The sequence below is a fragment of the Balaenoptera musculus genome, chromosome 19 (genome assembly GCF_009873245.2).
Source record: "Balaenoptera musculus isolate JJ_BM4_2016_0621 chromosome 19, mBalMus1.pri.v3, whole genome shotgun sequence".
Classification (NCBI taxonomy): Eukaryota; Metazoa; Chordata; class Mammalia; order Artiodactyla; family Balaenopteridae; genus Balaenoptera; species Balaenoptera musculus.
In genome coordinates this window covers 377022-498535 of record NC_045803.1, presented here as the reverse complement: position 1 = coordinate 498535, position 121514 = coordinate 377022, and the positions used below count along the sequence as shown (strand labels likewise).

Here is a 121514-nt window from a genome sequence, read left to right as displayed (position 1 = left end):
AGTTGCCTTACGCTTTTTGCTCAAGGTTAGGAGTTTTTAATTACTACCGGAAAGAAGGTAAATCCGATCCAAGCTTCTCCACCATGACCATGACCTTTTCTCTTGGGCTTCAGTACTTTTTAATAATGTGGTTTCTGTGTGTTTATCTTGCTCTGAGGTTCACTGAGCGGTTTGAATCTGTACGGTGAAGCGTTTCATCACTTCTCTGCACACTTCTGCACCACGTTGGTCCAAGTTTCCATCTCTTGCCGGAACGACCACAGTAACCTCCGCGCTTGCCTTCCTTGGTAACGGTTGCCTCCATCAGGTCATTATCCACACAGCAGCCACTAGGACCTCTTTAAAAACAAAAGCATTTTCTGTCCTTCCTGGTTAAAGTTGCTCAGTGGTTCCCATACAGAAACCCAGCCTTCGTGCGTGTCTGGGCAGCTCACCAAGGCCTTGTGGGAGGTCATCCTTCCTGCTGTGGGTTCTGACCAGACCCAGAAGCAGGGCCTGGAGCCAACTTCTGCCAAACAGAAAACAAAATCAAGCTTAGGTAAGGAGAGACTACATTCAAAAAGACGATTCCAGTAAGGAGAGGGGGACTGTTGCAGTAGGGAGAACACTCTGACAGTAAGATCTGCAAGCATCTCCAAGGTTGCGCAGAAAGGAACTTTCTTTCACAGGGAGGAGTGAACAAGGCTAGAAAGAACCGGGTGTGGGGAGTGGAAGATCAGACTGCAGCAGGAGATGTCTTGCCGTCAGCTGGTTCTAGAGAGGGGCCACTTTCCTGCATTATTTAACCTTAGGAGTAAGTCAGAGTTCAAGGGTCTTTGGGGAGGGAAGAAGCTGAACTAAAGTTTGGTGAAGTCAAGTCAACAGACTTTTGTTCTGATTGATCAGCGCGGACAGTCTAGCTAATCATTTATGAGAGTGAATGGAAATTTGGAGAGTCTGGCTCTGGCCTTGTCCTATGTGAAAGAGGGGTCAAGAGTCCTATCTGTCCTTCGCAGTAAGCCGTTTCCTGGAACACAAAAGGTTGGAGGGATTCAACTATCTCTGTTTTCCAGGAGCCTGGAGGTAAGGTTCAACATTGTCACCCCTCACCTCCAGGTTTCACCCCTCCTTTATCCCAGAACCCTTTGAAGAGGATCTTGGGGTTGCCCCTCTAGGCCACGTGAAGCCTGGGCTACCAGGCTTTTCCTATGGTGTCGTCATTGCATGGGGCCGGGTTAGAGTCCCTCACACCTTGCGTGGGTCCTGCCCAAGGTGGACCCATAATGACCCCGATCCAAGCTGGCTTCCTTCCATGTCAGGTCCCACTGGATGTCTGCTCCCAGCATGACAAGAATCTCCAGAGCACTGGGTCTAGCGGATCGGGGTTGGGGCCAGGAGGTCTATATTTTTAATAAGCCCCCAAGTGACTTTTAGGATCAGGAGTTTGGGGAGCAAGGCCAAACTTAGTGACTTACTGCTGGAAAATCTGATCAGGTTCCCTGTGATTCGGGCCCCCAGTTCTCCACCTGGGAACCCTCCGTCCTCAAGGCATAAATACTTGTCTAGACTCTTCAGCAGTTCCTCCCACCACGAGGACCCACCTTGAGCACAGTGCTGCCCGTAAGTGCTACCCACTCCATCTGCAGGGGGATTTTGTCTCTGTGACAACACAAGGGAGGGTGTTGCCTGTGCAGACAGAACAGCATCTGCAGGGAAGGCTGGGATGAGCCCTGACCCTCGTGACTCGAAGACTCTGTGTTGCTGGGGAGCTCCCAGCACCGCCCACATTCCTGGCCACTTCTCTGCCCACAAGGTGAGTCTGATTTGTAGCATCTCTGATATCCACCCCCACCCCCCATTTTATGGTCAAGCCTTCTGACTAGTCCTTCTCCCACATACAGGGGTTCTTGACCATCTGTCTATGATTGCAAAGCCCTTCTCCCTGTGGGCACCACCCCACAGTCACCCCCACTCTCCTCTCCATGGTCAGAAGACCCAGGATGATGAGAACTCATGGCCACCCCACCTGATGAGGTTGGGCTGCTGGGAAGCACAAGCAACAACCTGCTGGTGTGTTCCAAGCACTCACAGAACCACAGGTGCTGTGCTGGACACTAGGGACACAGCACGACCAGGACCAACGAGGTGCCCTCCCCCATGGAGCTCACAGCCTAGTGTATGGTGTCGGGAGATGGTGTGGACAATAAGGAAGGAAAAAAATAGACCAGGTGATGTTCCGTAGAGACGTGTGCGATGAAGCAAGTAAAGACAGGGCAGTGAGGTGGAAAGTGAGGAGAATTCGTTGACTGGATGGTCTGGCATCACCCACAGCTGCAGTGACACAGCCTCTGGTTCAGGCTTCCTGAGGAGTGGAATCAAGGCAGGGCTTCGGAGTAGCTGAGAGACAGGCAGAGACTACATCACATCAGGCACATGTTTCTCCACCCTGCCTCCACAGAGCCCTGGGCTGGTGAATCACATTTCAGTTATCTTGTGAGGTAAGAAGTCAGTGATTGGCTTTCTGATGCCTTCACCTCTCCATCCTAGGATCCAGCCTCCCACCCCTGAGTTCAGTGGGGTTTACAGGGACCAGGATCTGATCCTGTCTCATGTATGCATAAAAACTGATGGAGTAGCTGCTTCCCTAAGAGAAATAAACGTGCTCACTGGCCAGGCAGTAAGCAATTTTCTGAGCATAACTATTTCAAAAAGAAAAACAACACACTGGATTACAGATTCCACCAGAAGCACGTATATTAGAACAGATGGGCCAAAATTTTAACTTAGTCAATTAAGTACATTTAAAGAGATAAGGCATGATACTAACAATAGGAAATGAGAATAAGAACACATAAAAGAGAACCAAGTAGAAATATTAGAAATGTAAAATAGTGGTTGAAATGAAGACACAGTAGAGGAAATGAGCAGCAAAATGGACAGCTGAGAAACAAATTGGCAAGCTGAGGAAATGTCCAGACAGAAGGAAGAAAGGAGAGGAACTAGAGAACACAAAAGAGCAGGTAACAGATATGAACAACAGACACAGACACACTGACATCTAAATAATAGGAGTCCTAAAAAGAGAAACTTTTTAAATGGCAAAAATGAAATATTAAAAAATAAGAGATAAATTTCCCAGAATGTAAAACAGAATAAAGACATCAGATTAAAAGGTCCATAGAAGTGTCTTATGAAGTTAAACATTTACTTACCATACAACTCAGCTATTCCACTCCTAGGTTTTTACCCAAGGTAAATGAAAACCTGCATACACAAAAAAGCCCTGAAGAAGAATGTCCATAGCGGCTGTATTTACACTAGCCCAGAACTGGAAACAAGTCAATGTCCATCTACAGGTGAACAGGATGACTACTACCTGTGGCACATCCGCATAATGGAAAGCTACTCAGCAAAGAAAGTAGACTACTGATAAATGCTACAACGTGGATGAGCCTCCAAAACATGCTGAGCAAAAGAATCTGGATACAAACGTAGCATATGAATAGAATACTGTATGATTCTATCTTTATAAAACTCTAAAAGACAATTCTAATATGTACTGACAAAGCAGACATGTGGTTGCCCAGGTCTTGGGGTAGGGTGGAGATTAACTGTGAAGAGACATGAGGGAACTTTTTGGAGAAGGGCAAATATTCTCTATTTTTATTGTAGTGGTGGTTGCAAGGGTGTTGACAGTTTTCAAAGCTCATCAAACTGTGGCCTTAAAGGGAGAGTCATCAGCATACCAGTGGTGTTTACAGGGCTTCAAGACTGGATGAGATCAAGGCACTGTGAGCAGATGGGAAGTGGGCAGTCTGACAGTAAGAGGTGAAGGAGGTGGGGAAGGAACAGCAAAGGGGGCCTGAAATGAAGGCCAGAGAGGCAGGAGGCAAGTCCCAAAACCCAGGTGAACGTGTTTCAAGGAGGAAATGATCTATTATCTAAGAATCTAAGATGCTGCTGATAACGTCAAGGAAGAAAACAGAACTGACCACTGGATTTAGCAATGTGGAGGTCATCTGGCAGCAAGGTAGGTTTTGGAGTGGGTCCAAGAAAGAATGGAAAGGGGTCTTCCCTGGTGGTCCAGTGGTTAAGAATCTGCCTTCCGATGCAGGGGACGCGGGTTCGATCCCTGGTCGGGGAACTAAGATCCCACATGTTGCCAGGCAACTAAGCCTGCGCGCCACAACTAGAAAGAAGCCCATGTGCCGCAACGAAAGATCCCGTGTGCCCCAACTAAGACCCGACGCAACCAAAAATAATACATATTTTTTTTAAAAAAAGAAAGAATGGAAGGGAAGTGAAGACAGCAAGAACAGACAACTTTTGAAATATTTTGCTTTCTGAAACAAAGCAGAGAATGATTCAGGAGCCAGAGACTTTTTTGTTTTGTTTTTTGAAGTATGTTTACATGTCCATGGGGATAATCCAGTATATATAGAAAACCTGAGGATACAAGAGATAAGGGAAACTTGCTGGAGTGATGTCTTGGAGTAGTGGACATGGGACAGGCTCTGGTGCCAACCCAGTCAGTTCATATACAGGCACCAGTGGGAAGGCACGGAAATTATGGAAAGTGGGTAGAGAAGGTGGACAGATGTCATGCAAGGCCTCTGCTGGCTTCTATTCACTCAGGGAAACAAGAAGCAAAGTCGTCTGCTGGGAGCAAGCGTAAGGGAAGATTCAGTGAAGGGATTGTTGAAATCTTGGTACTGAAAAGCCAACGAGCTTAGGAAAAGACATTTGAAACCGATGGTGGGGAGGTTCCAGTCACTGGTAATGGAATGCTCCTAGGGATGACTATGGGAGTGACCGTCTGTTGCAGGGTGGGTGACAAAACCGTGAGCAGACAGGTTAAAGAACTGTGAGGTCAGGACACAGGAAGATCATCTACCTGGACAATAAAATCAGGAAGTATTATGATGGGGGTGGTTTTAGATGCAATACAGCAAGAGCTGAAATCTTTACGGATGGGAAGAGTGAACCATTCATAAGGTGATTGCAACAGAGGGAAGCAAGAGTGATATGACAGTTTGGTGTCCCAAGAGTCAGAACTCAGTTTTAGAGAGAAGGGAGCGAAAACAATCTAGAAGCAACAAATGAAGCAGCTACTCCCTGCAAGGATCATAAGAAAAGGTACTGTGCAGAGGGGAGACCCAAGTTTCAGTCACAGCAGAAGATGGCTGAATGGAGAGTTCCAACTGAGCCCAGCAGATTTCAGAGTTGGGGAAGAGTGGAGCGTGGGGATCAAAAGGGCAATGAACTGAGCTACATGTGGGTTAGAATAAGGGAGATAAGAGGGGACCTGGGAGCCCTGGGCATACATAAGGTTGTGTAATAGGTGGTAGGGAGGTAGGGAATCCTTCTAGGAGGAAGCAGAAGTCTGGGACCCTTTTAGAAGGACACTTTAGAAGTCCAGGAGGCCCATTTAGAAATATTTTTTAAAAGATACTAAGCTTGGTGGTACAGTTACAGAACTTGCCAGGATGCTTGCGGAATATTTGTGTATGACTTACAAAATCCTTTGTAGTCCCTAAATCAGAGAATCTGGGTTCAAAGTATATTACTTTTGGTGTTAGAATACAATACCCATATGTTGGCAATACACCTCTTGATGCATTAGGCTGCTGTCTCTTACAGAGGTTAATAGTGCTGCCTCTAATCTCTCCAAGGATCTCTGCACAAATCACACAAGAAATCCAATTAATTTACCCCTGCAACCTTTACTGGGCAACCCCTATACATTAAGGTAGGGTCAGTGTTACATACCTATGGAAGCGCCAGCTACGGGAGTCTGACAGTGAGCACAGAGTCCCACCATACCAGCAGGCCACTTTTTCTCAACCACTGGAGAGTCATGGACCCCTCGAGAACTAGATGAACCTTCTGTACCCTGGATTTCTAACCAATGCCTTTGAAACCCATCCAGGAAGGCCTGCTGGCCCCTAATTATAGCCCTACCTTAGGGAAATACAGAAAATATTTGTGAACCGAAGAAACGCCACCCAACGCTATCCATCTTGCCCCCTTTCCACTCTGAGCACTCAGAGAAACTTCCTCATTTTATGACTGATTAGCTCCCTTCCCTTCTGAATCCTCCCTACTATCAAGTAATCTCTTCATCTGGAGAAGATAAAGAAAATATAAACATTGAATTCTAGGGAGATCTTGAGAAATGGTGCTCTCATGTGCAGATGTGTCTCTTGCCCTCTGCCTCATGAAGGGCATTCTAAACCCATCAAGGGGCATTTCCTCTGACTTGCCCAAACCTCCAGTGAGTCCTCCAGCCCCTGCTCTGCTGTAATCTTCAGGGTCATAGGTGGTGAAATTCTAGGGAACGCAGAGCCCAGAAAATGCACTGATTCTGAATGTCCAATCCAGACTTCATATTCCAAAGGGAGCTTTGCTCTCATGCTACCCAAAATCCCACAGGGCAGAAAGCCAGGTAACTTTACTTCTCATTCTTTAGGAATTTGATTTTTATTATCAAATATCTACTATAAGAACACTGAACAAAATTTAAAAAAAAAAAAATTAGGGGAAAAAAATCACTGCAGAGGCAGTGCAATACAGTGGTTAAAACAATCTCTGGAGCCAAACAATCTTTCTACTCCTAACTAACTGTGTCCTTAGGTAGGTTTCTCATGATTTCTGCCTCAGTTTCTCCCTTTGTAAAACTGGGATAATAATAGTACCTATCTCATAGAATTAAGGGGACTGAACAAGTTAATATTTGAAAAGTATTTAAAACAAAGTCTAGCACATGATAAGTGCTGTATGTGTTTGTAAAACTTAAAAAAAAAACCTTAACTGGGTTAATCTATCCATGGGTCTTTCCAGTCGTTATGCATATACACTTTTTAGATGTTATAGTAGATATGTATATACAATTTTGTGTCCTTTTTATTCCTTTTTTTGTTATGTATATTGACTCAGTATCCATAATTATAACTTACAGTGACTGCCTAAAACAGATTACAAACTAATTGTCCAACAATGCAGTAATGAGTAAACCATGGTCACTGACACACTGGGTTATTAAGTATCACCTTTTGTTCCAACAACATCAGTCTCATACTTACGGGCAATACATTTCCATCATTAGTTAATCTCATTTACTAATCTTTTCTAAGGTTAATCTCAATCAACAGTAAATATCCCATTCAACACTTTTTTTCCCTTAAATTCAGGTTTAGTATTCCACATTCTATTCCTTAAAGGGCACCCAGACCCTCCCCTTATAATAGCACAATCTGTGTTTCCGTAATGATGCACAAAATGTTATTGTAAAGCTTCCATCCAATATTCCAGCTTGATGCAAAACAGCGTATTTCTAGTTGAAACACTTTTCCTAGGATAAAGTTTTTCCTTTAACAATGCACTCTGATCCACAAATAGTTGAAATCTCTTACTAAAAGATGTCTCATTCCCTACGTTCATGTTGCTCAAGTAGGATTCCTGGTGGACCATGAGGGGAGTCTGGTGTCCTCTTCACTGTAATTATTTGATGTTAAATAAAGGCTACACAACTGTGGAAGGCTTTTGCCTATTCTTTTCATTCACAGGTTTCTTCTACGAAGATAATTTCTACTGATTAATAAGGGGAGAAGTCTTACTGAACTCGTATTAAAAATTTCCCCTCTTGATTATACTTATAGGGTTTTTTTCAATGTGTTATCAAATGTACAATAAAAGAAAAATCTCTCATCAATTCAATTCACAGAGTTTCTCTTCACTATGATTTCTCTGGTGTTGAAGTAGGGCTGAGTGACCACTAAAGGCTTTTCCACAGTCAGTGCATATAAAGCGTTTCTCTCCACTATGCATTCTCTGATGAATAATAAGAGAAGAATTCTTACAGAAAGCTTTCTCACAATGATTACATTTGTAGGGTTTTTCTCCAGTATGGTTTCTCAGATGTACAATAAGGGAAGAACTCTCATTAAATGCTTTCCCACATTCATTACATCTATATGGTTTCTCTCCAGTATGAGTTCTCCTGTGTGCAATAAGATGAGAGCTACAGTTAAAGGATCTTTCACATTGATTACATTTGTAGGGTTTCTCACCAGTGTGGATTCTCCGATGGGCAACAAGGTGGCAACTCTGGCTGAAGGATTTTCCACATTTATTGCACTCATAGGGCTTCTCTCCAGTATGAGTCCTTTGATGTCTAACAAGGTGAGCCATCTGGCTGCAGGATTTTCCACATTTATTACATTCATAGGGCTTAATTCCAGAATGAATTATTTCATGTTTAGTGAGGGCTGAACGTTCTCTGAATGCTTTGCCACACTCCTGACAGTTATAGGGTTTCTCTCCTGTGTGAGTTCTCTGATGGGCAATAAGGTGGGAGCTCCAGCTGAAGGATTTTCCACATTCAGTACATTTATATGGTTTTGCTCCAGAGTGAGTTCTTTCATGTTTACTAAGGGCTGAGTAATCCCTAAAAGCTTTTTCACATTCATCACATTTAAAGGGTTTCTCTCCAGTATGCATTCTCATGTGAGCAATAAGATGGGAGCTCCAGCTGAAAGATTTCCCACATTCAGTACATTCAAAAGGTTTCTCTCCAGTATGAGTTCTCTGATGTCCAATAAGATGGGAGTTCCAGTTGAAAGATTTCCCACATTCATTACATACATAAGGTTTCTCTCCTGTATGAATTCTCTTGTGTACAATAAGATGAGAATTCCAGCTGAAGGCTTTTCCACATTTATTACATTCATAGGGTTTGATTCCAGTGTGAGTCCGTTCATGTTTAGTAAGGGCTGAACGATTCCTAAAAACTTTTCCACATTTATCACATTCATAGGGTTTCTCTCCAGTATGAGTTTTCTTATGTTGGATAAGGTAAGAGCTCCAGATGAAAGACGTCCCACATTCATTATATTCGTAGGGTTTCTCTGCAGTGTAAGTGCTTGTATGCTGTGTAAGGAATGAGTCATACCCAAAGACTTTCTCCCATTCATTGTATTTATATGCTTTCTCTACAGTACCAATTTTTTGATGTTCCATAAAGGATGAAAAGTAAAAGATATTCTCATATTCTTTGTAATCATACTGGTTTCCTCCAATATGAAGTCCTGGATGTTCACTAAATGATGGGCTCTGGTTAAAGATTTGATGGCATTCCTTATATTCATATAGTTTTTCTCCTGTATGCATTCCCATATGATCACCAAAATGCAGTATATGATTGAAAGATTTAACAGCATCAGTACATTTGAAAAGATTATCTCCAGTTTGCACCCTTGCAGGGTGAACAGGTTGCATGGAGTGGTAGAAGGCTTTGTCATACTCATTATTTTCACAGGTAATCTTATCTGCATACATTATGGCTGAGTTACATCTCCAACTTTCAGCATTTGTATCAGGCTTATAGAAATGTTCTATTTGAGAAACTTTCTGAGATGGAACAATGCTTAGGCTCTGGCTACACCCTGCCCCAAGTTCACAGAACTCAGAGCCTCTTTGAGACAGTACTTGCTTTTGCATGAAGACCATTTGCCTCATAGCTGTACTCTGGTTCATGTGATACATTTCTAATTGGTCTTTACATCCCAAAACTTCTAACCTGGAGAACCAAGGATCATCCCATATGTATCTCTCCAACTTCATGCTATGGGACTGTTCCTCCTCAAGAATGCTGTGTGTTGGGATCAACGCTTTGCTTTCAAGATTTCTCATCCATTCTGAAATAAACAGAAAAAATCCATGAGAGCATAGGGAAAGAACTTCTAAGAGTAGAGTGCAAAAGGTAAGATTTACTGTCCATGTTATTGAAAAGGTAAGCATGAACTTGTTTCCAAATAGACTTGTAACCCAGAGGAAGATCGTAATAGGAAAGAGAAGAATGGTAAAAAGTGAACAAAAGTAGTTAACCAGAATACAAAGTGTGCACTGAATATGAATAAAACCCATTTAGGAGTATCTTCCCATGAAAAGGAGGACCAGTTATTACATGTGTGCAGGAAAGAGTTAACTCTACACACTTGAGTTGGTCACACTTTGCACATTCCCAAGAAGGCCTGTTTCATGACTGGCCCTCGGCCAACACCTAAGGACTGAGATCCTGGAATGTTCTAACTCATAAGAGTGTTCTGCATGCTTGAACCCTTGAAGTATACTGTACCAACTTCTCTAGATAGTTTGTACATTTATGGTGAACACCTGCTTTCCTTCTGGGGTTCTGGAGCTTCCATGATTAGTCAGTCAGTCATGTGTGTCTAAATGACCAACCCCCAATAAACACCCTGGACTCACAGGCTTGGGCAAGCTTCCCTAGTAGATGACACTTCCCACAACTCATTGCTGAAGGAATTAAGTGTGTTCTTTGCAACTCCACTGGGAAAGAACTACTGAAAGCTTGCATTTGGTTTCCTCCAGACCTAGCTCCATGCACCTTTACCCTCTGCTGATGTTGCTTTGTGTCCTTGCACTGTAATAAACCATTACTCTGAATATAATGCCTTTTGAGTCCAGGGAGTCCTTCTAGTGAATCACTGAACCTGGGGGTTGTCTGGAGGATCCAGACGCATTTAATACTATTAAGGTGAAAAAATAATAACTGGCTTAACAAAAGACAGATGAACAACCAGCCCCTCAGCAACTAATGTTTAAATTATTAAAGTGTGCTAATTCATTTCTATGTTATAATGTCCTTTCTGTTCCCCTACTTTGACACCTGTCAAAAAAAGAAGGGGATGGGGTTAAGAGAAAGTATCACCAACAAAGGCTTCAAGCTATCACATTATTTCCTATCTCACAGAGTTCAGTCAATAACACAGAATCATCCGCCCGAATGGCAAAAATCACATGGTTTCAGGATACTCCTTAAGTTCTTCTAACATGTGTAGAATAATGACAAAAGAGATAGACTTGAAAGACAGCACACTGCAATGAAGCAGATACAGGAGTTATAGTCTGATAATCTGTATTTAAGTACTGGCTCTGCCACTATCCTTACGTGACTTTTCTGAAGATTAAATGAGATTGTGAATCCAGCAAAATGTCTGGCAAATTCAATATGTGGAAGCTACTTATCATCACTGCTGAGGTATCAGTCTTCCAACAACAGGGGTCTGTATTAGTTTCCTATTGCAGCTGTAACAAATTACCACACATGTAGTGGCTTAAAATAACAAACTCACTGTCTCACAGTCTGAAAGTCAGAAGTTCTAAATGGCTTTCACTGGGCTAAAATCAAGATAGCTTTCCTCAGAAGCTCTAGGGGAAAATCCACATCCTTGCCTTTTCCAGCTTTAAAAGCTGCCTGCATTCTTTGGCTTGTAGCTCCCCCCTCCATCTTCAAAGTATATCATTCCAACCTTTGCTTCTGTCAGTCACATCTCTGTGTCTCTGACACTCCTGCCTCACTCTTAGAACGACCTCACGATAACATGGGCCCATCCAGACGATCCAAGATAATCTATCTCAAGATCCCTAGTTTAATTCACATCTGAAAAAGTCTCTTTTGCCATATAAAGCACCATATTCACAAGTTTCAGATGTGGACATTTTGCGGGGGCGGGTATCATTATTCAGCATACCACAGGGTCTAATGCTGCAGGTACCCAACAGGGCCTAGACCCTTGTCCTCTTTCTCCAGGTTTTTCTTCTTTCTTCACTATACACCATTTTCCCCCTTTTACTACCCAAGTCCATTACAACAGAGAGAGATCCTACTCTGCTCAAGAAATGGCACTTACTATCAATTTTAAGCTTAGCTCCTAGTAGTTAGGGAATGATCTTCAAACAACTTTTGAATTTTTCCAGTAGAAACTTTAAAAAATGGTAGCTGACCAAGTCACTGATTAGATAAACAATGTCCGTCCAGCTTCATACTCAGTACTTATGGCCTGAGTGTCTCTTCCACCTGTAAATTATAATCTATGTGATGAGATGACGATCTAAACAGTTATGAATACACATATTACATCACTGAGAGTTTGTGGGGTTGTAGATGCTAAGCGGATGGGAGGTCAGAAAAGGAGACCACGACAGAAGGAATCAAGGAAGGTTTCACACAAGAGAAATGACATGAGCTCAGTCTTCGGGCATGGCTCATATATAGACAGACTGCTGGTATGGCATGAGCAAAGGCATGCGTGATGTGACTGAAATGTAAGGAGGGCCTTAAGGATGCCAGCTGAGTAAACTGCAGGAACTAGTCAGGAAATGAGCAAAATAATAGAAAAAATTGGAAGGTCTTGAAATCCGGTCAGAGTTATTTAAAAGGCAACTCAAGTCACTGTAGGTTTACTGGCAGAGACCTCATAATGGAAGATTTCAGGGATATAAATCTAGAAATAACATCTGAGGGGGCTAATAACAAATAATAATTCACTCACCAACTTGAGCTGGAATTTTATGAGGGTGCCTACCTGAGGGTGATGTTGGTGGAAGCTGAATGACACAGCTGACATTTCAGAGGAAGAAAATCTCAGAAGTCAGACAAGAGATTACTTCTTAGAGAGGAAAGAGCAGGGAGTCAGGATGGCTTCCCCACTTCCAGCTTAGCAGACTCACAGAAGGTTGGCATCAGGGATATAGATCAGGAAGACGGGGAAACAATCTAGAAGGGAGAGCCGAGATTCCTGGTTCTATCAAGATCAAGGAGACAGCTGAGATGATTTCCAAGAAGGCAGAAGTGTAAGGATGGAGGTGGTGGAACCACAGGGCTCAGGACAGTTACTTAGAATGGTCAGCACTGACCATTAAAGCTACTGGAATTCATGACTCCTTGGTGGAAGGTTTCAGATCCAGATAGGGGGCAACTGGTAAGACTCCACAAAAGTCCACTTCACTAGATGGGAAGATGTCCAACTTCAGGACTCAAGAGGGGGCCATTGTACATCGTTAAATTAAAAACAACAAGATACAGAACGATATGTATTGTATTCTACCTTTGGAAAGGTGAAAAGTAACTACATATGCCTATATGCTTATAGTTGCATAAAGAAACTCAGGAAACAAACAATAGAAATTATTGCAAGTAATTAACCTCGGTAAGACGTCAGTGAAATTTCACCACTCCATAAAAGCAACCATAAAACTGGCAAAACCTGACAGAATAAGTTTCTTCAGAATTCTCTAAATTAACCAAAGCCTTGCAGCAACCCAGGGAGAGTTTATTCAAGGAAAACGGCTGAGTTTCAATAATAACGGTGAGTTTTGTGGCATTTTAACTTACCCTAATCCCATCTGACTCCTCAACTCAGCAGTAGCCTTGGAAAATAACAGCTCACATTTCTGGTGATAGAAGGAACAGAACAAAGCTAGAGCTTTTTCAAAGCCTCATTCCCAAAGAACAGTCATTATCTGAACTGTTTGGTGGTTCCCAGGAAGACCCCACTTGAAAGGCTTGTGGGAACTTGCATAGCGCTAAAAACTTCTAGGAAGTAGGTATTTGTCAAACATTTAATGGCAATGTTTTAAAGCGTTACTGTCTGAGGTGATGGAAAACAGACGGGGTACACAATACACAAACCAGAAAATGAAAGGAAAACCTGAGGAGTGAGATGTCCATAGATTTGAAAAGTTCTAACATATTCCTGCGAATCTAGAAGGCCCATGCATACACACTGTAATTAAACTTTCAAAAGCCAAAGCCAAAGAGAGAATCCTGAAAGCAACAAGAGAGAAGCAAGTCATCACAGACACGGGATCCTCAACAAGATAAACAGCTTATTTCTCATCAGAAACCATGGAGGCCAGAGAGAAAAAAAAATATGTCAACCATGAATTCTATACCTGGCAAAACTATCATTCAAAAATGGAGAACTCAAGACATTCTCCGATAAACAAAAGCTATGAGTTTGCTGCTAGTAAACCTGCCCTACAAGAAATGCTAAAAGGAGTTCTTTAGGTTGAAATGAAAAGACACTAACTCGAAATACTGACCACCAGTAAAGGTAACTACATAGGTAAATACAAGAAGACCATACAAATGCATTTTTTGTTTGTTTCCTATCTGATTTAAAAGACAACTACATAAAGCAATAATTATAAATAAATCTGTTATGAATCTATGTTGAGACACAATGTACAGATGTAATTTGTGACAATAATAGCACAAAAGAGGGAGGACAGAGCTATACAGAAGCAAAGTTTTTGTATACTATCAAAATTAAACTGATAGTAACCCAAACTAAATTGTTATAAATTAAGATGTTAATTATAATTCCCAGGGCAACCACTAATAAAATAACCCCAAAATTTATAGTAAAAGGAAAGTGGTTACCTGTGTGTGCCTCTGTGTGTCTGTGTGTCTGCCTGTGTGTCTCTCTGGAGAATAATAATAATGTGGATAAGAGGAGAGTGTATAAATGAGATTTTTTTCAGCTTATACATTTTATATAGCTTTGAGTTTTTTGAATCACGTAAATACATTATCTATATTAAAAAAAATTTTTTTTTGTTTTTTTGAAAGAAGAGTCAGTGACTACAGGCCACAAGTTTGGCAATAAAAAATTAAAAAGCAGGTAAATGAATGAGAAGTCTTCTTAGACAAAGGGACAAAGCAGAGAACATGAGAGGTGAGGAGGGAAACTGTAGCATACAAAACTGTTACCGTGTTAAACAGGTGGGCATCTTTGCTCTGAATCAACAGCAGAAAAAAGTCAATATAAGGGATAAAGCTCCTTGGAAGGAACTGTGACCGTCTCTGAGGAAGTGAACTCCTCACAGCCTCAGCCCACTTCTCAAACAAGGAGGGCTTGGAGGAAGGTTCCTCGCTCCCACCTGGGGTCTGCTCTCACCTGGACAAGTGCCTTGAGGAGGATATGCCTGCTCCACTGACCACGGCTCTTCTCCTTGCTCCAACAGGGAGATGACCTCGGGCTTGGCGATCTGATTCCCTACATGTGGAGGAAAAACACAGGCTTGTAGAGCCATGTAACCCTCCCTTGCCTATTTTTCATGAATGACTTCACTTCATGCTTTATGAGCAATAGGGGTTTCGTCCTTGAACCTCAAGGCTCAAGATCATCTCAGCCCTTCTGAGGCCTCGTAAGCTTGTAAACAGAGAGTAGCATAGGGGATCACAAGGGGGACAGCACCGTTTACTTGGGCAGTCCCTGCCTTACCCACAGAGAGCAGATGCCCATAGGTCTCCAGCATCACATCACGGTACAGGGTCCTCTGAACAGGGTCCAGCTGCCCCCATTCCTCTTGGGTGAAGTCCACAGCCACATCCTTGAAGGTCACTGGTTCCTAAAAGAGCACACATGTTCCTCCTCAGCCCGGAGCCACCCCCACTCCAGTGTTTTCTGGGGCTGGAGTGAGGCTGACAGCCCTGGGGAGGAGAAAGTACATAGAGGAATTGTCCTGGATGCGTTCAGTATTCTCACTGATGTGGGTCAGGTCTCACTGGGAGCCACCCAAGACACTGCATTTGGGATGTACTCTTAGGGAGTTAGATATCTGGGCCCACAATAAAGATGAGCAGGTCTCTTCTAAGATCTTGCCCAATTCTAGTTAACACTGGCTAGTATGGACAGGACTCCCATCTGGGCAATTCCTACTGCTTCTCTGGAACTGCAGACACTTAATAAGACCGAGATCAGGACCAGGGTGGATGCAGACTCTGAGCCCTGGTCACAGACCAGAGAACCTGGGGCTCAAGTCTGCTCCACGTGTGGATCTAGGACCTGGAAGGGTGACCGCCTTCCTGGCCACAGCAGAGACACTTCCACTCCCAGATTGTCTCCGACCCAAGGACTGGAGGTAGGGGTGAGACAGGATTGAGCAGAGCAGCCCAAGCCAAAGAGAATCACTTAGAGTTGCTGTCAAAGCACTTTAAGTTTGAAAAAGTTCAAACTGATGTTTTTAGGAAAAAGAGAACCAGGAATACCCACTAGAAAGCTAAAGGGAAGTCTAATTTTTGCAATGAATGCATCCCTTACAGTCCTTTGAAGCCATCAACGTGAGCCTCAGGTATCTGGGCACTTCCAGGGTGGGGCAGGGGGACTGGGGAGCAAGCTGTGCTTCATGGGAGGTGAGCGAGCGACAAACCCCACAGCCCCTGCTCCTTCCTAGGGCCCCCTCTTGGCCTGTCTGTTCACTACGGTCCTCCCCTCCATGTCAGTGCAGAATCATCCCCAGGACAAACACCCACTGAATGGATACACGCGCAGCGCACTTCCACTCCAAGCATCCTTCCACTTCCTCACAGCCTACTAATCACTTCCCTTCCACCCGCATGCGGCCTTCCTTTCTGTCCTGCGAGTCATCTCCGATCAGGGTCAGCCCTCATGCTGGTCTTCAGTGTAGACTTTACTCTGCTGGTCTGAACTGCTCCTCCTCCACCTTCACATGACTGGCTTGAAACACAGAACTGCTTCTGCTCCAGTGATTCTCTAACTCCAAAAAGCATTTACAACTGCTAATCACAACCTCCTTTAGTGAAACCCTCCCTAACCTTGGACTCCTCAATTCCAATTTTTTGATTTTCCTCCTACAGACATGCCCAGGCCTCAGTTTCCTTACTGGCTGCTGCTTCTACATTTTTTGGGTAAACTTTTTTTACTTAAATGTAACATTCGGGTAGAGAAGTGCACAAAACCTAAGTGTGCACCATACCTAAACTCAATGCACTTTCAGAGTGATCACACTTGGGAGACCAGCTGGGAGGCCAGGCTTCCTGCCCAGGGTGCTCCTGGTGTGCCCGTCTCACGCTCCCTAATCTCCCTGAAGGGTGGCACCTACTTAGATGGCTTCAAAGTTCAATAGTTAACAAAGTCCAAACCCACACCGTGGCAGCTGTCAAGCTGGTGGACTGAGCCACAAGTTCACCTCCCACCCTTCCCAAGACCCCAACAGATCCCCATACACATACTTAAAAAGGAACAAAACCACCACATCTAATTGACACAGAAGGAATGAAATCACTAGAGAGATTCTGCAACCCCTAATAAAATAGTGGACATTGGCAATGATCATCAATGACTGCTAAACCACAGGTGAAAGGCAGATAGGGAAATGTCCGATGGAGGGGTCAGCCTGACAATACCTGCACCCACTAATCCATCACATCACCTGGAAATGGGCCAACCAGACAACCTGTGCCCACTGATGCAGGACAGTAAGAAGGACCCAGCACCACCTATCAAGTACTCTTGTCCAAAATACAAAGCCTGAATCTGCCCTAGCCTCTAGCTCAACTACCAGTCTATGGGAGACAGCGGGATAGAGGAACTCATCCAAGGACATCACAAGGGCAAAATCAGGCAACCCAACAAGACAGGTGACCTGGTTTCTTCAGTACACGAAGCACTTGCAACGTGTGGTCCTTGCTTGGATCCTGATCTGAATAAACCAACTGCAAAAGACATTTTGGGGACAAGTGGGGAAAAGTGAATACGGGCTTGGTATTAGGTAATAGTAAGGAATTACTGTTGTTAATTTGTTGGGTGTGATAAAGGTATTGTGTTTATCTTCTAAAAGGTATGTATGTCTCAGATACATACACAGAAGTGTTTAGGGGTGAAATGATACAGTATCTGTGCTTCACTATAAAATACTCTAGTTTTTTTTTTTTTTTAAAGGTTGTCCGAATAAATGAAAAGGCAGAAAGCTGGAAGGTGACATTTGCTAAGGCTGGTGAATGTGGGTGTCTGTCGTCAGCTGAATAATGGCACTGCCAAAGACGTCCATGTCCTAATGACTGTTACCTTAATATGACAAAAGATGTCATAGTTACAGAGATATGATTATGTTAAGGATGTTGAGATGGGAAGACTATCTTGGATTTTCTGGTGGGCTCAATGAAATCACAAGGGTCCTTACAAGTGAAAGAGGCAGGAGAGTCTGCGTCAGAGAAAAGGAGAGAATGCAAGCAGAGGTCGGAGTGATGCACACTGAAGATGGAGGAAAGGGTCATGAGCCAAGAAATGGCAGGTAGCCTCTAGAAGCGAGTGAAAGCAAGGAAGCAGCCTCTCCCCTGAGCCTCCAGAAGGAACACAACCCTGTAGACACATTCTAGACTTCAGACTCCAGAACATGAGAATAAATTCATGTTGTTCTAAGCCATTAAGTTTGTGGCAATCTGTTATAGTGGCAACAGGAAACTCTTAGGGTTTTAAAATCTCCTAAAGTTTTTTTGAAGAAAGTAAACGACATAACTGGCCAGCAAAGAGGCCATCGGCATGTGGTGTTCTACACATTCCTGCAAGATGGGGAGCAGATGAGTGTGGCTGACCGAGGAAACAGAGCAACGGAGACCCCAGGCCTGCACGTTAGAAGGGGCTGCAGGGGAAGCAGGACCCCAGGAGAGGCTCTGGGCTCTGAGCTTAAATGCCACTGAAGTCATAAGAATCAGGCTGCAAGGTCTATACTCAGGACCTCTATATTCAGGACAACTTTGCCAGTTGCCCCACATCCCTGCCAGCCACTTTGCCTTGTGGGCAAAACTCCCTGGACCCTCCTCATACTCAAGAGTGTGGGAGGTTCTCAGGCTGCCTGGATGAGTGACTACCCTGGAGTTGAGACCCCTTCAGCCCAACACAGGGAGAGGGGAGGGGTCTGTGGCCTAACAGCCAGCTGTGCACCCAGGAAACTGGAAGCAGAACCGACCTGGTGATCCTGGCCCACCGAGGCACATGGAGATTAGAGTGAGACTTGTCAGGGGAGGGAGGGAGAGAGAGGGAGAGAGACAGATAGAGACAGAGACCTAGAGGCAGGTCAATCAGGAATCAGACCTGCTCAGGTGCACAAAGCAGATTTGTCAGACACAGCCTCACAGCTCTTCTCTGGTAAACAAAGACAGACGAGGGCCCCTGCACACATGAGGAACATCTGCACAGGTGGAAAGACCGAACTCAGCAGCTAAGAGGACAGAGAATCCAGTCAGCAGTCACATCCAACTTCCAATGACCTATACTTCTAATTCCCAGATGGGAAAGATTCGGTATAAAATAGGACAGGATAATACAAGAGGCTCAGAGAATATGAAGAAGAGATAAAAAACACAGCAGTCAGGGGGCCATCTAACAGACAACCTCAGAAAAATAATATAAAGGAAAACAGGAGGGAATTTTTTAAAAATGCAGGACTTCTTTAAAAAAGACACAAAACACTAGCCATAAACAAAGACAGATATATTTGACAAAAATATACCAAAAAACATTTCACTGATAAAAGACACCATAGAGACAAGCTACAGATTTGGAGAAGATAATCCATATACGGCAAAGACTCAGGATCCAGAAAGCATGAAATGCCTGTATATTAATGTGAGATTCAGAAATCTAGGGATGGGAGACACACAGAGAAAGAAGGAAATACAGATGGCCAATAACTCATTTAAAGATATTCAACCTCACTAGCAATCAAGGACATGAAAATTAAAATAATGCAATATACTTTTGTGGTCTTGAGGTAAACAAAAATTAAAAGACCCGATATTAATATTGTCAAGTGGCAGCAAAGATGCAGGGAAATAGGCACCTTCTGAGTGGGGAGACTGAGAAGGGGCTTTGCCCTTTCAGAGCCACGTGGCAGCACTAGTCACACTAAAAACACAAACACCCTGAAACTCAGCAAAATGCTGCCTCCAGGGTATGCCTAGATAAACTTACATGTGCGCACAAAGTAAAACTATAAGCAACTTCCACAGGGCTTTGTTTGGAATAGGAAAAATGGTGGAAGGAGGAAGGACTTATAAGCCTATTCTCAGAAGAGATGAATAGTGTGCTTCTCTGATGTGGCAAAAGGAATGTACTTGACCTTCATCTACCAAATGGATGAACCTCAAAATTGTCCTTGAAAGGTGTAGAAAAGCTACATGTAGAAAAAGCATTGTTAAAAAAACCAGATTACCTTATAATGTCTACATAGTTTATTACCTACATATGAGTATGAAAATGGATTAACTGTGTACGTATCTTAAGTGGTTGTCAGGAAGGGTGGGAAAAGAATGTGATTGGGGACTAAAAGGAACGAAAAGCAAATATGGCAAAACATTAACGATGATTAATTTGGAGTGGAAACCTGTTTAATCATTTTTTACACTTTTCTGCATTTATGGAATTTGTCAAAATAAAAATTTAAATAAAAAATATTTTCAGAGTTGAGAGATGTCATCAAAACTGGAAGGGCCCATGGACTGCCAATCAGGAAGAAAAAAGACCCCCAGAGGAATACGCCTCAATGTCAGGGCCCACAACTCGTGGAAGCCTTAGGGATGCAAAGAAAATGCAAAACTGAGGCTGGTGATGAAACAGAAGAGACAGCAGAAGATAGGCACCTAGTCTCACCAGCTGTGGAGACAAGAGGTGGGGCTGGGAGACGAAAGTCTCACTGTTACCTAATGCTTAGGAGCAAGGAAGCAGGACAGAGAAGGGCCCCACCCCCTAGGTAGGAGTGAGCCCTTCCATTTCACAGGTAACCCTTACCTGAACTCCTACTTTCCAAATATCATCTGCCAGGATGACTTGCAAAGATGTTTCACCGAAATTCTTGTAAACATTTTTGGACACGTTGCTTTGTACACAAGTATAATCGTTTATCTAGACATTCTAAGGCACTTTATGAAATCTGACACACCAGCCTCACGTTTAAACTACAGGAGGGTTTAAGGGAGGATGTAGGGGGTGCTGAGCTGGGTCTTAGCTCTTTGCCTGACAGCTAAGGATCTCATCTGATTGCTCCTGCATTACCTGAATTCTCTGACAACTGGCCCCTTCATGGAACCTGGGGAAGTTCAGATATACTCTCTGGCATCTTCAGAATTTCATTATTTATTAATATTTTAGGGCAAGCTCTTAGCAGAGAAGGAAAATATAACTAAACTGTGCTCATCCTTGAGACAACCAAAGATGGAGGCAGAGTATTCCATTAATTGGTGTTTTATGTGAATGTTTACTGTGTAGAAATCTTTGGTGGATTGCTATAGTGGGGGTTTGAGAGTTTCCACATTTGGGGGGGCTGGCTGGGGTTTTTATATGGGCTGGGATATTATTATTATTTTCCCTATTCATCAAAATAATGGGCTCCCACTAGCTGAAACTTCACTAACCAACATGTTTGTAAGATCGGACTATTCAGATAACAAGGGATGACAGCATTTGATATTTTCACCAGGTGAATGCTTTATTTCAATAAATATTTAATTTGGAGGGAACAATAGAGGGATAAGGGGCTCTTGTTTGTGTTCCCAAGACCTCACTTAATACAAAACTCACACATTCAAGTCTTGAGTTTCCCACAGGGAAAGATCCAAAGTGGGTGTGGGGAGGGGCCAGGAGTACATGCTCACAAATCACAACTCTTCAGACCTTAGAGGGTGGTGTTATTTTAATTCTCCATTTTATTTTCTCGGCATTAACTCTAATAACTCTCAGAAACCCTCACATAAATCGACAGCAGAGTGCAGCACAGTGGTTATTAGAACTTCTTCACAGCACTTCACTACAGCTAACTTCTGTTCCCAAGCAACTGATCAGGGCCCATCTTTCAGCCTAGTCTAGCTTCACTATCGATTGTCTGCAAATGACCGCACGTTGTAAGAGCAGCGAACACCAGTCACCCAAGCTGTGATGCCCTCATTACGTGGCTCAGACCTGAGACGGCAGTGCTGTGACGTGGGGACAGCATCCTCACGACGTGCTTCACCAGTCAGCCTTGAAACCGTGGGAGGTTTTGTTAATTTTTTTTTAACTTGGCGGGAGGCATAAAGCTAAGCAGAGATGTTATTAACATTTTTATATCACAGTATCTCACATTTGCTTGATTCATTATTTTAACTTAGAAATGAAAAACCTAAATATAGTAATGAAATTATTTTTGTCTTTCACAGCAGAGAATCATTAGAGTACATGTAAATTTGAAGAACTAGGATAAAAATCTCTCATTTAGAAAAAACCCTAAGAAACTGAAACAGTAAGTTAAAAATGGCTACTTCCAAGTCATGAAAAGAAATTAAATACTGATAAACGATATGACATACAGGACCCTTGAAAATATGCTAAGTGACAGAAGCCAGACACAAAAGGCCATATATTATATGATTCCCTTTATATGAAATGCCCACAATGCGCAAATACAGAGAAAGTAGATTAGTGGCTGCCAGGAGCTGAGAGGTGGGGGAAACAGGGAGTAACTACTAATGGGTATAGGGTTTCTTTTTGGAATGATGAAAATGTTCTAGAATTAGATACTGGTGATGGTTGCAGAGTTCTGTGAATATACTAAAACCCACTGAACTACATACTTTAAAAAGTTGAACTTTACGGTACATGAATATTTTAATAAAGCTTTTATTAAAAAAAATTTTTTAAGTGGCTGCCTCAAGTAAGGACGTTGAGCAAGAGGGGAGGAGGGAGATGACACCTGTCCAACATCATGAACTGTGCTGCCCTATTTCTCTCGGAAGCCACCCTTGTGCCCTTACAGTCACAAAGTCCTCCTGCTTCAACTCCCTTATACCTCTCAGATCTTGCTTCCAGGTGCCAGTCAGACTGAAGCCTGATACGCCAGCCTGCTCCCACAGCCCCCCTTCTTTCCACTCCCCTGCTAGGGGCAACTTTCCAGCCACATTCTAGACCCTGGTTGCTCCTGCTCCCAACACTTCTGAGGCTTCTTATTACCACCAGGATGGAGACCCAGCTCTGCGGCGGGCATTCAGGATGCGGCTGGGTTTGTCCTGGCCTCTTTGGCCTAAAATCTAATTAAGGTCAGTCTTCACCCAGACGCTGGTCATGCAGTGTGTCCCCATGGTGCTACAGGAGGCCAGATTCCTGCTCACCAGGCTATGCCCACCCGGCTGACATGTCCCCTTTACCCCTTGGCTCAGGGGTGCCCTATCTCCCAGGCAGCCTCCTCTCCACAGCAAAAGGACCCCAGGTGCTCTGTGCCCCACGGCCTCTATGCAGACTCTCCCAAGGCATCAGTTGTGCTCAGCTCTTCCAGGGCTCAGGGCCTCCCTAAGCACCTCTGGCTTGTGTCCTGAACCACATGTGCAGCACTAGGCAGATGGTGAGGTCTCAGTAGTTGACTGAACCACCCTGGAAAGTGGCATGGGAGCTCCTCAGGATGGGGGCTAACACTTCACCTTGTTCTCCTCCCAGTAAGCACAGAGCTCAGCAGACATCATCAATCTGAGTCAGGCACTGAATACATGAGGGAAGGTGGGAGGGAAAGAGGAGTGGGCTGCTAGCCAAAAGGGGGTTGCCCCTTATCCACCAAAGAGCCCACAGCACAGCTGGGGCTTGGGACTCTGAACAGGCTGGTTGACAGTGAGGCTGCAAGTCATGGAAAACAGAATTCTCCCAACCTGTGCTCAGGAATCAATAAACTTCTAGCTGATTCCTTCTCTACCCAAACCCTAACTGTGATAAACTGAGGAAGTACATCGACTGGGATGGCCGGGAACACCCTGAACACCTTAGGGAACAGGGCAACCCTCCAGGAAAAAGCAGAAGCCCCATCTCACCTGGGCCTGGGCTGTCAGAAGCCTGGGGGCCCTCCTCCTCTCCTCAGGGGTCTTCTCCACGCACCAGGTAGAGTCCTGAGGACACAGAGCTGGGGGAGGAAAGTGAAGTCACAGAGGCAGTTCTCCCTGCCAGAAGTGAGTCCCACCTCCTGACCCTGTCCTTCCCCTTTGGACAAGGGAAAAACCCTACCTCCTCATGCTATAGATGAAAGCAGTGGGGCCGAGAAGTTAAAGAATGTGGCTAAACACATGAACCATCCCCCCTTGCTCTGAGGCACTGTCTTAGACACAGTGTCTCTTCACAGACTTTCTAGGCCTGAGCCCTAAGTGGCCACACATTCATTCTCATGCATCCTGTCCTGGAGATATCGTCACACTGTATCCCCCAGTGGAGTGTTCTGCCCAGAGACAGAGCTGGACCAGACCCCATGCCCCCAGCCCCCTCCTCCCCAGCTCTAATTCCCTGGCAATGGCAGGTTACTGCTGGGAGAGACCACAGCATGTTAACCAATGTGCCTGATGGGGACACAAGTTGTTTTTTTTGTTTTTTGGGGGTTTTTTGCCACACCATGAGGCATGTCGGATCACAGTTCCCTGACCAGGGATGGAACCCGCATCCCCAGCAATGGAAGCATGGAGTCTTAACTGCTGGACCACCAGGGAAGTCCGGGGACAAAAGTTCTTGACTCACCCCAGGAGGCCCACGGGTCAACAGCAGCCATCCCCCAGGACTGGTCCGTAAGGATACCTGCATCAGAGGATCCGGTTAGGACAAGGAAAGGAAAGAACTGTGACACCAATCCTAGTGACTAAAGGCTACAAATGGAAAAGGAGAACTGTCTCACTAATGCGCAAAACAAAATTCCATAAGTAGAGTCCAAGGACGTGTGAAACAAACCCAACATAAGCTAGATTTATAGCAGAAATGCACAGGTGGGTCACTTTCAGGAATTTTATTGATATGATACAGCAACAGAACAATTAAGAACAGAACTCCTTAAATGGGCTAGAGAGATATTTGATAAAATTTAACATTACTTAATTTTTAAAAAATATTAGTAGAAAGATACTCCTTTGATGTCTTTAATGACAGATACATGAAAGCTCGCTTAAAGATAAAACACACCACTGACACTATTTTAACATTGTTCTTATATTATAAACCAGTGCTATATATTGAGAAACAATAATAATAGTAAAAAATACGGGACTAGTAGAGAAATTTTGGTTGTATGTATGACTGTCACACAAATCACTAGAAAATCTCTTAGAACTAATGAGACTTCTCAGGAGATGACTATGAAATACACAAAAATTACATTGTCTTTAATACAAACAACCAATTTTTAAGTGAAATCTCACTCAGTTCTAATTCTGTACCAAGACAGAGAGACCCCCCCCCCCCAATCCCAAAAGCCCTCAGCCCTTCTCCAGCAGATCACTGCTGGGGCGGCCCAGAAGAAACAAGATTTGTACTCACCCCAGGAAGCCCACGGGTTGATGGCTGCCATGCTGCAGGATTAATCCACCAGGAACTTGCCCAGGAGCAGTGGATTTGGGTGATTACTGAAAGCAACTGCAATACCCACCTAGTGATAAAAGTGTAAAAAGACAAAAAATGGTCTTTTCTCACAGAAGATCCGGTGGGAATAAAGAGAAAACATCCACAGAAACAGCAAAAGACTCCTACAGAGCATTATAAGAATACAATTTACATGTCAAAAACATAACAGAATTTCTTAAGACAAATGAAAGGTGACAAGAATTAGCTGAAAAATGGGCACGTTCCAGAATAAGAGAGCAGAAATCTGTCAACAGTTCTCAAGAGACAGCTACTGACAATGACAAGGTAGCTTTTCTGTTGATTTAACGAAAATTACTGTAAAATCTACCTACAACCTTCACACGTAAGTGGCTGTCTAGAGCAGAGAGGAGGGAGTAACGGGGCAATGACTACTTAATGGGTTCAGGGGTTTTCTACTTGGGGGGGTTATGAAAATGTTCTGGAATTATATAGTGGTGATGACTGCACAACGTTCTGAAAGCACAACAGAATCACTGACTTGTACGATTAAATGGTTAATTTTATGTTACGTAAATTTTATCTTAAAAAAAAGAAAAAATCCACCTGGAAGACCTACCAGGCCCAAGTCTGTCTGTCTCTGCTGGTGCAGAGGCCAACAGAAAGCCGGGTTTGGAGCCCAGACCCCCCCCCCCCCCCAACTCCCTAAGTTCTAGGCTTATTTATGCATGTCCCGCGACCTCTCTGAGGGCACCGACGCCCACGGGCAGAGCTCTGCGGATTCCTGGGAGCGTGCATAAAGCACTGGGACGCCCACTGGGCACCAGGAGCACGGGATCTGCGCCCGAACTCCAAGTCGGCACACTGAGTGTTCTGCACTCTTGCCTGCAACTTGACAAAGTCCTCCGGTCACTGTACATTTAAAGGAGCCCTGGGCTGTTCCCAACCCCCTTTTGACTTGCCTCCGCATCAGATGAGAACGGGCTCGTACGAGAAACGCCCGCAGGGGAAGGAAAGGTGGACTCCCCGGAACGGCCTCGGAGGCGTCCTCGCCTCCCGCTTCCTGGCCTCCCGCCCCGGATTTCCTCCGCAACCCTGCCGCGGGTGCGATGCTCACAGCCCGTCCCGGGAACGGCCGGACTCACCTGGTTCGCAGCCACCGGCCTCGCACCCCTGCGGGCCGGTGCCCGCCGCTCTTCGCGGGCGACTTAACAAGCTCGCGTTTGCTTCGCCGGGGACGTTCGGACCGGCTCGCCCGTGCGTCTGGGGTTCCCGCCCGGGGGACAAAGGCCCGACGCGCAGGGCTCACCCGGGCCCGCCCAGCTGCTCCAGCGCGGCCGCGAGGCCGGAGGCGGGCCGAGGGACCCGCCCTGGCGTCGCGCCCGCCGCGAGTGTAGGCGTCGGCTCTCCCCACCCGTTCTCCCGACCCTCCCGGCCGGCGGCGGCGGCGGCGGCGGCAGCGGCAGCGACAGCGGCAGCAGTAGCAACCCCACCAACTGGGCGACCGCCTCACCTCAGCAGCGGACAATGGCGGCCGCCCCCCCACCCCGGCCCCGGCCCGGCGTCGACCGGGACGCGCCGCGCGGACTGCTGGGAGTGGTAGTTCCAGGCGGAGCGCTTCCGGTTGGACCGGAAGCGCCACCTTGGCAAGTTCCTGGATGTGCTCGGCCTCCGAGTTCCGCCTTCTAGGGATTTACCCGGACCGCTGTGCCAGAGGCCTCGGCGAGGCGGGCCGTGCTTTCCCAGCCACGGACCGCGCTCCCCAGCCACCGCTGCCTGACGTTAGGGGGCCTCGGTAAATCGCCGGTCGGCGAGCCTCAGTTTGCCCGTCCGTAAAATGGCGGCTCGCGGTAGCCGCACTTAGCGGTGGGAACTTTGTTTAAGTCTGAGCACTTTCCTTTTCATTCAGTAGTTACAAGATTGTAAGGAAGTGGTTGTTATGATACCCTTTTCGGACAAGGAACCTAATTTTGAGCTTCCGCTCACATACGAAGCCCTACTTGTTACCGAGATGAATTTGAGTCCGCTGGACCGAGGCCTCCTTCCCAGCTGTACTGGGGGTGACCCTTGTCCAGAGCTCCCTAGCCCCTTCCTCCTTTCTCCTTATTCGCCATGCCTGTTCATTTCTCCACCCTAGTTTCGACTGTTTAGTTGGGGGAACAGCATGGTGGTCCGAGAGAGTGGCCAATTGCAGAGAGCCTTACGGGCATCGTAATGGCTCTGGCTGTGAGCCAGGGCATGGTTCTGAGCAGAGCAGTCATGGGCTCTGGCCTCCTCAAAGGATCACTCACTCTGGCTTCTGTGTGGAGGGCAGACTTAAAGAGGGTGAGGGAAGGACCAGAGTGACCTTTGTACCAATGCAGTAATCAACGTGGGTGGTGATCCGTGGTCAGATTGTGGAAATGTTAGTGTTCTAAAGGTAGCGCCAACAGGCAGTAGGTTAAAGGTTGTGCATCATGGGCTGCAGTCCGGTCTGTAATACCCAGAACAAGGAAGGGCATGGAGGAGGCCTCTCAATGCAGAGCTGTTCACCAAGGCCCGGTGGGGAGTGGGTTACAGGCGTGTGATGATACTGCTTCCCTCATACCCAGGCCCTCTCCTACTTCAGGTACCCCAGCTTGTTGGATGGTACCTTGTTCTCTCTGTGTCATGAGGTGGCAATGCTGGGGCGAACAGCCATCTTGGATGCCACATTATGGAAGTCTGGGCTACGTCTGGGCTGTTACTGTGGTTTCTGAGTGGGGAGAGACAAGAGCAGTAGGAGAATCTAGGTTGTCTGTGGACATGCCCTTCCTCTGAGAGGTGCCCAAAATGTGGTCACCCCATGCCACGTGAAGGGCTTCAGCTGGTTCCATTTCCTCATAACCAGATAAGAATGAAAGGTAAAGGGAGGGGCTTCCCTGGCTCAGTGGTTAAGAATCCACCTGCCAATGCAGGGGACACAGGTTCGAGCCCTGGTCTGGGAAGATCCCACATGCTACAGAGCAACTAAGCCCGTGTGCCACAACTACTGAGCCTGCGCTCTAGAGTCCGTGAGCCACAACTACTGAAGCCCGCGCACCTAGAGCCCATGCTCTGCAACAAGAGAAGCCACCGCAATGAGAAGTCTCCACGCCACAATGAAGAGTAGCCTGCACTGGCCACAACTAGAGGAAGCCCGCATGCAGCAAGGAAGACCCAATGCAGCCAAAAATAAATAAATAAAAATTAAGTAATTAATTAAATTTTTTTTAAAGGTAAAGGGAGGAGGAGTCCAGGATACATTACTTGGAACAAGTAGTGTATTTTATGAACTGGGTTGTAGGGTCACCAAAAGTATAATAACTAGCACAAGTCAGCTAGACTTGAAGTTACCTTATGCTTTCAAATCCTAGGATTAACTCATCTTCTCCAGCGAAGAGTCCAAGAGTCACTAAGGTCAACACTATGGGATTCTGAGTCCCCCCAGAAGGACGTCAAGATGCTTCTCTACTGCTGGTGACCATGCAGAAGCTCCCCGTTCCACAGCTTTTCTTTGCCACCAGTTCACCATTCAGCATTCAGTTTCTCACATCCTTGGAATTTAACGTTAGACGTCTGCTCGTTTTTCTTTTAAGAAAAATATGTAAAACATAGTAAACTCGTAAGAGATTCAATGAAACCCTGTGAACACACTCCTAAGCAAAAAAAAAAAAAAGAACATCAACCACAGGCTGAAACACCTGTGTTTCCCTCGCCAATAGAAACCCCCCTTCCTCCAGAGGCAGTCACTATCCTGAATGAGATGTGGATCACTCCATACATTTCCTGAAACTTTACATGCCCGTATTCGAGAGCAATACAAAGCATGTTTTGCATTCATATAAATGCATAAGATTTCATCTGCAACTTGCATTTTTTGCTCCATATATTTATCATTGAAAGATTTATCCTTTCAGTGTTTTTTTTTTTTTTCCATGTGGCATGTGGGATCTTAGTTCCCCAACTAGGGAACTGAACCCGGCCCCCTGCAGTGGAAGCATGGAGTCCTAATGCATTATTTAAAAACTGCATTATTTATTTATTTATTTTGCATTATTTTTAAAGTTTTTTTTTTTTTTTGACATGGACCATTTTTTAAAAGTCTTTATTGAATTAGTTACAATATTGCTTCTGTTTTATGTTTTGGTTTTTTGGCCATGAGGCATGTGGGATCTTAGCTCCATAACCAGGGATCAAACCTGCACCCCCCTGCACTGCAATGCAAAGTCTTAACCACTTGACAGCCAGGGAAGTCCCAACAATTGCCTTTTTATATGCTTGTAATGAACAACTGGAAATTGAAAATAGTAAAAATACCATTTACCACAACATCAAAAAATATGAAATACTTAGGGATAAATGTGACAAAAGATGTGAAGAATTCGTACATTGAAAACAAAATATTGCTGACAGAAATTAAAGAAGACCTAAACAAATAGAGAAATATACTTGTTTATATGTTAGAGGACTCAATATTGTTAGGATGTCAATTATCTTCAATTGATCTATAGATTCAATGCATTTCCAATCAAAATCCCAGCACGAGTTTTTGTAGACATGGAATCTTATGAAAATGCAAAGACCTAGAATAATAAAAACAACTCAGAAATGAAGAAAATTGGAGAGTTAGCACTGTCTGATCTCAAAAATTATTATAAAGTACATAATCGAAACAGCATGGTATTGGTATAAACAGATACATCAATGAAACAGAATATATAGTTCAGAAATAAGCCCATACATCTATGGATAACTGATTTTTTACAAAGGCACAGAAGGCAACACAGTGGGAAAAGGATAGCCTTTGCAACAAGTAGTACTGGAACAACAGAATATCTATCTTTATATTTTTTTTAAAAAAGAACTTTGATCCTTAACTCACACCGTGTACAAAAATTAAATAAAAGTGGATCAACAATAAGAACCCAATTTTTGAAAAAAGGGTAAAATATTTTCATGAAAGAAAATAGGCAAATGACAAACAAGCACTTGAAAAGATGTTCAACATCAATAGTAATTAGAGAAATATAAATTAAAACCACAATGAGTGGCTTCCCTGGTGGCGCAGTGGTTAAGAATGCAGGGGACACAGGTTCAATCCCTGGTCTGGGAAAATCCTACGTGCCACGGAGCAACTAAGCCCATGCACCACAGCTACTGAGCCTGCGCTCTAGAGCCCGCGAGCCACAACTACTGAGCCCACGTGCCACAACTACTGAAGCCCACGCACCTAGAGCCCATGCTCTGCAACAAGAGTAGCCACTGCAATGAGAAGCCCATGTACCACAATAAAGAGTAGCCCCCGCTCACCAAAATTAGAGAAAGCCCACGTGCAGCAACAAAGACCCAACACAGCCAAAAATAAATTAAATAAATAAATTTATTAAAAAAAAACACACAACGAGAATCCAATACACATCTACTGGAGTTGCAAAAATCAAAAAGAATGACCATACCAAATATTGATGGGGATGTGGAGGAACTGGAACTCTCATACTTTGCTGATGGGAATGTAAAATGATATAACCACTTTGAAAAACAAAATGACAGTTTCTTAAAATGCTGAACTTACACCTACTGTATGATCCAGATATTTTAATCCGATTTATCCAAAAGGAAATATATGTCCATACAAAGACTTGTACACTATACTAGTGTTCATAGCAGCTTTATTTGTAATAGCCCCAAACTGGAAACAACCCAAATGTCCACCAACAAATGACTGGATAAACAAATTGTGGTAGATCCATAAAATGGAATACTAGTCAGCAGTAAAATGGAATGACCTATTGATACATGCAACAACATGGATGGATCTCAAAATAATTATGCTAAGAAGCCAGTTCCCCCTCCCAAAAAAAAGAGTATGCAACATATCATTCCATTTATATACAAGTCTAGAAAATTCAAGCTAATCTATAGTAACCGAAAGCAGACCTGTGGTCATTTGGGAACAGAGGAACGGGGAAGGGTGTGGAGAGGTAGGAGGAGGGACTTCAAGGGGCATGAAGAAACGTGCGTGGGTGATGGTCATATTCATTTTCTTGATTGTGGTGATGGTTTTACAGATTTAAACGTCAAAATTGGAACTTCTCTGGAGGTCCAGTGGTTAAGACTCAGCGCTTCCACTGCAGGGGGCATGGGTTCAATCCCTGATAGGGGAACTAAGATCCCACAAGCCGCATGGTGTGGCCAAAAGAATAAAAAATAATTTTTTAAAAAAAGGTCAAGGGGAAAAAAAAAGTCAAGTGGACTTCCCTGGTGGTCCAGTGGTAAAGAATCCGCCTTCCAATGCAGGGGACGCAGGATCGACCCCTGGTCGGGGAGCTAAGATCCCACGTGCTGCAGGGCAACTAAGCCTGTGCGCCTCAACTAGAGAGAGAAGCCCGCGCACCCCAACAAAGGATCCTGCATGCCGCAGTGAAGATCCCACGTGCCGCAACTAAGACAGGATGCAGCCAAAAATAAAATAAATATTTTTTAAAAAGGTCAAAATTTATGAAATTGTACACTTTAAAATACGTGCAGTTTATTTTTATTTATTTTTTTGGCTGCGTTGGGTCTTCGTTGCTGCGCTCTGGCTTTCTCTAGTTGCGGTGAGCGGGGGATAGTCTTCAATGAGGTGCGCGGGTTTCTCACTGTGGTGGCTTCTCTTGTTGCGAAGCACAGGCTCTAGGCACAAGGGCTTCAGTAGTTGTGGCACACGGGCTCAGTATCTGCGGCACACACGCCCTGGAGCGCATGAGCTTAGTAGTTGTGGCTCCCAGGCTCTCGAGCACAGGCTCAGTAGTTGTGGCACACGGGCTTAGTTGCTCCGCAGCATGTGGGATCTTCTAGGACCAGGGATTGAGCCCGTGTCCCCTGAATTGGCAGGTAGATTCTTAACCACTGCACCACCAGGGAAGTCCATGTGCAGTTTATTATGTGTCAATTATACTGCAGTAAGCTGATTAGAAAGTCTTTTAGGAGAAAATACAAGATACTATTTTTAAGACCCAAACGTAGTTGGGATTTTGAACTGAAGACATAAAACACAAACAATGAAAAAAAAAAGACATTTTTTTAAATCCTTCTTTTCTTCAAAAGACACCATAAACAAAGTAAAAGATAGGACTCCATGCTTCCACTGCATGCACAGCTTGCGGGATCCCAGTTCCCCCACCAGGGATTGAACCCAGGCCACGGCAGTGAAAACACCAAATTCTAACCACCAGACCACAAGGGAACTCCCTGCAATTAATTTTTTTGAGTACTTAGGATTTTTGTTATTTCAACTGTTTAAAAAACAACAAAAACAAAATGGAAAAAGATCTTTCCAAAATGATTGGATATTTACCTAAGGAAATTATTCTCACATAAAATCTCTAGAAGAACATCATTAACAACAAGAAAAAGTTACTGTGGCCAATAACACTGAAAATGTTCCTCTTTTTATAGCAAAACCCAGGCCATGGCAGTGACAGTGCTGAACCCTAACCACTAGACCACCAGGGAGCTCCCTGCAATTTTTTAAAAAAATATTTATTTTTATATTTATTTATTTGGCTGCACTGGGTCTTAGTTGTGGCATGCTGGATCTTCGTTGCCACGTGCCAGATCTTTAGTTGCGGCATGTGGGCTATGTTAGTTGCAGCATGCGGGATCTACGTCCCTGACCAGGGATCGAACCTGGGCCCCCTGCATTGGGAGTGCAGAGTCTTAACCACTGGACCACCAGGGATTTTTGAATATTGATCTTGTATCCTGCAATCCTGCTCTACTCACTTGCTAGTCCTAATAGTTTTTTTTTTTTTGATTCCATCAGATTTTTTACATTGAAGATCATTTAATCTGTAAATAACAACAGATTTTACTTCTTCCATTCCAATACGGATTCCTTTTATTCCATTTTCTTGCCAATTGCCTTAGCTAGAACCTCCATTACAATGTTGAATAGAAGTGGTGAGAACAGACATCCTTGTCTTGTTCTCATCTTAGGGGTAAAGCATTCCGTTTTTTTCTATTGAGTGTGATATTACCTGTAGGTTTTTGTAGATGCCTTTTATCAGGTTGAGGCAAGGGACATGAAAGAACTTGCTAGGGTAATGGAAATGTTCTGTGTCTTGATATGCATTTGTCAAAAATGATTCAATGGTGCATCTAAGATATGAGCACTTCACTGTTCTGGGTACACAGCAAAATTCTAGGCCAAGGGGATTCTCAGGATGAGAAAATTACTTTTGTACTTGGAGTTCTTCCTGCCCCAAGTTTGGGGCTCTGTTCCACCCGCTCACTGTTGTCCAGGGCTCTGCTGCTCTCTCCTTCTTTGTTCAGAGTTGCTCTAGCCAATTTTGAGGCTACCTGCACCCTGACCAGTTGTTTGTCCCCAGCGTGCTCACCTGTGAAGGGGTCACCTCCTTGAAAGGCATCAAGGCTTCCTTGCTCCCAACCCCTCTTTGGTAGTGTACCACAGGACAGTATAATTTTTAAACTTTGTTTTACTCATTGTTACATTGGGAGCTATGGTTGTTCATGCACTCCTACGTGTTCATTGGAAACAAGTTCGATGTTGTCATTTTCTTTAAAGCTACCTCTGTGATTAAAATGTAGTCAGAGGGAGAATCACAGGTGAGGGCCCCAGTAAGCTGTTAAGGATCTGAATCTTAAATTCTGGATAAAATGGGAAGACACAGGAACTTCCTCCACAGAGGCTGGCATGACAGGAGTTACGTTTCAGCAGGAATTCTACCTGCTGTTTGAAGAAGAAACAGGTAAACAAATCTTTGCAAACTCTGATAAATGGTGTGATGAAGGATCAGCTAGGTCTGGTTGGTCGTGAATGTCCTTTCTAAAGTGATGTTTAAGCCCAGACCAGAAGGATGGGTCTCGGCTTCCCAAAGGTTATGCTGGGTGGACTGTGGTTCCAGATGGAGGGAAAAACGTTTGCAGGCACCTTGACAAGATTCCAGGAACCAGAACAGGGCCAGTGCAAGCCAAGCAGGGTGAACACCTGGGACAGTGCTATGGTGGGAGCATTCAGAGGCAGGCAGAAACCAGACACAGGCTGAGAAGTTACTTATTCTGGGAACTGTGCTGAATAAGTAAGCTGCATGTGTATCAAATGGTACACATTCACTGTAAACAAAATCGCTTAGGAAAAGGTAGAGCAAACATTGCTTAAAAGTCCCATCACCCATAGATAATGAATGTCAACATGTGGGTGATTCTTTATGGTTTCACAGAGTTGGGATCATCCAGGTTGTTATGAACCTAATTTTGTCTCCCAACAATATGCCATTTAATTTCTGCACCATAGTTACTTAAACATTCTCCTATTGGTGAGCATTTCTTAGTTTGCTGTTACAAACCGTGCTATAACAAAGGTCCTATGCCCGTGTGCGTTCATAACTGGGCAGTTATTTCCACGGGTGAGACTGCTGAATCAACTCATGAGCATACTTTACATATGGACACTACTAACCTGACCACCCTATAAAGAGGGTGCACCCATATAACCATCCATGGGTGCTGAATAATAGGGTCCATTTCCCTACTAGTTTTGCCTACATCCAACACAGTCTTTTAAAATCCTTGCCAGTCTTTACCTGTCAGTTAGTCTCCTGGGACTGAATTTTCTGCAGTCTAAACAGAACTTCCTTACTAGGATTTTTGTATTAAATGAAGTTACTTAGACTGAATGCTTGGGATACTGCCTACCTCATAACAGGTGCCCAAGTATATACTTTTATCATTTTTATTTATATCTCTTTGATTATTGATGAGCTCATACACTTTTCCATGTATTTATTGTCCATATGTGCTCCTTTTGTGAACTGCCTGCTCATACATAAGGACTGGTGAGCAACCTTGCCTTGGTCCTTCCTGAATGGAACAGGAACGGCTCTAGGTCAGGGATTGGCAAAGCTTTTCTGGCATTTTGGCTTTTCAGGCCATGCGACCTCTTTCACAGCTACTCTACCTCATAAAGCAGCTACCGACAACATGGAAATGAGTGGGTACATGCTATGTTCCAACAAAACTTTACTTACAAAGACACATGGGCCAGATTTGGCCTGTGGGCCCTAGTTTGCCAACCTCAGCTCTAGTGCCACCATTAAGCCTGATATCATCGTATTATAAAAATACATTTTCTGTTACCAGGGTTTTTTTCCCCTGAAATAATAAATATTAAATTTTATCAGCTTCTTTTTCATGAATCATTGAGATGACTTGTTTTTCTCCACTGCTTGATTAAAATGGAGCATGGTAGTTGTATATTTCCTAATGCAAAGTACCCGTTTACTGCAGTGATTGTTCTTAAATCCAGGTATACTCACTGTAATGTCTGATCTGGAACTTTTGCATTAATATTCCTGAGAGATATTGGCCTTTTTCTTTCTTTGAGCTTTGACAGACTGGTATCACAAAAGAGGTAGCATTCAACTTTCTATATGTTCTGGAATAGTTGTATATGAAAGAGTTTTCTATTTCTTGAAGGTGGAAATAATTCAGTGGTAAAATAGCTTGGGCTTGAAATTTTGTGGAGTAATTCCCTGAGAACTTTTTCAATTTATTCTGAAATGTTTAGTGTATTAGGTTTTCTGTGTCTTCTTCAGTCAATATTATGTTTTCCTAGAGAACTGTCTTTTTCATCTAAGTTTATCAGGTGTGTTAACACAAAAATGTACAAATCTTATGATATAATTTTCTCTATGTTTATTTCCCTTTTCATTCCCAATGGTGCAAATCTGTGTGTTATTTTTCTTGACCGTGTTAGTTTGGAATTTATAGTTTGTTTTTCTCAGAATCATCTTTTACCATGTATTTTCTCCTTTTATCACTATTACATCCTTGTTTCTGCCTTGATTAGAAACATTCTTTTTCTAATTTCTTGTGTTTAGCACTAAATTTATTTCCATTTCTTCTTGTTTTTGCTACTTTAGTGCACCCATTTCTAATGATTCAGACTGACACTTGAGCTTCTTTCTCCTCCTTGTATTTTTATTTGTTGTAAAACTGTACCAATTTTTAGAGAAACATAAAAAGGCACAGTATTCCCAGACTCTTATTAAATTAGCTATGTTCATTTCTGTTTTCTTCTAAGCCCTTGTCCAGATGCACACATAGGACAACACAGCCACAACAATTCTGCACTTCTCAGTACACATTACAGGTGCTTTCCATATTTCTACACAGTGTTCATAATAACAGTTTATGGTGACTTCCTGAAACAAATTAGAAGTACCCTAACTTTCTAGCATTGGAGAACAAAGAAGTAAATAATAGCACTCTGGCTCTTTGAAATAGTACATTCAGTCTTTGAGTCAAATATCATCAACCTATTCTGACTTCTCAGCAACGGCCTTTCCCACATTGGTTGATTGTATTAACTAGTATTATTGAAGGGAATTTTGATTTTACTAATTATTTTTCATTGGCAATTTACCCAGGTATCAAATACCACCCAGTCTCAGCCCTTCTCTGGAAATGGTTAAAAAAGACAAAATCTACATATACTTGTATAGCTTTTGTGAATTAAAGTGCAATGTGTAATTTCCTCCCCCTGGTATGAGTTCTTTGGTGCCCAATAAAGTTAGAACCTTGATTGAAAGCTTTCCCACACTGATGACATTCATACGGTTTCTCTCCAGTGTGTGTTCTCTTATGTTGAGTGAAGGATAAATGAAAACTGTTAAGTTTTCCCACATTCATTACATTTGTAGGGTTTCTCTCCAGTATGTGTTCTCTTGGGCACATTAAGATTACACCGTCCACTGAAGGATTTTCTACATTCATCACATTTATAGGGATTCTCTCTAGTATGAGTTCTCTGATGTACATTAAGGTGAGAATTTTGGCTAGAAGATTTTCCACATTTATTACACTTATAAGGTTTCTCACCAGTGTGAATTCTCTGGTGCAAAATGAGGTGAACACTCTGCCAGAAAGATTTCCCACATTCATTACATTCACAGGCTTTTTCTCTACTGAGATTTCTTAGATGATGAGAAAGAGATGAAAGCTTCTTAAAGGCTTTCCAACATTCATTACAGTCATAGGATTTCTCCTTACTATGAGTTCTCATGAACTGAGAGAGGTGTGACCTATGGGTAAAGAAATCCCCACTTTCCTTATATCCGTAACATTTTTCTCCAGTATTAATTATCTCATGTGTAGAAAAGTATATGCTCTGGTTGGTATATTTACCGTGCTCATTCAACTTACACAATTTTTCCAGGACTTTTCCACATGGATTGCCTTTACAAGGTTTCTTTTCTACCAAGATTTCCTGATGATTCTGTAAAACAAAATTATACTGTAAACTGTGAACTCCTGAGTCAGTTTGATGAAAATGTTCTTTGATAAGAAATCTCTGTGAAGAAACATAGTCGGAATTGAAGCTGCATTTCCCCACAACTTCAGCATTTTCCCAATCCCCATCCGGGGTCACTAGTTGCCCTTGTTCATATTCCACTGGCCCCACACTAACACTGTACATCTTCTGCTTTTCTGATTCATTCTCAGATTTCCAGTCATCTGCTACGGTAGAACGCCAGGAATCACCCATTGTGTATCTTTCCAGGTTCATGCTGCTGGGTAATCCGTCACCAGAAATGGCCTCTGTTGATGGTGACTCTTGGCTTTTAGGTCTGTTCTTCCATGCTGGAAGGAAATGAAAAACAGGTGCTTGGGAAAAAACTCCTAGAGTGAGAATGATGAGATAAAAGCAACAAGATGTGCACAATACAAGTAGATGTTTTTAAATATCAACTAAGGGAACAGATGGAACTTTGAGAAGAGAACCCACAAAATGTACACACAGAACAAGAGGAATCCACAGGAAGACTGATCAGCTAAAAAAGTCATCAGCAAAACAGGGGGAGAAGACACATTAGGGGAAATGTCATGGAATAAGCAGACATCCCAAACATAAAATATTCTGAACAGCCACCCCTCTTTAATGCTTAGATATCTCCAAATTCTGATCCATCTCCCTAGTTAGGTCCATTCCTCCTGTAACTGACATCATATTAACCTTCCTAACAAACAAGTTTCACAATGTCAAGAGAATACCTCTTTAGACCCAGTCCTCCCGAGCACTCAGAATCAGGGTCAAACTACCACAGCTCTCCTTGTTCCTTTTTCTGCTGGGTTTCTTTAGTTCTCCCTGTAAGTGACCATTTCCCCCATTAACACACAGTTCCTGTCTGTTTGAGGACCTGCCTTTGATCCCCAAGGTCTCAGGTGACAGCAACCCTTCCCTTTCTTCTCATCATTCAGGTCACAACTCCCAGGTCACCTCCTCTAAGAGACCCTCTCTGACCTCCCCTCCTATACGGGTTCCTCCTCATTTTCCAGCTCACTGTCCTGTTTTATCTGCTGCTCAGCACTGGTTAGCGCTATTTAACATCACCTTGTTCTTTTGGCCCTTTATTGTCTGCTCTTCCCCAGACACCAGCACAGCACTGGTAGCTCTGTGGGTGCCTGGGACATGTCTGTGAGGTGGACAGAGTGTACACAATTGTGCTCCTGCCAGGTGGGGAGGCCCTACATTCCTGTCCACAGGGAGGAGGCTATGGAACTGACTGTGAGGAGGGCTTTGCAAAGTCAAGCAGAGCAAAGGAGGGGACCCAGAAACCTGCAGTGGGTTTCTCCATGAGTCCTTAGCTGGACCCTAACTGCAAATGTATCGGAAAAGGCTCTCAAAGACCTGGCAAAGAACAGCTGCTAGGGTTCTGAGCAGAGGTTTCAGGAGTTACACAGTGTTGGGAGGCATTAGAGTTCTGACCCAGCTTGGGCAAAAGAACTTCAGTAAGCACCCAAGGCATTCAGCTGAAACCCCAGAAAGCTACATCCCAGAAGGAAAGACCATGCCCAAGAATAAGGGCTACATCCAAGGATTAAGCAAAATCAAAGTAACTCTACCTTAATCAATACTAAACCAAGCCTCATCAGGATTAGGGTGATTTGTAATTATTTAACCACTTACCAAAACAAAATTCACACTCTTTAGTAGAAGATAACAATCTATAGTCCCTACACTGTATCATCCACAGTGTCCAGTATACAAAAAAATGACTAGAACCAGGAAATGTAAGAATCAGGAAAATGTGACACATAATCAAGAAAAAGAACTCAACAAAAATAGATATCCCAAACATTAGAAGTAGCAGGAAAAGATTTTAAAATAACTATTATAAACATGATAAATAATTTCATGGAAAAAAAAAGAAGAAAAGAACCAAAAAAATTATAGAACTAAATAAAAATATAATATCTGACGTAAACCATGAATGCACTTAACGGCAGACTGGACACAGTAGAAGAAAGGATTGTGAACTAAGGCAGGTAAGTGGAAACTTTATGATGATACAAAGGAAGAGAAAAGAATGTAAAAACAGAGCATCTAACACAGGATTAACGTATAACGTGTAATGTTACAGCAGAGAGACAGAAAGCAGCAGAAGGCATATTTGAAGAGAAGTGGGAGAGAGTTTTCCTAGATTGATTACAGGCACCATCCTATAGATCCAACAAGCTCAGCAAACTCCAAACAGAATCATTTCAAAGAAGACCTCACCTAAAACATCACAATCTGTTGAAAACCAAATAAAAAGTAAAAATCTTAAAAGTAATCAGAAGAAAACAACAGATTATATTCATGGAACAACAAGAAGAAAAACAGCTGACTTCCCACAAGAAACAATGGAAACAAGGAAACAAAAGACAAACATCTTTAAAGCTGAAAGAAAAAACCTAAAATTTTATATCCAAGAAAAAAATCCTTCCAAAATGAAGGCTTAATAAAGACATTTTTAGGCTTGCGTGCGCATACACACACACACACACAAAGTGGAGAGAATTTTTCACCATCTGAGCATATCACAAGAAATACTACAGCATGTTTTGTTGTTGTTTTTACATAGAGTAGTTTATTCCCTATCGCTCTACAGTCATAAGAAATGATATAACAATAAAACTGAAAGGTAACTAACATAATCCTGATAATGAAACTCAGTAACAAAGCAGGTACCTGAAACTGAACATCGTTTAACAAAATGGAGGAAAAGCCACGAGCTGATGTTGTCTTTTAACCCTTGACCCTCTATCTTTTCACTACTGCATTCAGCCAATATTCCTTAATAGTACTGGCTTCTATCAACTGCCTGCATAATCTGGGTTTTAGAAGATTACATGTCTAACTAGAAGCCTCTCCCCTTCCACCATTATCCTTCATAACAGCAGGAGTATAGGTATGTACATTTATTTCCTGGCAAATGTTCTATCCCTAAGGTCTGAAATTTATAACATTAGCTTTTAAATTTTATCATTATCTTTCAAAAACTATTCTTCTGGTTGTTAAATCAATTATCATCGATGTTAATTTTTTATCTACAGGTTATTTCTGTTGCTAATACTCTATGGTGATAGTAAAGCAACCTCAGAACTCTAGCATAAGGTTACCCTATGAGAGTTAATCTAGTAAAATTAAGAAATAATGACTGAGACTCATCATCTGTATAAATAAGCAAAATGTCAATTATTGTAAATGTCTGCCTCAATCTCAACCAGGGTAACGGCAGTCTGATCTTGGGGAGAAATTACTGATACATGATGTTAAGTAAGAAAGCTAGAACCAAATCAGTACAAGAAAGATCATAATAACAGAAGTAACTTGGATGGTGGTATTTGCAAAGCACTGAAATCTGGCATGTTACATCTGTTAGATATGTAACCTGATATATAACAAATATTTACTGAGTTAAGTAATCTGAACTGAGAATAAAGAAGCCAGATATGGTGATAATGTAGTCCTTACCCTAATAGATGTTTACTGTTCAAGGGCAACAACCTGCAGAGAAAATCTGATGATTCTGACGTTTGACATCATATATTTTAGCATGTCATTACATACTTCAATGTATGCTAAATACAGCTAGTAAAGTCATTCTAAATGACAGTCTCTGGGGGAAAGATATACATGAAAACCAGATTTCCATTTTACCCCCTCCCCACTTAATTTCCATTTTTTTAATGTAACTTTTTTGTTGAGCTCGTATTAAACACTTACCAAAACAGAATCAAAAAAGTGAAAGGTCACAGGCAGTGTGGGTTTAAACTTTAAAGCACCAAACTCAGAGACACAGGAACTGAACCATCAGTTCTAATCTCATTAACTTTTTCCCTGTAGATGCTCTCTGCTCCCTTAAAAACAGTTCATGAACTGCACCTCCCTCCCAGAGAGAAGTGAGACACATGTGGGAGCCTCATCCAGGCTGGAATGACAGAAGAAGCAGCCAAGACTTTAGAATGATGACAGACTCATCTGAAATCTCCTCTGGGTACAGCATGTTTTTTAGCCTGAAAGGAAACCATCAAAGATAGAAGCCTGGATCTGCAGAAAGGAATGAAGAGCAACCCCAAAACTAATTAACTAGGAAAAAAATATTGTACAAAATTACTTTTAAATTCCTTTAAAATGCTGGTGACCGTATAATGCAAGAATAACAACAATGCATAATGGACTTATATAATATGTAAAAGTGATATATACAACAACAGGGAAAACTGCAATTATACTAATATATAAGTTCTTACATTAAGTGGCATAATATTAATTCCAGGTAGATTATTATAAGATAAAATTTGTATTGTTAACCCTAGAGCAAATAAAACATAAGATTATACAATATTACAAAGACATAAAGCTAAGAAGAAATAAAAGGAGATGAAATGGAATAAATACCCAATTAATCCAAAAGAAGGCAACATGGAAAAACAAAGGTACAAAGACCAGATGAGACAAACAGAATAACAACGTGGCAGACATAAACCCAAACATACCAGTAATTATATAATAAATACAAATTTACTGAACAAATTAAGAAATAAGACTGCCAAAATGGATTACAAACAAAACCCAATTAAATGCTGTTTACAAGAGACTCACTTTAACATTGCAACAGGTGAGTTGAAAGTAAAAATAAAGAAAAAGACAGGTGGGACTTCCCTAGTGGTCCAGTGGCTAAGGCTCTGTGCTCCCAATGCAGGGGGCCTGGGTTCGATCCCTGGTCAGGGAACTAGATCCCACATGCAATCTTCGCATGTGGCAATGAAGATCCTGTGTGTGGCAACTAAGACCCGGTGCAGCCAAGTAAATTAAATAAAAAAATTTTTTTTAAAAGTGTATGTTCAATAGGAAGACCAAACAATCTGCCATGTCATTAAGCCCAGTAACATAGCTTCAAAATACATGAAGCAAAAATTGGTAAAAAATATTCAGATACAAACTACTATGTATAAAATAGATAAGCAACAGGATATATTGCACAGCACAGGGAAATACTGTCATTGTTTTGTAATAACTTTAAATGGAATATAATCTATAATACTGAATCACTATGTTGTACACCTGAAACTAATATAACATTGTAAGTCAACTATACTTCAATAAAAAAATAAAGTTATGCTACCTTCATAAAAACTTTTTTTAAGTTTTCATCACAAGAAATAAAAAATTATAGCTATGTAGTGATAGATTTTAACTAAACTTATTGTGGTAAATATTTCAAAATATATACATAGATCAAATCATAATGTTGTACAGCTTAATGTGATACAATTTTACATGTCAATTATATCTCAATAAAACTAGAAAAAGAAAAAAGAATTGATTAAAAAAATATAAAGAAATCCAGTAATGGTTGGAGATTTTAACACTCTTCTGTCAGTAGCTGATGGAACAAGCAAACAAGAAAATCCATGAGAATAAAGTGTGCAACACAACTAAGCAACTCAACTTAATTGACATTTATCAAGCACTGTGCCTAACAAGAGCAGAATACACATTCACGGGCTTCCCTGGTGGCGCAGTGGTTGAGAATCTGCCTGCCAATGCAGGGGACACGGGTTCGAGCCCTGGTCTGGGAAGATCCCACATGCCGCAGAGCAACTGGGCCCGTGAGCCACAACTACTGAGCCTGCGCGTCTGGAGCCTGTGCTCCGCAACAAGAGAGGCCGCGATAGTGAGAGGCCCGCGCACCGCGATGAAGAGTGGCCCCTGCTTGCCACAACTGGAGAAGGCCCTCGCACAGACAAAAAAAAAAAAAAAAGAATACACATTCACTAAAATAGATCATATGCTGTCTCATACAGACATTTCTCAATAAATTTAAAAGGACTGGATACATACAGAATATGTTATTTGACCACAATGGAATTAATCTGGCCATCAATAATAAAAATCTCCTCATATTTAGAAATTAAACAGTGTATTTTCCAGATCAAAGAAGAAATCAGTTTCATATGTTCAAAGAACTGACCGCCAATGAAAATATAACATATGAAAATGTGCAGGATGCAGTTAAAATAGACTTAAAGGAAAATGTGTAGCTATAAATGCAAGCATCAGAAAGGAAGGATTAAAATTAATGACCCAGGGACTTCCTGGTCCAGTGGTAAAGAATCTGCCTTGCAATACAGGGGACACGGGTTCGATCCCTGTTCAGGGAACTAAGATCCCACATGCCACAAGGCTGCTAAGCCCACATGGAACAACTACTGAACTCACACGCCTCAACTAGAGCCCACATGCCGCCAACTACAGAGCCCTGGAACATGTGTGCCACAACTAGAGAAGAGAAAACCCTCACACCACAACTAGAGAGAAGCCCGAGTACCACAACGAAGAGCCCGGGCCACAAGGAAAGATCCCGCATGCCTCAACAAAGATCCCACGTGCCTCAACTAAGACCCGATGCAGCCAAAAATATATAAAATAGATAAATAAATAATAAATAAATCTTAAAAAAAAATTAATGACCTAAGCTTCTACCTCAAAAAGCCAGGGAAAAGGAAAGCAAATTAAACCAAGAAAAAGGAACAAAATAGTCAAGTGGGGAAACCAACAAAACAAAGGTAAAAAAAATACAATCATGACAATACATGCATGTAGAGTATTTGATAAAATATAATGCCCATTCATGATAAAAACTCAGCAAACTAGGAATAGAGTGCCCTCAATCCGACTGCCCTCAATCAGATAAAGGGCATCAGATCACATTTAATGGTGAAATACTGAATGCTATTTCTTGGTATCATGAGCAAGGCAAGTATGTCCATTCTCACTTTTATTCAAGATTGTACTGGATAATCTAAAGTAACAGATATCATATAACAATGGTTGTCACCTCTGGGGGTACTAACTGGAGAGGGATATAAAGGAGATATATGGGGAGATGAAAACATTCTATGTGTGGATTAGAGTATGGGTTACATAAATACACAGTTCTAAAACTTTACTGGACTGTACTCTTTTTTTAATTTTTTTTTTTAATTTTTACTTATTTATGGCTGTGTTGGGTCTTAGTTTCTGTGCGAGGGCTTTCTCCAGTTGTGGCAAGCGGGAGCCACTCTTCATCGCAGTGCGCGGGCCTCTCACTATCGCGGCCTCTCTTGTTGCGGAGCACAGGCTCCAGACGCGCAGGCTCAGTAATTGTGGCTCACGGGCCCAGTTGCTCTGCGGCATGTGGGATCTTCCCAGACCAGGGCTCGAACCCGTGTCCCCTGCATTGGCAGGCAGATTCTCAACCACTGCGCCACCAGGGAAGCCCCTGGACTGTACTCTTAAGGACAGCATGTCTCACTGTTAAGTACCAGAGATCCTAGTCAGTATAGTTAACATTAAATAAGGAAAACATAAAGGCTGGAAAGGAACAAGTAAAGCAATTTTTTTTTTTTTTTTGTATATGACATGATTGTGTAAGAAATCCAAGGAAACTAACACATTTCTAGAACATGTAAATGATTTTAGCAAGTTCACAGTGATGAAATAAAATTTATATTTTAAGGCAGGACAAGAAAAAATTAAACATAAAATTCTCTGTGTTTGTTTGGGCCTTCTCCCTCCCTCCCTAATGTGCAGCGTGAATCTGCATTACACATTAACCAGAGCTCCTCAAAGATGGGAGTGCCTGCTCGACGGTTAAGATCAATTTTTTTCCCTTTCTTCTGACTCTAGCAACATAACTTCTTAAAAGAACAGCATTCTTGGGACTTCCCTGGCGGTCCAGTGGTTAAGACTCCACACTTCAAATGCAGGAGGCGCAGGTTCGATCTCTGGTTGGGGAACTAGGGTCTCACATGCCGCGCAGCGCAGCAAAGAAAAAAAAAAAAGAACAGTATTCTTTCCCAACTCTGTAGGGGTCATAGTGACTTGCTGCTCGCTTTGTACGTGCTTACCTGGACTATCTTTGGAGAACTTTATATAAAATATAAGCTTTTTTTTTTTTTTAATATAAGCATTTTGATGTACCACCCTCCTACTCTCAATAGGAGGACTCCTACCACTATCAGGATTCATGCCTAAATGAATGATTATTCAAGAAATAACAAAAAACAATACTATTATCCTACCCACACTCATAGCTACCACAGCACCGCTCAACCTGTACTTCTACATACAACTCACGTACTCCACAGCACTGATCTTATTCCCCTCTACAAACAACATGAAGATAAAATGACAATTCAACTCCACAAAACAAATAACGCTTTTACCAACCATAATCATAATATCCACAATACTTCTACCTCTCACACCAATACTGTCAATCCTAGAATAGGAATTTAGGTTAAACCAGACCAAGGACCTTCAAAGCCGTGAGCAAGTACAATTTACTTAATTCCTGCTCAATAAATACTGCAAGACTATATCTTACATCATTTGAATGCAAATCAAACACTTTAATTAAGCTAAATCCTCACTAGATTGGAGGGATACATCTCCCACGAATTTTTAGTTAACAGCTAAATACCCTAATCAACTGGCTTCAATCTACTTCTCCCGCCGCGAGGAAAAAAAGGCGGGAGAAGTCCCGGCAGGATTTGAAGCTGCTTCCTTGAATTTGCAATTCAAAATGACTATTCACCACAGGACTTGGTAAAAAGAGGACTCAACCTCTGTCTTTAGATTTACAGTCTAATACCTACTCGGCCATTTTACCTATGTTCATAAACCGCTGACTATTCTCAACCAACCACAAAGACATCGGCACCCTATATTTACTATTTGGTGCCTGAGCAGGAATAGTAGGCACTGGCCTAAGCTTATTAATCCGCGCTGAACTAGGTCAGCCTGGCACACTAATCGGAGATGACCAAGTCTACAACGTATTAGTAACAGCCCACGCCTTCGTGATAATCTTCTTCATAGTTATACCTATTATAATCGGCGGATTCGGAAATTGACTGGTCCCTCTAATGATTGGAGCACCCGACATAGCCTTCCCTCGTATAAATAACATAAGCTTCTGACTACTCCCTCCTTCCTTCCTACTCTTAATAGCATCCTCAATAATTGAAGCTGGTGCAGGTACAGGCTGAACCGTATATCCCCCTTTAGCCGGAAACCTAGCACATGCAGGAGCCTCAGTCGACCTTACCATTTTCTCCTTACACCTAGCCGGCGTATCCTCAATCCTCGGAGCTATCAATTTTATCACAACTATTATTAATATAAAACCACCTGCCATGACCCAATATCAAACTCCCCTTTTCGTATGATCAGTCCTAGTCACAGCAGTACTACTCTTATTATCATTACCTGTTTTAGCAGCCGGAATCACCATGCTACTTACTGACCGAAACCTAAATACAACCTTCTTCGACCCTGCAGGTGGAGGAGATCCAATTCTGTATCAACACTTATTCTGATTCTTTGGCCACCCTGAAGTATACATTCTAATTCTCCCTGGGTTCGGAATAATTTCACACATTGTGACTTATTACTCAGGAAAAAAAGAACCTTTCGGCTATATGGGAATGGTCTGAGCTATGGTGTCCATCGGATTCTTAGGCTTTATCGTATGAGCCCACCATATGTTTACAGTAGGTATAGACGTTGATACACGAGCATATTTCACATCGGCTACTATAATTATTGCTATTCCCACAGGAGTGAAAGTCTTCAGTTGATTAGCAACACTACACGGAGGTAATATTAAATGATCTCCTGCTCTAATGTGGGCCCTGGGTTTCATCTTCCTTTTCACAGTAGGCGGCCTAACCGGTATCGTTCTAGCCAACTCATCACTAGATATTGTCCTACACGATACTTACTACGTAGTTGCCCACTTCCACTATGTTCTATCAATAGGAGCAGTCTTCGCCATTATAGGAGGCTTTGTCCACTGATTTCCACTATTCTCAGGATATACACTCAATACAACATGAGCAAAAATTCACTTCGTGATCATATTCGTGGGTGTCAACATAACCTTCTTCCCACAACATTTTCTAGGCTTATCTGGCATGCCTCGACGATACTCCGACTATCCAGACGCCTATACAACATGAAATACTATTTCATCAATAGGCTCATTCATCTCATTAACAGCGGTCATACTGATAGTCTTCATTATCTGAGAAGTATTCACATCCAAAGGAGAAGTATTAACAGTAGAACTTACTACTACAAATTTAGAGTGGTTAAATGGATGTCCTTCACCATACCATACATTTGAATAGCCAACCTATGTTAATCTAAAGTAGCCAAGAAAGGAAGGAATTGAACCTTCTTTTATTGGTTTCAAGCCAACATCATAGCCGCTATGTCTTTCTTCATGAACGAGGTATTAGTAAAATTTTACATAACTTTGTCGAAGTTAAGTCACAAGTGAAAATCTTGTATACTCTACGGCATATCCCTTCCAACTAGGTTTTCAAGGCGTAACATCACCTATCATAGAAGAACTCCTACACTTTCACGACCACACATTAATAATTGTATTCCTAATTAGCTCCTTAGTTCTCTACATTATCACCCTAATACTTACAACCAAACTAACACATACTAGTACAATAGACGCCCAAGAAGTAGAAACTGTCTGAACTATCCTCCCAGCCATCATCTTAATTTTAATCGCCCTACCTTCCCTACGAATCCTCTATATAATAGACGAAGTCAACAACCCCTCCCTCACTGTAAAAACAATAGGCCACCAATGATATTGAAGCTATGAGTATACTGATTACGAAGACCTAAGCTTTGACTCTTACATAATCCCAACGTCAGACCTAAAGCCAGGAGAATTACGACTACTAGAAGTAGACAACCGAGTTGTCCTACCCATAGAAATAACAATCCGAATGCTAGTCTCATCAGAAGACGTACTCCACTCATGAGCCGTACCCTCTCTAGGCCTAAAAACGGACGCAATCCCAGGACGTCTAAACCAAACAACCCTAATATCAACACGACCAGGCTTGTATCACGGACCGTGTTCAGAGATCTGTGGGTCAAACCATAGCTTCATGCAACTGTCCTTGAGCTAGTGCCCCTAAAATACTTTGAAAAATGATCCACGTCTATGCTATAAACTCATTAAGAAGGTAGATTAGCGTTAACCTTTTAAATTAAAGACTGAGAGCTAAAGTTCTCCTTGATAGCATGACACAACTAGATATATCAACAAGATTTACTACTATTTCATCTATATTTCTAACATTATTTATTATATTTCAACTAAAAATCTCAAAACACATCTACTACCCCAAGCCAAAATCAGCACTCACTAAAGTGCAAAAACAACCTGCCCCTTGAGAAACAGTATGAACGAAAATCTATTTGCCCCTTTCGTAACCCCAATAATAGGCCTCCCTGTAGTCGTTCTCATCATTATATTCCCAAGTATTTTATTTCCAACATCAAAAGGACTAATTAATAATTGCATAATTTCCCTTCAATGACTAATTCAACTCACATCAAAACAAATAATAGGTATCCATAATCATAAAGGACAAACCTGATCACTAATACTAATATCACTCGTTCTAGTTACTGGCTCAACCAATCTCCTCGGACTATTACCCCACTCATTTACCCCCACCACACAGCTCTCAATGAATGTGGGAATGGCCATCCCTCTATGAGCCGGTGCCATCATTACAGGTTTCCGGTGCCATCATTACAGGTTTCCGTAATAAAACAAAAGCATCCCTAGCCCACTTCTTACCACAAGTCACACCCACCCTCCTTATCCTTATGCTAGAAATTATCAAAACTATCAGCCTATTCATCCAACCAGTAGCACTGGCTGTACGACTAACAGCCAATATTACAGCAGGCCACTTACTAACACATCTAATCGAAGAGACAACCCTAGTGCTAATAAGCACCAGCACATTCACGGCTCTCATTACATTTATCATTCTCGCCCTACTCCCCATCCTCGAATTCGCTGTTGCTATAATTCAAGCCTATGTATTCACCCTCTTAGTAAGCTTATACCTGCATGGCAACACATAGGGACCCACCAAACCCACACATATCACATAGTAAATCCTAGTCCTTGATCCCTCACAGGAGCTCTTTCAGCACTTCTCATATGATTTCACTTCAACTCAATAGTTCTACTAATACTGGGCCTACTAACTAATATTCTAACAATATATCAATGATGATGAGACGTCATTCGAGAAAGCACTTTCCAAGGCCACCACACACCAACCATCCAAAAGGGACTCTGAGATGGAATAATCTTATTTATCGTATCAGAAGTCCTATTTTTTTTTTAAAGGCATTCAGAGATACTTTTTTTTTTTTTTAACTTTTTTGGGTTTTATTTATTTATTTATTTATTTATGGCTGTGTTGGGTCTTCGTTTCTGTGCGAGGGCTTTCTCTAGTTGTGGCAAGTGGGGGCCACTCTTCATCGCAGTGCACGGGCCTCTCATTATCACGGCCTCTCTTGTTGCGGAGCACAGGCTCTAGACGCGCAGGCTCAGTAATTGTGGCTCACGGGCCCAGTTGCTCTGCGGCACGTGGGATCTTCCCAGACCAGGGCTCGAACCCGTGTCCCCTGCATTGGCAGGCAGATTCTCAACCACTGCGCCACCAGGGAAGCCCCCAGAAGTCCTATTTTTTACCAGCTTTTTTTGAGCCTTCTACCACTCAAGCCTCGCCCCTACCCCTGAATTAGGCGGGTGCTGGCCATCCCTAAGGCATTCACCCCTTAAACCCCCTAGAAGTACTACTCCTCAACACTTCTGTGCTATTGACCTCTGGCGTATCCATTACCTGAGCCCATCACAGCCATATAGAAGGAAATCGTAAGCACATACTTCAAGCCCTTCTTATTACAATCGCCCTCGGTGTTTATTTTATACTCCTACAAGCATCAGAGTATTACGAAGCCCCATTTACGATCTCAGATGGACTCTATGGATCAACTTTCTTCATAGCCACAGGATTCCACGGACTACATGTAATTATTGGGTCTACTTTCCTTATTGTTTGTTTCCTACGCCAATTAAAATTCCACTTCATATCCAACCACCACTTCGGCTTCGAAGCTGCTGCTTGATACTGACGTTTTGTAGATGTTGTATGACTCTTTATGTATCTATCTACTGATGAGGCTCATAGTCCTTTTAGCATTAATTAGTACAACTGACTTCCAATCAGATAGTTTAGGTGCACCCTGAAAAAGAGCAATAAACCTAATACTGAGCCTATTAACAAACACAATACTAGCCTCATTACTCGTACTTATCGCCTTCTGACTTCCTCAACTAAACACGCAGAAAAAACAAGCCCCTACGAATGCAGATTTGACCCTATAGGATCCGCCCGCCTACCCTTTTCCATAAAAATTTTCCTAGTAGCGATCACCTTCCTCCTTTTCGACCTAGACAACCTAAAAACAATACTTACCATAACCCTACTTTTTTTTTTTTTAAGTTTTTTCCCTTTTTTTCAATTTTTATTTATTTATTTATTTATTTATGGCTGTGTTGGGTCTTCGTTTCTGTGCGAGGGCTTTCTCTAGTTGTGGCAAGCGGGGGCCACTCTTCATCGCGGTGCGCGGGCCTCTCACTATCGCGGCCTCTCTTGTTGCGGAGCACAGGCTCCAGACGCGCAGGCTCAGTAATTGTGGCTCACGGGCCCAGCTGCTCCGCGGTATGTGGGATCTTCCCAGACCAGGGCTCGAACCCGTGTCCCCTGCATTGGCAGGCAGATTCTCAACCACTGCGCCACCAGGGAAGCCCCCACCATAGCCCTACTTTTAATCTCATTATTAGCAGTTAGCCTGGCCTACGAATGAACTCAAAGGGGATTGGAATGAGCTGAATATGGTATTTAGTTTAAAATAAAACAAGTGATTTCGACTCATTAGATTATGGTTAAACTCATAATTACCAAGTGTCCTTAGTACATATAAATATTATCATAGCTTTCACTATATCCCTCATAGGGTCACTAATATATCGGTCCCACCTAATATCCTCACTACTATGCCTAGAGAGCATGATATTGTCACTATTCATCCTAGCAGCCCTGACAACCTTAAACTCACATTTCACCTTAGCCAGCATAATACCAATCATCTTACTGGTATTCGCGGCCTGCGAAGCAGCCCTCGGATTAGCCTTATTAGTAATAGTATCAAACACATATGGAACCGATTACATACAAAACCTCAATCTTCTCCAATGCTAAAATTTATCATCCTCACAATCATACTAATACCCCTAACTTGGCTATCAAAAAGTAGTATAATCTGGGCTTCCCTGGTGGCGCAGTGGTTGAGAATCTGCCTGCTAATGCAGGGCACACGGGTTCGTAGCCCTGGTCTGGGAAGATCCCACATGCCGCGGAGCAACTGGGCCCGTGAGCCACAATTACTGAGCCTGCGCGTCTGGAGCCTGTGCTCCGCAACAAGAGAGGCCGCGATAGTGAGAGGCCCGCGCACCGCAATGAAGAGTGGCCCCCACTTGCCGCAGCTGGAGGAAGCCCTCGCACAGAGACGAAGACCCAACACAAAACAAAAAATAAATAAATAATAATTAAAGGTGCTAATAATTTTTTTTAAAAAAAGTAGTATAATCTGAATTAACTCCACAACCCACAGCCTACTAATTAGTCTCACAAGCCTACTTCTTCTTAACCAATTCAATGACAATAGCCTCAACTTCTCATTAACATTCTTCTCTGACTCCCTCTCCCCACCATTACTAATCCTAACAATATGACTCCTTCCCCTAATACTAATAGCCAGCCAATCTTACCTACTCAAAGAGCCACTAATCTGAAAAAAGCTATACATCACAATACTAATCATGTTACAAACATTCCTAATCATAACATTCACCGTCACAGAACTATTTTACATTATATTTGAAGCCACACTAGTTCCTACCCTCATTATCATTACCTGTTGAGGTAACCAAACAGAGCAACTTAATGCAGGACTCTATTTTTTATTCTACACACTAGTTGGGTCACTCCCGTTACTAGTGGCACTAACATATATACAAAACATCATAGGCTCGCTAAATTTCCTAGTACTTCAATATTGAGCTCAACCACTATTCAACTCCTGATCCAACGTCTTTATATGATTGGCCTGCATGATAGCCTTTATAGTAAAAATACCCCTCTACGGCCTCCACATTTGACTACCCAAATCACACATAGAAGCTCCTATCGCAGGCTCTATGGTCCTTGCAGCCATACTACTAAAACTCAGGGGTTATGGCATGTTACGAATCACATCAATACTCAACCCCCTAACAGAGTTCATAGTATACCCTTTCCTTATGCTTTCCTTATGGGGAATAATCATAACCAGTTCTATTTGTCTATGTCAAACAGACCTAAAATCACTCATTGCCTACTCCTCAGTCAGCCACATGGCACTTGTTATTGCAGCTATCCTCATTCAAATCCCTTGAAGCTACATAGGGGCTACCGCCCTAATAATCACCCACGGCCTCACATCGTCTATATTATTTTGCCTAGCAAACTCAAATTACGAACGAATCCATAGCTGAACTATAATCCTAGGCCGAGGCCTACAAATTCTCCTCCCACTAATAGCCACTTGATGATTACTAGCAAGCCTGACAAACCTGGCCCTACCCCCTACTATTAATCTACTTGGAGAACTGTTCGTAGTTATATCAACTTTCTCATGATCAAACCTCACTATTATCCTAATAGGAACCAATATTGTAATTACATCCCTATACTCTATGTATATACTAATCACAACACAACGCGGCAAATGTACGCACCACATCAGTAATATTACACCCTCCTTCACACAAGAAAACGCCCTTATAGCTCTCCATATCCTGCCACTTCTACTCCTGTCACTAAATCCTAAAATCATCTTGGGCCCCCTATACTGTAAATATAGTTTAAAAAAACCACTAGATTGTGAATCTAGCAACAGAAGACTAAAACATCTTATTTACCGAGAAAGTACTGCAAAAACTGCTAATTCATGCCCCCATGCCTAATAGTATGGCTTTTTCAAACTTTTAAAGGATGGTAGTTATCCATTGGTCTTAGGAACCAAAAAACTGGTGCAACTCCAAATAAAAGTAATAAACCTGTTCTCTTCTTTTGCCCTAATCACATTACTAGTACTAATTATTCCAATCATGATAACTAGTACAAACTCCTACAAAAGTGATAAATACCCATATGTAAAAAGTACCATCTCATGTGCTTTCGTTACCAGTCTAATCCCAACAATAATATTCCTTCATAGAGGCCAAGAAATAATCATTTCAAACTGACACTGAATCACTGTCCAAACCCTTAAATTGACACTCAGCTTCAAAATAGATTATTTCTCAATTATGTTCGTACCAGTGGCATTGTCTATCACACGATCCATCATAGAGTTCTCAATATGATACATACATTCAGATCCTTATATCAACCAGTTCTTCAAATACCTACTCCTCTTCCTCATTACTATACTAATTCTTGTTACAGCCAACAACCTCCTCCAACTTTTTATTGGGTGAGAGGGGGTAGGAATCATATCTTTCCTACTCATCGGGTGATGATATGGAAGAACAGACGCAAACACAGCTGCTCTCCAAGCAATCTTACATAACCACATCAGAGATATCGGATTCATTATATCAACAGCGTGATTTCTGTCCAACTCAAATGCATGAGACCTACAACAAATTTTTATACTCGACCTAAACTCTCTAAACCTCCCCCTCACAGGACTCGTGCTAGACGCAGCCGGAAAATCAGCCCAATTTGGACTTACCCCGACTCCCTTCAGCAATAGATGGTCCTACCCCAGTATCAGCCTTACTCCACTCAAGCACAATGGTCATAGCAGGAATTTTCCTACTTATCCGATTTTACCCTTTAACAGAAAACAACAAACTCATTCAAACAATAACATTATGCCTAGGAGCTCTTACCACCCTATTCACAGCTATATGCGCTCTCATCCAAAACGACATTAAAAAAAAATCATCGCTTTCTCTACCTCAAGCCAATTAGGTCTGATGATGGTAACAATCGGTATCAACCAACCCCATCGAGCATTCTTACATATTTGCACACATGCTTTCTTTAAAGCCATACTATTCATGTGCTCTGGATCCATTATCCACAGCCTAAACAACGAGCAAGACATCCGAAAAATAGGAGGCCTATTCAAAACCTTGCCCTTCATTGCAACAGCCCTTATCACTGGGTGTCTGGCACTGACAGGAATGCCTTTTCTCACTGGTTTTTACTCTAAAGACCTAATCATCGAAACCGCCACCACGTCTTATACCAATGCCTGAGCCCTATTAATAACTCTAACCGCTACCTCCCTCACAGCCATCTATAGCACTCGCATCATCTTCTTCACACTACTGGGACAACCCGTTTCTCTTCCTCAGCTCCTATCAATGAAAACAATCCCCTCCTAGTTAATTCTATCAAACACCTACTAATCGGAAGTATCTTTGCTGGATTCATCATCTCCAACAACATTCCCCCAACAACCATCCCCCTAATAACCATACCTTTGTACTTAAAACTAACTGCCCTCATAGTAACAGCTCGGGTTTTGTACTAGCATTCGAAACCAACCTTAACACACAAAACTCAAAATATACTTACCCTCAAACTCCTTTAAATTCTCTACTCTCCTAGGATATTTCCCTACCATCATACACGGCCTACCTCCCCATCTAAACCTATTAATGAGCCAAAAATTAGCAACCTCCCTCCTAGACTTAATCTGACTAGAAACTATCTTACCAAAGACTACAGCCTTCATCCAACTAAAATCCTCCACACTAATCTCAAACCAAAAAGACCTTATTAAACTATACTTTCTATCATTTCTCATCATCATCACCCTTAGTATACTCTTATTTAATCACCCCGAGTAATCTCCATAATAACCACAACACCAATAAATAATGACCAACCAGTAACAATCACCAACCAAGTACCATAACTATATAATGCCGCAATCCCCATAGCCTTCTCACTAAAAAACCCAGAGTCACCAGTATCATAAATAACCTAATCCCCCAACCCATTAAACTTAAACGCAATTTCCACATCCTCATCCTTCAAAATACAAAACACCATTAAAAACTCTACTATTGACCCTAAAAGAAATTTCCACATCCTCATCCTTCAAAATACAAAACACCATTAAAAACTCTACTATTGACCCTAAAAGAAACGCCCCCAATACAACCTTATTAGAAACCCAAACCCCAGAATATTGTTCAGTGGCTATAGCCGTTGTATAACCAAACACAACTAATATGGGGAATATTAGTATGTAATGTAACCATTGATATTACATAATACATATATATTATTGATCGTACATAGTACATTAAGTTAAATCAGTTTAAATCAACATGCTTGGAATCCCATCCATTAGATCACGAGCTTAATCACCATGCCGCGTGAAACCAGCAACCCGCTTGGCAGGGATCCCTCTTCTCGCACCGGGCCCATTACTCGTGGGGGTAGCTATTTAATGATCTTTATAAGACATCTGGTTCTTACTTCAGGACCATATTAACTTAAAATCGCCCACTCGTTCCCCTTAAATAAGACATCTCGATGGGTTAATTACTAATCAGCCCATGATCATAACATAACTGAGGTTTCATACATTTGGTATTTTTTTATTTTTTTTGGGGGGCTTGCACGGACTCCCCTATGACCCTAAAGGGTCTCGTCGCAGTCAGATAAATTGTAGCTGGGCCTGGATGTATTTGTTATTTGACTAGCACAACCAACATGTGCAATTAAATTAATGGTTACAGGACATAGTACTCCACTATTCCCCCCGGGGTCAAAAACCTGTATCTTTTAGAGGATCAAACCCCCCTCCCTCCATACAATACTAACCCTTTGCTTAGATATTCACCACCCCCCTAGACAGGCTCCTCCCTAGATCTAAAAGCCATTTTATTAATAAATCAATACTAAATCTGACACAAGCCCAATAATGAAAATACATGAACGCCATTCCTATCCAATACGTTAATGTAGCTTAAACACTCATAAAGCAAGACACTGAAAATGTCTAGATGGGTTAAATTAACCCCATTGGCATTAAAGGTTTGGTCCCAGCCTTTCTATTAGTTCTTAACAAACTTACACATGCAAGCATCTACATCCCGGTGAGAATGCCCTCTAAATCACAAAGATCAAAAGGAGCAGGTATCAAGCACGCTAGTACTAGCAGCTCACAACGCCTCGCTTAGCCACACCCCCACGGGACACAGCAGTGATAAAAATTAAGCTATAAACGAAAGTTTGACTAAGTTATGTTAATAAGGGTTGGTAAACTTCGTGCCAGCCACCGCGGTCATACGATTAACCCAAATTAATAGAAACACGGCGTAAAGAGTGTTAAGGAGTCTCATAGAATAAAGTCAAACCTTAATTAAGCTGTAAAAAGCCATAATTAAAATTAAGCCAAACTACGAAAGTGACTTTAATATGATCTGATCACACGACAGCTAAGATCCAAACTGGGATTAGATACCCCACTATGCTTAGCCATAAACCCCAGTAGTCACAAAACAAGACTATTCGCCAGAGTACTACTAGCAACAGCTTAAAACTCAAAGGACTTGGCGGTGCTTCATACCCCTCTAGAGGAGCCTGTTCTGTAACCGATAAACCCCGATTAACCTCACCAACCCTTGCTACTTCAGTCTATATACCGCCATCTTCAGCAAACCCTAAAAGGGAACGAAAGTAAGCATAATCATCCTACATAAAAACGTTAGGTCAAGGTGTAACCAATGGGTTGGGAAGAAATGGGCTACATTTTCTAAACTAAGAATATCCCTATACACACGAAAGTTTTTATGAAACTTAAAAACCAAAGGAGGATTTAGTAGTAAATCAAGAGCAGAGTGCTTGATTGAATAAGGCCATGAAGCACGCACACACCGCCCGTCACCCTCCTCAAGTACCCCAGCTAAAGCCACAGTTCATTAACTCAGGCCAAGCAACTTATACGAGAGGAGACAAGTCGTAACAAGGTAAGCATACCGGAAGGTGTGCTTGGACAAAACAAGATATAGCTTAAACAAAGCATCTAGTTTACACCTAGAAGATTCCACAGCCCGTGCATATCTTGAACCAGCTCTAGCCCACCCCCACCCCCCTTTTACTACCATAGACCAATCAAATAAAACATTCACCAACCTTCTAAAGTATAGGAGATAGAAATTTAAACATCAGTGGCGCTATAGAAATAGTACCGTAAGGGAAAGATGAAAGAAAAACCCAAAAGTAATAAAAAGCAAAGCTTACCCCTTGTACCTTTTGCATAATGACTTAACTAGTAATAACTTAGCAAAGAGACCTTAAGTTAAACTACCCGAAACCAGACGAGCTACTTATGAGCAGTACCTAGGACGAACTCATCTATGTGGCAAAATAGTGAGAAGACTTATAAGTAGAGGTGAAAAGCCTAACGAGCCTGGTGATAGCTGGTTGTCCATGAAAAGAATCTCAGTTCAACATTAAATGATACTAAAAGCCATGCCAAGCCTTGACGTACATTTAACTGTTAGTCTAAAAAGGTACAGCTTTTTAGATATGGGTACAACCTTCACTAGAGAGTAAAACCAAACATACACCATAGTTGGCCTAAAAGCAGCCATCAATTAAGAAAGCGTTCAAGCTCGACAATAAAACAATGTTTTAATTCCAACATTAGACAAATCAACTCCTAGCATGACTATTGGACTAATCTATATAAACATAGAAGCAACACTGTTAATATGAGTAACAAGAAATTTTTCTCCTAGCACGAGCTTATATTAGTAACTGATAATACACTAATAATTAACAGCAAATAAATAAAATCTAACACTAGACTATTTATTAGAACACTGTTAACCCAACACAGGAGTGCATTAAGGAAAGATTAAAAAAAGTAAAAGGAACTCGGCAAACACAAACCCCGCCTGTTTACCAAAAACATCACCTCTAGCATAACCAATATTAGAGGCACTGCCTGCCCGGTGACTAATCGTTAAACGGCCGCGGTATCCTGACCGTGCAAAGGTAGCATAATCACTTGTTCTCTAATTAAGGACTTGTATGAACGGCCACACGAGGGTTTTACTGTCTCTTACTTTTAATCAGTGAAATTGACCTCCCCGTGAAGAGGCGGGGATAACAAAATAAGACGAGAAGACCCTATGGAGCTTCAATTAATCAACCCAAAAATCACAACCTTAAACCACCAAGGGATAACAAAATTTTATATGGGCTGACAATTTCGGTTGGGGTGACCTCGGAGCACAAAAAATCCTCCGAGTGATTAAAACTTAGGCTCACTAGCCAAAGTGTAATATCACTTATTGATCCAATCTCTTGATCAACGGAACAAGTTACCCTAGGGATAACAGCGCAATCCTATTCTAGAGTCCATATCGACAATAGGGTTTACGACCTCGATGTTGGATCAGGACATCCTAATGGTGCAGCCACTATTAAGGGTTCGTTTGTTCAACGATTAAAGTCCTACGTGATCTGAGTTCAGACCGGAGTAATCCAGGTCGGTTTCTATCTATTACGCATTTCTCCTAGTACGAAAGGACAAGAGAAATAAGGCCAACTTCAAACAAGCGCCTTCAAATAATTAATGACCTAGTCTCAACTTAATAACCAAGCGCAAACAAGTATGCCCAAGACCAGGGCCCTGTTGAGGTGGCAGAGTTCGGTAATTGCATAAAACTTAAACCTTTACACTCAGAGGTTCAAATCCTCTCCCCAACAAAATGTTTATAATTAACATTCTAACACTCATTCTTCCTATCCTCTTAGCCGTAGCATTCCTAACGCTAGTAGAACGCAAAATTCTAGGTTACATGCAACTCCGAAAAGGACCAAACATCGTAGGCCCACATGGCTTGCTCCAACCCTTTGCCGATGCAATTAAACTATTCACTAAGGAACCCCTACGACCAGCTACATCCTCCACTACCATATTCATTATTGCACCAGTACTAGCCCTAGCCCTAGCCCTCACCATATGAAGCCCCCTACCCATACCATACCCCCTCATCAACATAAACCTAGGAGTACTATTCATACTAGCAATATCCAGCCTAGCCGTCTACTCCATCCTATGATCCGGCTGAGCCTCTAACTCAAAATATGCACTAATCGGGGCCCTACGAGCAGTAGCACAAACAATTTCATATGAAGTAACACTAGCTATCATCCTCCTATCAGTACTCCTAATAAATGGCTCCTACACCCTATCAACACTAGCCACAACACAAGAACAACTATGACTACTATTCCCATCATGACCCTTAGCCATAATATGATTTATCTCCACTCTAGCAGAAACCAATCGAGCTCCTTTCGACCTAACAGAAGGAGAATCAGAACTTGTATCAGGCTTCAACGTAGAATACGCAGCAGGCCCTTTCGCCCTATTTTTCCTAGCAGAATATGCCAACATCATTATAATAAACATATTTACAGCTATTCTATTCCTAGGAACATTCCACAACCCCTGCAACCCAGAATTATACACAACAAATCTTATTATCAAAACACTACTACTCACAATGTCCTTCCTATGAATTCGAGCATCCTATCCTCGATTCCGATATGACCAACTAATACATCTACTTTGAAAAAACTTCCTTCCCCTAACACTAGCCCTTTGCATATGACATATCTCACTACCAATTATAACTGCAAGTATCCCCCCTCAAACATAAGAAATATGTCTGATAAAAGAGTTACTTTGATAGAGTAAATAATAGAGGCCTAAATCCTCTTATTTCTAGAATAATAGGAATCGAACCTACCCTTAAGAATTCAAAGTTCTTCGTGCTACCATATTACACTACAATCTATAGTAAGGTCAGCTAAACAAGCTATCGGGCCCATACCCCGAAAATGTTGGTTTATATCCTTCCCGTACTAATAAATCCCATTATCTTTACCATTATCCTGACAACTGTCATTTTAGGACCTATAATAGTAATTACCAGCTCTCACTGGCTACTAGCCTGAATTGGATTCAAAATAAATATAATAGCCATCATCCTTATTACAATAAAAAACTTTAATCCACGAGCCATAGAAGCCTCCACTAAATATTTTCTAACACAGGCCACCGCATCCCTACTACTTATAATAGCAGTCATCATTAACCTATTACACTCCGGCCAATGAACCATCGCAAAACTATTCAACCCAACAGCATCAACAATGATAACACCGATAAGATCAGTGCCCGGATATATGACTTACTTACCTGATGACCTCGTGGAAGTGAAACCCAAGATGGTTACGACAGTGTTTGCATGCTTAATGGGAAAAGGACTGAACAAAATAAAATAATGAAACATTTATTATGATTTTCTGCCACATTAAACACATTGAAGGCCTCACAGTTTACAGAATTCTGAAATGTAGTGGGTATAAAACCAGAGATTATTTGCATGCTCGAAACAGTTGTATGAATCATTAACGAATTTAATATCCTGTTCATACTAGCTAGGATTTGTTGGCCTTTTTGGATAACACAATTAATTTACCAGTCGATACTGATAAGAGTGTGTTCATTTTCAAGATGATATTTTATCGTTATTGTTTCCTGAAAGTCTCATTAAAACAAGACTAATTCATTCTTTTTCATGGCTATGAAAAAGCTAATTCACTCTATTTCATAGCTATAAAACTAGGACTATCCCCTTTTCACTTTTGAGTGCCCGAAGTAACACAAGGCATCCCTTTAACAGCAGGCCTAATTCTACTAACATGACAAAAACCTTCACCCCTATCAATCCTATATCAAATCTCATCAATCTAAACCTAATACTAGCTCTATCCATACTTTCCATTCTAATCAGAGGTTGAGGTGGTACATAAATAAAAAATAAAATAGATCTACTGAGACGTGGGTCAAAATATGAATATAAAAAAAGGACATATCATGTTGGCACAGGGCGAGCAAAATAGATCAATGGAAGAGAAGAGAGCAACAAAATAGATCCACACATATACATTCAATAGATTTTCAACAATACTATGAAGGAAAATTTTTTCATTAAACGGTGCTGAAACAACTGGACAACCATAAGAAAAATAAATGCCTTGTCTACTACCTCACACTTACATAAAAATTAATTCAAGGTGGATATTAAGTCTTGATATAAAAGCAAAAACTACAAAACTACCAGAAAACAGGAGAATATGTTTGGAGTTTTGGCAAAACTTTCTTAGGACATTTAAAAAAAAAAAAAAACTCACACAGAAAACCTAACCATAAAAGAAAAAATTGATAAAATCAGACCTTGTTAATTATGATCCAGCAATTCCACCCCTAGATATTTTCCCAAGAGAAATTAAAAACATGGTTCTACTAAAAGCACTGTACAAAAATGTTCATAGTAGCATTACTCATAAAAGCCCAAAACGAGAGACAACTCAAATATTCATCAACAAGATAATGGATAAATTGTGGTTCATTAAAAAAATGGAATATTACTCAACAGTAAAAAGAAACAACCTAACAATGCACACAATGTCATGGATGAATCTCAAAAATCTTAGGGTAAGCCTTACACAAAAGAAATAATGTATGATTCTCTTTATATGAAGTTCTAGAAGAGGCAAAAGTTCTATGGTGGAAAAAATCTGAACAGTGGTTGCCTTTGTTAAATGGAAAGAGGTGGGCTTCCCTCGTGGCACAGTGGTTAAGAATCCGCCTGCCAACACAGGGGACATGGGTTCGAGCCCTGGTCCGGGAAGATCCCACATGCTGCGGAGCAACTAAGCCCGTGCACCACAGCTACTGAGCCCATACACCACAACTACTGACACAGTGCTCTAGAGCCCGCGAGCCACAACTACTGAGCCCAAGTGCCACAACTACTGAAGCCCGCATGCCTTAGAGCCTGTGCTCCACAACAAGAGAAGCCACCACAGTGAGAAGCCTGCGCACCGCAACGAAGAGTAGCCCCCGCCCACTGCAACTAGAGAAAGCCCACACCCAGCAACAAAGACCCAACACAGCCATAAATAAATAAATAAATAAATAAATAAAATTTTTTTTAAAAAATGGAAAGAGGTAACAAAAGGAATTTGTGAGGTAATGAAAATGTCCTCAAGCTCAATTTGAATGATTACATATAGGTATACATTTGTCAAAATTTTTCAATTGTACACTTAAAATCTGTGTATTTAACAAAGCACTGTTAGCAAAAATACATACAAAAAGGCCCACTGTCTACAAAGTAACAATAATAAGATGGAGAGTTGACTTCTCAACAGAAACCATGGAGTACAGAAAACAATAGCATGGTGTCTTTAAAGGGCTGGAAAAAAAAAAAAAATGAACTGCCAACTTAAAATTCTCTGCTTAAAGTATCTTTCCAAAATGAAGATGAAATAAAGACATTTTCAGGCAAACACAAAGTGGGGGAATTCTGTCACTCTAAAAGAAATGATAAAGGGAGCTCTTCAGACAAAAGGAAAATGATCCTAGGAGGAATTATGGAAATACCAAAGGGAGTGAAGAGTATACGAAAGGGTAGATATGAAGGAAAATATAAATATTGACTGTAAAGATCCTTTCTCACCTGGGCAGGAATCTTGGGAGAGTCCTCTGTCCATTATCCATGGCTCTACTCTGAGTTCTAGCTGGGCCATGATAGCTGGTTTGGAGATCCAAGACACTGTCCAAGTGAGAGATCAGGCCTTGAGGGCTTGGAAGAAGAGAAACCCTTCTAGGGTTCACTGACCCCACTCTCCCAGCCAGGTCACACCCACTCTGCCGAGACCCCAGGCAGATGCAAGTCAACACAAGGCACAGCCTCACCCACAGTGACCAGGTGCCTAAAGGTCTCCAGCATCACGTCGTGGTATAGGGTCTTCTGGCCAGGGCCCAGCAGCCCCTACTCCTCCTGGGTGAAGTCCACAGCCACAATATCGAAGGTTACTTGCCCCTGAAATGTCACCGTCGTGTCTGCTTAGCTAAGACCCTGATCTCTGCAAAGCTCCCGCAAGGGTTGGGAGCGGCATACCTGAGAACGTGAGGACGGACTCAGGTGCACACAGAGATGTCCTGAGAGGGTTCTGGCTTCCGAGGGACACTCAAGGCTCCCCGGGGGGTCTGGGGGCCTGCATCAGCCATTTCAGAGGAGAGCTCCCATAATCCTGAAATGTTGACCCCCTAAGAATCTCACGCATTTCTGGGTAAACTAGGGATCCTCCACAAGATCAAAATGTACAGTCATCCTTCAGGATTCCTCTTCCTTTTTATATACCAGGCATAAAAAGATGATGTTATTAACTGCTGATAATAATGTTAACGTGTGCCAAGAGTTCTCCAGTCTGAGCGCAGTGCTAAGTCAGCACTTTCTCTAACGGAAATTCACTTAACCCTGGAAACAGTCTGAGAAAGTAGTTGCCACTTCCTGGAGTCTGTTTTTTTGTCCTTTCAAAGGAGGAGCCTAAGCTGAGAGAAGTGCACAGGTTTTGGAACACAGGTTACGCGGGCTTCATAAGAATTAACAGAGACACGCTCCCTCTTTTAGACAAATCATTCCAGATGAGAAAGACCAGAATCGTTTGTTCCTTAAACGGGTGGTAGCTGAAGCCATTCGGGTCAGGAAGTTTCTTGCTGGGGGGCTTTGTGACTAGATCTTCACTGGCTCTAGGGCTTTATTGATACACTTAAGGACTGCAGGACCAGGCAGGTTTCTGCCTCTTCTGTTCCCTCCTCGGCCAGAACGACGGGCTGAGGGTCCCAAGTTGGAGGAGTTATTCCCCCCAGCCTGGGGTCCAGGCCCAGCCCATCAGGAGGGAGAGGAGCGGCCACTCACCGGGAGGCAGGCAGCCAAGAGCCCCGTGGCCGTCATCTCTTCCGACTCCGAGATCTCGACCGAGTCAGAGCTGGGAAAGGCGAGTAACAAACCTCGACGGCGGTCAGGTCCGACCAGCAGGGCCCACCCCCGGAGTCTCTGCACACAGGGAGGGGCCAGGGCCACGGTTCTCGGGCCCCGTCAGCTCCCGACACCGTTCGCCCCAGGCCCCGGCCGGCCGGACCCCGCAGCTCTCCCGACGGTTACTCCGTCCCCAGACCGCGGACTCCGGAGACTCCGGCCCAGAGCGCCCTCCGGGGAAACTACCACGACCAGGAGACCCGCGGCGCGGCCTGCCGACCAACACGTGTGCGCCGCTGCCGGAGCCCTGTTCCTGAGCGCACAGAGAGTCAGACTACATTTACCAGAAGGCCCTGTGGCGCGACCTACCGACCAACGCGAGAGCGCGACGTGGGAGCCCGGGACGTTGAGACGCCGCTGCGCTGGGGCTTCTGGGAGTTGTATTCCTGCAGCCGACTCTGGACCAGGGCTCCAGGGAGCCAGACTACATTTCCCAGAAGGCGTGGCGGCGCGGGGGACCACCCAATGGGTTTGTGGGGCCGGGCCTAGGCTGGGACTAGGGCCTTCGGGAATTAACGTCCTGGCTCCCGGGCCAGGCCTAGGACGCACTGAGACCACTTTATCTCACTGTAACACACAGAAGCGACTGTTGGGCGGGCATCCAGAGGGTCCGGGGAGCCTGAGGATGAGCGTTCTGGGCGTTCAGGGCGTTCTAGGAACTCATAATCACACTAACCTTGTCCGCCAGGTGGCGCGCGTGGGCACCTAGAGCATCATACTACATCTCCCAGGGGGTTTCGCGGTGCGGTGGGCGGTTCCAGTCTGCGACCTCTTGGAGCGAGGCATTCTGGAAGTTGTAGTCCATTGTCTCCAGGCCTTGTGAGGCCTCTGAGGACAGCCTGCCCTTCACACCAGGTGTGGAAGATGCTACCGTCACAAATATATCTTCCTGGAGATGAAGTAAAAATAAATGTCACCTTATTTGTTTATTTGGTTTGTTGTTATTGGGTTTTTTTAAATAAATTTATTTATTTATTTGGCTGCATTGGGTCTTCGTTACTGTGTGCGGGCTTTCTCTAGTTGTGGAGAGCGGGAGCTACTTTTAGTTGCAGTGCGCAGGCTTCTCATTGCATTGGCTTCTCTTGTGGAGCACGGGCTCTAGGCACATGGTCTTCAGTAGCTGTGGCACGTGGGCTCAGTAGTTGTGGCTCGTGGGCTCTAGAGCGCAGGCTCAGGAGTTGTGGCTCAAGGGCTTAGTTGCTCTGCAGCATGTGGGATCATCCCGGACCAGGGCTTGAACTCGTGTCCCCTGCCTTGGCAGGCAGATTCTTAACCACTGCACCACCAGGGAAGCCCTGTGTTTTTTAAATAAGAGACAAAGATGTGTTTATTTATTTTGACAAAGACATATTTAAATATTATATTCTGTGCCTGGGTGTTTTTGTTTATTAGGTGGGTAATGAAGGCAAGCATCAGTCGTAGGTTGTTGGATAGTTCTTTCATAAAATGTTATTTTTCATCTTTTTTCAGCTACATCACTCCACGGCCACAGTGGACTTGCCATGTAAGAAGAGGAGATTGGGACACAGATATGCACAGAGGGACGACCATGTGAGGGCACAGGGAGAGGCTGGTCATCTGCAAGCCAAGGAGAGAGACCTCAGAAGGAATCAATGCTGTCGACATTTTGATCTTGAATGTCCAGCCTCCAGAACTGAGAAAATTAACGTCTGTTCTTTAAGCCACATCGTCTGTGGTATTTTGTTACGGCAGCCCTTGCCAACTAGTACAGCAACTCTCACCCGTTCTGCCACCCCTTCCTTTGGAGATTAAATTGCTGTTCTGACCACAATGAGATAGCATCACACCCCACAAGTCAAAAGACCCAACAACTCAAAGGCTGTCGAGGATGGGTATGTTGGGAGGTGTGATGTTACCCCCTAAAGCCACACACATCCTTTACACACTTTAAAGTGTCAAAAATAAACACACTCATTAACACGACCCAAATCTATGCTACCCTACAATGCGTAGAGATATGAAGTCAAGGTAGAAATACAAAATCTAGGGAATTTCCTGGTGGTCCAGTGGTTAGAACTCCACACTTTCACTGCAGGGGGCCCAGCTTTGATCCCTGTTCAGGGAACTAAGATCCTGCAAACAGCACGGTGCGGCAAAACAAAAGCGAAAACAAAAACACCAAATCTATTCTTTGAGACCAGACTTTCAGTGTTCTGTCTTACTTAGAAATTGTTCCAGTATCCAAAGATCGTTAAATAATTAAGAAATTAGCATGAGTCCAATCTCTTAATGTTAAGTTAGGTTCTTGGAAATTATCCTTCAGTTGATACCCCATGGATCATAATTACTATTGATATAAAAATGTGTCAGAATGATAATTCAACTTAGTCGAACATGTTTTTTGTTTGTTTGTTTTGGCCGCACTGTGCTGCAGCATGTTGAACTTCCCTGACCAGGGGTGGAACCCATGCCCCTGGCAGTGGAAGCTCAGAGCCTTAACCACTAGACTACCAGGGAAGTCCCAGGTTACATTTTTTAAAAATTTTAAACATTATGTGAAACTAATAGTCATATATCTGATTGGATTCTAAAAGAAACAGAACACAGTTAAAATTAGCTCTTTCAGGACAAATACCATATAATATCACTTATAGGTGGAATCTAAAATATGACATGAATGAACATATCTATGAAACAGAAACAGACTCACAGACACAGAGAACAGACCTGGGGTTACCAAGGGGTAGGGGGTGTGGGGGAAGGATCTCAGAGAGGCAGCAGTGAGTGGTGGCGTGAAGCAAGATCTTAATTCCCTGCCCAGGAATTGAACCTGGGGAGCCTGGATGAAAACCAGGAATCCTGGCCACTACACCCCATGGCTTTTGCCCCCAGTGAAAAATGCATTTCTCACGGAGGCAAAAACTGTAAAAACAGGTACAGAGTTTATTATTAGAGACATAGCACAACAACAAGTGGGAGAGCACACAGAGAAACAGTTTGTTTAGTTAAGACAGAAGCAAGGCAGAGATGCACACCCGGAGAGAAAGGGTGTGGACACCCTGCCTAATGAGGAGGAGTGCAGTAAAGAGGCAGTTAAGTCACTTATATAGGGCAGTTCTTCCGGGTCTCTGTTTACCTCTGGCCAATTATCTGGTTTCTTTTCCCACACCTGCCCTGCCCTAGGACCCTCCCCAACATGCATGCTCAACTTTTTTCAAAGATGTATTACAGCCCAGAGGCCTATGGGACGGCCTTAGCATCACCTATTATGGGGAGGTGCCCCCTCCTTTTTGACCCCCAAGGAACCTTTCTGCGAGTGTGCAATGTTTCCCTTGCTCCAAGGATGGGAAACGTATGACCTCTTGATCTTTTAACAGGGTTTAGTCCCACTCTGTCCCTGTCATAAGAATGTCCAATCTCCAATTATTTACCCTATTTCTGTTGCTGGTTTTTATATAGAGGTGCAGATCTCAAAATATAAACAGGAGTCTGGTCATAAATATGTAGTCCTGGAGGCCGTTTGTCTCTTGCTTCAGGAAATGTAAACAGGGGGCTGGTAATGAATGTCCAGCCTGGAGCCCATCTTCCTCTCACCCTAGGAAGTGTGAACAGGAGGCCAGTTGTAAGTGTCTAGCCTGGAGCCCATCTATCTCCTGCCCCCAATGGACTGGGAGATTGGGATTAGCAGATGCAAACTATTATATAAAGGATGGATAAACAACAAGGTCCAACTGTATAGCACAGGGAACAATATTCAGTATCCTGTGATAAACCATAATGGAAAAGCATATGAAAAAGAATATATATATATATATATATATATATGTATAACTGAGTCACCTTGCTATACAGCAGAAATTAATACAATATTGTAACTCAACTATACTTCAATAAAATTAGCTCTTTCAGAAGTGAGGGAAAAAAATTCTGTATTTTTTGTTTGTTTGTTTGTTTGTTTAACTGGGGGCATGACAATTCAGCCCAAGCCCCAGGGGTTATTCTGGTAATTTTCTGAATCTCCTCTCTCTGGGCAGATTATGCAAAGAATCCCCTTTTACTACCTGTTGCTAAGAATGGTCTGAATATGCCAAGACCAGTTTGACATTTTAACAGAAGGAAAACCAAATTCCAAACTTGTATTAATATGATATTTGACAATAACAAATTCACAAGGCTCTCTCTTTTTTTTTTTTTTTTTTTTTGCTTATGATATGAATGAAGTCTTATTATTGTGTTACCACCTGATCAATTTATTTTCAAACTGGATCATCATTTCAGTTGAGGCAATGCAGCTACAACCATCTATGTGTCTGTCTTAAGCAAGGACCAATTGTTTCTGCAACTTAGCAGCTTAAAAAATCACTGATTTTTTAGCTAACATCTTCTGTGGGTCAGGAGTGAGAGCATGGCTTACTTAACTGGGTCCTTTGCTCAGAGTCTCCCATGGCGGCAATCAAGGAATCAGCCAGGGCTGGGGTCTCATCTGAGGTGTGGGGTCCACGTCCAGGACCATTGGTTGTTGGCAGAATTCAGTTGCTTGCAGTTGTAAGAGTGAGGTCCTGTTTTCTTGCTGGCTTTTGGTGGAGGGCCCCTCTCCACTACTGGAGGCCACCACAGATTCTTGTCACATGGCCTCCTTCTCACAATATGGCCGTTTCCAAGAAGGACATACTGTACAGCACAGGGAACTATACTCAAATTTTTGTAATAACCTATAAGGGAAAAAAATCTGAAAAATAATATATATATAAATATATATATAACTGGATCACTTTGCTGTACACCTGAAACTAACACAACACTGTAAATCAACTCTACTTCAATAAAAATAAATAAGTTAAAATCTAAAAAAGTTTTTAATAAAAAGATAAATTATCTTAAAGGAAAAATATCAATATGGCCGTTTAATTCTCCTTTATGTCAGAGGAGAAAAGTGTCTCTTCAGCCTACACTGTCGAGTCTTGTATGATGTAACATAATCACGAAAGCGAGGGCCCCAGCGCGCTCACAGGTTGCTCTGGCCGCTCAGGGTCGGGGACCATAGGGGGTGTGTGCACCCGCAGGCAAGGATCTCAGGGGCCACCTCAGCATCCTGCCCCCCACACAAGCGTTCTTCTTTAGATGGCATCTTGCATTCACAGCCCTGTCAGAATCCACAGATAGCTCCCCCCAGCTTCTTCCCCTGCAACAGCGGTGCGGTTACTTGCAGAGGTTCTCTAAGACTCCTTTTTATCAGGAGAGAACTGGACGAATCAGTTAGACAGCCGAGCCCATACCTGGAGTGTTACACTTAAGAATAAACCCCGTCACATGACAAGCCCTCCGAGGAGGAACCAGGGTTGGACTTCCTCTGTGGCACCCACACCCCTAAAGCCCCCACCCCCAGAAATGCCCTGGAACCTATTCTGTGACTTATAAGGCCCCAGCTTCATGGGTAGGACGGAAATCCTCTCCCGGCAGGCCTGGGAACCTAGCAGATTTAAGGCTTCAAGGAGAGAATTCACTCCACTATATAGTTTCAAAGTCAAAATGAATAGATTTAAATTGGAATCCTCAGACCATGCTGGTGGGAATGTAAAACCGTGCAGCCACTTTGGAAAATGCTCTGTTAGTTCTTCAGATAGTTAAATGTAGAATTACCATGTGGCCCATCGATTCCACTCAAATACCCAAGAGAATTGAAAACACACATACACAAAACCTACCCTGTTCACAGCAGCATTATTCACAGCAACCAAAAAGCGGAGACAGCTCAGATGTCCCTCGGCTGATAAACAGATAAACACGTCGTGGTCCATTCATACAATGGACTATCCCTCAGCCATAAAATGGAATGAAGCTTTGATAGACGCTACAACACTGATGAACCTTGAAGACATTATGGTGGGTGAAAGAAGCCAGACACAAAAGACCACAGGAGACATGATTCCATTTACATGAAATGTCCAGAAAAGGCAAATCCACAGAAATGGAAAGCAGATTAGTGGTTGCCAGGGGCTGAGGGTTATGGGAAGTGGTGGCTCGTGGGTTTGATGTTTCTTTATTGGGTGATGACAATGTCCTCCGATTGTGGTGATGTCTGCATAACTCCGAGTGTAGACTAAAAGCACTGAACTGTCCGCTTTAAGTGGGTGAATGGCGTAGTGTGTGAATTCTATCTCAACAAACCTGTGAACGTAGGAGCCAAATTTAGAGGAAGACAAGAAGATGACCACCATCGTAGGGATGACGCCCAGGGCCTGAAATTTAGGGAACAGCAGGTGGTGGCATTCCAAGCCTGCCTGGGTGAGCTTGGACCCATCATTGATTTGTTTCTAAACCTCAGTTTCCTCGTTGATGTCACAGGGATTGAGGTTCCCTCACCACCAGGTTATGGCGTGGAGTAAAAATAGTGTCTGGCACATAAAGCATTAGCGGGAAACCTGGCAGGTAGTTGCGAAAGCACAGTTTGTGAAGGGGACAGGCTTTGGGGTGATTCACCTGGGGAAATTTATAGAGCCCTAGGAGCCAGGCCATGGGGATGTGCAGGGCTGACCACATATCTCCCACTAGGTGGCCACGCGGGATCTTAGTTCCCCGACCAGGGATCAAACCCGTGCCCTCCGCAGTGAAAGCACAAAGTCCTAACCACTGGAACGCCAGGGAAGTCCCAGGCTTTTTTTTTTTTTTTTTTTTTTTTTTTTGGCTGTGTTGGGTCTTCGTCTCTGCGCGCGGGCTTTCTCTAGTTGGGTGCACGGGCTTCTCATTGCGGTGGCTTCTCTTGTTGCGGAGCACAGGCTCTAGGTACGCGGGCTTCAGTAGTTGTGGCTCGCAGGCTCTAGAGCGCAGGCTCAGTAGTTGTGGCACATGGGCTTAGTTGCTCCGCTGCATGTGGGATCTTCCCGGACCAGGGATCAAACCCGTGTCGCCTGCATTGGCAGGCGGATTCTTAACCACTGCGCCACCAGTGAAGTCCCACAGGCATTTTTGATAACAGGCAGCAAAACTTGTTTTTCCTGTGTCTATTTCATATTTATTTGACTAATTGGTTTTATATGGACCGATAGCAGACAAGGCAATCCTCTTTTTCCTTTTTCATATGTGGTATCATCCCTTTGTTATACTTGGGCTTTGATCGCTTTTTTTAAATTGAAGTATAGAAACTAATATTATATTAGTTTCAGGTGTACAACATAGTGTCCAGTATTTTTATAGAATATACTCCATTTAAATTTATTACAAAAGAATGGCTATATTTCCCTGTGCTGTACAATAGATCCTTGCTGCTTATCTATTTGAAGTTCTTAAAATACACTCAATGTGAAACATGCTAATCCTAAAAAACACTCACGGTTATCTGCAATTCAATTCTTAACTGGGCCTCTCCTAATTTTTAAGTTGCTAAATCTGGAAATCCTATACTGGGACATATTACACTAACCAAGACATATTTTTAAAAAAAATTTTTTTTGGTACTTCCCTGGTAGCGCAGTGGTTAAGACTCTGCGCTCCCAGTGCAGGGGGCCCGGGTTCCATCCCTGGTCAGAGAACTACATTCCACATGCATGCCGCAACTAAGAGGCCACATGCCACAACTAAGGAGCCCATGTGCGGAAACTAAGGAGCCCGCCTGCCTCAACTAATACCTAGCGCAACCAAATAAATACTTTTAAAACAAAATTTTTTTAACATACTAAATATGAGACACACTCATAGTCAAAAAGAAAAACTTTCCTCATTTGTCTGGGATTTCGGCCTTGTCTGGCAGCTGAATTGCAAAGGTAGCACGTTTGCACAGCACCGCTCAGAGGCAGTGCAGACACTGCACATTCTCCGCCCCCTCTCCGGACAGGGCACCCTGTTGCCATGGCGACCGAATCCGGCTCCCGGTAACACCCGGACTCCACTGGGGTGGCGAACCCATCCTAGGCGGCTTCCGATTGGCCGCTAGCCTGGTAGAGGACCTCACCCAGATGCCGCGGCAGGAAGGTGAGGGGGCGGCCGCACCGAGAGCCTGCGGGTGCCCAGTTTGGGCTCAAGCCCACGTCTCCATGGCCCGGTGCCCACGGATCGCTTCTTTTTCCTCTGGGACTTACAGTGTTGCGTCCACCCAGCCCTGCTCTCACCCCACCACCCGCTCCAGTCCCAGCCCCCTCCCCGCCCGCAGTGCCCCAGGCCATCCCAGCAAACCGTGTCCCTGCACACGTCCTGCCCAACATGCATCGAGTTCCGTGCACCTGTGCTTTTAATTTTTGTTTTTTACATAAATGTCACTGTGCCGCACGCCTCTGCCTCACTTCTCTCGCTCCGTCGGTAACTGGAGAGCCTCCATTTTACCACGTGTCCATCTGGCCTGCGGCTTGCGTCTGTCTGCTCTCCCTGAGAAGGACACCGGTTTCCCCGGCGCTGCTCCAGACCAGGCTTGCCCCCGACCCGGACCCTGGGCCCTGTCGGAAACCCTCCCCTGCGCCAGGTCGGTGGGGCGCAGACCCCGTCCCAGAGACTCGCGGGCTGGTTGTGCAGATGGACGCCCGGGTCTGTCCGGGAAAGCTCAGCAGAGGGGACTCGCGCTCGGGCGGCCCTGACCCCACGCCGCTCTGGGCTCCCCTTTCCCCTGAAGAGACTTCGTCCCTCCTTGTGCTGTCTTGCCCCTGTGACCCCACGTGAGCTTGCATCCTCCCAGGGCCGGCTGCATGGAACAGAGCTCGCTCTTTCCTAGGAATGTCAACAAAAGTGCAGGAATTGGACTCTGAGGGGCCCCCCAAAAGCAGACGTGGATGCGAAAGCCAGGCGACGCAGGGTGGAATAGCGAAGGCTTGTGGGAGGAGTGTCAATGAGCTCGTGGTGAACAAGAGGGGAACACCAGGCGGAGGGCACAGCAGGAACAAGAGTCAGGGGTGAGAAGGGCCATTCTGTGCGCGGGTGCGCCTTCCTGTCGCCAGCTCCAGGAGACCATGGGGTCGCGGGCGGGATTTTTATCCATCGTGCACGTGGTCATCGGTGCCTGGCTGCCCACCATGTGGTCAGGCCGCATCACAACGTCTGGAGCAGGTCCATCCCGCATGAGTGCTGAGGTTAGGGCGTCTCCAGGCCCTCGGTTCAGAATGGACTTGCCGTTTACAGAAAACAGGGTTCCCGGTTCCGCACGCTGCCCCGGGAAGCCGCCTGACACATGCGGCTTTGCAGAGGCACGAGCCCAGTCCGCATCCGCAGGCGCTGAGGGGTCCAGGTTCCTGTGGCATCGTGGCGACGTGCGGCGAGGCAGATAAAGCAGCCCTTGGACCTCCTCCCCGTTCCCCGGGGAGAGGAGCCCAGAAGCATTTGCTATGGTGCTTGGGGGACCCGCGCAGCCTGCAGGGCCCAGGCTGGCTTTAAGGCTTCCCCGTTGCCATCCTGAAGTTCCAGCAAGGGGCCTTCCTCTATGTTGTGCCTGGGTCCGTGGAGCAGTGAGGTTATGGGGGTGGCGGGAGGCTGGGCCTGATATGGCTTCTCCGCCTCCCGCTCCAAGTCCTGGGAGCCAGGGACACGGCAGGTGTATCACACGCTGCTCCCTAGGAGGCTGGGTTTCATTCCTCAGATGGGAAGTTCCTGAAGGGTGTTAAGCGGGAAGGGGGCAGAGAAGGAGGACAGCGACGTGAGCACAGAGGTCGTGAAGACCGCGGAGAAGGTGGGGAGGAAGGGGCCACAAGGCATAAAAATGTGGGGACACCAAGAGTTGAGAAAAGGCCAGGAAATAGACTCTTCCCTGGAGCCTCCAGAAGAAACGAGCCCGGCAGACACCTGGGCACGAGCGCAGGGCAAGTGACTTTGGACTTGTGGCTTCTATTGCTGCGGGAGTTAATTGACTGTGTTTTCAGCCGCTGAGTGCACCAAGCTTTGCCTAGGCCGGGCAGGAGCTCATACGCACCACACCAACCAAGGCAGAGAGGCCAGAGGAATGTAACCTGTTACAGCAGGCATGGGGCTCAGACACACTGTATACACCTAAGCAGACCGAGCAAAGGCAGGGACCCAGGGTTGTATTAGGACTTTTGTGGGCCCTGTGTGTTTTTGCTCCATAAAAATAATATCAAAACTTAACATTTGTGGTACTTCCCTGGTGGCACAGTGGTTGAGAATCTGTCTGCCAATGCAGGGGACACGGGTTCGATCCCTGGTCCGGGAAGATCCCACATGCCACGGAGCAACTAAGCCTGTGCGCCACAACCACTGAGCCTACACTCTGGAGCCCACGAGCCACAACTACTGAGCCCACACACCACAAATACTGAGCCTGTGCTCTAGAGCCCACAAGCCACAACTACTGAGCCCGCAAGCCACAACAACTGAAGCCCGTGTGCCTAGAGCCCATGCTCTGCAATAAGAGAAGCCACTGCAATGAGAAGCCCACACACAGCAACCAAGAGTAGCCCCCACTCACCACAACTAGAGAAAGCCCGCGGGCAGCAGCGAAGACCCAATGCAGCCATAAATAAATAAATAAATAAATTTTTATTAAAAAAAGTTACATTCGCGAGTTTCAACAAAATAACATTAAAAGTTATATTTGACGGGAATACCCTGGCTCTCCAGTGGTTAAGACTCTGTGGTTTGGGGCTTCCCTGGTGGCGCAGTGGTTGAGAATCTGCCTGCCAATGCAGGAGACACGGGTTCGAGCCCTGGTCTGGGAAGATCCCACATGCCACGGAGCAACTAGGCCCGTGAGCCACAACTACTGAGCCAGCGCGTCTGGAGCCTGTGCTCCGCAACAAGAGAGGCCGCGATAGTGAGAGGCCCGCGCACCGCAATGAAGAGTGGCCCCTGCTCGCCGCAACTAGAGAAAGCCCACGCACAGAAACGAAGACCCAACACAGCCAAAAATAAAATTTTTTTTAATTAATTAATTAATTTAAGAAAAAAAAAAAAAAAGACTGTGCTTTCACTGCTGAGGGCGCGGGTTCAATCCCTGGCTGGGGAACTAAGGTTCCACAAGGCACACTGTGCGGCCAAAAAACAAAAACAAACAAACAAAAAGTTATATTTGAAAAAAGATCTAATGAGCTAGAGATCAAGATGGTGAAATAGGACATGGAGCCCACGTCCTCCCACTTCGCAGTCTCTGTAATGATCAAAGCCCGGGTCCACGGGACTTTCGGGATGTTTCCTGTATTTGGAGGTACAGACAGGGCCTGGGAATGTCCTGGTGTTGGTGCCCAGCCCAAGCGTGTGTATCTAGACACCTCTGGATGGCAGCCCACGCCTCCAAGTGGGGAGGGGGTACTAAACATGCCCTAACGTACCCCCCCAACACACACACGTCCTGGTCTTCTCACTCACGCAGTCCCTCTGCATCCTTGGTCACAGTCACAGCCACAGAGGAGGATGCAGGACTCACTGCTGCTGAGGGTCTCAGGGTGTCACATACAAGACAGAAGAGCGAAGGGAGTCCTGCCTTCCCCCTTGTGGATGGCGGGTCCTCTGGTGACTATTACAGAATTCAACGGTGTTTGTTTTACAATCAAACCTAGTGTTTAGCAAGAAACAAAAAATCCAGAATCCAGCCAAACACACCATTCCATGTATCCCCAACCTGAAAGTGGAATAATCTTGCACCATCCCATCCCAGATCCCTCCCGCCATCAGTCCTTCCTCCCCCAGCCCCCCAGAGCCCAGCTTCCCTTAGCGGCTTCAGACCCCGAACCCCCGGGGTCTGAGCTCAGCAGCTGCTGAGCCTGGTCCTGGGTGCTGCAATGCACTGCTAGCCCTCATCATCTCATGCACCGGAGGACCCTTCCCCACCCCAGCCAGGGCCTCTGGGGTCAGAGGACGGCTGGGCACTGCTAGGTTTTGAGGCTCCCAAAATGATATTTTTTTTAAAGGAAAAAATGTATCCACAGGGCTATGTAAACATTGTAGTATCTTTAGATGTACATATCAAACAAATTAACAAAAATGCAGCCTAATGCAGTTGTGCTTTCCAGGATATGATTACAGAATTCCTTGAAAGTTACACTGATTTGTAATGCAGCTGCTCATGGTGGGTCCTGTCACAGATACATGGAGGCGCCCCCCTGTGGTTGGAGAAAGACTGGGCTCAAAAAGCCCCAGCCAGTGGTGACATCGTGGTCTGGAGGGTGAGGTCAGCTCAGAGGTAGCCTTCAGTATATGTTATTTGACTGGCAGAATGTTTTTAAAAACTTTGAATCCCTGCCAGCTTTCAAAAATCAAGATATTTCACACACAAATGCAGACCTTTGGCTTCTTTTGAGAAATCCAGACCCGGGACACTGGACTTACCTGTCCACATGACACCACTTGGCTGGAGCCATTAGTATCAGCCCCTTTAGAAAAAACCCAGCCCCTGCAAGCGTTTAAGCTTGTGAAAGTTGGTTGGGAAAAAACAAGAATTAGATGGTCAGAGGCAGGGGACAGAGGGGCACATCCAAGGGGAGCTGAGCAGGGCGACCTGGCCCAACGTCAGGACTGGGGTGCGTCCTCATGGGCAGGCAAGCCTGGCATGGCACCACCAACAGCTAGCTCATCACCAGGACTCTGTCCACACCTCTGGGGAAAAGATTTCATCAAGACAAGTGTGTTCATGCTTCATGATCTGGTAAAAGGAAACTGGGGAGAAAAGGGTACACATTTTGTGGAAGAAAAAGTTAACAGAAAAAAAAAAATTAAGTCTTTTTTTGCATTTGGATTTGTGGGTAAGGGAAGTGGTAACTGATGTTTTATGTACCTTTTAAAGCTTATAGTCTCTGAATGTACAGGACACCTTTAAAGAAAAGCTGCTAAGCTTGGCTTTGCTTTGTTTACATCAGTGCATTCCAATTTTGAGCCATCTGTCATATTTCCTCATAACAACCACTGTTATAGAGCTTACAAGATTTAAAGTCTTTCACTCACACGTGAACCAGCCAAATCTTTTCACGTGTCCCTATACGTGTAAAGAAGATGTAACCAGCTAGGTTTTTTCCTAACATGAGAATTCTTATTGTCTTCTCTCCTGTTTTCAGAGTCAGAGTTTTTCCAAAGAAATAGTTGTTTCAGTCAAAGAAAGAAATGCCCTTGTCTTGAAACATTTTCTCAGCTTCAGATCCATCATGCAAGCCCCAACTGATCGGAATCAATCAGTCCCTTCTTAAAAGGGCAAAGGCACATGGCTCAGCCATGGTTAGATTCTTTCCATTCACTACTCCACGGATGTTCCACCTGCATTAGTGAAAATAAGTCCAGCTCAAGTGGGGGAATGGTGAATGTTCTCACCTTGTACACTTGGCTGCTGTACCCTGGGCCTGCCACCTGGTAGGCCTTGGTCAGTGTTCACCAAATGGCGAATGCAATCATGTGAGGGCACATCAGCTTTGAATATTATGCTGCTGTTGAAATGCACCATTTTGACAATTACATAGCAATGTGTAAAGTAGTTTTAAAATGTTCAAGTGTCTAGCCTGTGATGTTTCTTATTACCATGTACTAAATACTGGCAACTGTTCAAGCCTGGGTCAGTGTGGCAAAATGTAAACTGCTCTTGTGTTTGAAGTTTTTGTGAATTTTTTCTTTTCTTTTTTTTTTTTTTTTTTTTTTTTTACTTTTTGGCCACGCCACACAGCATGTGGGATCCTAGTTCGCCAACCAGGGATCAAACCCACGCTCCCTGAAATGGAAGCGTGGAGTCTTAACCACTGGACCGCCAGGGAAGTCTCTCATTTCAATTTTTAACGTATTTTTAAACACTGGTTTGTTTTACAACAATAAAGTTTACAGTATTGTTACCAAACTGAACTCGTGTCTACTTGCCCTACGTGCCAATCTAATGACACCAGGTGTGGTGAAGAAAAGTGTAGTGTTTATTGCAGGGCGCCAAGCAAGGAGAACAGGCAGCTCATGCTCAAAAGACCTGAACTCCCCCTTGGCTTTCAGGGAAGTGTTTTTAAAGGCAACATTGGGGTAAGGGTTGCAGCTCATGGACTTTCTTCTGATTGGTTGGTGGCGAGGTAACAGGATGATGTTTTTGGAGTCAACATCATCAACCTTCTGGTTCCAACTGGCCTGGAGTCTATGTGCTTATGGTCAGCAGTTTCCATCTGACGGGAGTCTGGTTTCTGTAAAAACCACTTAGGAATGTAAGTCTGACATTGTTATCTATGTCCTTCAGGGAGGAACTAAAGGTCCTATGACTCTGCTATACGGCTGATTCATTATTTAAATTGTTACAAGTTCTCCAGCTGGACTTCTGTTCTTTGTCTCTGCTTGCTTTCACTCCTCTGATCATTAACCTTCAAGCCAGACTTTTTGAAACCCCGGTAAGGTTCAGTGGACTAAAGTTTTTCTTTAAGCAAGAAATAGAGAACACAAAGGAGTCTGTTACCAAGAGAGCCCATCCAGGGATTGCTCCCTTTCACTCCTGAACCCTCTGCCAAAATTAGTCCCCCAGCCAATCAACCGCTGAGCGCCGGCGCCACGGTCATGAGGCTCCTCACACATCAGCGGGTAGGGAATACTTTTGACGGTGACACAGGTACAGGCGTCAGGACTCGAACTCCCGTCCTAGGTGAATCCAACGGGAGGGGACAGATGCGCAGGGAGGCCGCGCGTGGCCCTCTGGGAGATGTAGTTCAGCGCCCTCCGCGCAGGTGCGATCCCGGCCCTTGGCGGTACAGCCTTCCTCCTCCATTCCATGGAGCGCAGCAAAAGGAGGGCTCCGAGCCGCTCAGTCTCGCCCCGGGCGGGAGCGGGGCGACCAGGGAGATGACCGGAAGTGCACGCGGCGCCCTCTGGGAGATGTAGTTCGGCGCCCGCCCACCCAGGCGCAGTAGCGGCCCGTGGCGGGCGTGGCCTTCGTCCTCCATTCCAAGAAGGAGCTCGGCGTGGGAGGGTCCCAGGGTGGGAGAAAAGGCAGAGCTCAGTATTCGAACCCCTCAGCCTAGGCCCTGGGCGGGGGCGGGGCGCGCCAGAAGACGACCGGAAGGGCACGTGCTGCCTTCTGGGAGATGTAGTTAGGCGTCCCTGCGCAGGCGCAGGTTGGTTGGTGGCTGCCGTGGCCTTTGTCCTACAGTCCGGCGGGTAAGTGAGATTGGGGGTGGCCGGGGCGGCGGAGGCCGAGCCGGGAGCGGGTCCAAGGTCTTCTATGGGGCCCCGGCCCGGGTGTGTACCTAACGGCGCGCGTCTGTGTCTCGTCTCTTCTGCTGCTTTGGGCCCAGGGCGGGTCGCTGGGGGTAGTATGGGCGGGGCTGAGTGGGCGGGGCCCGGTTTGGGTAGTGGATTTGGGGGTGGTCTCAGGGTCCGAGAGGAGGGCTTGGGGCAGGGGTTGGGTACTGGCTTTGGTGGAAGGCATTGGGGTCTCTGGCTTCGCGAGCATAGTAAGAGATTGGCTGGCCGGACCCTTCAGAGCCTGGAGCCAGCCTGACCTGCATCCCTTCCCTATTTTGGTGGGACGTCCAGGGTTTGGAGAGTGGGTAAGGTCAAGGCCCCACCACAATGTCATCTCTGGAGCTTCACTTTCCTGAGGGACTTCTGTCTAAAGAATGAAGGTGAGGGAGAGCCAAAGCACCAGATTTTGATCCTAGCCACCTGGGACCCAGGAAACAGACTCATTGTATTAAAATCTTATTGAGCACCGACTGCATGCCATGCACCATCCAGGCTCCTTCATTAATTCAACAAGCAGGTATTTATATGTCCTGGGTGCGAGGCCCATCTTATATCCTAGAGCCCCCCAATATTGTCTCCACACTGGATGCCGCAGGAGAGTCAGGGAGATGATGATAAGCCCATAAAATATCACTAAACAAGATAACTCCCATCCAGGAAACTGCAATGAAGACAACGGAGCACAAGCTGGATGGGGCGGAATCAGGGGTGCATAGGCAGGGTCGTCAAGGGACAGTACAGAGAGAAGGGAAACACGTCCTACCTTTGGCCTGAGTTTCATTTTGGGCCATCAGCCAGGGAACGGCTTGTAAATCACTGGGAATTGGGCCGTGCATGTCGTAGATGCTAAACAGATGCTGACTGAAGCAAGAGACTTCCCTCCCAGCAACAGTCGCCTTCCTGTGTATTCTGCTGCCTGCTGGGCTCCATTGCCAGCCGTTTTCACATTTTAATTCCCATAAGCTCTGTGCTGGGTCACCACCCTCATTTTATGAGAGGGAAGCTGCCGCACACCATACAGTGCCCAAGACCCCCGTACTGTCTGGCTTTCTGTCACAGTAAGTCATCACCCTGGAAATCATCTGTGCAACCCAGACTGTGCTCCTTGCCCACCTGGCGGTCAGTTTTCCTGTCTGGAATGGGTAAGGAAAATTTGAGCTCATACTTCTACAGTGCCTGGAATAGCACCTGGGTGCACAGCAGGAGCTCGGGAAATGCCAAGCTGAGGTTGCACTGCTGTTGAGTTTGGCCTGGGTGCTGAGCTCCTTCCACCTGCACACAGGGCTTCCAGGGCCTGGGGTTACTGGTCCAGTCTCTCACATCCCCTTTCCCCCTAGAACTGCCTGCCGAGGAGCTGGCTGTTCCTGCAAGAGGCCCGAGGAGGAGGGAATGACCGCCGGGCTCCTCACTGCCAGGGACCCGGTGAGTACACCACCACCTCACTCTCAGGCCTCCCAGGCTCTACCTGTGGTCCCCACCAGGCTCGTTCTGCCCTCAGGGCCTCTGCCCTCACCAGGAATGTGCTTTAATCAGCTCCATGTCCTCCTCCACATCTCACCTCACCACCTCCGAGAAGACCTCCTGGATTCCCCCCCGCCCCGTGCCACCCTGGCAGACATGGTTCATCCATCCCACTGATGTGTCTGGCACTTTCTCAACACAGGGCTCTAGGTCTGTTCTCCCAGCTCACTCTCTTCATCCAGTCACTTGGCCAACCTGTACTGAGCACTGCCAATGAGCAGGCACCATTCTAGGCACCGTTCCAGGTACTCCAGGTAGAGGAACAGACAAAATGAGCAGAAATCTCCATCCCCGGGGGCTCACAGACCACATGAGGAATGTAAACATGCCAAGTGTTGGGCAGGGAAATTAGGCCCAGAAGAGGGTGGGCTTGGGGACCAGGCATTAACCAGTACAGCCCAGGAGGCCTCTCTGAGGAAGTGGCCCCCAAACAGACCTGCAGGAAAGGAGAGGGTGAGGCCAGGGCCCACAGGGAGAATGTTCCAGGTGGAGGGAACAGCATGAGCAAAGGCCTGGAGGTGGGACCACGCCAGGCACCTAACATGAAGACCAGGCACACGTGTGGCAGGAGGACCGAGAACCAGGGCTCCTAGGCCGGCTGCAGGGGCCTGGGGCCTTGGGAAGCAGTTCTGGCCATTTTGGCCACGTGCAAAGGCCCGGCACACAGTAGGTGCACAGTGAATGGGTGAACAATGAATGTTCGGAACTCTGGTCAGTGCTGGACACATGTCACTCTGTTCAGCCCCCACATCAGTCCCACGAGGTGGGATGAGGAGGAGATCAAGGCACAGGGGCAAGTCACGCAACTGGGAGTGGCTGAGGCAGGCGTGAGCTCAGGACCCCTGGCCTGGCTCAGACCACCTGCCCCCTGAGGTCCCCAGTGCCCAGCACACATCCTGCTGCCTTCATGGCTCCTCCTCCAGATCCCTGTGTGGTTGCCCAGCAGCGTCCCCCCATTTTCTCCAGAGCACTGGCCTCTCCTGGGGTTTTCATTTTTGCCAGCTCCCCGACCCTGCAGCTAGCATACAAGCACCAGGAGGCGGGCTGTGTTTGTCCTGTTTCCACGGCCTCTGCAGTGCCTAGAATGGTGACCTGCACTCGGTAGGACTCCGCACATAACCACTGAGCGAGACGTAATGAGTCTGGAAGGTGTGGAGCAAGCAGGGAGGGTTGGTGAGAGAAAATAAAACCTCCCCGGGCCCCCCAGCACAGCTGTTTGAACGGTGGGTCCTCAGGTAAACCACCCACTATGCACCGGGCCAAGGGTACACACTTCCTGTGAATTCCCTCACTCCTCCCAACAGCCCTCAGGGAGCTCCCAGTAACTTGCAGATGAGGGCAGGGAGGCCCAGCGCAGTTAAAAGACAGCTGGTGCTGGAGTCTGAATCTCCATCATGTGGATCCAGGGCCGGGTCTTCACAGCGTCACCTCCCAGATGCCCAGTTCTGGTGGGAGAAATTCTAGCAGAGGCGGATTCTGCCTGGTAGACCAGGGTCCAGGATGTGGGCCACCTTGTGTCCCTGACTCCCGCCCACATGGCCAAAGTCTATAGACCTTGCATCTCCCCCACTAGCCATCCATAGCACTTGCTTCTGTGAGATGAAAATCCCTTTGTGGAGGATGTCTGCCCAAACCTCACGGGCCTTAAGGGAAATCATAAACTCGCCACTTGATCGCGGAAGAAACTGGCCTTGTTCTCTATATCTATGAGTCTGCTTTTGTTTTATTATATTCATTCATTTCATTATTTTTTTAGATTCCACATATAAGAGATAATACTCAGTATTTGTCTTTCTCTGTCTCACTTATTTCACTAAACATAGTATCCTGCAGGTCCATCCATGCCATCACAAATGGCAAAATTTCATTTTTTTATGGCTGAGTAGTATTCCATTATATGTGTGTGTGTGTGTGTGTGTACATATATATATATAGATATATATATGTATATATATACTTATATATACTTATATATATATATATGGCACATCTTCTTTATCCGTTCATCTGCTGATGGACACTTAGCTGCTATGAACACTGGGGTGCATGTGTCTTTTGGAATTACTGCTTTTGTTTTCTTCAGATATATACCCAGGAGTGGGATTGCTGGATCATATGGTAGTTCTGTTAACCCATTATCTAAATGTCCAAAGTTGAAGACTAGGAAACAGTCCTCAGGGGTCCTGCCACTGGAGACCCCCACCCATTTCATTTTCCTGGCCACTCTCCATTGGCTCTTTGTCTCCGCAGCCCCTCTTCTGTGTATTCAGGCGTCATTTATGCACAGCGTAGATTTATCTGAGTGTGCAGCCTGGCAACTGCATGTATGGACACCAGTGGATGGTGCAGCTGAGGCACAGGAAGTTCCCAGCCTCCCTGGGGCTCCCTCGTGCCCCTCTCTCAGTTGCTGCTGCTGTGACATCTCAGGGGTCCTTGTTTGTCCAAGGAGGAACTGATAGGAGGGTGCGAGTTCCTTGCCGGCCCAGAACTTCCATTCTGACCCCCAGGGTGTGTTTTTCTCTCACTTGTCTTTCAGGGAGGTGGTTCAGCCACATGGCCAGTAGGCGGACGCGCTGGACCCAGACTACCCAAGTTCAAATCCTGTCTCAGCCCTTTCTCCCTGGGTGATTTTGGGTGACTTCGTTGGCGTCCTCCCTGGGTGAACAGTGGTTGGATGTGATCACCCGTGGCCTGGGGTTATTAAGTGAGCAATCCTACATGCATCTTTCAGCACCATCTATGTGTTTGCTCTGAATTTTTTTTTAAGGTTCACAAATTTAAAGTTCTTAATGTATCAAAACCCTGATATCTTTCATAGTGATTTCTAGGTTGATGAATTGGCTTATTTATTTTTTTAAGGCCACACAATCCCATAATGATAGTCTCATTATAAAAATGTCAAGCAGCACTTATAAAGTCCCCCTTGCACCTCAGCCCCGTCTCCCAGGCTTCCATCTAAAGTTGCCGCTGCTGTCACTTCCATGCGCCTCATTTTCCTGTGTTTATGTACACATTTTCAGACAAATATTAGAATGAGAGCTTTGTTTCCTTTTACATAAATAGCACTGGGCTGGCAACGTCCCACCATCCAGGATTTTTCCATCTGGAAGGTTATTCCCCAGCTGTGCGTATCAGTGCCCCCCATCTTGTGCTTGGCTGCAGATTTTCCAGAACCTGACTTCGGCTGCTCTGCCACGATGGGCATCGAGGCCATTACCAGTTGCCTGTTATGACATTGCAGCAAGGGAGCAAGGTTCTTGGGGGAAGGGGGAGATGGAGGGGAGGTGGAATTGCTGGCGTAACAAGTGTATATATTTTTAAAAACCTGCCAATTGTGAAAGCAATCCGTGCCTGGGAGCTAAGCCATCCTCTTCTCAGAAGGACCAGACTCTCTGTCCTCTTGTTTGCCTTTTACTTACTGATTTGTCAGCTCTTTGCATGTGCTGGCCACTAATCCTTTTCCTTCCATTTATGTTGCAAATATTCATTCTGCTGTCATGGGTCCTTCCTTGAAGTGGCTTGTAAAGACTTTGTCATCTAGAAGTCATGAATTTTGATTGCTGAATGTATTATTTTCCTGTCGATTCTGTAACAAATCCTAACAAACTTAGTGGCTTAAAACCACACAATTTATTATTTTATGGTTCTGGAGGTCAGAAGTCTGTAGTACATCTCATTGGGCTAAAATCAATGTGTCAGCAGGGCTGTGTTCCTTCTGGCAGCTCTAAGAGAGAATCCACTTCCTTACCTTTTCCAGCTTCTAGAGGCCTCCCACATTCCTTGGCTCCTGACCTGCTTCTATCTTCAAAGCCAGCTTTGGCCATTTGAGTCTTCCTCACATACTGTTACTGTGAGGCTGACTTTTCTGCCTCTTCCCCATTGAAAGACCCTTGTGATTATATTGGGCTCACCAGGATATTCCAGGATAATCTCCTTATTTTAAGATCAGTGGACTAGCAACCTTAATACCCTCTACCATCTTTTTTTTTTTTTTTTTGGCCACACCATGGCATGTGGGATCTTAGTTCCCCGACCAGGGATCAAACCCATACCCCCTGCAGTGGAAGCACACAGTCTTAACCACTGGACCGCTAGGGAAGTCCCGTCCATCTGCCATCTTAATTCCTCCTTGCCATGTAATCCAGGGATGGTAGTGACACAATTCTGCCTACCACACTCATTTTTCTTCTTTCTGACTTTTAGTGTTTTATATTTTATTTGTGAAGACTTTCTCTACCACCCATTTATTAAATTCATGGCCTATACTTTTCCAACTTTTTCCTTTTTTATATTCATCTCTTTAAGATTTCTGGAATTTATTTTTATTTATGGTGAGGTAGGGATCTACTGATTTTTCCCCCTAACAGAGGGCCAGTTGCCCTGGTGTGTCCATTGCTTTGAAATGCTCCCACTACCACACCGATTTTCCACGTATACATGGATCTTCATGTACTTGAATTTAATTTACACGTGAACAGATTCTTAATAAAGTCACCCAAATTCAATCCTTGGATTTGCTGCTTACTAGCTTTATAACTTTGGGCAAGACACTTAAGCTTTCCCAGTCTCCGTAAAATGTGCTCGTGGCAGCATGGACCCTCTCATCTCTTAAAGAGGGCTTTGTTTCATTCATTATGTATGCATCTTGGACCCATCAGGATGTTATTTTGGCCAAAGGGTGAGGCAGGGAGCCAACCTGACAGTTTTCAGATGCTCCTTCCTCGCTGCCCAGACCCAGCTGCTTCTCGGAGGGGCCACCCACGCAAGCACACTTCCTGTGAACCCAACACGCCAGGACCGTCCTCCCCTTCATTGATGACGCATCAGCAGCATTTCTCATTTCAAGAGACTCTTCTCCAGCAGGGTCCCAGCCCCCACAGTAAAAACCTGATCCAAATCCCCAGACCCTCCCACCCACTTGGCCAAGGCCCCCGTTCACCAGATGCTGCCACTGGCAGCCACGCCGGGGACACTGAGGATGCTCATGTGTGACGTTTCAGGAGCAAGTGACTTTTGAGGACGTGGTCGTGGAGTTCACCTGGGAGGAGTGGGGGCAGCTGGAGCCGGCCCAGAGGACCCTGTACCGAGATGTGATGCTGGAGACCTTTGGGCTCCTTGCCTCTGTGGGTGAGGCCACCCCCGTGCCCCTGATGGTCTGCCTACAGTACAGATTCTAATTTTCCTGGGATAAAAGTGGGAGTAGATCTAGGCCATAAAAGCAAATACCTTAAAAGCAAATACTTGGCCTTCAGGGACCTGTTTCAGTGCAGGGAATGTCAATTAGGGTGTTTTGGTTGCGAATGACAGACCCTAGCTAACAATGCCAGAAGCAGAAAGTCATGGGGTAAGAGGGACATACCGGGTCCCGTGACCACAGAACCCCGGGTAGACCTGGATCTTCCTATGGTGCTGTCGGGACCCCTCTGCTGCCCGCCCCCATACCCCTTTCTGCCTCCTTTCGCAGACGGGCCCCTCTGAAGGTGACAAGACAGCTGAGAGGGTGCCTCTCCCAGGTTTGAGACCAGCAGAAGAGGCAGGCTCTGTGTCCCGGGCACCCATAGAAGGCCCCTGGGTTGTCTTGGTTTGGCAGCCAGGTCCCCTCCAGGCCGGTCATTGTTGCAGGCACGGGACGAAGCAGAGCTCTGATTGGCCACACCGGGGCCAAGGATGGGGTCGGGGACTGAGTGAGGGGAGGAGGTCCCTAAGGAATGTCAGAGGCTGTTACCACACCATGGCCTCCTGGAACCCCAGCCACTTGGGTCCTGGGAGACTGAGGGTGGAGTGGGCAGAGGGCTGGGGAGGGTCCTGGGACACAGATGCTCACTCCATGGGTTTCTCCCTGAGCAGGACACTGGCTCCCAAAGCCGGACGTCATCTCCCTGCTGGAGCACGAGGTGGAGCTGTGGGTGGTGGACAAGGGAGCCCCCCGAGGTGTGTGCACAGGTGAGATGAAAGCCCTGCAGGTCTGGGAGGAACCCATTCACCCCCCAGGTTCTCTCTCCATTTCTGCACTCAGATTCTTCAGAGCAAATTAACTACTCAGTCTTTCAGGGAACATTCGCCAAGCATCCATTTTGCTGTGAGTGAGACCAAGTTCCCATCTTCACTGAATTTACAGTTTTGGTGAGGGAGAGAGGCACACGATAAATAGCTAAAATAATAATAATAACAGTGAACAAGATGATTACAGATTATGATGAATGCTGAGAAATGGAAGCAGGGGTTGAGGTAGAGACTAGGATTGGCGTGAGGACTGAGCAGAGAGATGAGGGCTAGCCTCTCCAAGGAGGTGGTGTGTGAGCTGAAGCCTAAACCATGAGAACAATGTGACCATGAAACAATCTGGGAGGACAGAACTCCAGGCAGAGGAAACAGCAAGCACAAAGCCACCAAGGCAATGCAACAGCCAGCTCTTGCCATGTAACAAACACTCCAGCCTCAGTGGTTTAAACCAAAGAATCACTTATGACTCATGCATCTGTGGGCTGGTGGATCCAGGCTGGGCCCTTCCATGTGCCTGTAGGTTGGCTGGGTAGTTCTACTCTTCATACCTCTTGTCCAGCTCCTGAGACCAGCAGGCAAGTCTGTTGGGAGTGGGAGTGTCCCGGCCCTCTGGCGACAGGCCCTGACCCTATGTAAGCAGTGGCCCATCACCAGGGCCTAAGAAGGGATGGGCCAGTGTGTAGGGGAGTTTATAACAGGGTCTCCCTAGCCTCAAATAATAACCAGTCCTTACTTAGTATATCAGCTTCCGATTGGTGCTGTGACAAATTACCACAAACTTAGTGGCTTAAAGCAACACAAATTACCTTACAGTTCTAGAGGTCAGAAGTCCAAAATGGGTCTCCCTGGGCTACAGTACAGTGTCAGCAGGGCAGTGTTTCTTCTGGAGGGTTTGGGGAAAATCTGTTTCCTTTCATTGTCCAGCTTCTAGAGACTGCCCACATTCCTTGACACAAGGCCTTATCCATCTTCAAAGTCAGCAATAGCTGGTCAAGCCTTCTCACATCATGTCCCTCCTGCCTCTCTCTTTCACACTGAAGAACTCTTATGATTACATTGGGCCCACCCTGATAAGCCAATGAGGGTAATCACAGATGATTGCTAATGTCAAATGATGAGCGGCCTAATTCCTCCTTGACATGTAAGGTAAGCACAGATTCAAAGGTTCCAGAGATTAGGATGTGTATATATTTGGGAGCCACTGTTCTGCCAACCACATCTGGCTTGACCTTTTTTATTTTTAGCTTTTCACTAGAGTGTAACATAAATGGGAAATGTGCCCATGTCACACCTTTAGGCCAGTTCGGTGTCAGCGTGGGGACACCGAAGCTATGGCTCTGCAGAGAGGGCCAAAATGAAGGAGGAGGAGGAGCAAATGTATCTGTTTGTTTGTTCAGCATGCCCATTGAGCTCTGCTCTGGGCTGGGGGTACTCCAGGCCCGGGGCGTCTGTCAGCAGTTTCCCTGGATGCTAGCTCTCTCCTCAGCACCGTCTCCCACCCTCATTCTCTGTGCTCCCCCTGAAAACCCCATCCACACCCCTACACCAAGTCCCCCACCCTGGTTATTCTCTGTGCTTCTCCTCCCTCTCCCGTTCCTTCTCCGATTTGCAAAACTCTTATTTTTTTTAATGGACAAAGCCACCTGTGCCTTGGACCTTTCAAAACCATCAGTTTTATTCTTCCATCCACCCACCCAGCCACCACAAACTCTTCCCCCAGAACTGGGATTAAGGGACATTTCCATTTTTCTGTTTCTTTCAGACTTTGAAACTAGACAAACCAAACTATCAACTGTGAAGCAAGACATAACTGAAGAAATACCCAATAATGCCCTGGTAGAAAGGTTCCTGTGGGAAAGTCTGTGGAACTCCAAGGGTGAAAATGCTGAGGGCCACTGGGAACAGGGTCGCAAGAGGCCAGACAGCCATGTGGTGCAGACTGCCTTCATGCCTGTGAAGACACCCACTCAGGAGCAGCAGCAGGGGAATGGGTTTGGGGAAAACTTGAGTCTGAGGCCTGATCTCCCAACTCAACCAATGACTCCTAAAAGGCAAGGCCCCCCCATGTGGGGAACACATGGAAAGAGGGAGAATCCGGACTCAGATACTCAACAGAAAACCTGTGCAAAAGAGAAGCCCTACAGATGTCAGGAATGTGGAAAGGCCTTTAGTCACAGCTCAGCACTCATCGAACACCACCGAACACACACGGGAGAGAGACCTTACGAATGTCACGAATGTGGAAAAGGCTTCCGAAACAGCTCAGCACTTACCAAACACCAGAGAATCCACACTGGTGAGAAGCCTTATAAGTGCACTCAGTGCGGGAGGACCTTCAACCAAATTGCCCCACTGATCCAGCACCAGAGAACTCATACAGGTGAGAAGCCCTACGAGTGCAGTGAATGTGGAAAATCCTTCAGTTTTAGGTCCTCCTTCAGCCAACATGAGCGGACGCACACAGGTGAGAAGCCCTACACGTGCAGTCAGTGCGGGAAGGCCTTCCGGCAGAGCATCCACCTCACCCAGCACCTGCGAATCCACACTGGGGAGAAGCCCTACCAGTGTGGAGAATGCGGCAAGGCCTTCAGCCACAGCTCGTCCCTGACCAAACACCAGCGGATCCACACGGGGGAGAAGCCCTACGAGTGCCAGGCATGTGGAAAAGCCTTCACCCAGATCACACCACTGATTCAGCATCAGAGGACACACACAGGCGAGCGGCCCTACGAGTGCAGCGAGTGCGGGAAGGCCTTCAGCCAGAGCACGCTCCTGACCGAGCATCGGAGGATCCACACAGGAGAGAAGCCCTACGGGTGCAACGAGTGTGGGAAAACCTTCAGTCACAGCTCGTCGCTTAGCCAGCACGAGCGGACGCACACGGGTGAGAAGCCCTACTCGTGCAGTCAGTGCGGGAAGGCCTTCCGGCAGAGCACACACCTCACTCAGCACCAGAGAATCCACACCGGGGAGAAGCCCTATGAGTGTAGCGAGTGTGGGAAGGCCTTCAGCCACAGCTCGTCCCTGACCAAACACCAGCGGATCCACACTGGGGAGAAGCCCTACGAGTGTAACGAGTGTGGCAGAGCCTTCAGCCAGCTTGCTCCACTCATTCAACACCAGAGGATCCACACGGGAGAGAAGCCCTACGAGTGTAACGAGTGTGGCAGGGCCTTCAGCCAGAGCTCCCTCCTCATAGAACACCAGAGGATTCACACCAAGGAGAAACCCTATGGGTGCAATGAATGTGGAAAATCCTTCAGCCACAGCTCATCGCTCAGCCAGCACGAGAGGACACACACTGGGGAAAAGCCCTACGAGTGCCAGGATTGCGGAAAATCCTTCAGGCAGAGCACCCACCTCACTCAGCACCGGAGGATCCACACAGGAGAGAAGCCATATGAGTGCAGGGACTGTGGGAAAGCCTTCACACACAGCTCCTCCCTTACCAAGCACCAGAGAACTCATGCTGGGTAGACCCACTCCACATGTTCCGGGACCCAGCAAAGCCTTAAGCCATAGCGCATCGCTTACTAGATTTGACCCAGTCATACTCCTGAGAAACAACACAAACATTATACACAAGACTTCATGCTCAGCAAACTCCTCACACCCCCACAGAGAGTTCACATTTACGGAAATGATTGTGGGAATACCGAGCTCTGGGTCATCCATCCCGGGATATCAGCTCATCCAGACAGTAGGGAAGTGTGGAGTTAATCACTGTTGAGGACCTTCAGCCGTGAGTGGCCGCTAATGCTTCATTATAGAACCTACAAAAGAGAAATGGAAAAAAATGTAGTGGATCTGGGGTGGCTTCTAAGGATCCACCATATTCCAAACCAGAGATTTTCAAAGAGGTGACAAACTCAGCAAATGCCTTTCATATAAAAGAACCAAACGCAGTCAGAATTTATCATTATTGTACATTACCTTCTTGGCAGGGGTTGCTCATGAATGGTGCAACTTGACTCTGATATTTCCTAAAAACAATATGGCAGAGTGTTCCAGACATGAGAGTGGCACTTTATGGAATCACCATGAATATTCAGCTGTCTCAGTACAAAATTTTCTGATTTGTGTGTAAATTCTTTGGTCAAGGCACATGGCCACCAGCCTCACAGATGTGAATGCCATATGACAAAGTATCCATGTACTATAAACAGATTTTAAAGTAGTTATATGCATTATGTTGCAATAAGTTAATCTTTATATGCAATGGAATTGAAAAGATTTGTATAGGAAGACTTGAAATGTAAAGCCACTTCCATGGAGTCTTGCAGATTCTGAGATGGCTTTTGCTGCTCTGTTCTTGCTATAAATTTTTCTACAGGACTCACAGGCATTAGAAATGCAGATGTTGCTGTTTCACAAAAAGAGGAAGATTTTTTCTTTGTTAAGCCACCATCTTATGAGCAAGAGCACACTCACATTGGAACCTTATGTTTTGCAAGATTTATCTCTTGAGAAATGTACAAGTTAATCTTTTGAACTGTTTTTTTTTTCATTGATTCTTTATCCTGGTGTTTAATAAGCTTTTGTTTTTATAAAATTTAACTTGAAGGCAGTCTATAGTATTTCACTGAATCCTGAATCCACTAACAGCAGTCACCCTGACAACCGTGATCCTTAAACAGTGACTTGTCACCCTCACTAGAACCCATATGTAAATTGCATTGGCTGGTTTTGGTCACTAACCATCAGTTAGGGTTATAACGATCAGTTTGACTTTTCTAATCACAATGCTAGGATATAAGCTTCCAGGTAACTTGAAATTTCTCCCTTGGGGAAACCATGTTGCAAATAGTCTTCCAATACTGTTCCTCAGTATGCTTGTGGAATGCCCCCTCTTTTTTGGACTTAATTTCAGTCATTTAAAAACCACGTGAGAAAATCATGGCTTGCCACGCCGCTCCCCGCTCGCAGCCCCGTGCCTCGCTCCTCTCCGAACATGGCAAAAATATCCAGCCCTACAGAGACTGAACGGTGCATTGAGTCTCTGATTGCTGTTTTCCAAAAGCATGCTGGAAGGGACGGTAACAACAGCAAACTCTCCAAGGCCGAGTTCCTTATCTTCATGAATACTGAGCTGGGTGCCTTCACAAAGAACCAGAAGGACCCTAGTGTCCTTGACCGCATGATGAAGAAACTGGACCTCGACTCTGATGGGCAGCTAGATTTCCAAGAATTTCTTAATCTTATTGGCGGCCTGGCCGTAGCTTGCCATGACTCCTCTATTAAGTCTACCTCTTCCCAGAAGTAAATCAGAGGAGCCTTTGGGCCTGGCCTCCAGCCCCACTCCCTTTCCTTCAGCCTCCCAATTATCATCTACCCCTCACAGCCCACAAATACCCTGAGCCAGGCACACCCACCACCCCATGCAGGCCACTCCTGCTGGTAGTAATAAAACAATATTGTTTTTTAAAGCACACACTGGAGAGTCAAATTTGTGCAAGAGAGGGAGATGACTGGGAGGAATATAAATTAGATTGATGGAAACAGTAACCAGAAGTTGCAAAGTAAATAGTAAAAATGCATCTTGGGTGTATACATAATCATGACTAATGATACCAACATAATCATCTCTAAATTACTCAAACTGATGGAGAGACGTCACTTATTGTTCACTCATTAAATGTCTATACACTCCTACTACAGGCACTGTCATAGGCTCTGAGGATACAGTCAGCAAGACAGACAAGGTCCTGCCTTCTCTGAGGTTACCTTCTAGTTGGGGGGGGGCGGAGAACAATAAGTGAATAAACAAAGAACTATGAGAGTGAAAAAAAAAAAAACACCACAAGAAAATCAGTAAATAGTGCATAGCAGCACTCTCCAATAGACACAACGTAAGCCCCATTGGTAAATTTTAAATATATTGTAATAGTCCCATTTAAAAAGAAGAAACAGGTGAAATTAATTTACTATTTGTCCCTATATATCCCAAATGTTACCATCTTGACATGTTGTTTATATAAAAAAATCACAAGTGAGATATTTTGCTTTCTTTTTATACTATGCCTTTGAAATCCAGTGTGTGTTTTACATTTACAGTACATTTTAATTTGCTGTAGCCACATTTCAAGTGCTCATTTGCCACATGTAGCCAGTGAGCAGCTGTACAGGACAGGGCAGCTCAATAGCCTTGGTCCTTTGGTCAGGTGTTCTGTCCTCCCTCCCTTTATTACATGTATCCTCTTCCCTTTGCCTGTGCTTTTCTATCCTTGTGTAGCTTCTTGTCCTCAAGGAAATTAGATGTGCTGGGAAGAGCAGCATCAAAGTCAGTCAGAATAGAGAGAAGGAGACAAGGTGAAGGTTGGCCAGAGATAATAACACCTGCATTATTGTGTGGTGGATTGGGAGGTGGGAGGGGTCTCACGTTAGGAGCCTCTGCACTTGTGGTTTGTTGGCTTTTTCAGAGGGGCTTGCCCTGATGCCTTGGTGAACACCTGTTTTATGACTTACTGCTGTCCTTAGGTTTTTTGGTGCTCATGTTGTCCCAGATATGGCCAATAATAGTCCCTTCAGGAAAGTTCCTGCCATCCCTGTGACATGCCTTCATCATTTTCAGTATAAGATGTTATAAGCTCATCTTGTTTCTACCCTGAAATCAGCCCCGAAATCAGTCATATTTCTGCATGTCCAAAGAACTGGTTCATTTTAGTAGGGGATGCTATTCAGGACCAAATCTGAGTGCCAGGTGTGCTCATTGCTACTAGGTTGTCCACTGCTGAGCTAGGAAATAAAGGCGCATGTAAAAACACTTATATAGATACACACAAAAAGGTATATGGGTGCATATACATACACAGAAATACCTCCCATTCCAATCTGTGACTCCCCGTATTTTTATGTCCCTCTTCAATAGCGAGAATGCTGAGACCCCTAAAATAAACATACTTACTAATTTGCTGAATTCTAAAATACTTGTAAAATAGTTTCAGAGCTGCTTTTCTCAAACCACTACAAAAAACAAACCTACTAAAAGAAATGTAGAATTTGTTTGCTGTTCTTCTTCCATCACCACCCTGCCCAACACATGGTAAAGCACACAGATGGATGACTTATTCTACAGAGAGACAAAAATATCGCCAGATATCCCCACTTGTTAACCTCAGGGGAAGCTGTGTTGGGTCAGGCATTAGGGAAAATGGGTCTGTGCTGAGGGTCTTAACTCCCATCCAAAGGTGCAGGGACATGAACCATTGAGAAGAAACTTGGTAAGAACCTGGGCAGGATTAGATTTATCTGTCCCAGAGTCTCCCTCTCAGAGCAGTCTCCACTACAGGAAACTAGACCCTCCTACTGCAGAAGCCACGCTCCTTTCCCCACACTTCTGGGAAGCCTGGGAGGGTTTCCCTAAGAGCTGCCTCAGTTTGTGTGTGGCCTCTCAGGAGCCTAACTCTCAAGAGACAGTCTTTGTCGGCCAGAGGCTGGAGCTGGAGAGCTGGTTGTTTCACTGAGACTTCTGGAAACTGTCCTTTCTATAAACTCAGGTGCTCACTGGTTGAGAGAGGCCTGAGTTACATTATGTTTTGAGGATCGGGTTTCATGGAGTGGCCATGAAGTAAATGAAGCTGAAACTCCAAGGTCCTTCACTCTATTGCACCCCTTCCAAAGCCTAACAAACACCTCATTTTATCTTAGTAATTTTTAATTCTTCCTCCCAAAGAGGGACTTCTCAGTCATGTGAGCGACAGGCCCAGTGAATCTGGACTGATCCCTCACTCAGGATACTCAAGAAACACACACACATTTATAATGAAGATGCTCACAAATTTTATACATGCACTGAACACATACATGCCAAATCTTGTACACAGAAAAATGACTGGAAGGATGGATACTGAGATGTCAAAAGTTCCTATGAGCTGGGAACATGAGAAAAAATTTTTTCTCCTTCATTTCTTTTTTTTTTTTTTAAGTTTTCCATGATTGGGAGAATTTTCTTCAAAATGGTGAAAAATGAGTTTTATTATAGAAGTGCTGTAAATAAAGAATTCTCAAGGGAATTCAAAAACCAAAAACAAATGCAGCCAAAATTCCACCATGTTTTATAGTTACAATGTAACAAATATTTGTATTCTACTCCTTGAGCTACACTTAGAAATTTTTCTTCCATGTTGCTACATAGTCTTCTTAATTATCATTATGCTTCATTATTCCTTTGAACGGCTCTACCAAAATTTAAGTCATCGTTCCTCTGTAATTGGGTATTTAACTCCATGTAAATAGGCATCCTAGTCACTTGTATATATTATACTTTTAGTATTCCACCTAGATCCAGAAAGGATTTCAGCCTCTCAATGTATGTAGCTTTCTCCTTTTTTTCCCCACTAATTCTTTAGGAAAAATCACCACACCTGAAATTGAAAGTTCAAGGAATACAAATGTCAAAGTAGTTCTTAAGCAACTGGGCTGTTTGTGTTCCAGACCGTTGCACTGGTTGACACTGATTTACAAAACTCATCAACCCAAATAATAAGGGGGGTCATGTATTAGTCTGCTCAGGCTGCCATAAGAAATAAAAAACAAAACACACAGGCTAGGTGGCTTAAAACAGCACAAATTTATTTTCTCACAGTTATGGAGGCTAGAAGTCCAAGATCAAGGTGCTGTCAGGGTTGGTTTCTGGTGAGACCTTTTTTCCTAGCTTCCTCTGTGCACACTTGGCAAGAGAGAGCAATCTCTGCTCTTTCTTTTTATAAGGACACCAGTCCCATGGGATTAGGGCCCCACCCATATGACCTCATTTAACCTTAATTATCTCCCTAAGGCCCTATCTCTAAATTAGGGGTTAGGGCTTCCACATATGAGCTGGGGGCAGGGGGAAGGAGGGAAGGGGGGCGCGGTGGCACGCAACTCAGTCCATTACGGAAGGTATTTAAGCATCTCCCTCCCATTGGAACTCATTCCCATCTTGCCAGGTTTCCATTTATGTGGTTTACCTTCCCCCTATCCCTATGAACACAGCTACCCTCTGACACTCCGTGTGAACCCACTAACACTCAAGCAGCAGCAACCACCATATAAGACTGTGATGTGAGTGAGGAATTAAATCCTTTATTATGTTAAGCCCCTGTGATATCGGGCACCATTACAACAGACTGCCTGCCCAAACACAGTGACAGAAAGAGGCACCAGTTTCTCTATCCACAGAAAGCAGTTAAATTTATGCTCAGGCAACGAAAACAATGCTGCAACCTGAGATTAAATGCAAAACTCAAAAGATCGCCTTACGTAGCCCAAGGAGTTAAGTTCCCCTTGCCCACGCAGACGGATCTCATCAACCTTTATTGGTCTTTTCAACTGGTTTTGATCACAGTACCCCCCACTCCCTGCCTAGTAAGATATACATTTTACATTGCAACCAGTTCTCATATTTAGATGTATGGCTGAAAAGTTTCACAAAACAATATTTGCCTTTACTACATTATGAATTTTGACCTATTTTATTCTATTTCATTGCTCTGTAATGCCGGTGGCCACCCACTAATTTGATTTTGCAACTCACTAATGGGCTGAGACATGGTTTGAAAACACTGCATTACTAGGCTCCGAGTGTTTCTGTGATCTTTGTAAGCCACTCCATACCCATGTGAGTTAAAATGGAGAACGGTACGCTACTGAGGACTCAGAAGTAAACCTGCCATCACATATTTACGAAAAAAACAAAACAGCAGGCAAGATTTCTGCTTGAACAGCAGCCCTGGGAAGTTCTAACAAGAGGAACAGACAAGGCTGACTTCAAGAAAGAGCTGGCAAATCACACAACTTAAGGCAACTCTACACTTTGCACAAAGACCAATGTTCCAATGTGTGGGTGGTGCTGAAACGGTCAGAGAAGAAAGCAGTCTTCTTTCACTCCTGGCGGCTTGTGCTCACAGGTAAGCATCTTTGCAGCTGTGTTTGCAAGGTGAGGGCTTCATGTGCGCCCTTCCTGGGTTCTAAGTGCTTCAGCCACCTTAGCTCGTTTAGAAAACAAGCAGACTTACATCCACACAGACACCGCAGGAAGCCACACAAGGGTTTTGAAGGAGCCCAATGTGTTACTCTGAAATTTCAGGCAGGTAGTTGTCCTTCCCTGGGGGCGCTTACAGCAAAGTGGCTCATCTCTGTGCCTCAGAGTGCACAGGGAAAACATCACCTTCCATGTTCTCCAGGAGCTTGCCAATCCTCCACTGGCACGGGCTCCACATGCAGCACAGGGGTGCCCAGGGCACTCTCCAATGCATTGACTTTCTCCTTCTCGTGGGAATTCTGGTGCTCAGCCAGGGCCAGGCTGAAGTGGAAGTTTTCCAACAGCTCTGGCACGTGTAGAGCTTCCTGGTGTGGCTCTTGAGATGATCCATGAACGGGAGATACACACAAAGGTCTCCCCGCAAGTGCTGCCCACCTAGGGCTTCCCTTGGGACACCCCCCAGGCTCATGTACTGCAGGGCAGCACATGGCTAGAGATGGCCCACGTGGCCAGGGACCCTGCACTCTGCCCAGCCCAGGAGGTCTGAGGGACCTGTGAGGCCCAAGGGCAACAAAACCTGAGTCTCGATGCAGAAGAGCAAGGTGCACGAGGGTGGGGAGGTGGCTGCTGGGTGGGGGGCCGGGCGAGGCCAGGAGTCCTGGTTGGTGGGAGGTGGGACTTGGGGACAGCAGACGCAGCAGGAAGGGTGAGGAGGGGAGCTGCCGCTGGCAGCCACAGTGCACCCTCGGGGGGACTAAGGGTGCACCAGACACAGCCAGAGGGACAGGGAAGAGGCCATGGAGTCACCACAAAGTGGGTTGGGGGGGAGCCTGCAGTCAGGGGCCACCTGGCCAGCACTCCCCAGGAGGCATTGGGACGGCTCGAGTCAGAGCCCTCCCCCTGGTCTCAGAGAACTCCCCCACCCTCACCCACTGCTCAGGGCCAGGCTCGTCCCTTAGCTTCCTGGGGAGGCAGCAGCCTGGGTGCCCAGGCCTGGAACCTCAGCCCACCCTAGCTCCTCGTCCTCTGGCCTCCCTAGGGCAGCTGGCAGCACACTGATGAGGGAGGGAGGGAGGCAGGTTGATAAGACAGGGTGGGACAGGCCCTGTGAGCTGCTGGGCAAGTGGGCTCCCACCCACCCACCTCTGGCTCAGCCTTTGTGGGCCTGGCTTCTCTGGTCTTCTCCTCCCTGATGCTCTCCTGTTCCAGAAGCACGGGGTCTGGAGCAGAAGAGACTGGGGAGAAGGGAAGGCAAAGCTGAGAAGACTAGATCTCACAGCTGAGCACCCCCAAGCCAGTCAGGGAGGCCCCAGCATGGTCACATCACAGAAGGTCCCAGGGTTCCACTGACCCCACATGTGTCCTCAATTGACAGAGCAGAACAGCCAAGAAGAAAGCAAAAAGCAGCTCAAGCTCAGCAGTGGCCCTAGATATTCAAAGAAAAGCCAAAAAGAGATAACACACTTTTCTACCCATCAGGATGGTAGAGATCTTAAAAAGCAACAATATGCAGTGCTGGCACAGATGTGGGAAAATAGGCACCCTTGTATGCTGGCACTGTACATATATGCTATAGAACTTTTGGAAAACCATGTGGAAATGCCCTTTGTCCAATGGTCCTGAGGATCCCACCCTACCCAAACAGAACTAACTTCCCACACCCAGGCACGTGTCTGAGGACGTTTCACTGCAGATTTACAGGAAGAGGCAGAAACCTTAACGGCAGCAAAATTCCCACTCTAGGACAACGAACGGTGGATCCTGTGAAACGCCATGGAGGTGAGGAGGAGATGGCATTGGATATTGAGCCACTGCCTGGAGGGGCCTGGGTGGGTGAGGGGTTGCTCCATGCAAACAGCCAGTGCTACAGGCATCATTTCCAGGGAAACGGGCTGCCAACCTCTGCACAGGCCCATGGGTGAGATGTGTGCATACACAGGTGAGATGTGTACGCACTCAGGTGAGATGTACAAAAGAATACGAAGGGGCAAACGCCAGGGTGCGCACCTTGGTTTGATTTGCAGAGGGTGTGAGGGAGTGGGGAGATTGTTACTTTCTTCTTTATACCTCGATGCTTTTCACTGTTTCTGATAAGCACGTACAATTTGAATCATCTCAAGAGGAATTTAATTAAAAATAATACTCGTGACATTCACAGAGCCTGTGGGGAGAAGGCGAAATTACAGCACAGACTTCCAGGCCCCAGCTACCTGGCTTCCCTCGGGCTCCCTCAAGAACCAGCACGATGGCTCTCTCCTGGCCTTTCCCAACCACAGACCCTGGCCCACCACGCGTACCCAAGAGCTGGTGGGTCACTCACAGGTCTCGGGGGTGCCTGGGTCTTACTGGGTTCCAGGTCTTCGCTGGCTCTCGCTGGCCCACCTGGAAATGGCAGACAGGAAAGACTCAGCGTGCTTCCCTGTGACACACCGCCTTGCTCAAAGCTGTGGGTGGACCCCAAGGGAGATCTTGATGGCATCCCCGTTTACACCCAAGGGTAGAGTGAGCCCAAGAGGTTCACAGTAAGCTCACAGGGCTGGGGGTGGGGGACAAACATGGACCCAGGCTTCTGACCCCGAGCCCAAGGCTCCAGGGCCCCATTACCACCAGTCCATAGGCCTTGCCCTCAGATGTGGTGGAGACTGCCCACCCAGCCCCAGTGCTCCCCTTCTTCCCGTAATAAGGAGACGGAAGTGTGCCGAGAATACTTACTTAGTTTTTAAGGGGCTGCTTCCTCCTGCTTCCTTACATCTGGAAGGCAGATGTGAGGGCAGAAACCCAAGCAGCCTTCCTGGCCCATGAGGGTGATGCCCCTGGGCAGGGTGGTGGGGGCCAGATCCCTGCTGACTGAGGAGCTGCCCCACCAGCTCAGAGTGTTTAGCTTCTGTGCCTCTTATACGTGAGGGAACTGAACTCTCTCAGGTAACCCGCTGGCTGGGGTCTGGGCTCCATGCTGTCAATGTCACTCCTTCCAGGGCTGATCCCCTCCCATTCCTCAAAGGCATACTCTCCTCTGGGGAGGTGGCCTCACCTGGCTCCGCCAGGGCCTTGGTGAGGTCCTCCACCAGGGAGGCTGCCTTCTTGCAGCTCTTGGGCTGCTCTGCCACCACCCTGGGCTGGAGCTTGTGAAGTAGGATGCCCAAGAACTGCTCCATCACCAGCAGCTCCATCATGTGTTCCTTGGAGTGCACCTCAGGCTGCAGCCACTCTCAACACAGGTCCCGGAGCCGGGCCAGGGCCTGGTGGGACCGAGCCACCTCCTGGTAGACAAAGTTCCAGAAGTGGAGGCAGGAGAACTCGAGGTCAGCAGGAGCCCTTCCAGGGTTGGTCTTGGGCCCCTCCTACTGGTCCCCAGCTGTTGACTCCAGTGTGGGCAATTCCAGGGGAGTTGGGGAGTTCCTGGGGGTGGCAAACGCTTTCCCCAAAGGCAGCATCTTTCCAAACATGCAAAGCGCCTGTTGTGAAGGGTGAGTTCACGGGATTGAGGCTCCGAGGGAGACAGACCAGGGATGACAATATGCTCTGGGATCTTAGCCAGACTCCACACCTGCAGAGGGACAAAGAGGTACCGACACAGTGAGAGGCACGGGCCTGTGAGTGGGAGTTCAGGTCCTGGCCAGCCCTCTCCCCATCCCCAGCTGATCCCGAAGGGTGGAGGCAAATCCCCTTCACACAGGGCTGTGCAGAGCTCAAGCTTCGCTCCCACCTCCAGGCCCAGCCCTGCCCCCATGTCGCCTTCTCCCCACATTTCCACATCAGATGACTCGGTATTCACAGCGTCTCCTGGCCTCATGCAGAGATTACTCACTCATTATAAAGAGGAAAAAAGTGCCTTTAGAATGAAAAACACGTGGAGTAAGGAGCGTCTTTAGTATCTCAGCTGCCTTCCTCAGTCCCTGCCAAGAACGCGCACACTGGGCCCGCTCACGAGAGACAGACAACCAAGAGACATCCTGCGTGACCGGCCTGGGCGCCCCAAAAGCCTCAAGACCAGGAATTTAAGGAAGTCACAGTCCCAAGGAGCAAGCAGAGGAAAAGCAACAATGTGTCACGCCGGGCCCTGAACTGGCTGGGGAGCAGGAGAAGACACGACTACAGGAGGTTGTTGGGGTGACTGGAGGAACAGGGACCAGACCCTGGTATGGAGTCGAGGATGGTGGAACTGTCCAACTTGGCCTCCGATCAGTCAGCTAAGAGGCAGGTCTGTGTATGATGGGATTGGGGAGGGGGGCGGAGAAAATGGAGAGAGAGAGGGGTAAGGGAGAGAGACAGAGGTGTGCAAAACATAAAATACCAACAGGTGAATCTGAACAAAGGGTATGCAGAAGTCCTATCTGACACTATTTTAAAAAGGTCCAAAAGCAATCCTCTGTGGTCCTCAATGCCCGTTGCCGGCTGACCCATTCTTGCCCTTTCCCCGATAGGGTTTCCCTCTTCCACCTAAGAGGTCCCAGAGCACAGGCAGGCACCTCACTCAAACCGAACCCACGTCCGGGTGACGGGGTAGAGACGCAGGGCGACTGGCCGGCAGAGACGACCCCGCGCTCCAGGCCGCAGCCCAGGGCGGCTTGGCACCGTCCCCTGCTCCCACCTGAGCGCCCACCACAGACACCCTCAGCCGTCAAGCCCCCTCCGGTCACCTCGGAACGCAGCTGCGTGCGTACACGAGCCGGGCCGCTACAACTCGCCTGTCAGGAACGGTACGTCGCGGCCGCCAGCCTGCGTTCCTTCGGCGCAGCGGCCCCAGGAGCCCGGCGCGATGGCGTCGGGCCAGACTGCGCGTGCGCGGAACCTGCGACGCCCAGAAGGCAGCAGGTCATCGGCGCGGACGTGGGCAGAGCGAGGACGCGACGGCAGACCAGACAGCCAATCAGAGGCCGAGCTAGCCTAGCCTGGCGTCCGACCTCCCTTGCGCCTGCGCCGTCCTTGATGCCATGGCAACGGCATAAACAAGGGAAGACCAGAGAGACAGACGGAGAAAGGAAGAGAAGAGACACATACGCAGAGACAGAGAGCGGGGCATAGAAGAGGAGACACGGACGCAGAGACGAGGAGGGAGAGAAAGGTGAGGACAAAAGGCGCGCACACCCAAAGATGGAGAGACCAGAAGGCCCAGAGTCCCCAAGATAGCGAGATACTGAGGATCACAGACACAAGGAGACCAACAGATGAAGACACAGAGAATGAGAGGAAGACAGACTCAGAGAAGGGGAGATCCAGAGCTTGGGAGACTCTGATGTGGAGAAAGACCCAAGACAGGGACAGGTAGAAATGGGCAGGCCTCGAATGGGGAAAACAGAGACCCTGAGATAAGAAGACCTAGAGATGGAGACAGAGAAGGTGAGAAGCAGAAACGGGGAGACAACAGAGACAGAGAGACCCACAGCCTTAGAAATAGAGGTGAGGGACTTCCCTGGTGGTGCAGTGGTTAAGAATCCGCCTGCCAATGCAGGGGACACGGGTTCGAGCCCTGGTCTGGGAAGATCCCACATGCCACGGAGCAACTAAGCCTGTGCACCACAACTACTGAAGCCCGTGCGCCTAGAGCCTGTGCTCCACCACAAGAGAAGCCACTGCAATGAGAAGCCCGCGAGCCGCAACTAGAGAAAGCCTGCGCACAGCAACGAAGACCCAATGCTGCCAAAAATAAATAAATAAAAATAAATAAATTTATTAAAAAGAAAAAGAAATAGAGGTGGGGACACTGAGAGACAGGGATGTGGGGTCAAAAAAAGGGTTCTGCATATGCAGGGAATTGACAGAATTTGAAGACTAGCCATGCTGGGGGCTTCAGGAGCCGCTGAAATGGAGGAAAACGTAAAAGAAGCGACTGGGGTGAGTGATGTCCTCCAAAACCCCAAATAGGTGTCGCCACTCCGGTAGACAGGGCCAGGGTCAGAATGCTGCTTCCCATTCCAGAATTTTCTAGAGGGCAGTTTATGAGGCTGTCATTTTGTGCAAGCTGATTTTTTTAAAAATGTTTCTCTGAACAGTTTATTTTGCATATTTATTTACAACAATACTCCCATTTTCCGGTATTCGGTTCCATGAATTTTAACTTATATAACCGCCAACACAATCAGAATAAAGAATAGATCCATTGCACCAAAAACTCCTTCCTGAAGACATACAGATAGCCAAAAAGCACATGAAAAGAGGCTCAACATCACTAATTACTAGAGAAATGCAAATCAAAACTACAATGAGGTATCACCTCACACCAGTTAGAATGTCCATCATCAAAAAGTCTACAAACTATAAATGCTGGAGAGGGTGTGGAGAAAAGGGAACCCTCCCACACGGTTGGTGGGGATGTACATTGGCACAGCCACTATGGAGAACAGCATGGAGGTTGCTTAAAAAACTAAAAACAGTGCTACCATATGATCCAGCAATCCCACTCCTGGGCATATATCCAGAGAAAAATATGGTTCGAAAGGATACATGCACCACAATGTTCACTGCAGCGCTGTTTACAATAGCCAAGACACGGAATCAACCTAAATGTACATTGACAGAGGAATGGATAAAGATCTGGTACATATATTCAATGGAATATTAGTCAGCCACGAAAAAGAATGAAATAACGCCATTTGCAGCAACGTGGATGGACCTGGAGATTATCATACTAAGTGAAGTAAGTCAGAGAAAGACAAATTTCATATGATACCACTTATACGTGGAATCTAAAAAAAATTATACAGGGACTTTCCTGGTGGCACAGTGGTTAAGACTCCACACTCCCAATGCAGGAGGCCCGGGTTTGATCCCTGATCAGGGAACTAGACCCCACATGCATGCCGCAACTAAGAGTTCGCATGCCACAACTAAGGAGCCCACGTGTCACAACTAAGGAGCCCGCCTGCCACAACTAAGACCTGGCAAACCAAATAAGTAAATATTTTAAAATAAATAAATAAATAAAATGATACAAATGAACTTATTTACAAAACAAACAGATTCACAGAATTCGAAACAAACTTGTGGTTACCAAAGGGGAAACGTTGGGGGGAAGGGATAAATTCGGAGTTTGGGGATTAACATATATACACTACTATATATAAAATAGATAAGCAACAAGGATCTACTGTATAGCACAAGGAACTATACTCAATATTCTGTAATAACCTATATGGGAAAAGGATGGATAGGACTTCCCTGGTGGCGCAGTGGTTAAGAATCCACCTGCCAATGCAGGGGACACGGGTTTGATCCCTGGTCCGGGAAGATCCCACATGCCGTGGAGCAACTAAGTCCATGAGCCACAACTACTGAGCCCACGCGCCACAACTACTGAAGCCCGTGTGCCTAGAGCCTGTGCTCCGCAACAAGAGAAGCCACTGCAATGAGAAGCCCGCGCACCACAACGAGGAGTAGCCCCTGCTCACCACAACTAGAGAAAGCCTGCTCACAGCAACGAAGACCCAACACAGCCAAAAATAAATAAATAAGATTTTTTAAATAAATAAATAAATAAAATAAAAATAAAAAAGAATGGATATATGTATAACTGAATCACTTAGCTGTACACACAACATTGTAAATCAACTATATGCCAATAAAAAATAAATTTAAAAAAAAACCTCCTTCCTGGTGACCTTCTCCCCCACCCATAACCCTGGCAACCACTGATCTGTTTTCCCCAGTATAGTTTTGCATTTTCCAGAATGTCATATAAACAGAATCATAGAGTATGTGGACTTTAGAGATTGGCTTTTTTTCACCAAACATAGTTCTTTTAAGATCCATTCAGTTCATTCCTTTTTATTGCTAAGTAGCATTGATGCTAAGGATATACCACAGTTTGTTTAAACATTCATCACTGAAGGACATTTGGGTTGTTTCCAAAATTTTGCTATTACACATAAGGCTGCTGTAAACATTTGTGTACAGGTTTTTGTGTGAACCTTCGTTAGTCTTCATTTTTCTGGGATAAATGCCCAAGAGTGCAATTGCTGTGTTACATGGTAAGCACATGTTTAGTATTAAAAGAAACTGCCACTCTTTTCCAGAGTAGTTGGACCATTTTACACTTCCACCAGCAATGTATGTGTGCACCTGTTTCTCCACATCCTTACCAGTGTTTGGTGTTATTGTTTTTTATTTTAGCCTTTCTGATAGATGTGTAGTGACATTTCGCTGTGCTTTTAATTTGCATTTCCCTAACAGTTAATAACTTTTTAAAAAATTTCATTGAAGTATATTTCATTTACAATGTTGTGTTAATTTCTGCTGTACAGCAAAGTGACTCAGTTATACATATATATTTTTTCCCTTTCATATTCTTTTCCATATTATGGTCTATCACAGGATATTGAATATAGTTCCCTGTGCTATACAGTAGGACCTTGCTGTTTATCCATTCTATATATGCTAGTTTGCATCTGCTAATCCCAAACTCCCAGTCCTTTCCTCCCCACTCCCCTCCCCCTTGGCAACCACAAGTCTGTTCTCTTAACAGTTAATAATGTTGAGCATATTTTCAAGTTTATTTGCCATCTGTATATCCTCTTCAATGAAATGTCTGTTCATGTCTTTTGCCCATATTCTAGTTTTCAAAAACTGTTGAGTTTGGAGAGATCTTTTTATATTCTAAATATAAGTACTTTGTCAGATATATGGTCTGTGAACCTTTTCTCCCAGTCTGTAGTTGTATTCCCTTAACAGAGCCTTTAGCAGAACAAAGTATTTTAATTCAGAAGATGTCCAATTTATCAATTTTTCTTTTATGGATCATGCGTTTTATGTCAAGTTTAAGAACTCTTTGTTTATAAGTCCCAAGGACTTCCATTTTACTTTTTACATGTAAGTCAACCATCAATTTTGAGTTAATTTTTGTATAAGATGTGAGGTTTATGTTGAGGTTCGTTTTTTCCCCCTATTGATGTTGGGCGTCTTTTTTCTGACACTAATTCCGACACCGTATGTGTAGTTTTTTTTCAACACCAACCAATTCTCTAACACAAAAGGTGCCCAACAATTCAATTCTGAGACTGACTGCTTACAATTAGCGCAGACTCCACAGGTCAAGGGCTCAGTCCCACAAGACTGTCCCCACTTCAGATGCCTGCCACGGGCTACGCACACTTCTGCTCAGCAGACTTCAAAATCAGTGGTTCCCACAACACGCAGGCCCCTCAGGTTGAAATTCACTAGAACTCAGGAAAACACTTTACTTAATGTTTACCAGTTTTATATAAAGGATGTAACTCAGGAACAACCAAATGAAAATAGGGCAGCGTTTGGAAGGGGGCAGTGTGCAGAGCTCCCACGCTTCCTCCCGGCATGCCACCCTCTCAGCACGACGATGTGTTCAACAGCCCAGAATCTCTCTCTCAGTCGTTAAAAAGACTGGGGCAGACACACATGCACACACGGAATGGCCTCCAGAACACACCGTGAAGAGAACAATCAAGGTAGAACACAAAAACCTACAACCTAGGTGTCCAGAGATCGCCCTTTCCCCCGCCCCCATTAAATGCCTCTAGAAGGATACACAAGAACACATCAACAACTGTGGTCTCCAAGGAGGGGCCTCAGGTGAGAAAGAGGCTCATTTTTCATTCATCTGCTTCCCTCCTTTTTAATTCTTTACCACATGCATGGGTTGCTTTTTCAACTAAAGTAAAAATATTTGGTCCCAAACAGAGAACTACAAAAGCTAGATTGAGGGACAGTTAAGGCTCTCTCCAATGACAAGCAGTGAGAACACACCTGGATGAGCATAGTGATACAGGAGAATCCACTGGCTGTCTGTCAGGGCATCTCACAATGTGAGCGCAGCCTGACCCCCGGCAGGGAAGTGCCAGCCCTCCACCCCGTTTGTCTCAGCCACTCCTCTCTCTGAGGCCTCACACTCCTGTCTCTGCCCCCACCGTCTGCTCTATTCTTATCCCTGCCCACACCAGGGAATGGCAGCCCCAGCCTCCAAGATGGCCTGTTCTCACCAGTCCAGCAGTCTCAGCTCACTGCTCAGAATCCTGGAGTCCAATCACACATGTATAAGGGAAGTGCCCACATTGGGGACCCCAGCTCCACTGGAAGGAAGTTAGGACACCAACTTGCTGCTCTTCCAGCACAGCAATCCAACTGAGGCCCTGGTCCTGACTGCCAAGAGGCACACAAGGCCAACCTTGTTCAAGCGGAGCAGGTCTCAGTCTTCACGTGAGCCCCAGGGAGGCACCATCTCATGAGAAGTCTTGCTCCAGACTGGACGGCACATGTGTGGCTCAGTTACCCTGGGAGCGGCAGTTACCATCTGACTGTGGTTCAGCCGCTGGGGCAGGGCCTGTGAGGAGTCTTGGGTGAGTGCGAGAAGCTGTGATTTGGGGCAGAAGTCTTTGTGATACTGAGTCCAGGAGCTTGAGGCCCAAACAGGACCAGGCTCTTGCAACTGCTGTGGGATGGACGTGTACCACAGTGGAATGAGCGCTGGGCAACATCTTCCTTCTCAGCACAGTATGCGCCATCACTCTGGGGCACGCGTGCCAGAGAGCTCGTCTTCACAGCGCCTGGAGCCCCACCTCCACTCCGTTCAGGCCTCCGCACACAGCCCAGCTGCCATCATCCACATCCCGGAGACTCTAGCCCTCTCCCACGTAGCTCCTTCAGAGGCTTCCAGCCAATCACATGCACCAGGGTTTGGGAAGCAGTGCCAGCTGTGAAGTACTGGCGACAGGGGCCCAGGGTCTACAGAGGTTGGGAAGGCTGCTGATGTCCCTTCTCTTTCAGTCTCCTGAGTCAGAGAGGAGTAACATGAACATCAGCAGCGGCAGCAACAACAAAAACATGGGGAGTTCCCTGGCGGCCTAGTGGTTAGGACTCCGGGCTTTCACTGACGTAGCCTAGGTTCAATCCCTGATCGGGGAACCGAGATCCTGCAAGCCGCATGGCTCAGCCAAAACAAAGCAAAAACATCAATAACAAGAGCAGCAGTAATGGCAGGAGATGCAGTAATAGCAACAGGGGTGGGAGCCGGAGCAGCTAATCCACACTGAACACTGTCACGTCCCAAGCACTCTGCATACCTCACTTCTCCTACTCCTAATGAGGTAGGGCTTATCCACATTTTATAAGTGAAGAACTAAGGCACAGAGAGATTCAATAATTCACCTGAGATCACACAGCTACTGAGATGTAATCCCATGAGAAACCCAAGTCTGACTGAAGTCAAGAGATGTACTCCTAACCATGACACTAACATTCACGTGGTGCAGTCCAATGTTTTCATGCAATTTCGTACAATTTTTCTTTAACTGGGATTAACTTTCCTGTATAGGCCTTCTGAGCAGCCAAGGAATTGCCACTTGAATGAGCGTCTACTGACCATCAGGCACAGCGTTTTCTTTTATAACTAAAAGGCCCAAAGTGTGCACACACATATATACGCACAATACTAAACATAAAGATATTTTGATATATGAGCTAGAATAGAAGCCCCATGAGCTCAGGAACTCTTTCCTGTTTAACCAGCTTGTTAAGAGCCTATGCACACTTCTGTGTTTTGCTTCCCTCCACCTCAAGAGAATTTTCAATCTTGTAATAAAACAATTACAGGTGATACAGGCTACAGGAAAGGAATAACACTTAATATGCAGCAACACGACAGGGACTACATCACCATCTTTTGTTCCAGCAGGTAGGTCGTTAATCATTATCTCAGCAACAGTCTCTTCCTTGAAAGTTCTAGTTTCCTCAAATGAATGACTCTCACTAGTCATTTAATTCCTCCTCCTGATATTAGTTATTTTATTAGACCTAAGACACAACTGATGGTAAGATGCACATTTTGTGAAGACAAAATGCAAACGAGAAGACAAAAGACTACCAATTAAACTGATTTCTGAGATGTTACAATGTGAAAAGAATGTGCATATTAGAAAAAAAATGGAATACAGTTGAGTCCTTAGGGTTCTATGTCAGGACTAACTTCCAGGCACACACTTTTTCTAGAAATGTGTTAAAAACCTGACTGTGGGTTTGTAATGGGATAATTGCTCTATAGGGGGCTCCTCTCCAGAATTCATTCTCTGATACACTAGAGTCGTGCTGTCCGATGAAGTAGCAACTAGATGTGCAGTTACAGAGGATCTGAAATGAGTGAGTGTCATATGTTTAAATTATTAGTATTTGGAATATAGGTGGTAAAATAAAATGTTATTGACATTAATTTCACCTCTTTCTTACTACTTTTAAAAACATGTGGCCACTAAAGAATTTGAAATTATACATGTGGCTCACATTATATTTCCAGCAGACAGCATTACCCTGGAAGATCAGATCTCCAGGTGGAAGCTTTCCCACATCAAGTGTACGTTTTCTGTCCATCTCTAGTATGAGCTTTCTTTCACGATAAACTTAGTATCACCTTAAGGGACTTTCCTGTATTATCACTCCATATTGGCTAATTCAAAAATACGTTCCCTTTTACCTAAGAGTTTCAGCAAGGGTTCTTTTTGTTTGTTTAATATTTTATTTATTTATTTATTTGGTTGTGCCAGGTCTTAGTTGTGGCAGGCAGGCTCCTTAGTTGAGGCACGTTGGCTCCTTAGTTGCAGCAGTCAGGCTCCTTAGTTGCGGCATGCGTGTGGGATCTAGTTCCCTGACCAGGGATTAAACCCAGGCCCCCTGCATTGAGAGCACAGAGTCTTAACCTCTGTGCCACCAGGGAAGTCCCTCGGCAAGGGTTCTTACTGAAACCTCAAACTCATCACATTAACCAAATCTTCTTTCTAATGCAAATAAAAGCAAGAGTTCCAGTTTAAACGTTTCCCACGTTAATTCCATTCCTAGATTTTGATTTGCATATCATATAAAAGCAGAGAGAAACGCCACGAGAAGTTTCCCCCTGCCATCCTGGTCCCCTCTCTCAACTGTGTCACCATCCTTCAAAAGGTTTCATCGTGAGGTGTCACAGTCTCATGTATGTTTAGCACAATCCCTGAAGGTTTTAACACATTTGTTATGTTTCTAGAGTTTCTTTCCAATAAGTTCAGCAAAGTGGCAGAAGAATTCTCCCAGCTTATTACACAAACACAACGTCTCAGGATTTCTGTTCCGAGGAGTAAGGGATGAGTTATACTATTTTCAAAGAACTGCTGTTCAATATGAAGTCTCTGACATGGCATAAGTAAAGAGAATCAACCAGAGCCATCTTCCCATTCGCTGACTCTCCACAGGTGTCTCTCCAGTGAACTCTGATGTCCAGTAAGAGCATGGCTGCTCTGGAACCCTGTTTGACACACAGGTACAGGGGCTCTTGACCCTATATCCTCTGATGCTTGGTCAGACAGGAGCTGTCCCTGAAAGCCTTGCCACACTGATTACACTTGTAGGGTTTCTCACCAGTATGAATCCTCTGGTGATGGATGAGGCCAAGGATGTTCCTGAAAAGTTTCTGACACTGGTCACGGCCATAGGGCTTCTCTAGGGCCTGATGAGGTAAGCACTCTCAATGAAAGTTTTCCCACATTCTTTACACTCACAGGGTTTCTCCCCAGAATGGATTCTGTGATGCACAATGGGGTAACCATTGCAGGTGAAAGATTTTCCACAATCCGTACACTTAACAGGGTTTCTCTCCAGTATGAATTCTCCCATATTCATAGGTGGAATCTAAAATATGACACAAATGAACTTATCTACGAAACAGAAACAGACTCAGATACAGAGAACAGACTTAGGGGTACCAAGGAGGAGAGGGGGTGAGGGAGGGATGCACTGGGAGTTCGGGGTTAGTAGATGCAAACTATTACATATAGAAAGGATAAACAACAAGGTCCTACTGTATAGCACAGTGAACTATATTCAATATCCTGGGATAAACTGTAATGGAAAAGAATATAAAAAACAATGTATATATGTGTATAACTGAGTCACTTTACTGTAGAGCAGAAATTAACATAACATTGTAAATCAACTATAGTTCAAAAAAAATAAATTTAAGAAAAAGGCATTAGGGACAATTGGGAAAATTTGAATATGGATGGATTATCAGATGATACAGAGAATTATTGCTAGTTTTCTTAGCAATAACAGTATTATGGATGTGCAGAAGAATGCCCTTATTCTTGGAATTTATGTCCTGACATATTTAAGGGTAAAGTGTCATATCTGCACTTACATTCAAATGGTTATACATACACACATAAAGAAATACACATATTATACACACAGTAAATATACATGCACACACATAAATATACATAGACACACATATACTCATAAACATACATACATACACATATACCAATATACACATATGCACATATAAACACGTGTACATACATATATACACACATGCACACAAATACACAGATTAAAATACATATACACAAATATGCAAAAATATGCATTCACATATACACATATTATAAATACATACTATATAACTGTTATATATTGCATACATATAAATCTAGATGATGGGTGATGGGTGTTCATTATACTCTTTTTTCAACTTTTCTGTTAATATTTTAGAAACTTGTTAAAATAGAAAATAGGGGAAACGTTAATGCTCCTAAGGGAGAGGTACTACCTCAGGATCAGCATTCATTAACACCCAGGTGAGAATAAATTTATAACAGTTTTCCCAAAAGGTGTTCAAGAGATGGTTACAGGCATTCTAACGGGGAAAATATGATACTAGCTGGGACCTGTATGAAAACCATGGAGTTACCACCCTAGCAAAATGCTGACTTGTAAAATCCTTTCTACACAGTAGATTTTGATGCAGGAGAAAACAGGAAGGCTGGGGTGGTATGGACATCTCCACTCTGCCTCGAAGAACTGGGGTCGAGCTGTCCAAACCACTCAGTTCCCTCCAGCCAGCTCCAGAATCGCCTGGCCCTCCAGCTGCTTGCAACAGCTGGCAGCTAATCCAAATTGAAAGCTCTTTTATCTCTTTGTTCTATGAGTTAAATATGTTTCTGAAAAGTTGCAAGTAAATGAAGTAGGGCAAACAATTCTATTTTAGATTCAACAGGGGAGCATCCTATTTAAATAAAACCTGTATCAAATTCCATTTAAATATTTTACTATTAAAAATGTCACTATAAAATTAATATAATGAATTAATATAATACACACTCAATATGGAAAACTTGGAAAACATAAAATACAAAGAAAATTGTCTTGGGTGCATTTACTTCCTGATTTCTTCCTGCAGAATCTTTTACACATACTTAAAGTCAAACTGTACAGACAATTTTGGGCCTTCTTTTTGTTTTTCCCTGTTAACATTATATTATTGGTAGTGTCCATATCATTAATGTGTCTTTATTAGCATAAAAAAACGACACAGCCTCTTTGGATGATAATTTTGAGTTTAAATCAAAATTTAAACCACACAGCAGGGAATTCCCTGGCGGTCCAGTGGTTAAGACTCAGTGCTTTCACTGCTGTGGCTCAGGTTCAAAAAGTAAACCACACAGCAATGTAGTGAATCAACACTGGCTTTCTTTTTAAAATGATGTAAATTAAAATTCAAAACTAACATAAGAGGACCTCACACATAGTGTTGTTTCATCAAACTTTTCCTCCAGTTACATATGTATGGGGGTCATGATGTAACTGTGTTTCTTACAATGCCTGGGTTAAAAAACCTTGAGAACCACCAGGTTGAAGAAATCCTTACTCATTTCACAAGGACACATGTTCAAGATGCTCCCTAAGGCACTCTTGGGAATGTTGAAAAACCGTAAATTTACAAGATGTCCATCAACAGGTGGTGGGAAGGAACAAATAAATTGTGGCAGCCTCACAAGGTGGAATACTGTACGGCAGTGAAAACAGTATGTGCAGAAAGCTCCACTTAGTACACAATAGGTTGGTGAGAGAAGCAGGCAGCAGAGTTTCACACACTGAACATATCAACTTCAAACACACACACCATATTGTTCGAAGCTACGGATATTATAAACGGAAAAGCTGTAATGACAGCCTGGAGACAACAGATGAGTGTTTGCTAGATGTATACCACACCCCCTCTATGATCTCAAATCTCTTGGACAAGGACTAGCTCCTTCCCATGGTCGCACAGGAACGGCCCTTTTCCACTCAAGCAAATGTTTACGGAACACCTACTGTGTGCCAGGCCCTGTTTAGGCAGGGATGATTCATCAATGGATGAGACAGATGAAGACCGCCACCTGGGGACATTTCCCTGGTGGCGCGGTAGTTAAGAATCCACCTCCCAATGCAGGGGACACGGGTTCGAGCCCTGCTCTGGGAAGATCCCACATGCCACGGAGCAACTAACCCCATGCGCCACAGCTACTGAGCCTGTGCTCTAGAGCCCGTGAGCCACAACTACTGAGCCCGCGTGCCACAACTACTGAAGCCCTCATGCTTAGAGTCTGTGCTCTGCAACAAGAGAAGCCACTGCAGTGAAAAGCCCGCACACCCCAACGAAGAGTAGCTCCCGCTCACCGCAACTAGAGAAAGCCCGCGGGCAGCAACAAAGACCCAACGCAGCCATAAATTAATTAATTAAAATAAATAAATAAATAACAATAAATAAATAATAAATAAATAAATGACAAAAAAGAGAGAGACCTCCACCTGGTGAAGCTAGCATTCTGGTGGGGAAGATGCAGACAAAGGACAGAATGCAAAATCTGTCGCTATCAAACACTCACTGCAAACTCAGGAAGCACACAGACCTGGGTCAGTTTTGGGAGTTACGGCTGGTGGCCCTGACTGCTCCAACCTCCAGCACTATCCACAACTCAGAAACCAACCAGATTCAGGGAACACGCTGCCCAAGGAAGCAGGCAGGGCTCTGATTTTCACTGTGATGCAAGCTCCTTACCACCCGGAGTCCAGGAGCAAAGAGCTCCTGGCCAGCAGCCCCAGCCCCTGAAGGATTCCGGCTGTTACCGAGCAAGGGGAGCCATGGGGGACTTGGAGCAGAGATGGGACATGATGTGACACATAAGCTGACGAGCTCCTGCTGGGGAACTGACGGGGGGGAGGGCAGAGGCAGGGGAGCAGGGAGCAGTCCCGTTACAGGGAGCAGGGGTGGTGCAGGGGCTGAACTCTGGAACTATATTGGAGGTACAGGCACGGGACTTTCAGGCAGAGATGATGTGGGGGTTGGTGAAAGGGAAACATCAACGCGGACGGTGAGGAACGTGGGCAGAAGGCGGAGACGCCATTCACAGAGAGTGGAAGGACTGGCTTTGGGGCCCAGAGGTTCTGCTGAGGACCCCACAGTCTGAGGTGTCCGTCCCGGGGGACCGGGGGGGGGCGGTGAGGGTGGATGACAGCTTCAGGGGATTAGGGGCCTGTGGGTAAGGGCAACTCAGTCCACGACCGGGGTTTGGGGGTGAGGGAGAGTTCCCCGTGGGCAGGGGGGAATCGGTCTTTGGAAGAGCAAAGGGGGGCGGGCAGGAACAAGGCTGTTGGGTGAGGAAGACGAAAAGAGGGGAGAGCATCCTTGGGAGTGCGACACAGGAAACTGAACAGGTTGTGCAAGCCCAAACCTTGTGAGGCGGGGGTGGAGGCGTTTGCACCTAGGCAGGGGCACGGAGGGCTGCGCACCTGAGAGGGTGAAGACAGGCAAGGACCGGGAGGAGGTTAGGGACTCGTGCCCAGGGGGGAGGAGGTTAGGGAGTCGTGCCCAGGGGGAGGGAGAAAGAAGGGGAATCCGCCCACGCGGGAGGAGAAAGGACGAAGGGAGAGGAGGGGGATCTAGGGGTCCGCGCCCCATGGGAAGAGGCGAATGGGGGTCTGCACATCACGGGGAGGAGCGAACGGGGGTCCGTACCTCACGGGTACGGGGGAAGACTGGGGGGTCTGCGCGCCATGGGAGGAGGGAATAAGGGGTCCGCGCCCCATGGGGAGAACGGGAGATAAGGGGGTCCGTGCCACTCAGGCAAAGGTGTCCCCCCCACACTCCCGGGCACCCGCGCCCACCCCGCTCCCGCCCCGCCCGGAGGTGGCCGCCGCGCAGCTCCCAGTCGCCTTGGACGCCCTGACGCTCCCCACAGCCAGGCCTAGGGCTCTCTCCCCGCCCTGGGGTTGAAAACCGAGGCCCAAGAACCACCTGAAGGGAACTCACAGTGCCGGACACCGGACCGCCGACTTCCTGGTCCCTGTCAGCGCGCCACCTGGCTGTGCGCATGCGCAGATTCCGAGCTGCGGCTTCGCCGGGCGCCGGGGGCGGGGCCGGGCGCCGGGGGCGGGGCCAAGCGGCCGGGGTTCCTTCCCAACTCTGTAGGGGGTCGTGGTGACTCACTGCTCACATTGTCTGTGCTTACCTGGACTATGTGTCTTTGATGAACTTTATGTACAATATCAGTGTATCATTTTGATGTACGTTCCTTTGTCCCGAAAATGTGTATGAATGTATCTTTGACTTCTAGTAGGTGGAACAGTTCTCAGAGCTTTTTTTTTTTTTTCTTTTTTTAAAATTTTTTATTTATTTTATTTATTTATTTATGGCTGTGTTGGGTCTTTCATTTCTGTGCGAGGGCTTTCTCCAGTTGCGGCAAGTGGGGGCCACTCTTCATCGCGGTGCACGGGCCTCTCACTATCGCGGCCTCTCTTGTTGCAGAGCACAGGCTCCAGACGTGCAGGCTCAGTAATTGTGGCTCATGGGCCTAGTTGCTCCGCGGCATGTGGGATCTTCCCAGGCCAGGGCTCGAACCCGTGTCCCCTGCATTGGCAGGCAGACTCTCAACCACTGCGCCACCAGGGAAGCCCTCAGAGCTTTTTGAGAGTCTGTCTCCTGGGTTATAATCCTCAGTTTGGCTCAAATAAAATCCTCCTCTTTCTCTTCTTAGTTTGATTGTTCATTGAATTTTCATCGACAGGTTAAACAGAGTTGCCAAGTAACCCAGCAATTCCACTCCAAGGCATCTACTCAAGAGTACTGAAAGCATATATTCACAAAAAAAATTTGTACATGAACAATTATAGTAGCCTTATGCATAAGAGCCCCAAAGCGGAAACAACCCAAAGGTCCATCAACTGATAAACAAAATGTGGTATAGCCATATGATGAAATATTATTCAGCCATAAAAAGGAATGAAATACTGACACTTGCTACAACACGGATGAACCCTGACAACATTATGCTGAGTGAAGTCACAGCACCTGTCGTATGATACCATTTATATGAAATGTCCAACGTAGTGAAATCTGTAGAGACAGGAAGTATATTCGTGGTTGCCAGGGGCTGGAGGAAGGAGGGAATGGGGAGTGGCTGCTAATTGGGGGGAGAGGGGGTAATGAAATGTACTGGAATTAAAGAATGGTGATGACTGCATGACCTCATGAAAATACTAAAATCCATTGATTTGTACACCTACAATTTTTTTCTACTTAAAAATTGTTTAATCTATTTTACCAGAAGGGATTCAGTTGAACTCCTTTGGTCACTCCAAGCCTAGACATCCTAGACTTATGTATTTGCTATTTTCTTCTGGGTTAAACACACTCTCAACCCATTCATCTCTTGGGGTCTTAAGTGCTGCCCTTGTAAATGTGGGTTTTTTTAATTTGGCAAAGGCAGCCTTGAACCCTATACCCACCTCTTCTCCAGTGAAGCCATTTCGCCAACTGCTGTTCACGAAGGGATTTCACCTATGGCCTTTTGCCCCTCCCACGGTGGAGGGGGTCTTTCCTCCCTAAATTCCATTCTCTCTTGGTCCATAACATCACCCACCCTTAGCTTCCCTCCTCCCTTCTTGGCCATTTCGTCTTCATCTGGCTCCCTCCTTTCCCTGTTTTTCCCATGGTTGCTTGCTTCCTGGGTCTCCTCCCTGAGTGTTCTCCTAACATAATCTGAGGTCTACAAGGCTCTACCTACCTCATCCTGCCCACTCCCCTCACCCCTTTCTCCCTGATGCCCCTACTTCCCCTCCCACATCAGCACATACCACTCCCTGTAGGGGCAGTCTTCCTTCTCTACCCCTTGGTTAATCACTCCTCACAGCTCTCTGCTGTTATTTTGTTTCTTTTTCCTATTCAAGTTCACGTGGATGCTTTTTTTTTTTTTCATGTCGATGCTTTTGTGATAGTTTGATAAATGCCCATCTTGCCAACTAGCCAGTTCCACAAGGCTGGACACATTGTCTGTCGTGCTCCTAGTTAGATTCTACAGGGACCAACGTGCTGACATACATCGGAGATGCTCATCAAGTGTTTGTGGATTGAATGAACTGGAAGATGTTTTCCAAAACATGAATCATGATTGCTGGTGACAGCTGAGACTCTGGATGTGATTACTTATTTTCATATTTTTCCGGACACTGCAAGTCTTGGCTTTCAGTGAGCAAGGATTACTTTAGAATCAGAAAACAACAAAGACATGCACCCAAGGTGTGGCTGCCCACTGTTCACTTGTGCTGGTGTACCTCCATCTAGCTCTTTTAGTTCAACAAACACTTATTGAGTACTTGTTGCAGTATTCCAGCAGCCAGGGATAAAGCAGAAAGCAGAACAAGGTGTTTACAGTCCAGCAGGGAAAGTAAACAAGCACAATGCATCATGTATCAGTCGGATGGGTTGATGCCTTGGAGAGACATAAAGCAGGAAAAGAGGACAGAGTGTGACTGTTGGGCAGGGGCAGTTGCAGTTTTAAATAGAGAATTTGGGGAAGGCCTCACTGAGTAGGTGCTGTGTGACTGATGAATCGCAGGAGGTGAGGACCTGAGCTAGAAGGTGTTGGGGGAAGAGGATCCCCATGGAGAGAACAAGGATTGCAGAGGTCCTGACATGAGAACATGCCTGGCGTGTATGAGGAAGAGCAGGGAGGCCACTGAAACTTGAACAGAGTGACCAAGGGGGAGATGGGAGAAGAGGGAACAGGGAGGTGACAGGGGCTATCAATTAAAACATTATGGGGCTTCCCTGGTGGCTCAGTGATTAAGAATCCGCCTGCCAATGCAGGGTACATGGGTTCCAGCCCTGGTCCAGGAAGATCCCACATGCCAAGGAGCAACTAAGCCTGTGCGCCACAACTACTGAGTCTGCGCTCTAGAGCCTGCGAGCCATAACTACTGAAGCCCGCAAGCCACAACTATTGAAGCCTGCGCGCCTAGAGCCCGTGCTCTGCAACAAGAGAAGCCACTGCAGTGAGAAGCCCGCGCACCGCAACGAAGAGTAGACCCTGCTCGTCGCAACTAGAGAAAGACCGAGCACAGTAATGAAGACCCAATGCAGCCAAAAATAAAATATAAATTAATTTATAAAAAATAAATTAATTAAAAAATTGAAATTTCAAAGGCTGGCCAGGATGCAAAGCATCACAAAGTCTCATTTGTTGCTGGTGGGAAAGCAATATGGTACAACCGCTTTGGACAGGAGCTTTGCAGTTTCTTACAAAGCTCAACATAGACTTACTGTAATGACCCATAATCGCACTCCTAGGTATTTAACTAAGAGGAATGAAAACCTACGTACTGTTATGGACTGAATGTTTGTGGTCCCCCAACCCATCCTATTCATGTTGAACTCCTAATCTCTAATATGCTGGTTATGTGAAGCTGAGGTCTTCGGGAGGTGATTAGGTCTGAGGATGCAGTCCTCGTGGATGGAATCAGTGCCCTCATAAACAAGACCCCAGGGAACTCTCCTGCCCCTTCCACCATGTGAGGACACTGCGAGAAGATGGCCATCTATGAACCAAGAGCACATCTGGAACTTCCACAGATTCTTAGGAGATGGAATTCTATTAGGATGCTGAAAGGTGCCTTCCCCTCAGCCAGCGAAGGGGGCGGAAGCTGGGAGTACAGGTACGGGGTTATCTCTTCCTTAACTTTTCTGAGATCTCTTTTCACTAATGGCTGTTCATTAATAGGACTTAATTTTCAAGACTAGTTCTGGAATTCCCCAAAGGGCACTTGGCTAAGCAGGCCATGCCTACTCTCAAAGCAGCAAACAGACACCACCAGAGGGTTTTTTTGGTTTGTTTTTTGGTCTCGTGGTAAGGCCTGTGAGACCTTAGTTCTCCGACCAGGGATTGAACCAGGGCCCCCAGCAGTGGAAGCACAGAGTCCTAACCACTGGACTGCCAGGGAATTCCTCTTTTTTTTTTTTCAAGCTGAGTTTTTTAACTTGCTGGGCAAGGGAATGCACACCGAATACTTCTCCAGGTAGGAGCAGGGAAGGTTAAAGTTCTAAAAGAACTAGAAAGGGCAATGTATTCATTTCCTATGGCTGCTGTAACAAACTGCCACAAACTTTGTGGCTTAAAACTACACAAATGGGGCTTCCCTGGTGGCGCAGTGGTTGAGAATCTGCCTGCCAATGCAGGGGACACGGGTTCGAGCCCTGGTCTGGGAAGATCCCACATGCCACGGAGCAACTGGGCCCGTGAGCCACAATTACTGAGCCTGTGCGTCTGGAGCCTGTGCTCCGCAGCAAGAGAGGCCGCGATGGTGAGAGGCCCGCGCACCGCGATGAAGAGTGGTCCCCACTTGCCACAACTAGAGAAAGCCCTCGCACAGAAACGAAGACTCAACACAGTCATAAATAAATAAATAAATAAATAAATAAAAGAACGTGAATTTCAAAAAAAAAAAAAAAAAAAAAACTACACAAATGGACTTCCCTGGTGGCGCAGTGGTTAAGAATCTGCCTGCCAATGCAGGGGACACGGGTTCCAGCCCTGGTCTGGGAAGATCCCACATGCTGCGGAGCAACTAAGCCCAGGCGCCACAACTACTGAGCCTGTGCTCTAGAGCCCGTGAGCTGCAACTACTGAGCCCACGTGCCACAACTACTGAAGCCTGCGTGCCTAGAGCCTGTGCTCTGCAACAACAGAGGCCACCACAATGAGAAGCCCGCGCACCTCAACAAAGAGTAGCCCCCGCTCACCGCAACTAGAGAAAGCCTGCGTGCAGCAAGGAAGACCCAATGTAGCCAAAAATAAATAAATAAATTTATATATATTAAATTAAAAAACTACACAAATGTATTCTGGAGGCCAGAAATCTGAAATGAGTCATATGGGGCTAAAATCAAGGTGTCAGCAGGGCTGGTTCCTTCTGGAGGCTCCAGGGGGGATACCAGTGTCCCTGCCTTTTCCAGCTTCTAGAAGCTGCTTCCATCATCATATCCCCTTCTGACTCTGATCCTCCTGCTTCCCTCTTGTAAGAACCCCTGTGATGACACTGGGCCCACCCAGATAACCCAGGATAATCTCCCCGTCTCAGTTCTTTGACTTAGTTACTGCTTCCAAGTCCCTTGGCCATATTAACCATCAGAGGAGGTTCCAGTGATTAGGATGTAGACCTATGTGGGAGGCCATTATTCAGCCTACCAATGAGGGTTCCTGACTGCTGTGTCTGATTTTTATTTTTTGGCTGCGCCACGCAGCATGTGGGATCTTAGTTCCCCAACCAGGGATCAAACCCTCCTGACTGCTGTGTTAATCAAGTATTGCAACCCAGCCTGTGGGAGAACAGAAGAGGGCCTGGGTCTGGACAGGAATGGTTAAAACTAGCCGTACTGGCCACCAATCAGTCAAGGCTTGTAAGAGGCTATGCCCTGGGGCTTCCCTGGTGGTGCAGTGGTTAAGAATCCACTTGCCAATGCAGGGGACACGGGTTCGAGCCCTGGTCCGGGAAGATCCCACATGCCGCGGAGCAACCAAGCCCATGTGCCACAACTACTGAAGCCCGCACGCCCTACAGCCCGTGCTCCGCAACAAGATAAGTCACCGCAATGAGAAGCCTGAGCACCCCAACGAAGAGTAGCCCCTGCTCGCCGCAACTAGAGAAAGCCCGCGCACAGCAACGAAGACCCAACGCAGCCAAAAATTAATTAATTAATTAAAAAAAAAAACAAAAAACGAGGCCATGCCCTGGGTCTCTCTCAGATTTAGCTGTTAGCCCTGGTGTAGAGAAGCCCAACATCCAGTTGCAGCATCTCCAAAGCAAGAGCTGCTCCAAGGAGAGAGTTTTCCTCTTGAATTGCCCTGAGGGGGGTGGGGGTGGGGTTGGTGTTCCTAATTTGTATGAAGGTGAGGTGTAGACTATCAGCGGCCCTGCTGCAGCCTCAGCCAGGAGCAGGCTGAAAGAGTGCAAGGAGGACCAGAAGAAAGGGAAAGGGCAGGCATGAGTTTTCCTTAATGCTTGTGCTAGTTTCTATTGTTGCCATAACAAAGTACCACAAACATAGCTTAAAACAACGAAGATTTATTATCTCATAGCCTTAATTAGCTCAGTGACCTTCCCTCTGACTCTGCCTCCATAGGAACAAGTCAAACTTCCAAGGGGAGCCACCCCGGGGCTCCGAGGCTATGCCAACCAGTGTGAGCAGCTCTCAGCCAGCCAGCACTGCAGGGCCTCAGAAGGGATGCTCCCAGGTCCTCCCAGACCTCTCTGTAGCCTCCTACTCCCCATTCCCGGAGACCCACCCTCTTCTTCACAATAACACCCTCTCATTATCCAAGTCCCAAAGAAAGAAGTTATTCTTAGGCCCTGAGCTGTGGGATGCTGATTCAGAGAAGTCTCTGCCGAGATGCCCCCATCCATGCTTACAACTGCCCTGCGACCCTGACTTAGCCACTTCTGGTTTTAAAAAGGTCCAAAGAAAACCCAAACTCACCTCTTTTTATCTCCACCTCTTTATTCCTCATCAAATGATTATAACAATGTATGATTTGTGATAGAGGAAAAATCATACACAAGTAACAGTCACTTAGGAGACCCCATGTTTATTTCTCCATGATCAACTCCCAACCTACATCCGTATGTGTGCACACTTTACATGGCAAATCTTCTATTTTATGCTTTTGGTTGCCG

General features: G+C 45.3%; 4 protein-coding genes, 2 long non-coding RNA genes and 1 other non-coding gene across 16 annotated transcripts; 3 read left to right on the top strand and 4 right to left on the bottom strand.

The window, feature by feature from the left end:
- Window positions 1–5536: 5536 nt before the first annotated feature.
- On the bottom strand, window positions 5537–62854 carry ZNF606 (zinc finger protein 606). 4 transcript variants are annotated; one of them, XM_036835002.1, is made up of 7 exons: window positions 62834–62854; window positions 24894–25002; window positions 24105–24161; window positions 23414–23502; window positions 15069–15195; window positions 14742–14840; window positions 5537–9674 (listed from the first exon to the last, which is right to left on the bottom strand). In XM_036835002.1, exons 2-7 carry the CDS (start codon window positions 24922–24924, stop codon window positions 7687–7689), a joined length of 2391 nt encoding a protein of 796 aa, XP_036690897.1. In that variant the 5' UTR covers window positions 24925–25002; window positions 62834–62854; the 3' UTR covers window positions 5537–7686. The 4 variants fall into 4 exon arrangements, with proteins under 4 accessions (XP_036690897.1, XP_036690896.1, XP_036690895.1 ...); XM_036835001.1 differs by lacking the exon at window positions 62834–62854 and adding an exon at window positions 28290–28517; XM_036835000.1 differs by lacking the exon at window positions 62834–62854 and adding an exon at window positions 26081–26739.
- Window positions 32583–32655, bottom strand: TRNAG-CCC. The gene has a single exon. It is a non-coding gene; the product is annotated as a tRNA-Gly (tRNA).
- On the bottom strand, window positions 41835–50636 carry LOC118885864. Its single transcript, XR_005017570.1, has 3 exons — window positions 50494–50636; window positions 45625–45629; window positions 41835–41846 (listed from the first exon to the last, which is right to left on the bottom strand). It is a non-coding gene; the product is annotated as an uncharacterized LOC118885864 (long non-coding RNA).
- Window positions 51399–52003, top strand: LOC118885865. Its single transcript, XR_005017571.1, has 2 exons — window positions 51399–51467; window positions 51793–52003. It is a non-coding gene; the product is annotated as an uncharacterized LOC118885865 (long non-coding RNA).
- Window positions 62855–79602: 16748 nt separating the features above from the next.
- ZNF135 (zinc finger protein 135) lies at window positions 79603–91682 on the top strand. Its single transcript, XM_036835007.1, has 5 exons — window positions 79603–79790; window positions 80611–80695; window positions 85795–85921; window positions 86642–86737; window positions 88560–91682. Exons 1-5 carry the CDS (start codon window positions 79753–79755, stop codon window positions 90272–90274), a joined length of 2061 nt encoding a protein of 686 aa, XP_036690902.1. The 5' UTR covers window positions 79603–79752; the 3' UTR covers window positions 90275–91682.
- On the bottom strand, window positions 90448–101526 carry LOC118885861 (zinc finger and SCAN domain-containing protein 18-like). Of its 7 annotated transcripts, none has more exons than XR_005017563.1 (4): window positions 101399–101526; window positions 99471–100305; window positions 99056–99140; window positions 90497–90570 (listed from the first exon to the last, which is right to left on the bottom strand). XR_005017563.1 is itself a non-coding variant. In XM_036835018.1 (4 exons), the coding sequence occupies exons 2-4, from the start codon at window positions 99929–99931 to the stop codon at window positions 90534–90536; spliced, it is 264 nt and encodes an 87-aa protein (XP_036690913.1). In that variant the 5' UTR covers window positions 99932–100305; window positions 101399–101526; the 3' UTR covers window positions 90497–90533. The 7 variants fall into 7 exon arrangements, 4 of the variants coding, with proteins under 4 accessions (XP_036690913.1, XP_036690914.1, XP_036690910.1 ...); XM_036835018.1 differs by having other exon boundaries at window positions 99790–100305; XM_036835019.1 differs by lacking the exon at window positions 90497–90570 and adding an exon at window positions 98830–98919 and having other exon boundaries at window positions 99790–100305.
- Window positions 91680–92228, top strand: LOC118885860 (protein S100-A11). The gene has a single exon (XM_036835014.1). It carries the CDS (start codon window positions 91749–91751, stop codon window positions 92058–92060), a length of 312 nt encoding a protein of 103 aa, XP_036690909.1. The 5' UTR covers window positions 91680–91748; the 3' UTR covers window positions 92061–92228.
- Window positions 101527–121514: the final 19988 nt, after the last annotated feature.

What these genes read in the sequence shown, in the direction of transcription:
- ZNF606 (XM_036835002.1), bottom strand. Translation starts at nt 24,924, where the DNA reads ATGGCAGCCATCAACCCGTGGGCTTCCTGGG. An exon ending in TTCTGACAGCCCAGGCCCAG is followed by an intron (nt 15,196 to 23,413) that starts GTGAGATGGGGC and finishes GTGCTCTTTTAG; the next exon opens with GAACCAGTGACCTTCAAGGA. An exon ending in TCCTCAAGGCACTTGTCCAG is followed by an intron (nt 9,675 to 14,741) that starts GTGAGAGCAGAC and finishes TGTTTATTTCAG; the next exon opens with AATGGATGAGAAATCTTGAA.
- ZNF135 (XM_036835007.1), top strand. Translation starts at nt 79,753, where the DNA reads ATGCACCATCCAGGCTCCTTCATTAATTCAACAAGCAG. An exon ending in TTCATTAATTCAACAAGCAG is followed by an intron (nt 79,791 to 80,610) that starts GTATTTATATGT and finishes CTTTCCCCCTAG; the next exon opens with AACTGCCTGCCGAGGAGCTG. An exon ending in TGGGCTCCTTGCCTCTGTGG is followed by an intron (nt 85,922 to 86,641) that starts GTGAGGCCACCC and finishes CTCCCTGAGCAG; the next exon opens with GACACTGGCTCCCAAAGCCG.
- LOC118885860 (XM_036835014.1), top strand. Translation starts at nt 91,749, where the DNA reads ATGGCAAAAATATCCAGCCCTACAGAGACTGAACGGTGCATTGAGTCT.
- LOC118885861 (XM_036835015.1), bottom strand. Translation starts at nt 99,931, where the DNA reads ATGATGGAGCTGCTGGTGATGGAGCAGTTCTTGGGCATCCTACTTCAC. An exon ending in CAAGGCCCTGGCGGAGCCAG is followed by an intron (nt 99,141 to 99,789) that starts GTGAGGCCACCT and finishes TGCCATTTCCAG; the next exon opens with GTGGGCCAGCGAGAGCCAGC.